This window comes from Pelophylax lessonae (assembly GCF_965119305.1).
Source record: "Pelophylax lessonae genome assembly, chromosome: 6".
In the NCBI taxonomy this organism is placed as follows: domain Eukaryota; kingdom Metazoa; phylum Chordata; class Amphibia; order Anura; family Ranidae; genus Pelophylax; species Pelophylax lessonae.
Window position 1 is genome coordinate 83739799 of NC_138773.1, and position 144179 is coordinate 83883977.

At 43.1% G+C, this 144179-nt stretch overlaps 1 protein-coding gene across 1 annotated transcript; it reads left to right on the forward strand.

The window, feature by feature from the left end:
- The first annotated feature begins 26687 nt into the window (after positions 1–26687).
- GRIFIN (galectin-related inter-fiber protein) lies at positions 26688–65634 on the forward strand. The gene is made up of 4 exons (XM_082261281.1): positions 26688–26859; positions 57713–57792; positions 63031–63193; positions 65336–65634. Exons 1-4 carry the CDS (start codon positions 26797–26799, stop codon positions 65501–65503), a joined length of 474 nt encoding a protein of 157 aa, XP_082117407.1. The 5' UTR covers positions 26688–26796; the 3' UTR covers positions 65504–65634.
- Positions 65635–144179: the final 78545 nt, after the last annotated feature.

Sequence of the window (144179 nt, forward strand, 5' to 3'; positions counted from 1 at the left end):
ACATGTTAGGTAATTATTTACTCGGCATAACATTATCTTTTATATTTTACCATATTGATGCTTGTTTTGGCGGTGGAAGGGGCCAGGAGCTCCGGCCGGGGACCGGAGAAGAGCAGGTAAGTATAACATGTTTGTTATTACAAAAAAACAAACAAATTGCCTTTAATATCACTTTAATGCATAGAATGCATTCAGGTAAAAAAAAAAAAAATCTTCAGCCTTTGGAACCACTTTAAAATTTTCTTCACAATCCATTATTGTTTCACTAGAGAAACAAAAGATATATCTACATAAATGTATGGATCTGTATTTAAATTTTTAATGCTCATGAGAGTTCTTTTTTAATCACTTCAATGTAGGACACTTTTACCCCTTTCTGCCCAGGCCAATTTTCAGCTTTCGGACCTTTTGCACTTTGAAGGAGAATTGTGCGGTCATACAACACTGTACCCAAACTAAATTTCTAGCATTTTGTTCACACAACTAGAGCTTTCTTTTGGTGGTGTTCTTTATTTTTTGCTAAATAAAAGAAAATAAGACTGACAATTTTGAAAAAAATGTGTTTTCTTAGCGTCTGTTATATAATTTTACAAATAAATAATTGTTCTACATAATTTTAGTCCAAAGTGTATTCTGCTACATTTCTTTGGTGAAAATAACCCAAATCAGTGTACATTATTTAGTCTGTAGGAAAGTTATAGTGCCGGTTCACACTGCCGCGACCACAAAAGTAGCGTCGCTTCCAGCGCGACTTTGGCGCAACTTAGCGCAACTTTGGCACGACTTCAGCGCGAGGTGACTTTTTTTTAGCCATCACAATACGATGTTTTTAAAAAAAAAAAGAAAAAAAAGAAAAAAAAAAAAAGCTGTAAAGACACTGCATTAGTTTTCTACTAAAAATTATAAGAAAAATGCTTTTTTTTAGGGGTTCTGGACATGCTACAGAGCTGAAACTTGACAGGTACACTTTTTAGACCCCCCCAGACACTAAATACAAAAAATGACATGCCTGCCTAAAAAAATGCCCGATAAATGCCTGCAAGAAAAACGGCCAGGTTGACAGAAGACATATTCATGTTTTAATAAAAATTATGCTCTTTTATTGTTCAATACCATTTTTTTGCAAAGTCGGATGACAAGTCGGATCACAAGTCGCTTCAATTAAGGTAAGGAGGCGACTGTAGTATATGGGACAGGTCGGATCACTGGTCGCCTCAAAGTAGTACAGGACCCTTTTCTGAAGTCGGAGCGACCTCAGTAGCGGCAATTAAGACGGCACTGATTGATTAACATTGCTTTTGTTATGTCAAGCGACCTGGGGCGACACAAGTCGCCTCGTGAGTCGCCCTAGTGTGAACGGGGGCATAGAGTCCACAAGCTATGGTATACTCTAAAAAAGGATCAATCCTGATCTTCTGACATTTCATGAGGCCCTAAAATGCTGCCGGGACAATACAAATACTCCCCCAAACAGGTATTTAGTAAGAGGCATGGCATGTTTTTTGAAGTTGTAATTTTTTTGTCATAATTTTTTGGAAAATTAAGAAATTATAAAATGTCACAATTTTTTATTTTTTATGTACTGTAACCAGTGCAGTACAGCGTCCATCGTATGACTGGTGTGGTTGTGATCAGGGACACTGACTGGTGACAGTGTGGAAAAAAATATATATATTTTTTAAACACATTGTGACCAGAGCAATATAATGTTACTATAGAAACATTGTACTACTCTGGGGAAGTGATCAGGATTTTTTTTTTTTTGTGTGTGCAATTTGGAGACCTCCTGCAATAGATAAACAGGCTGAAGAGTAAAATTAAAGAAAATCTATGTAAATGGAGTAGATAATAAATTTAATTTATGATTTTATTTATAGAAAAATATTATTTGTTGCATAACCTTGTGTTATTACTGCTATTTACTGATCATACTCCACTTAATTTTCATTAGTGATATAATTTGCCAAAAAATAACTAGTTGAAGCGTTATATTGTATAGACCAGGGGTCTTCAAACTATGGCCCTCCAGTTGTTTAGAAACTACAATTCCCATCATGCCTAGTCATGTCTGTGAATGTCAGAGTTTTACAATGCCTCATGGGATGTGTAGTCCTGCAACAGCTGGAGGGCCGTAGTTTGAGGATCCCTGGTATAGATTAAAAAGCTAATTCTGTAGAGATTAAAAAAAAAAAAAACTGAATTCTCCAATGCCCAAACTTCTCTATGACTTGGAAATGTCTGTGTCTTGAATAAAAATATATTTTATGCCATTTTTTATGGAGTAGGGAAGAGTTAAAGCCTCTGTCAGATTTTTTTGTGTGTCATCACTATCTTATTGGGAAGATTTATCTTAATTTCCTAAGCAAAGGGCCCGTTTACTATCCTTCAAGCTTTAAGGGGGCCGGACTATGGCCAGTGAGAGTAGAAAATGCCTCTGTGTCAGTGCCCCATCATTGGTCTTAAAGTGTTACTAAACCCAGGAGCCTGCATTCACTATATCTGGTCTCCCACAGTACACAGAACATGGAAATGTAATCATTTTAGTAAATATAAACTGCTAAATACCTTTTTTCATCAGCAGTATATAGCAATCTTGTGCCTTCCATCAGTGTCTGGTTAAAGCTTGTTGGGAGGAGTTTTCATTCTCCTCTGTCTTATGAGGCTGCAGGACCTCTGACCCTCTATCTGGACAGTGCTGATTGGCCCTGTGCTGATCACATGCACCCTCCCAAGAAAATAAAAACTCTCTAGCATCACACACCGAACTGAGGATGTGCAGAGTGCCCCCAAGGCTCTATACTATAAGGAGATGGATTGGTAACTGTGGAAGAAGGGCAGATTTAGAGAGGACAGGATCAAACAGTCTTTTTACACAATGCAAAGGATTAACCCCTTAGGTTCCACAGTGAGTATAAAAACATGTTTTACTGCATATACAGTCTGATTTTACTGTTGTGGATTTAGTAACACTTTAAAGGGATGAATAGAGCCCTATTGTTGATATCAATGAGATGATGGTGTCAGTAGGGGGAATGGTGCTCAATCATTGGTGTCAGTTGGTGGAATAGTACCACAAGGGCCAGATAAAGATGCACAAAGGGCCGCATCTGGCCCCCGGGCCACAGTTTGGAGACCACTGATCTATGGCATCTCACATTTTTGACCCAGGGTAGCCATGGATGGCTAAAAAAAAAAAAAAAAAAAAAAAAAAAAACAATACTCCTTTTTTCCAGAATTTGGGCTGGTGAGCTGGTCTTATCCTCTCCTCTGACACAGAGTAGAAGAAAGGGTCAATGTACTGAATATACACTACTGTCATTGTAATGTGAGGATTGTGGTGGTTCCCTACAACATGTGTACGGGACTGCAGCTTCCAACAGCTGGGGATCTCATTTATGGCAATAATGTGACAGGTTCACTCTGAAGGAAAACCTACAAATAATGAAACTAGTGATAGAAATGGAAATCACTATTTTGCTATTGTTTTTCATAGGAGTTGCAATGTTTCCTGACTTTACTCTGTGTCAATAGAAGCATTTCTCATCCTTTCTTCAGTCATGGCACTCTTTAAAAGTATGAAAACTCTTGAGTTACCCCAGTCTAAAATGTAAAAAATAAAATGTTTACTTATCAATTGGAAACCGGAGGCTGGGGCAATGTACAAAACCACTTTGGTGAAATGAATCCCCCATCACATCAGAGGGCCCCCATCAGGTCAGAGACCCCCCCATGAAATCAAAGTCCCTTTATGTCAGAGTAACATCAGAAAATCAGAGGAGCCCCATTGCTCCCGAGTCACCCCATAACATCAGTCATCACCAGCTTTTTTTCAGCTGGAACCCAACACCTTTGTCTCAGGCCCTCTGCTCCCTGCTCACTACTATAACTTGTAAGCACAGAAGCCGGTGTTCTCCCAAAAACTCCCACTTGCCGAGAACTCCAGTCACGTCACTTCCAGTGAGTGTACACCAGGAATAATTGGAGATTTCGACCACTTGGTGTTTTAACAGAACACCAGCAGCCTTTACACTCCGGTACACGCAGGTAGTGGACTAACAATATCCACTCATTATAGCGTTTACAGGAGTGTATACGCTGCCGCCTGTTCTGTGAAAACACCAAGTTGTTGAACTCTCCAATAATTCCTGGTGTACGGTCACCGGAAGTGATGTGATTGGAGTTCTCGGCAAGTTGGAGTTTTTGGCAGAACACCGGCTTCTGTGTTTACAAGTGACAAGTGACAGCTTGCCTCCCAATGGCTCCCACAGATCTGATCTCCTAAACGGCTCCTATTGAGTGCAGCATAGGGGCAAGGGAGATGCAGGTGCCCGGGGTGCAGTGCAGATACCAACACCCCCATTGGATGATCTCCCTGCAAGTAAGGGTGTGCGGGGAGGTACTAAAGTCAACTGGGTGCTTCATCTTAATACAGCAACAAAAGAAAGACACATGAAAGATGGTGGAGCTTTTAAGGAGGGGGGAGAAGATGGGGCGGGGGCAGTGGAGGGGGTTGCATGCAGAGGTGAAGAGGAGCGAAAGTAAGATGTGGATGGGGATGCAGAGGTAAGCAGCTGTGGAATACGGCTGAACTCTGCACTCTGTATGCATCACACCCTGGAACTCTGCGCTCTGTATGCAGCACACCCCAGAACGCTGCACTCTGTATGTAGCACACCCCTATACTCTGCATTCTGTATGCAGCACACCCCTGAACTCTGCACTCTGTATGCAGCACACCCCTGAACTCTGCACTCTGTATGCATCACACCCTAGAACTCTGCACTCTGTGTGCATCACATCCCAGAACTCTGCACTCTGCATGCAGCACACCCCCTGAACTCTGCATTCTGCATACAGCACACGCCTGAACTCTGCACTCTGTATGCATCACACCCCTGATCTGCGCTCTGTTTGCAGCACACTCCGGGACTCTGCACTTTGTACACAGCACGCCCCTAAAATCTGAATTCTGCATGCGGCACACTCCTAAGCTCTGAATTCTGCATGCAGCACACCCCTGAACTCTGCACATAGCACACCCTGTGTGTAACCTCCCCCCTCCCTGAACTCTGCACCCTGGACATAATGCACTCCTGGCACTTAATACCCCTTTACGATGCTTGCAATGTTTGTGAAATGTCACCACACCCACTATTTGATGCAATTTGGAACTTGTGTGGGGGGGTTGGGGGTTTGGGGGATTGTCGTTTAGTTTCTGCTCCTATTTTCTGAGAAAAAAAAAAGCCCTGGTCTCTCCTATACCCCTATACTCCTATATCAGAAGTCCTCCTTTACATGAGAGACCCCCATCACATCAGAGTGGTCCCAGCATATCAGAGCCTCCCCATTACCTCAGAGTCCTCCGGAACCCCACAGAGTTATCCTCATCAGAAAACCCTTTAATCACACAGTCCACCACATCAGAGCCTTAACTTATGGCTCCAGCAGCATTGCAGAGTGCAGGAGGTGGAGGAGGCGGATTTTCATCTTCACCTGAATGCTGGGTGCGGCCCTGCATGCTGCCTAAACTGAAGTCATTCATTGCCATAGTGCAGATGAGCTGCCCACCATCACCAAAGCAACGACCAACAACATCCATCCTGGGCCTACAGCATCATTGGTTGTTATAGATCTGGCAGCTGCCCCCCACCATCTCATGGCAACCCGTAGCACTGATCCAGGGCAAACTGGGTCCAATGCTCACTGCATCCTGAGAGAGCCCAGCCAGAACCCAGGGTGCCACGGCTCCCTGGTTGAGAAACATTGGTCTAGAGTTGCTCTTTGAGTTTGATCTTGAATAATTACTGATCAGCTCTGTTATTTATTTTTTATTACAGGTACTTATACAGGAGCTTACAATCTAAGGTCCCTAACTCACATTCATATGTACACACGCTAGGGCCAATTTAGACAGGAGCCAATTAACCTACCAGTATATTGTTATGTTTTCCCATATACTACAGCTTACCTCCCAATGTTCTAAGACAAGAAAGGGTTATAACCCTCTCTTACTCTACCCAAAATAAAAAAAATAAAAAATAAAAAAAAATAAAATCTACCTTCAGTTCCGTTTTTATTTTTCCTTTATGATGACTTTTCAAAATAGCAAATGCTGTAATAATGGTGATGGATGAAATTTTAGTGTAGTATACCACTTCATGTAGAATTGTGCATTTTTTTCCCCGCTAGACTATACACGAAGCCAAACAGAGCACCTTTCAATTAGATGTTGTACACAGTAAACATATAATTTGCATAGCTGTGTGTCTTCAAGCACAATATGATGATGATGAATGAAGATAAAGCATTTCTGGAAATAACATTTTTCTATGGGGCTACTGCGCCATCTAGTGTTCATGTCACACATTTCATTCTATGGATGAGGAACACTTATATTGCAGCTTAGCAATTCTTAGATGTTAATGCTGCATTCGTTTTCTCTTTTTGGCTTTCTTTCCTTTATTTTCACCGGGTTATCTGGCCAGTAAGTCTGTTGTTTTCCCAAAGAACAAGCTCTCTTGCAGATGTATCAGGAATGAGACACTGCAAGGGTGCTTACATTGATCAGCTTGTATTTATGTAAAAATCTTTAACCCAAAAGGACAAAAAAAGCAAAAAACGTTTAACTATAATTGCTTCAAGTGTGAGTTAGTGTTTGGCTTCAATTTGGCCCCTTTCAATGCAGACTGACCACAGTGTGCCCCCTTTCAATGCAGACTGACAACAGCATGCCTCCTTTCAATGCAGACTGACCACAGCGTGCCACCTTTTAATGCAGACTGACCACAGAGTGCCACCTTTCAATGCAGACTGACCACAGCATGCCCCCTTTCAATGCAGACTGACCACAGCGTGCCCCCTTTCAATGCAGACTGACCACAGCGTGCCCCCTTTCAATGCAGACTGACCACAGCGTGCCCCCTTTCAATGCAGACTGACCACAGTGTGCCCCCTTTCAATGCAGACTGACCACTGCATGCCCCCTTTCAATGCAGACTGACAACAGCGTGCCCCCTTTCAATGCAGACTGACCACAGCGTGCCCCCTTTCAATGCAAACTGACCACAGCGTGCCCCCCTTTCAATGCAGAGAGACCACAGCGTGCCCCCTTTCAATGCAGACTGACCACAGCGTGCCCCCTTTCAATGCAGACTGACCACAGCGTGCCCCCTTTCAATGCAGACTGACCACAGCGTGCCCCCTTTCAATGCAGACTGACCACTGCGTGCCCCCTTTCAATGCAGACTGACAACAGCATGCCACCTTTCAATGCAGACTGACCACAGAGTGCCACCTTTCAATGCAGACTGACCACAGCATGCCCCCTTTCAATGCAGACTGACCACAGCGTGCCCCCTTTCAATGCAGACTGACCACAGCGTGCCCCCTTTCAATGCAAACTGACCACAGCGTGCCCCCTTTCAATGCAGAGAGACCACAGCGTGCCCCCTTTCAATGCAGACTGACCACAGCGTGCCCCCTTTCAATGCAGAGAGACCACAGCGTGCCCCCTTTCAATGCAGACTGACCACAGCATGCCCCCTTTCAATGCAGACTGACCACAGTGTGCCCCCTTTCAATGCAGACTGACCACTGCATGCCCCCTTTCAATGCAGACTGACCACAGCGTGCCCCCTTTCAATGCAGACTGACCACAGCGTGCCCCCTTTCAATGCAAACTGACCACAGCGTGCCCCCTTTCAATGCAGAGAGACCACAGCGTGCCCCCTTTCAATGCAGACTGACCACAGCGTGCCCCCTTTCAATGCAGACTGACCACAGCGTGCCCCCTTCCAATGCAGACTGACCACTGCGTGCCCCCTTTCAATGCAGACTGACCACTGCGTGCCCCCTTTCAATGCAGACTGACAACAGCTTACCCCCTTTCAATGCAGACTGACCACAGCGTGCCACCTTTCAATGCAGACTGACCACAGAGTGCCACCTTTCAATGCAGACTGACCACAGCCTGCCCCCTTTCAATGCAGACTGACCACAGCGTGCCCCCTTTCAATGCAGACTGACCACAGCGTGCCCCCTTTCAATGCAAATTGACCACAGCGTGCCCCCTTTCAATGCAAACTGACCACAGCGTGCCCCCTTTCAATGCAGAGAGACCACAGCGTGCCCCCTTTCAATGCAGACTGACCACAGCGTGCCCCCTTTCAATGCAGACTGACCACAGTGTGCCCCCTTTCAATGCAGACTGACCACTGCGTGCCCCCTTTCAATGCAGACCGACCACTGCGTGCCCCCTTTTAATGCAGACTGACAACAGCATGCCCCCTTTCAATGCAGAGTGACCACAGCGTGCCCCCTTTCAATGCAGACTGACCACAGCGTGCCCCCTTTCAATGCAAACTGACCACAGCGTGCCCCCTTTCAAAGCAAACTGACCACTGCATGCCCCCTTTCAATGCAGACTGACCACTGCGTGCACCCTTTCAATGCAGACTGACCACTGCGTGCCCCCTTTCAATGCAGACTGACCACTGCGTGCCCCCTTTCAATGCAGATTGACCACTGCGTGCCCCCTTTCAATGCAAACTGACCACAGCGTGCCCCCTTTCAATGCAGACTGACCACAGCATGCCCCCTTTCAATGCAAACTGACCACAGCGTGTCCCCTTTCAATGCAGAGAGACCACAGCCTGCCCCCTTTCAATGCAGAGTGACCACAGTGTGCCCCCTTTCAATGTAGACTGACCACAGCATGCCCCCTTTCAATGCAGACTGACCACAGTGTGCCCCCTTTCAATGCAGAAAGCCAGTGCACTTACCTGCAGCAGTGGCTTCTCCTCGAGTCCTCCCGCCTCCTCCTCGACCAATGGCATGTGATCGCCTTTCGGGCCAATCAGGAAGCGGGTCTCGGACCCGCTTCCTGATTGGCTAGGAGGAGGATCCGTGTGACAATAGCGAATTTTCATTCGCTATTGTCACACAAATGGGTGGGCTCGGGGCGCACTGCTCTGCACCCCGGATCCACCCTTTTCTGAAGCTTTTCTGTGACTCACAGCTGTAAAAAAAAATTACTTCTGATTGTACACATATATGGGGTCAGGATTAAAAGTAATGTGCACACACACACATAAACGCACATGTATACACATACACACACATATACATACTCATATATAAGCACATATATACACACACGTATATATATATATATATATATATATATATATATACATATATATATATATATATTGTGAGGGGATTAGCTCGGTGGCGGGTGTGGATGACCCCTTGGGGGGGGGGGGGGTTAGTTACACAGGGAGATAGCCGAGAAGTAGTTGCAAACAACAGTTTGGTTTATTCATGCAATTTTCTTCACACAAGTGCAAGCGTCAAAAACATCCAAAATAAAATAAAACACAAAATAAATCCTTGCCACTGTGGGCGGCTACCTTCTCACACACAGGAACCTACCTAAGGAAATCTGTCCCCAACCTACTGTTTGGCAGACTTTGCTGATCCTACAGCAGACACTCAATAGTCCATGTTTTTTCTCTTCACACAACAAATGTCCATTGAACATGTCCCTTTTCTCTTCACATTGAACATGTCCCTTTTCTCTTCACATAGAACACATTCCATTGGTTTTTCTCTTCACCCAGCAAATGTCCCTTTTCTCTTCACATAGAAATAGTTCATTTATTTCTTTTCACATAGAAACAATCCCAGACCTCACCTTGAGTAGTCTTCACACTTTTTACCCTCCTCAGCGCACATCGCTTCAGGAGGCATTCCTTCTCCCATGCTCACACAGCGTCGGGAGGCACACATCTGACTGTCCTCCTCTACTCACACAGCCTTTGCAGCCAACACCCTATAGTAATTGGTGAATTGTCTAAACCAAGCAGAAGTGTATCTCCTGTCTGCGACAACATCCACAGATTTACCTGACTTCCTGTCACAATATATATATAAGCATACACATATATAAGCACACACAAGTACATATATCCATACACATATAAACATGCACACCCATGCATATATATATATGCACATATGCACACACATATAAACACACACATACATACATACACATACATACATACATAAATGCACATACGTACAGAAAGCCTTTTTAAAAACGGCAGAGAGAGGACTGTACTTTCCTGTAACTTCCTGCCGGGTATTGCACTGTAGGGGGAGGCAGAGAGCACACACTGTGCTTTCACTTTCCTATGTGAGACCAGCTCCCTCAGTGCCGATTTACAGTTCAGCTGAGGATCAGGGAGCTCGGTCTCAGCTGTGCTTACTGCTCCTCCTCTCTATACATACACGGGACCCTCTCAGGCCCCCTGCAGCATGGGGCCTGGTCGCCATGGCGACCCCTGTACGTCCGCCCCTGGTTAGTGTATCTGAATCTGCTAGTGTGACTAACAACCCCCACCCCCTCCCTCTCAGACTGACAATTCTGCTGACCAAAGGTTTCTCTGTTGCTCCTTTATCATGAGGGCAGGCACTCTAATACAGAAGGTGTGTTACTGGCCAGATCACCAGGTAAAAACAGTGGGAAAAAAACAAAAACAAAAACGATCGCAGCCATCACATCTAATGATTGATAAGCTGCAATATATTACATTTTTGGGTTTGGATTTAATACGGCTTGAAATATTGGATTTCCAAAGTTTGCACTGGTGTCATCATATTAATACACACCTAATAAAGTTAATCTGCCTTAAAAGAAATATGTGGCCTCATATACTGTATATATATATTTATGAGATAAACAGTACAAATAACACCAATACAATTGCGCACAGGCAAAAATATTTTGTAAACAATGTGACAATAAAATAAATATGTAGAATAAGCAATAAATAGAAGTGAATACAATTAATCTATATTAGAGCGACCCATCTATCAGCAATGAGCTTAAGTATATAAAAGTAAAATGGCCGCGCTCATAAACATAAATATGTAATAAAATCCAACGTGAATTTTGTGCTCATAAAAAGTCCTGCAACAACTCCATGTGAAAATCCACAATAAAAGGCTTTGCTTCAATATATCACTAAAATACCAGTCACTCATGTTCGCAGGTCAGTGCTCTCCTTCACCGACACTGCATGCACATCCCATTTACCAAATAAAATTGACCCCTATTACAGGCAGTCATAATAGGCATAGAGTTTGGAGTAGACAGCACTGTCCTATAGATGAGGTTTCGCTTGAATGTCCGGATATCGGAACCACCAATGTATATGAAAAAAACAGGTAGACGTAGGAAGGAAAGAGAGGAGACCTCTTATAGTGTAGTAATTTGAGATTCCATTTATTAAGAATATGCAGTAACTTACAGCTAAGTTGGGAACAAATGGCTTGTAAGGGAGCTGTTCCTAACAGAAGATGCCGTTCTGCGTTCCACCTGTGCTCCAAACACCAGAAGTTATGTAGCGGCGTATCTCAGTCCCGACGCATTTTGTCAGTAACGTCTGATGTCATCAGGGGTCATGTGATCGCCTACGTCAGTTCCTTATTTATATTTACACCGGTCAGAAGAATAACCAATTCAGTTCAATCCTCTTAATCAGATGACCTAAATTGTAAATAGGATGACTTAAATTGTTTTATCTCTAATTATTAATTAACTGTGTCATTAATTTGTAATATTTACTATTAATATTTGTTGATATAATTTAAACTTTTAATTACATTTTTATAAATTTTATTAAAAATTGTTTTTATTTTTATTTATATTTACATTTCAATAACCATATTGATATTTATGTTGAGTACATTTATCTAATCTAGTTCATATTAGAATGTCATCTACATTTCCAACACTAGATGGCATGTATCATAATATATTGGATGGCTAATAGTGACTAAATACGCTGGCTGGTATAGAGCTGTTTAGTCCCATAGTTTATCAGTCAACTGTTCTATCCATTTAGGTCGTCTGATTAAGAGGATTGAACTGGATTGGTTATTCTTCTGACCGATGTATTCAGATCTAAGACTTTCCAGGGAGAACGTTTAATCGGGCTTGTTCATACATTCCTTACCGACGGGTGCCTGTTTCTACTCTGTAAACACTGACCCACTGCGCTACAACCATGTGTATTGAACACAATACAGAGTGCAGGGCGGTTGCTGCGCAGACCCCATAAGCATGCGCACAGGGTGTGCCAGGTGTGCCTGGGCACACTCTAATCACCGTCTGCAGCACAGATTCCCCCCTACTGCTCTGGATTCCCCCACAGGGCACACACAGGGGGTTGTTTTAGGATGAGTGGAGGAAGGGGCCGATAAATATGTAATTTACTGACCCCTTCCCTTTCTGAATGAGCACAGTGAGTGATCAGTACCATGTGTTTGAGCTTTGGAGTGCACACCCTAATGCAATAGGCTGCACACACCTATGGAAGACCCATTCACTTGAATAGATCACATTCAGTGACAATACTGCCTGCCGAATGCAAAATGCCATTTATTTTTGTTGAAGCATGCATATAGCCTTGAGGGCCTCATATCCTTGTTTAAATGGGCAGTCGGTAAAACCATGGCTCAACTGCCTGCTTTTACCACATGCATGAATTAGCCCTAAAAAGGAATATTCTTAGTCACCACATTTTGATAAATATTAATATAGTTACAACTATAAACATGAGGATGCTGTTGGTTTTCATTGGTATATGTATCTTTATATCTTATTAAAATAATTTTGAACCTTTGACACACAGTACTTTTTACGGAGTATATTTTCCTTGAATTAATACATCAGTAAAATGCTTATATAGGATAGGTGCAGAGCCCATTACCTATTCATTTAAAATCTGAAAAACACTTTGAACTGAATCTGGCCTTGTTTTTAAAGCTGAACTCCAACAAGATAGAAATAGCCCCTTAACAATAAATAGCCCATCAAAAGATTAAAATAAAAACAGTTTTTGCTGCAAGATTCACCTTCAATGCAGAGAATTCCACGGCAGTAAGTTGTTTCCACTGCTAAATGTCCTCAGTTTGATGGTCAGTTTCATTCAACCCACTTTCTCTGAGCCCAGGTTGTCCTGGACCCGCCCCAGTCTGTGTCTGGACAGTGATGAGCTGGACTCTTGGACGTTTGTTTGGTGCTCACATTGGATTGTATGTGTGTATCTACAGTATACTGTATACATGTCATATTTGATTCTACCACTGATGTATAGAACTATGTGCACATAAACTTTGATGGCATCCCAGTCTTAGTCTGTAGGGTTCGATATTAGGTTGGCCCACCCTTTGCAGCTATCAATTCTTCTGGGAAGGCTGACCACAAGAGTTAGGAGTGTGTCTATGGGAATGTTTACCATTCTCCCAGAAGCACATTTGTGAGGTCAGGCACTGATGTTGGGCGAGAAGGCCTGGCTCGCAGTCTCTGCTCTCATTCATCCCAAAGTTGTTCTTTCGGGTTGAGGTCAGGACTCTGTGCAGGCCAGTCAAGTTCCTCCACCCCAAACTCTCTCATTTATGTCTTTTATGGACCTTGCTTAGTGCACTGGTGCGCAGTCATGTTGGAATAGAAAAGGGCCATCCCCAAACTGTCCCCACAAATTTGGTAGCATGAAATTGTCCAAAATGTCCTGGTATGCTGACACCTTAAGAGTTCCCTTCACTGGAACTAAGGGGCCAAGCCCAACCCCTGAAAAACAACCCCACACCATAATCCCCCCTCCACCAAATGATTTTGACCAGTGCACAAAGCAAGGTCCATAAAGACACGGATGAGCGAGTTTGGGATGGAGGAACTTGACTGCCCTGCACAGACTGAACATCCTAGGGATGAATAAGTGTGGAGACTGCAACCTATGCCTTCTTGTCCACATCAGTGCCTGACCTCACAAATGCGCTTCTGGAAGAATGGTCAAACATTCCCATAGACACACTCCTAAACCTTGTAGACAGCCTTCCCGGAAAAGTTGAAGATTTTATAGCTGCAAAGGGTATTTAATATTGAACCCTACAGATTAGGACTGGGATGCCATTAAAGTTGATGTGCATGTACAGGCAGGTGTCCCAATACTTTTGATAATATTGTGTATATAGGTGATTTAAGTGACTTTGAATGTGGCATGGTTGTTGGTGCCAGACCGTCCGAGTATTTAAAAAAAACTGCTAATCTACTGGGATTTTCACGTACAACCATCTTTAGGATTTACAGAGAATGGTCCAAAAGAGAGAAAATATCCCGTGAGTGGCAGTTGTGTGGACAAAAATGTCTTGTTGATGTCAGAGGTCAGAGGAGAATGGGCAGACTGGTTCAAGATGATAGAAAGGCAACAGTAACTCAAATAACCACTCATTACAACCAAGGTACGCAGAATACCATCTTTGAACACTCAACACATTGGACCTTAATGCAGATGGGTACAGCAGCAGAAGACCACACCAGGTGCCACTCCTGTCAGCGAAAAAACTGGAAACTGAGGCTACAATTTGCAATTGCTCACCAAAATTGGACAATGTAAGATTGGAAAAACGTTGCCTGGTCTGAGGAATCTTGATTTCAGCTGCGACGTTCAGATGGTAGGGTCAGAATTTGGCGTAAACATAAAAGCATGGATCCATCCTACTTTGTATCAACGGTTCAAGCTGGTGGTGTAATGGTGCGGGGAATATTTTCTTGGCACACTTTGGGTTCCTTAGCACCAATTGAGCATCATTTAAACACCACGGCCAACGCCTACCTGAGTGTTGTTGCTGACCATGTTCCTCCCTTTATGAGTACAGTGTACCCATCTTCTGATGGCTCCTTCCAGGATAATGCACCATGTCACAAAGCTCAGATCCTCTCACTACTGGTTTCTTCATCATGACAATGAGGTCACTGTACTCCAATGGCCTCCACAGTCACCAGATCTCAATCCAATAGAGCACCTTTGGGATGTGGTGGAATGGGGGATTGGCATCATGGATGTGCAGCCGACAAATCTACAGCAACTGTGTGATGCTATCATGTCAATATGGACCAAAATCTGAGGAATGTTTCCAACACCTTGTTGAATCTATGCCACGAAGAATTAAGGCAGTTTTGAAGGCAAAAGGGGGTCCAACCCGATACTAGCAGGGTGTACCTAATAAAGTGACCAGGGTATGTATAGAGCTTTATGAGGAAGTGGACATTGTTCTTCAAAACATAAAATCAAAAACAAAAGCTATCGTTTCCTATGAGAAGATGCAAAAAATGCAACTGGAATGATAAAAAATCATTTCTAAAATGACTTGATTTATATCATGGTAAAATTCATCCTAAGAAATATGTTTCAAGCTATGACAATGGCTGAATAATATTATACCATAATGCTGTATATATAATGATAATGAATCATTTTAATGTGTTTTTAATATAATTAAAAAAAAAAAAATATGAGCCCCCTTTAAATGAATAAAAAACATGTTTTGCCTGCTTTCATAAATATTGATGGTGCTATAAAAGTCCCAGGGTTTGAAAAAAATTGAAATTACCTTCTATTATATAGATGGATGGGGAGAATATATTTTAAATAACAAGATTGATTTACAAAAGGAGTAGAATAAGTCAATTTTCACTTAGCATAGTTAGGGTCCTTTCACACGGCCGCTCCGCTGCTTTCCGTGTGTCCGCAAATCATCCTATTTTTTTGCGGATGATTTGCGGACATCAATGTAAGTGAATGGCACTGCGGGTGTCAGCGGAATACCAGCCTAAGGCTCCTTTCACACGGCCGCTCCGTGTGAAAGGTCCGCTGCGGGACTTTTTTTTTTTTTTTCCACGGAGCGGATGACATTTCTGTCAGCCGCTCCGTGTGCCCGCATATCATCCCATCCGTTTGCGGATGATATGCGGACATAATGTATGTCTATGGCACTGCGGATGTCAGCGGATGACACCGCTGACATCTGATTTTCCTTCCTTTCCGTTTTTTACACGGAAGGAAAAATAGGGTTCTGTTCCGTTCATAAAAACGGAACAGAACTGACAGGAGGAAAATCGGGTGTCAGCGGATGGTATTCCGCTGACACCCGCAGTGCCATTCACTTACATTGATGTCCGCAAATCATCCGCAAAAAAATAGGATGATTTGCGGACACACGGAAAGCAGCGGAGTGGCCGTGTGAAAGGACCCTAAAAGAGGTAAAGCTAAGTGAAAATTGCCCTTGCAAAAAACAAAAACAAAACAAGGCTTTTTGCTCGCACATGATTGGTTGCTTTTTTCGTTTTTTTTTTTAATATTTTCTTTATTTAACAAGTTTTTTATGGTGACAATGAGAGATAAAAAAAATGGTTCTATAATCTATAGTATATTTTCAACAAGGCAGAATCACAACAGATAGGAGTCTAATTATAAAACATTTGTTGCATGAAATTTAGAAACATTCGCTGAACGCTGAACAAAAGTTTCCCATATGTCTCACAGATTAATTTCTGTTTTATCAGCTCCATCTAGTGGCCAAAATGTGGTATAGTTTTCTGAAATACCTTAATCACTTCGTATCCGGGCCAATTCTGACATTTCGCTTCTACAGACAAAAATCTACTTTTTTCTTTTTTGCTAGAAAATTATAGAAAATTACTTAGAAACCCCAAACACTATATATATATATATATATATATATATATATATATATATATATATTTAGCAGAGACCCCAGAGAATAAAATGGCGATCACTGCAAATTTTTATGTGCAATTTTTTTGGAAAAAATAGACTTGATGAATTAGGGAAAAAAACATAACCCAATAGTTACCACAATTTTTTTGTATATGGGAAAAATGAAGTTATGCCAAGTAAATAGATACCTAACATGTTCCACTTTAAAATTGCATCTGCCTGTGGAATGGCGGCAAACTACGGTACTTAAACTTCTCCATAGGCATCTCTTTAAACGCCTTTACGGGTTACCAGTTTAGAGTTATGCAGGAGATCTGGTGCTAGAATTATCACTCTTGACCTAACTTTCATGTAATCACGATTTACATATGTGTGTGGGAGTAACATACACATTCGCATTTGTGTGTAAGCACGGGGAGGGGGGTGGGTGTATAAAACGTTATTTTTAATTTTTTTGGGATTAACTTTATTGCTATCACAAGGGATGAACAATGCAGCATGGGCTGTGACAGATCCTCTTTATGGAGAGATCTGGGGTCTATTAGACCCCAAATCTCTCCGCTGGTGTCCAATGCAGCCGATCAGACACAGATTGGTCTATTTGGCTGTTTTCCTGTTGATTAGTGGCCAGGTAAACAAAGAGGCGGAGCCAAAAGTGACAACACACCCATTGCTTCCTGTTTCCGGGGTCAGAGAGAGAGAGGAACAATGTCAGTTCCTCTCTCTTTTTGTTCCATGCAGCCCATGCTGCTGGTTGCATTGCTCCCAGGCTCCACGATTGTACAGTAGAGCCCCAAGGAGGAGGCGGCAGGAGGGGTTGGAACCCCCTTCCGCCACCCTGAGAAGTGATAGAGTGGCTATTTAGCCTCTCGAATCCCTTCTGCTACAAAGAGAATCGCTGTCTGAAAAATTAAATACCGGGATGATGCCTGTAGGTGCAGACATCATCCCGGTACAACTACTGCAACCTGAGTATGTCCATGGATGCCCTATGCCCTACGGGCGGCAAGTAGTTAAAGCGGAGTTCCACAAAGTTCCGCCCCCCCCCCCCCCAAAAAAATAAAAAATTCAGCAGCCACACATACTGTAGCTGCTGGCTTTTAATATTAGGACACTTACCTGTCCTAGAGTCCAGCGATGTCGGCACCGCAGCCGATGTTTCCATTGGCTGTTGGGTGCTGCTGCTGCCATTGCCAGTCAGGGAACCCCGCAGTGAAGCCTTGCGGCTTCATGGGCGGGTCCCTACTGCGCATTTGCGAAGTGCACTGCGCATTCGGATTGGCTCGGTGGCGGGGGAAGGAGGAGAAGGCCAAACTTCCGAGGGACAGCGCCGTCAAAAACAGGCACCTGTTCCCCCTTGCCCCCTGAAAGGTGCCAAATGTGGCACCAGAGGTGGAACGCCGCTTTAATGAGGAAATATACCTCATTTTGGCCACTTGGTGGAGCTAATGATACAGGAATTAATCTATAAGAAAAAAATAAGGGAACATTTTGTTCAGCTTGCTTTTAACATTCAGCCAATGAATGGTTTATAAATATACCCAATAGTGTTAATAGGATAAATTTTCATTTGCAAAGTGCATTTAACTTAAGCTTAGCAAATGAGGTGAAGCTGTGCTGACTCCAGAAGTGATCTAAACAAACAAATTTGCTACCAGGTGTGTATGATAATAACGGAAAAACTGATAAAAGGGAAAAATAGAAATATATAAAGTACAAAAATTTGTGCTATATATTTTTATATTTCTATATATTCAAGCTGAGTATCAGGCAAATTATTCAGGAAATAACAACCTGGTCCTCCAATAAACTTTCCACAATAGAGAATGTGCTTCTCATCTAGAGCTGCCTATATTTTAAAGAGTCATATCAGGCACCACTGACAGATTTACAGCCAGGATGTTGGTCTCCATTTTCTCCACAGCAGCTAATCAGCCTGACACCAGCCTGTGACTTGACAATGAAGGAGAATTAGCAAACTGATCACATCATTCTGCTTTTTCCTAATATAGATTGTGTCATCATTTTTATTTTCTAAAATATTGCCACTGGTGTGAGGCAATTACTACCTATCACTGAGTGACATTCATTTTATGAGGATCCCATTGAAGCGCATTATCTTCTACTTTAGAGCCGGTTCACACTGATGCAGCTGCGGCGATCGAATGTAATGTCGGAGCGCACTGCTCCTTCATTACAAGCGATCGGCTGTGCGGTGCGAGTTTAGCCATACACTTTGTATGGCTAAATTCGCACCGCACCCGCAGCAAAGACGCACAGGACCCTTTTTTGCAGCCGCATCAGGATCAGATCGCACAGCGGTTCACACTTGTGCGATCCGATCCTGTGCGAACTGCAAGATCGCACTGCGATATGCGATCAAACTGGGGGTGTCGTTAAGATTACATTGACACCCCCAGCGTATCGCATATGGCAGTGTGAACTGCCAGGGGTGCGTTTGCGATGCGGGAACAGGCTGCGAAGTTGCAGCCTTCCCGCATCGCATAAGTGTGAGCCGGGGCTAAAGGTGAGCGGCCATGGCACACAGTGATGGATTGTGTAGATTGACCACCTGAGTGCCCTTTTGTTTGGAATATCACTGGATTACAGAACTCCATCTATGAACTTTTTTCTATGGCGTTTCACCATTTCTACACTGGACTTTTATAGCACTATTTAGTATTTAAAGTGGCTCTCACTGTTTCTATTTATTTTATTTAAAAAATTATTCTTGGTTTTCACTTCATGTGTTGCACTGTATATTTACTGCATTTATTTATGTGTATTAACATTTATTGATATGGTGATGTTTTTTTGGTGAAGAGACACCTGTTTTTTGATTGTATTAATTATGTTGATGTTTTACACATTTGTATCCTATTATCACTAAAGCCCCTTTCACACGGGCGATTCGATCAGCCTGTCATTTTTTCTGGTGGACCGGATCGGATGCTCCATGCATCCCTATGGGGCAGTGGATGTCAGCGGAGACCCGCTGCTATCTGATTCCGATCCTGTCCGTGAAATCCGGATGGATGGATGGAAACCCTATTTCGGATGGGATCGGATGAGAACAGACAGGCGGTCCGTTCTCATCCGATCTCCCCATAGAGGAGAGCGGGGATCTGACAGCTCCATCTCTGCACACAGAGTGGAGACAGAGATGTCATCTGCCTGGCCAGCAGGAATCAGCGGATCGATCCCCCGCTGAGCAGGGAACGGACCTCATCGGGCGGTGCGCTGCGTGAAAGGACCCTTAGAGATTTTGTCCTGCTCTATTAATTGAATTATGTGCTGACTCCAGTCATCATATGCAAACAAAAACGTGTTTTTTTTTTTTTTTGCATGTGTTGGGTATTCTCTGGAAAGTGAGGACTCATGACTAATGCACCCCAGATGTAATCCTCAACCTCATCATAACTTCTAACCAACCAAACCCCTTTTATCCCAACTATCTGTAGAAAAAAAACAACACACAAGTGTAGGAGTAAAATTTGGCTGTAATGGCAATTTAATAAACCAATAACAAAAATATAACAAACATTCCTTAAAACAGGAACCAACATAATAATACAATAACAAGAAACATGAGGGTGCCAATCTTTGGAGGCACCAAGTATCAATACTCCACTTTGTATCTGCGTAACTACTCATACGGTCCCCAGCTGCACCACACCGGCTTGGGGACGACCTCAACATTCTGCAGATACCTCACAATTTTAACCTACCAGTTAACCCACCATTAAATGGCAATCCACAGAAGACTCCATACCTTAGATGGGTCCCTAAACTAATAAGCACAGCAGGTTTTTTTTAAACGCCTCCAAAGACCCCAACCGCCAAATCATGAAGACCATGTAGAGATGAATAAATCCAGTATAGGGGCGGGCAGGAGGGAACGTTCTTCCCCCACGTGCTTCACCAGATGCTAGGAAGATGTGAAAACGTATATAAATAAAAACGTGATGCGCCAGACGTGCACAAAATTATTGCTGAAGTGACCGTATAAATAATACAAGTGTCCAGATATACAGTTCAAAAATGGTGCCGTTCTCAAAAGCAATTCTTAGTGTGTTCAAATGTCCAAATATCATAAAGGAAGCCTCAATCCCATGAGAGATGATAATAAACACCAGTGTGTTGAATCCCTCCACCAGAAAGATTGGCCTCTCACCTCAATATGGGACCCAAACGGGCCAGCATTAGCCTATATGAGGATAATGGACTCCTGGTATGACTCTCCAGCCTTTCACCTCTGGAGGTCGCCGGGACATGCGGTAAAAAAATATAAGGCAAAAATCTAGTGCTCTCTGCTTATAAGTAAGTAGGCTTTATTGAAAAATAGGAAAGTAACTCACATTTGTCAGGCACTCAGCCGTGCCTGCTAGTATGGCATTCAGTGTCTAGTTCAACCCGAGAGATGATCGGCGATCATTTCCTATTTTTCAATAAAGCCTACTTACTTATAAGCAGAGAGCACTAGATTTTTGCTTTATATATTTTTACCGCATGTCCCCGCGACCTCCGGAGGTGAAAGGCTGGAGAGTCATCCCAGGAGTCCATTATCCTCATATAGGCTAATGCTGGCCCGTTTGGGTCCCATATTGAGGTGAGAGGCCAATCTTTCTGGTGGAGGGATTCAACACACTGGTGTTTATTATCATCTCTCACGGGATTGAGGCTTCCTTTATGATATTTGGACACTTGAACACACTAAGAATTGCTTTTGAGCACGGCACCATTTTTGAACTGTATATCTGGACACTTGTATTATTTATACGGTCACTTCAGCAATAATTTTGTGCACGTCTGGCGCATCACGTTTTTATTTATATAATTTTGATTGTGAGGTGTGGACACGATTAGTGTATGCTGCCGGCTACTTTTATGTACATTGATTGTTTATGCACATTGATTTTTATGCACATTGATTTTTATGCACAGTGATTTATATTTTTGCACTTTATGTGTATTTCATACCAGGCTTTGCGCTGATAGTTTATTGTTTAGATGTGAAAACTTCTCCTCCCAGCTAAAGAAAAAACCCAATTGGGTGGGAGACCAAAGGAACTCTAGTTAACCCTATCTCTCCCTGATTGCCCTGTCTACCCAGTCAGGCTAGCCCTAAGCTTTATTTATTAATGTATTTATTTCCTTTGGGCTATACTCTACTCTTTTAGTAAATCAACTCATTTTACAGCTTTATCATAGAAAATAGTGAAGCCTTAGATGAAAAAATAAAGATGGAAAGTTACAGGCTCATATAATTATATTTACTTTTTTTGCCCAAGGAGACTAGTACTCCCTCCTGTCTATAGGCACCTATAGTTATATCCCTTGATCAGTATTGTGGTGTACTATTCTATATGCTTATTATATACAAAGAGCTTTCAATCCTATTCTAAAAAAAAAAGTATGCTCATGAGGAAATCCATCATTGTTACAGGGGAATGCAGTTCGGACCACACATCCAAAATAGCAGTAGATGCTTCCATGCGGAAAAGCCATGGTGACATTTGGCTCTATCTTGCCTAGGTCTGTACACAGCAAATACCGATGTCAGATCAGGTCTGCCTCTCTTTGCACGATGTCTCTGGGGCAAAAGGTCACCGGGCCGCTTTTTAATTGGCTAGGATTTCTGTGCAAATCCCCAAAGTGGCTTGTTTGTACCAATCTGTTGCACCCTTTTGATTTGTCTTCCATCTTTTGAAGTTTCCTGTAAGTCTATTATTAGATTTGTTTTGCCGAAATGAACTTGTCGGACTCCAATTTCCTGTTGTGATAGGTGCAATGTGCCGTCTTGTCACGTCTTTTCCGATCGTTCTGACACTTCATATCCCTTGGTTATTAATAGCACCGGCGATCCAAGAACTGTATGTCAACAAATGTGACATGGCCATTTCATCCTAAAAATACTAAGATGCTGATTCATAGAAGAAGACGATTCGGTCAACAGAGTTTAAAGTCTAATGCCAGGTTCAGGAAAATAAACAAAAAATAAACTTACATGAATATTTTTAAAATAAGAAAGCAGCTTTGGCTGGAATACTTACCTCCTCTCTGTTGTTGTCCTTTGCAGACCACTCCAAACTAGGGATCGACCGATATCGTTTTTTCATTGCCGATTGCCATATTTTCGTACATACAAAAAAATATATTTTTTTATTTTTTATTTGACTGGTACTCTTGTGGAGGGATCTGCACTTAAAAGCATTCAAAACGCCAAGTTTGGCGGTTTTGAATGCTGTCATTTTTTTAATCTGGCACCAGATAGTAACCAGAAGTGATGTCATGACATCACTTCCGGGTTTTTGCATGGAGACCCGATCAGAGCCGAATGCAGGCTTTGATTGGGTCTTCGGCGGCTGTACAGGCTGGTTGCCCGGGTCTCCCAGTGGGAAGGCGGCGGGAGGGGGACACATCTCCTCCTTCCCCTTGTAATGACAGCCGAGCGGCTTCTCAGCTGCATCGGTTGTCATTACAAGACAGCCGACCGCCGGCTATAGACGCCGGTACCGGGGTGATGCCTCTAGCTGCAGGTATCACTCCGGCACAAGCACTTTCCGAAATATCAGCAATATCGGTCACCTTGGTGGCTGATTCTGATATATCGGGGAAAGTGCATATCGGCCCTCGATATATCGGCTTTGCCGATAATCGGTCGATCTCTCCAAACTATTGTCTATTTTAAGGGTTGAATTATGCAAGAGCAGCACACAATGGCTTTGTAAGATATAAACTAAGTGCTTGGCCACAAACATAAATATACTGTTTTGGTAATGTTAATTAGGCTTATCAGAATGTTTAGATTTAAAAAGATATGAGCCTTTGCGGCTTTCGGCTTTTACTTCTCAATGAACTACCAGGGCACTGTTGAGCGCTCTAGGTAGTTAAAGGGCAACTCCGCTTTCTTAGGGGAAAAAATAGCAAATTCAGAAAAAACAATATAGCGTATACAAATGCGACACAAATCATATTGTAATTGAATGTTATTAAAAATGACCTTTCCTTTTCAATCTGCAGCTGTAGTAATTTTCTGCAAATAAATGCAATATGGCTACCTGGAGCTGTTCTGTACACAGAATGTATACTGACCACACCCCCAGAAACATCATTTCCTGCTTGTGTGATTGGCTCACCGATTTTCCCAGAAGTCTGCCTAAGATACAAGTCAGATTTCTGGCATCCCCTGCAACAAAAATGTCATTTTTGTTGAGATACTCCCAATAGGAACACGTCTAAAGGGATGCAGGCCCAGCAGATTTCCTCATTAGAGCCCTACAGCTGCCACAGCTGATTGTAACTATGAAGCCACTCCCATTAGACCCACTCAGCACAGGAGAACAGAGAAACAAGTCCTGCAGCCTCATAGGGCAATTTAAGGGGAGAATGAAAACTCCTCCTACAAACTTTAACCAGACACTGATAGAAGACACAAGACTGCTTTAACTGCTGATGAGAAAAAGTGTTTTGCAGTTTATATTTACTAAAATGATTGCATTTCCGTGTTCTGTGTACTGTGGGAGACCAGATATAGTTAATGCAGGCTCCTGGGTTTTGTAAATTCTTAACTGATGCTTCCTGTAAGTGTGTAACTGCCTGCCTGTACAAGCAGACAGCTTACACAGACAGTCTACAAGAGCCCTGCATTGCACCGTGATCTGCTGATCGTGGTTGCAATGCTTTACAGGCTCCTAATTAAAAAAATTAAATAAAAAATCAAATTTTTTACCTGCAAAAAGAAGTACATTTATTTTATTTTTTTTTTTTTAAAGGAGTGGAAACATCAACTTTGTAGTAGGAGAACATCGCCAAACTGAATAAGAACATAGTGGTTAGCACTCCTGCTATGTATCAATTGGATCCCTGGTTCTAATTCCTGCTAAAATGCTACTTGCATGGAGTTTGCATGTTCTCCCTGTTCTTGAATGGGTTTCCTACCCCATTCCAAAGACATGCTGGTAGGTTGTTGTCTCCTAGTCTAAATTGGCCCTAGTGTGTGCGTGTGTGCATGTGGATAGGGACTTTTGATTTACACAGGGGCTGTGTAATTTGTCAGTACTTAAAAAGCCACAAATAGTTGGAGGTTAGTCTGATCTCAAGAGATGTAAACAGCCTGTTGCGGAATAATACCTTTTTTTTGGAGGACAGACCCTTAAAGCGTAACTCCACTTTTTTTGAGAAAAAAACATTCCCCTCTGGGTGATCTCTGTACATTGCAAGGATTTTAACAAACTCTGTTGCAGATTCCTACCTTTTGTTATTCTGAAGAAATCCATGTTTGTTCCTCTGTGCTGAGTGGATCTAATGGGAGTGGTTTCATAATTTTCTATCAGCTGTGGCAGCTGCAGAGCACTAATGATGGAAGCTGCTGGGCCTGCATCCCTTTAGACGTGTTCCTATTGGGAGTATCTCACCAAAAATGACATTTTTGTTGCAGGGAATGCCAGAAATCTGACTTGTATCTTAGGCAGACTTCTGGGAAAATTGGTGAGCCAATCACACGAGCAGGAAATGATGGGGTGTGGTCAGTATACATTCTGTGTACAGAACACCTCCAGGTAGCCATATTGCATTTTATTTGCAGAAAATTACAACAGCTGCAGATTGAAAAGGAAAGGTCATTTTTAATAACATTCAATTACAATATGATTTGTGTTGCAGTTGTATACGCTATATTGTTTTTTCTCTATTTGCTATTTTTTTTCCCCACGAAAGTGAAGTTACCCTTTAACCATTTTACAACCGCCCACTGCAGTTATACTGTGGCAGGCAGCTGCTCCTGCACGAACCACCGTAGGTATACGTCGGTCACGCACAGACAGCTAGGGGGCGAGCGTGCGATGCCGGTGGCACTCTCCCACCCCCGCTCTTCAGCGGGGAAGCCGATGCATGGAGCCGGGTACCCGCGATCGTTTCCCGCTGATGGAGAAGAATGGTCAGCTGTTGTAAACACAGCTGACCGTTCTTCTCTCTGGAATGATCACAGAGCTCATGTGATCTTTCTATATAGGATCACAGGTCTCTGTGATCATTTCACAAGCCATGCCCTCCCTCCCCCCCACAGATAGAAACACATCCCTAGGTACACATTTAACCCCTGTGTTAACCCCTTCCCTGCCAGTTTCATTATTACAGTAACAGTGTATATTTTTAGCACTGATTACTGTAGTAATGTCACTGGTCCCCCCAAAAGTGTCAAAAATGTCAGTCAGGGGTCTGCAATGTCGCAGTCCCGCTAAAAATTGCAGATCGCCGCCATTACTAGTAAAAAAAAATGACATAAATCTTTCCCGTAGTTAGTAGACGTGATATCTTTTGTGCAAACCAATCAAAATAAGCTTATTGCAATTTTTTTACCAAAAATATGTAGCGGAAAACAAATTGGCCTAAAATGTTAAAAATTTTTGATTATCATTTTTTTTTTTTTTTTATGGGAATGTTATATAGCAGAATGTGAAGAATATATATATTTTTATTCAGAATTTTTGCGCTTTTTTTGTTTATAGCGCAAAAAATAAAAATTGCACAGGTGATCAAATACCACCATAAGAAAGCTCTATTTATGGGAAAAAAGGACGTAAATTTTGTTTGGGTAAAGCGTCGCACGACCGCGCAATTGTCCGTTAAAGTAACGCAGTGCCGAATCACAAAATAGGGCCTGGTCAGGAAGGGGGCAAATCCTTCCGGTCCAGAAGTGGTTAAAACCTTTGAACACAGCATAGACACAGTAGTAAAGTGCAGTAACCAATTGCATCCGATAAGAAATAAACTTTTGAAAGTGTAGCTTTTGAGGCTGAGTTGAGGCTGTAGGTTGGTACGGGTATTAACATCCCTTTTATAATATATATTAAATCCACATGTGCAAAAAGACAACAGCATGGTTCTGTGTTGGATTGTCAGGTCATTTTTACTAGATTGGGTGCTAAATAAACACACTGGCTTCCAGCTCCGAGACCTTGACTGCTGATCTCTGCAGTTTAAGCGTTCCTGAAATCAGGACGTGACATCGTTTAATCCCTGTCCTGTTTGGAATGTTGCACCCATGGAAAGTTACTGGCTGTTGTAATGCCTGGGTATCAACAAATACAAATGAGATTACCCATTATGGGCCCTATTGCCAAGCACATCAACTCAGCACAGCCTACCCCCTATTGTGTACAAGTTAATCTTCTGCATGTGGCTGCATGATTGACCCCGACGGTATATGAGAGCCTGCAGTGTGGGCATCTTCTGCAATTCCGCAGTGGCAGAAAAGATGGCATTGAGGGTAAGTGTTACACATACTAATAATAATATGCAATATTATTAGAACAATAATTGATAGTCTGTGCTTGTTTAACCACTTCAGCCCCAAAAGGCTTACCCCCCTTCATGACCAGGCCATTTTTTTACAGCACTTTGTTACTTTAACTGACAATTGCGCGGTTGTGAAACGCTGTACCCAAATAAAATTGATGTCCTATTTTTCCCACAAATAGAGCTTTCTTTTGGTGGTATTTGATCACCTCTGCAGTTTTTATTTTTTGCGCTAGAAACAAAAAAAGACAGACTATTTGGAAAAAAAAAAAACAATATTTTTCACATTCTGCTATATGACATTCCCAAAAAAAAAAAATGTAAAAATCAAATTTTTTTTACTATTTTAGGCCAATTTTCTGCTACATATTTTTTGGTAAAAAAAATCGCAATAAGCGTATTTTCATTGGTTTGCGCCAAAGTTATCACGTCTACTAACTACGGGAAAGATTTATGTAATTTTTATTGTTTTTATTTTTACTAGTAATGGCGGTGATCTGCGATTTTTGGCAGGACAGACAATTTTGAAAAAAAAAAATAATATTTTTTACTTTATGCTATAAAACACACCCAATAAACAAAATGTAACAAATCAATGTCTTCATCATATTAGGCCAATAAGTATTTTGCTACGTATTTTGGGTAAAAGAAAAATGCCAATAACTGTATATCGATTGGTTTGCGCCAAAGGTATAGAGTCTACAAACTATGGGATATTTATTTTGAATTATTTTTTTTTACTAGTAATGGCAGCGATCAGCAACTTATGTAAACTGAGTAACTGAGTAAGAACATAGTGGTTAGCATTCCTGCTATGTAGCAGTTGGATCCCTGCTTGAATTCCTGCTAAAATGCTACTTTGCATGGAGTTTGCATGTTCTCCCTGTGCTTGCATGGGTTTCCTATCCCCTTCCAAACACATGCTGGTAGGTTATTGTCTCCTAGTCTAAATTGGCCCTAGTGTGTGTGTATGTATGCATGTGGATAGGGACTTTTGGTAGTAAGTTCCTCAAAGGGCAGGGACTGATGTGATTGCAAAAGCCGTGTGATTTATCAGTACTTAAAAAAAATACCTGTAATAAATAGCCACAAACAGTTGGAGGCTTGTCTGATCTAAAGAGATGTAAAAAGCCTGTTGCGGAATAATACCTTTTTTTTTTTGGAGGACAGACCCATAAAACGTTTGAACACAGCATAGACACAGCAGTAAGGTGCAGTAACCAATTGCATCCAATAAGAAATAAACTTTTGACAGTGTACCTTTTGAGGCTGAGTTGAGGTTTCTAAGGTTGAGTATTTTGCTACTTATCTTTGGTAACAAAAATGCCAATAAGTGATTTGCGCCAAAGATATAGCGTCTACAAACTATGGAATATTTATTTATTTATTTTTACTAGTAATGGCAGCGATCAGCGACTTACAGAGGAACTTGGATTTTGCGTTGGACAAATCTGACGCCAGTGACACTTTTTGGAGACCAGTGACACTAATACAGTGATCAGTGCTGAAAAAAATGCACTGTCACTGTACTAAAAAGGGGAAATGGGTGGATATAGGTTTGGATTCCATAGTAGGTCTCATCCCTTATATACGAGAAAAGAAGGAAAAAGTTCCCCACAGGGTGGGACTATAACGACCTACAGGCAAAGGTCAATCAAGTATATTATAAAAAGATATTACAATTTTTTTTTTATTAAATAATCATTAAAATGTCAAAAGCATGATGATGTGATGACAAAATACATAGAGGAAATTGATTTTAAACTGATTGTAGACACAGCAAAATGACAAAAAAACATGTATAAAACATGCATAGCTTGATATGAAATACAGTGGCTCACAAATGAGTGAATGCAATACAAGACTAAACCCAACGCGTTTCGGAATGATATTCCTTCTTCAGGGGTAGCAGATGTCTTGTGATCACCTAAAATGTTTTAATTAGACAAATAGTAAATATGCTTTGTTTAAAGATGAATAAAAGTTTGACAAATGATAGTCAAACTGAATCATTCAAAACAAACATGGCCAAATCCAAGGCCGGTAAAACTTGGGGGAAACTGTTTTGTGGGGGGGACCCCAGGACCATCTCTCCTTGCTCATCTCTTCTTTGCTGCTGCCAATTATCTGGTCCTTTGCTTTAAAATCCTGATTTCTAGATTTTTCATTGGCTTCTATGATGTAAGTATACCATCTGGGCCTTCACCGGCCTTGGATTTGGCCCTGTTTCGTTTGAATGATTCAGTTTGATTGGAGAACTTTTTCCTTCTTTTCTCTGTCACTGTACTAATGACACTGGCAGGGAAGGGGTTAACATCAGTAGCGATCAAAGGAATAAATGTGCTTTCTAACTGTGAGGGGTGCTTGTATTGTAAGAAGACAGAGATCTGTGTATCCTGCTTAGCAGAAACACAAGATCTCCATCTTCTCCTCTCACATGTTTACATAGACAGACCGCCATTCTGCCTCTCCTGAGAACGATCGGCGTGTCCCGATGCATGCATTGTCCAATCACAGCCGCCCAGACCCAGAGCACAAACTCACATACAGGTACGTGATTTCGCGCAGGAGGGCCGCTCTGCCACAGAATATCTGCGTGGGGCGGTCCATAACAGGTTAACGAATGTAAGCCATGGTATATTTCTAATTGATGACAAGATATATTTCAGTGTATATAAATCCATATGTATATAAATATATGGCAGCTTACTAGTCCTTAGATGTGGTGGCTGCATTTGTTTTCTTTTTTTTTTACCTGCCTCTTTCTGTCCAAGGATGACAGCGCTCACTTACTGTACTATGGTGTGACAGTATTGTCACACAAGGACTGGACTACAGAATATCTCCCCCCACTCCTCCTATTCATAAAGTGGGGTGGGGGGGGGGGTAGTCCACATAAATACCTGGGAGCACTGGGAGCAATGTACCTGATAATAGTGCAGAGTGCACAGAATGTTATCAGCTCGCAAGATTTTTGTCAAGAACAACAGGCTTCATTTTGCACTTATTGAACAGATAAAAGAAAAAGCTTTCATTGGTATATTCAATTGACCTAAACAGAGCAAATAATGGAGTTTATTGTTAGGGCTTACATACATTTAATGTTCTCCTGTATTATACTTTTTTTCTTCTTAATTAGAAAGAAGCTAGTGATATTTAAAAGAATGATAGTCTGTGTGATGCTCCTTTTTAATTGACATCTTATTCCAAAGGCTCATTTCACTATACTATAATTATTGTTTGCCATGAAAATCATTATTCAGATCAAGGGGCGCCATTGAAAGCTGAAAATAATGATCATTCTAGCAAATAACAACTGTGGTATGGCTTACTGTAACAGAGAATCTTAAAGGAAGGCATATAGTGAGCCCATTGTTTTTAATGTTACAACCATCTTATATCATTAGATATTTACCAGTGAAAAAAATGTGAAATACACAGATAACATTATTATAAGAGAAGAGTTTTATCTGCTATAGAATTTGTATTTCTATCCATACGGGGATGGGATTTATATACCTCTGCTGTTAATAACTTTAGTTGACAGTGCCTGTATTAAAAAAAAACCTGTAACAATCATTAAAAGCTGTATTAATGTGTGCCTATCGTTCATCTCTGATGGGCAGATATCCTCTTTGGAACAAATAGAAATGCTATATAAGGACATGTAAGGAGGAATATAATTCATTTTGGAGAGACATTGTCTCCTCCTTTTGCATGTGAAACCTGCCTCAATATGTAATAGGCAAATATGGCTGTCACATTATTTATATATAATATATATATATATATATATATTATATATAAATAATTCATATATATATGAATTATATATATATATATATATATGTAAAAAACATCCAGAGGGATGTCAACTAGACATGTCAAAAATTGTCAAAAATCCGTCCAATAACCGTTTCAGGCTTTCATGCTAACTTCCTTCCTAAGACTAGAATACTGTATATCTAGTGACAATAACATGCGTTACTATTTAAATACAATATATTATTGGAACCTCAACCACCTGTCCTATCAATTAGCATTTAAAACAGACTATCACATGATGAATACATCATTCGGAAGGCAAGGAAATGGCTTGAGCGGGTCAGATAAATCACTATACACAGTGTCAGGAGTATCAAAATGTCATCCGATTATTACAAAAAAATACAATATATATATAAAATTATATCACATATATCCAATATCAATCGGAATAAGCTTATGAGCCAACTAAATTTAATAAAAAGATAAAGCTCCATTTCCCAGTTTAACCCTTTCGGCTGTAGACTGTCAAGAGTATGTATCCATTGCACCGCAAGTCTCCTTAATATAAATTCACGATCCCCGTCTCTTCTGTTTTTTTTAATCCCATCTATAACCATAAACTTAAGCTGGGACACTGAATGTTTCTCTTCTTTACTCACAATCCAAATTACTTGGGACAATTGGCTTCTAGGAACTGATTTAAAAACGCCAGTAGTGTGAAAACTCTTAAAGTGCAGTAACTGATTGTGATCCGTAGATTTGATATACAGATCGCTCTCAATTTTACTATCCTTAATTCTTAACAGGGTATCTAGATATGACATTTCTTTAAAACTATATGGGATATTAAATTTCAAACCTGGTATCAAAAAATTCAAATAATCATTAAACAAAAGTAAGGTTCCAATGTTGCCACCCTACATCGCAAACATGTCATCAATGAACCTGTAACAACCCTGGCAATGTTCTAAAAATAATCAGTTTCCGTAGATAAATTAAGTTTCTATCATATCCATGAACGTTTTAGCTTATGAGGGTGTGACATTGGAACCCATTGCTGCCCCTTTAAGCTGTAAATAATGTATATCTTTAAACAAAAAATAATTCTCTTCCAATACAATCTTTAACAACTCCAGCAGAAAGGACATCTGTTTATTTGTATAGACTCCAGACTGGTTTAGAAGGTGATGGCATGCCTCCACACCCAGATTATGTGGATTATTTGTAAAAGACTACCTATATCCCAAGTCACTAGAATGGAATAGGACACAACTATTATTTTACTTATCTTCTGAAGAAAATACCCCGTGTCCTGTATATATGATCTGGTCTTCATAATTAAAGGGGTTAAACACTTATCAAGACATTTTGCTAATGGAGTCGTGACCGATTCCATCCCAGACACTATTGGTCACCCAGGAGGATTTAAGGAATCCTATGGATCTTTGGCAACATGTATAAAATCGAGATTCCACACTCAAAAAGGACTTTGTACCATGATCAATAATTCCTTCACGTGCAGCTGAGGTAACTACCTGTCAAGGTCTTACCTTGCCTTCCTGTTGGCAGCAATCTTCGACATGTGCAGACTGCTGTCTTTTATAAACTCTGTTTGCACCATCACTTGCCTGCTGCCTGGGCGTCGCTCACTGATGATGTTGCACACCTAACTATATATATCACCTGTTGACTTGCAGTCCTTTGCCCTTGTGATTGTAATCCAAGGTGCATCACTCCTAGCAGTCTTCTGTTCTTCGTGTTCCTCTGTGCATGACCTAGCTTGGCTGACAACCTTCCTGGCTCTCAATTCCGCATCGGGAGATGACCTGGCATCGGCAGATGGCCCGGCATTGGCAGACGACCTGGCATCGGCAGACGACCTGGCATCAGCAGACTAGCTGCCTCTGGACATGATCCCGGCTTGGATGACTACCCGCTTCTGAACTCAATTTCAGCTTGGATAACTACCTGCTCTGGACTTAACCCGGGCTGTTCCTGATTTGTGTATCTGCTAGCTGTCTCAGCACTTCAGCCACGTATTTATCCACATCCATAACTACTATCGCACCCTCCTTGTCGGCCGGTTTGATAAGAATATCTCGCCGAGCCAACAAGGAGGATAACGCATCTACTTCAACCCTAGACATATTGTTAGGTATATGGTCCCTTCTAGTATTGTCTATCAGAAATGATCCAATGTCCCTGTCTACCTTATTAAAAAATACCTCTACAGCTGAAAAAGAAGTAGGGGGTGCCGACTTATGTCCTGTCTTAACACAAAATATTACATTTTTTCTTTTGGACAAAAGCCCAAACCCTTATTTAACACACGAGTCTCTCTATATCAGTAAGGGAAGAAATATTGTGTACCACATTTCTCTGTTATCTCTGCCGATTCCGCAGTCTTGTTGCAACTCCCCTGGAAGTTGGATTTCTTGTGTCGCTTGCCTTCCCTCCTCCTGGTCTGTGACCTGTAGCAGTTGAGGCTTAAAAAAGAGGAGTTTGGCATATAGGTAGATTAACCTGTTGGTGCTAGAGAAGATAACGTGGAATGCTGTTGATTTCTTTTTCCTCTTCTAAAGGGTCTGGCCTGGAAGTAATGAGGATTAATCCAGTTATAGACACGATTATTGGCATAGTCCTTACGATCTCGCTCCAATTTAGATTGTTTGCGTATTTCAATATTTCTCTTAAGCACAGTTGATTTCTATTCATTTGTATTCTTAATCTATTATTTTTGTAATAATAGGATGACATTTGGATACTTCTGACAATGTGTGTGGTGATTGACCTGACCCGCTCGAGCTATATAATTAGTGAATTATTAGCTATATATTATTAGTGATTGACTGATATCTTTTTTTCGTTGCCGATACCAATATTTTGCCGATCGCATATCGGTATCGGCTGATATTGGCCGATATTTTCACACATGTAAAAATTACCCAAAAAAACACAAAATTCAACACAAATCTCTTAATAAACATGTTAATCTTTATTAATTAACATTTTTAACATTAAATGCTCGTTCTTCACACCTCAACTGCATAAAAACTGATATGAAAACTTCAATTGCAGGGACATTTGCTTTGCATTTCACAGCATCTGATTGTGCATTAATGCATAATAAAGTGCTGCAGTAGTGTACTCACACACTGCAATATGTTACTGCAGTGCAGTCAGTGCAAAACAGCTAGAAAAAAAGCTAGGCAACAATAACAGCTACACAAAATACACATACACAGTGGATTGGATGGACTGGAGTCAGTGAAAGAGGACTACGTCTGCAGTAAGGCACTGACTGCAACTAATTTAGTGCAGTCAGTGCAAAACTGCTAGGAAAAGAGAAAAGCAACAGCTACACGTCTCAGTGGATTGGACTGGACTGGACTGGAGTCAGTGGAGGACTACCTCTGCAGTAAGGCACTGACTGCAGCTAATGCAGTGCAGTCACTGAAAAACTGCTAGAAAAAAAGCAAGGCAACAGCTACACATGTCACAGTGGATTGGACTGGAGTCAGTGGAGGACTACCTCTCTCTGCACTATGGCACTCACTGCATCTACTGCAGTCAGTGCAATACTGCTAGAAAAAAATCAAGCCAACAGCTAGATAGACTGGTTTGGATTGGAGTCAGTGGACTGCCTTTGCAGTAGGGCACTCACTGCAATTACAGCAGTCAGTGCAAAACTGCTAGAAAAAAGCTAGGCAACAGCTAGACAGTGGATTGGATTGGAGTCAGTGGACTACCTCTGCAGTAGGGCACTCACTGCAACTACAGCAGTCAGTGCAAAACTACTAGAAAACAGCTAGGCAACAGCTACACATTGGGTTGGATTGGACTCTTAGCAGTAGGGCACTCACTGCAAATACAGCAGTCAGTGCAAAACTGCTAGAAAAAAAGCTAGGCAACAGCTACACATTGGATTGGATTGGACTCTTAGCAGTAGGGCACTCACTGCAACTACAGCAGTCAGTGCAAAACTGCTAGAAAAAAAAGTAGGCAACAGCTAGACAGTGGATTAGAGTGAAGTGGAGAGGACACTACTCTTTTCAATACTCCCAGTTAAGTAGAACAATATTGTAATGCAGAAAGCGGAACATTTTAGCATGTCCATGGTCACCTGTTAAAGGTCTTCTGTTTTGTTCAAACAATGCTGCAACTTCGTAAACATGCTCAGGAGTGGAGGACAGAGGAGCAGAGAGAGAGAGGTATCTTCTAGCATGGTAAGCAAGTCTTTTGTAACGTGCCTCATTTTCTCTCCATAACTGAAGAGGATGACTTCTTCTGTCAATTACAGCTTCTTTCAAATAGAGATGAAGTTCCTCATCAAGGCTCATCATTGCAGATTCAGAAGAATTTGAATCCTCTGCATGAGGCCCCAATAAAACACAGAAAATGTCCTGATCAATTTGAAGACAATGAAGCAGATTCTCTTCTGTTCGTTGACATATTTTTGGACATTTGCCTGTTTTTTCAGCATGCTGCTCTTCATAAAAGTAGTCAGGGGAGGACTGGGCCAGGGGGCAGGGGGGCAATTGCCCCCTGGGCCGCTCTGATGCCCCATAAAAAGGCTGCACTGCTTCTGCCACAGACATGCCTAAAGGATTCCTGGTGAAGAGTAGTAAAAAGTCCCCGCTGCTGACCTACTGAGTGCGGGTTGAAAACAAGGAGAGAGCACAGGCCCCCCTCCCCAGCATGGATGGTGTAAACTGTTGGGAACCCGGATTCAGCCAGTGAGTAGAGAGTACTTGGAGCAGGGGTTCAGCCTGGAATGGGGGTCAGGAGGAGGCCGGGAAGAGTGTTGTGCGTTTTATGCGTTCGAGAATATTATTCTGATTATTTTTAATTTATTACTAAAAGGCGATGTCTGAACTATCAATAGAATTATGACGCAGTGCCTCCAGCCGATTACGGCAAATAATTTAATAATTAAGAAAAACCCAATCAATTTTGTTCAAACACTCATAGTATACCACAGCAATTTTCCCGAGTTCTTTTTGATCGATTAATTTCTTTTTAAAAGCATATACCAATCTTAGTGAAACAGTCTACAGTAGGGAATATATATATAAGAATATTTATTCGCAAGACATATTTTCACCATAAATGATCAGACTTGAGTGACACAAAGAGGTAACCTTACATAAAATACAAACTTAAAACGATAAATGCAATGTGATATTTAGCTAAACGATGAAAGTAAAATAAAGCAAGATTACGTTTTTCCCAGATGTAGTATGAACCATAAATTAATGTTCTATATAATCAGACCACAATTGTCTGCGCAATGCAAAGTCCGACAATCACTCCACTGCAGATGAAGCGAGAATAGGCCATGCAAAACGTGAGACTAATACGCCAATATGCGTTAAATCTAATATTAATAAAAATGTTATCAAAACAAAAATCATCTCTTTAGAGAAAAATATACATATGGTTGATACGGCTGGGATTGTACTTTCGTTACCCTTTAAATATGAAATGTAAAACATTTAAGTAAGTACATAAACAATATTGAATAATAATCAAATAACAGCAAGGCATAATTACCATATTTAAAATGGCCGCTAGCTTAGAATGGTTGTTACCAGGTTCCTTAAGATGGCTGCATTTCCAAGGTGGTGGCCAATTAGGGAGGAGTTTCGTTTGGCATCCCTCAAAGGTTCAGATACATGGCAGAGCGAAATGGAGTCTGTGTAGATGAGTCTATGCATGATTGTAGTAGCGTGTATATTGTATGTGTGATGTATATTGGGCAAAATGTGATGTGTGTCCTATTACATCTCTGGTTCCTTTTTATATTGTGTTGAACAAAAGGCAGTAAAAATTATCATAAGCCAAACCCAGTGGGAGGAACATTATTCCTATTGGTTGGGGTTACTTAACCATTAACTGACGAGGTCATTGGGTGACACCTCTACTAGTTAACCAAGATATGGGATATTAAATATGTGTAATTTCTCCATTTAAGATTATCATAACTAACAACATAATAATTTATCCATGCTCTCATCCTCTATACGTGTCCATGTAATATCCACCATGAAGTAAAGATTGGACCTGGTAACTGGACCTGGTAATACCATTGAGTTAAGAATATTACTAATACAATATATTGTAACGCTCCTGCGTTTTCTGAAACAAGATGGATTTGCAGCTGCAGAAAAACTCCACTCAGCAGTCATGTAGAGATACGTTGAAATACCAATTCCAACTCCCAAGACTCATCACTGTGGTCTGTCTGATTCAGCATACAAATATACACACTCAATAAGATGTTCCTGGAGTGATAGATGTATATAGCAGTATAGTGGTGATGAGCTGAAGAGACAGGTATGAACAGTGACAATAGGTGAACAGCACTTGAGAGAAATGTTCATGAGAGTATAGATGGTAACAGGTAGGATGCAGATAGGTTAGCAATCATGTATGGTAGTAGGTGGTAGGATAGCAGATGACATACAGGAGAGACTAACCCAGTGCAAGGATAGATGTTAGTAGGCTCAAGAGCTAGCAATCTAAATAATAGTGCAGATGATAGTAACAGTCCTTAATATGCAGAGCTAGATAGTGTAAGCTTAGTAGGAAGGTTATGGAGGATTCCCCTGCGGGGTACTTATCACTAATAGCAAGCAGTAGTAGAGAGGTTCGGTATGAGCGAGTGATCCGGTAGCGGGATACAGGGATCAGCAGCGAGGTTCCGACAGCAAGGTACGCTTGTAAGCATATGAGCTTCAAGGCAGGTTGAACGAACATGTGAGTGAGAACGCCGGCGGTTGAAATAGCCGCTCTGCGGCGCTCAGTGATGACAGCATCGGTCTTAAAGGTGTATGCGCACCTACCAGAAGAGAATGGTGGGACGCATACACTGAATTGGAAGGTGGAATAAGGGTACTAGAGGTACCAGAACATTACATATATATATATATTGATTGGAAATTACTGATTTACCCATATACTTTACATTTAGTAGCAGTAAGAATTATATAGATACATATACAGTTATATATATTGATACACAACAGCTTGTATATGTAAACTTTTCTACACATGGGTTATTTCCGATCAGAATATTATCCCTTAAGGGGTTATTATGTTAACAACAGTACATTCATGATTTGGGACTGGATTATAAAATATGGGCGAAATTTCTGACCATTTGACACTACTATATGATAGATATAATGTACTTCTCAATAGGAGATTGTCATAACATCATAGTTCCACAGAGATTTGCAGTTCTCATCAGTCTAAGTGACAATGTTTATTTGACACCATGTAGATTCCAACAACTCTACCCCCCTGTTGGTTTGTAGGTAAATGAATGATAGATTCTAGCCTTTGTCCGTTTCTGTTTGTTTGTCTTCTCAGGGTGGAAACAATAGTTTATTTGCTGGTGGATGGGAGAACACAGGTGTCATCCTGAATTTGAGTTTCGGCCATTGTGTGATAAAACGTCTCATGGCCAGGACATAAGGTTTTATGATCCCTCTGGTTTCTCTTATTCAAAGTTTAACAAACACAATTTCCTTTTTGGAGGTAGATGACATTGCTTCTCATCTACAAGTACATGTAGATAAAACCATCTCAGCAATGGACGCAATGTGTGTTTCAAACTGAATGGGTTTTGCTCAAACTGTAACAAGGTCAATTGAGGCCTCAAAGTTCACAATTCTTGACCTGTAATAATAATAATGTATTTCTATTTCGTACTGAAAGTCTAACAAGAGGGAGAGTGGGAAGGGGGACAAATCGCTGCACCATGGGCCTCTAGTTTGTACTTGCCCCCTGGGCCCAAAGTTGCCAGTCTGCCCTTGAAAATAGTGTTCTGGAATTTTCTTTTCGGCACAAATATCCTGCACCTCCATATCTTCTGTCAGCCATTGTTTCGCCTTAGCCAATACATCATCAGAAGAGAAAGCATAGTTCTTGTATCGAGGATTCAAAAGACTTGCAAGCACAACATGTTTAATCTTTTCATGCTTCTCAAAACATATATCAATTAAAAGCTCTTTGGCTTGACAGGCCATCATTTGAACGTTGAAGGGTGTTGTGTGCCATCTGCCATGATGACACAGAGGTCTGACATATCAGCAAGCCTCATTCCTTTAGGCATGTTTGCTCCACTGTCTCAAAGTTGTGCAAGCATCACTCAGTCTTTGTTGATTCCCCATTCTTCAAGCATGCCTAGAAACATTTCTCTACTGTACTCAGCTGTGTGGAATCCTTGCATCACTTTTGTATTCAACACCAATTGCCTTTTTGTCCATCCACTGTCAATGAAGTGGCATGTAAGAATGAGTAGTGACTTGGACTCTGTTTGTGACCAGCAGTCCTTCGTGAATGAGAGTGAGTTGCCAGCATTCTCTGGTTGCAGCATAGCCTTTATTTTTTTAACTACCTTTTGGTGTAGCTTTGCCAGCATTTCGGTTCGGTAATACTTCTCAAGATGGTTGAGAAGAGAAATAGTCCCAGATCACACTTTTACTCTTTCTCTCTTCATCCTTCTCCATTTCAACTTGAAAGACACATAAATGAGTAAAGAAATGGCTTGCTGAAGCTGAAGTTGCTGCTGATGTTGGCTCTGGCACCCTGTTGTGGGTTGGTGGCTTGCTTGCCGGAACACTGTGGTGGCTGGCTGGAGTCACCCAGTTCTGGGTGGCTGGCTTGCAGGAACACTGTGGTGGCTGGCTGGCTTTATGTCACCCTGTTATGGGTGGCTGGCTGACTTGGTGACTGGTGTCACCTTGTTATTGGTGGCTGGCTTTCAGGAACAGTCTGTGGTGGCTGGTTGGCTGTGTGTTGGCTGGTTGGCTGGCTTGGTGTCACCATGTTATGGGTGGCTGGCTTGGTGACTGGTGTCACCTTGTTATTGGTGGCTGGCTTCCAGGAACAGTCTGTGGTGGCTGGTTGGATGGCTTGGTGTCACCTGGCCTGTTATGGGTGGCTGGCTTGCAGGAACACTGTGGTGGCTGACTGGCTTGGTGTCACCCTGTTATGGGTGGCTTGCTTTCAGGAACACTGTGGTGGGTGCTAGCTTGGTGTCACCCTGTTATGGGTGGCTGGCTTTCGGGAACAGTCTCTATGGTGCCTGGTTGGCTTGCTTGGTGTCACCGAGTTATGAGTGGATGGCTTGCAGGAAAACTGTGGTGGGTGGCTGGCTTTGTGTCACCCTGTTATGGGTGGCTGGCTTGCAGGAACACTGTGGTGGGTGGCTGGTTTGGTGTCACCCTGTTATGGGTGGCTGGCTTTCAGGAACACTGTGGTGGGTGGCTGGATTGGTGTCACCCTGTTATGGGTGGCTGGCTTGCAGGAACACTGTGGTGGGTGGCTGGCTTGGTGTCACCCTGTTATGGGTAGCTGGCTTTCAGGAACAGTCTCTGTGGTGCCTGGTTGGCTTGCTTTGTGTCACCCTGTTATGGGTGGCGGGCTTGCAGGAACACTGTGGTGGATGGCTGGCTTGCTGTCACCCTGTTATGGGTGGCTGGCTTGCAGGAACACTGTGTTGGCTGGCTGGCTTGGTGTCACCCTGTTATGGGTGGCTGGCTTGCAGGAACACTGTGGTGGGTGACTGGCTTGGTGTCACCCTGTTATGGGTGGCTGGCTTGCAGGAACACTGTGGTGGGTGGCTGGCTTGGTGTCACCCTGTTATGGGTGGCTGGCTTTCAGGAACAGTCTCTGCGGTGCCTGGTTGGCTTTCTTGGTGTCACCCTGTTATGGGTGGATGGCTTGCAGGAAAACTGTAGTGGGTGGCTGGCTTGGTGTCACCCTGTTATGTTTGGCTGGCTTGCAGGAACACTGTGGTGGATAGCTGGCTTGGTGTCACCCTGTTATGGGGGGCTGGCTTTCAGGAACAGTCTCTGTGGTGCCTGGTTGGCTTACTTGGTGTCACCCTGTTATGGGTGGCTGGCTTGCAGGAACACTGTGGTGGCTGGCTGGCTTTCTTTGGTGTCACCCGGTTATGGGTGGCTGGCTGGCTTGCAGGAACACTGTGGTGGGTGGCTGGCTTGCTGGAACACTGTGGTGGGGGGCTGGCTTGGGGTCACCCTGTTGTGTGGGTGACTGGCTTGGTGTCACTCATTCATGCACCCTGGCCTGTTGTGGTGGGTAGCTGGCTTGCTGGAACACTGGTCACGGTGGTGGGCTTGGTGTCATCTGGGTGGCTGCTTGCTTGCTCGCTGGGCTGGCACCCTGTTGTGGTGGGTGATTGAGGCCAGGCCTGTGGGTGGATGGATGGCTGGCAGCGTGACTGTAACAAGAGTCTGTGTGAGGCGGTCTTAAGTGCAGTGCGCGTGGTGAAATGGTGTCACGTACGGGCCGCGAAGGCGTGGGAGGTGGTGTTAGAAGGCAGAACGTGTGCGTGCAACATACGGAATGACGTCATGAAAATATCTGCAATATTGGTAAATCAAAAGGCAGATTCCGATATATCCAGGAAAGTGCATGTCGGCCCCCGATATATCGGTGTTGCCGATAATCACTCGAGATCTCATTTATATTTTATATATATATATATATATATATATATACACAAACACACTATATTGCCAAAAGTATTGGGACGCCTGCCTTTCCACACATATGAACTTTAATGGCATCCCAGTCTTAGTCCGTAGGGTTCATTATTGAGTTGGCCCACCCTTTGCAGCTATAACAGCTTCAACTCTTCTGGGAAGGCTGTCCACAAGGTTTAGGAGTGTGTCTATGGACATTTTTGACCATTCATCTAGAAGCACTCAAATTCATCCAAATGGCATTCTATCGGGTTGAGGTCAGGACTCTGTGCAGGCCATTTAAGTTCCTTCACCCCAAACTCGCTCATCCATGTTTTTATGGACTTTGCTTTTTGCACTGGTGCACAGTCATGTTGAAACAGGAAGGGCCAACCCCAAATTGTTCCCACAAAGTTTGAAGCATGAAATTGTCGAAAACGTCTTAGCATGTTGGCGCCTTAAAATTTTGCTTCACTGGAACAAAGGGGCCAAGCCCAACCCTTGAAAAACAACCCCACACCATAATCCCCCCTCCACCAATTGATTTGGACCAGTGCACAAAGCAAGGTCCATAAAGACATGGATGAACGAGTTTGCGTGGAGGAACTTGACTGACGTGCAGAGTCTTGACCTCAAACCGATAGAACACCTTTGGAGACTGCAAGCCAGGTCTTCTCTTCAAAATCAGTCCCTGAACCCACAAATACACTTCTGGGAGAATGGTCAAACATTCCCATAGACACACTCCTAAACCTTGTGGACAGCCTTCCCAGAAGAGCTGAAACTGTTATAGCTGTAAAGGGTGGGCCAACTCAATTTTGAACCCTACGGACTAAGACTGGGATGCCATTACAGTTTCTGTGCATGTAAAGGCAGACGTCCCGATATTTTGGTAATATAGTGTGTTCAATTCAAAACTGACAACTCAGTTTCAGGTAGAGCTTTCCCTTTAAATTCCTTTATAGTAAAATATTGTATAAAACATTTTTATAACTGTTTGTTGGTTTTTGCAATAGGTTTCTCTGAAGATTTTGCACCTGCCCTTGACTGGAAATATTCTTCAATAATTCTCATTTGACTAATTTAACTTTCTCTTTATATGCAATTGAAATTCAGCCTTATAGGTAGCACTTTATCTCTTCTGCTGCTCGTTTTCTATCAAACTCCTTGTGACAGTTTTAATAAAACACTAATTAATTATTCAGTGCATTAAATTTTTTTTGGTCAGAAACACAATCTATTTCTCATGCAATCACTTCATATCTAAGCTATGTCAAGAGGTTGCCGAAGATGGAATTTAAATGCTTTTGAATTTTGACAATTTATTTATTTTATTAAACATTTTTTTCTTTTTATTGCCTTTATTTACATGAAGTTTTCCAGAGAACATGAGACTGTTTACAATGATTTTTGTTTCTGAAGGCAAACCAAGAATTGGCCTCTGTAATAGACTTTTTTGCTCTTAAAGTGAACCTGTACCGGGACTATGGACAGCAGTGATCCTGCCGCTGGGGATTTGTCAAAATTGCTAATGGCAGGATTGCTAAGAGGCCACCTGTTTGTCTCTATGAAACTTCTACCTACGTAGCCAAGGCAGTGAGAGATTGCTCCCATTCAACAACGTTCGAGCAACAGAGAGACATCTTTCTGCATCTTACTACGGAGAGAGTGACTCCATAAGGGCAGACAGGCAGCTTCTTTAGTGATCCTGCCAACGGTGATTAGTCTCCCAACTGACATCAGTTTCAAGTATGTACACATTCTAAACAAGCAATAAATGTGCTTTAAAACAATCCCCTATTAATTCCTCTAGCTACAGGCATTGTGGGGAAATTTGTCTTCAAAATACACAACACAACAAGGACATTTTTGTTTTTTCTCTATTACTTTCTATTTCATCAGAATCTTGACAACCTGTGGTCAGTGAAAAGAAAAACATGCCTGAAGTCAGTAGTCAGTGGGAGGTAAAAAAAAAGTTGCTAGTGTCCATGGAAAGAAGAATATTGTGACCTCCTGCTGCTGTTGAGACTATACTCACTAAAAGTTTTACATATTCTGAACAAGTAGTAAAAGCTTTTCAAAACAATCCCCCATTTACCTCTGTAGCTATAGGCATGGATGAGAAATTCATATTTAAAGTTCCCAACAGAGGCACAGAAATTATTATTTTTTTTATGTGAGCAGAATCTTTGCGGCAAGCCCTAAAACGCACGGCAGATGTAAGCTAATAGAAACTAAATGAAACTGCACAGTCTTAAATCTTTGTTGTGATCTTTGAGGTTCTTACTCCACAATACAAGTAGCTATTTAATCAAGTGATTTTTTTGTTTGTTGAGAACATGTAATCGTTTAAAGTCCATAGTCTGGGCACAGATACACTCTACGGCTGCTCTACTACATCTAAAATTGGGATTTAGACTATTACAAGTCTCTTTTTGCGATTGGCTCTCTAGAAGGAATGATGATGAGTGATTGTTGATAGGTACCTTCATGCCAATCTGGCATGTTTTACTCCCCATTCACCAGAATGTAAAATGTTAAACACAAGAATAGCCCTGTTCTCCAAAACATCAACATTTTCTTACAAATAGCGATGGGATGGATTTAAAACTGAGATGGTCATCATCTGTCTGATAAATGATAATGGGGTAGGAAGGACCAGGCAATCCAATTTCCATAAGCAGTATAAAACTCCCACTAACTGAAACCATCAAACTCAGAGAGATTTCCCACAACATATCTGTCTATTACATTTAGCGCCTTCACAGATTTGAATGGATTTTAATAAATATAAAAATAAATATTTGGTGGTAATGGAGGTTTGACTCCACGATGATCCTACCTTGAACCATCAATGAAGCAATAGGTTACTGTGATGACAAAAATGAAAGCAGTTGATATACAGTAAATGTCCAATCTCATTCATTAGCAGGATTCTGGGGGATTGACTGCTATAGAGAGTATTGTGAAGTAGCTCCTGGCATATTGTCTGATCAAGGTATATTTCCATAGTGAACTGATGGTGAGAATATTTATTTTTTGACTCTACTGGGTCATAAACAAGAGCCAATTTCTGACAGTATTAAGCCTAAACATTCCCATAGACCAGTTATGGCGAACCTTGGCTCCCAAGATGTTATGGAACTACATTTCCCATGATGCTCATACACTATTCAGTGTAGTGGAGCATCATGGGAAATGTAGTTCCAAAACACCTGGGGTGACAAGGTTTGCCATCACTGCCAAAGACAATAGATAACAGTCTCCTACTCTGCCTTTTTTAAGATTGAATTGGGTGTTGATCTAATGTAGTCAGCACACAAAAGCCATAAATATTTATGGAGAGCTATGTGATTGAGCAGGTTGGAAAATGTTCAGATTAAGGCCCCTTTCACACTAGTGCGACTTGTCCCACGATTTTGGACCGCAAAATCGCATGACAAGTCGTTTTCCTTTATTTTCAATGAGCCCCATTCATATCAGTGCGTTTTGAAGTCGCACCTACTTCAAAGTAGTTCCTGCACTACTTTGGCACGATTTTAATGCGTTTTGAGCTATATAGCCCTGAGCCATTGCTCAAAATCGCGGCAAAGTCGCGTCAAAATCACGTCACAAAATCGCGTAAAATTGCATCGCATAAGTGTGAAAGGGGCCTAAAGAAAAAAATGTCCCAGAAGATTTTTTGAAGTGGTTGGATGGTGCCTGAACTTTCTTTAAAACTGATGTTTAATCTGCCATTTTTCCTTGCCTCCCCCCCAAAAAAAAAAAAAATTAATCATGCTAAGTAAATTTTAACAAAAAAACTTTCTTTTGTCATTACCATACCTCAATATAAAACTGGTGACATCATCAATGGCTTCCTGTGCTTCTCAATGCAATGCAACCAGATCATAGCTGGTGGGAGGGAACGCTATTGTGTTCTGTCCCTGCTGGCAGAATACAATAATTACTGCTAGGGGCTATAGCCACCAGCAGTAATTGCATGTAATAACATTTGACAGGCTGTTTGTAACCAAGTCAATCAATGGATCAACTAGGGTAAAACCAGCTTGCCCAGAGATGGATTGAATCTCCACTTGTCCCTTCTGAATCGGCCAAGATCTATGGCGGGCTTTACATAGTACAGCCACTCACAGCTGTGCTCTGCAGCTATGGCAGAATCTAAACAGCATAGCGCTTTTAGCGGGTGGTGCTGAACACAACAAATGCAGGTCTATGAGTCCATGGCACAACTGCACCCCAACTGCATGCCATGCTTTTGATTGTGGCACAGTAGGATTAAATCAGATGGTGGGGAGGTGAAATATTGCTTCCTCATCGCAAGTCAAGCACCTCTAAAAAATGTTTAGAGCATGTATCACTTTTTAGAGGAGACAGTGTCTGCTGTACTCGACTACTCGTGAAAGAGCCCTTGATGTACGGCACAGCACATTGTTATGCGTTGCCATTGGTTTTTCATGGCACACCAACATGCATGCACAGACAAAATAATCATGCTGAAAAAAAAGAGGCAGTGTGAATTGTTGGAATAGAAAATAAGAAACATAACAAAAGCATAAGGAAAGATGGCAGAAATGCCTTTTTTCATAGCACAGACACGCTCCTCCGATTTGCAGGGTTCACTCTCATTAGCAAATGAAGGACTTAGACTGCAAAGAGGCCGAGTGTGAGCTGACAGCGGATTTTCTACACATGACTGCTTTAGAGTCAGGAGAGTGGAGGAAGCATCCAGCAGTACATAGGTGTTCTATTTCTGTGACAGATTAGAAAAATGTTCCTCCCTACTGTCAGGAACTTCATTTCCAGACCATTACAATGGATGCGCTTCATTCTTGCTGAGGTCATCGTTTACAGTATATATTAGCAGGGGAATGCAATAAAAACTCATGAGCCTAATATTAGTATTCAGAAAGTACTTTTCTATTTTATAGAACACACCTTTTGCAGAAGCGGAATAGGACAACTAAAAGCAAATCTGCAATCTTTTTAAAAAGGCAAAATCACTCAATTGCCCTTGGAACCCCCCTGTGCCTATACATAGCTTTGTCATTAGTGCTTGCCCTGGGTCTGTAAAAATCCTGCTAATGACAGCTATGGAGAAGAATGTGACACACAACATATTTCCTTAAAAAGTAGCACTTGGAACTTAAGTGGCAAAATCAAGAGTTGAAAAGAGCTAGCACATGTTCTTGATCCAAATGTATTATTTAAAACATATCAGGATAAAAAAAAGTGACATCCACACTGGGGCGTTTTATTCATCTCTGGCATTAGTCAACCAAATGGCCATGTCACATGGATGTGCCAAACTCTGGGGTGGGTATTGATGAAAACCTAGTACAGCTGAAAGGTCTTTTTGAAACATTTTTAGGTTAAGAGCATCACATACACTCAACACGTTTCAGGGAAAGGCCTCCACCTTCCTCAAGGCTTGAGCAATGGATATTACTAGGATCAAAATGAGATGCAATAGAAGACCTATTGTTAGGGCTCGATAAAGATTGTAAACCAGTAGTTCATAGTACTGTTAAGATTTGACAGTCTTTATTAAATGTAGCGCTACTGCCAAAGCAGCCGCCTGGTAATTTTGTTTCTGTGTTCTGCAACTTAACTCCAAGAACAACCTCAACCACCCTGGCACACCTGGTTGAGTGAAAGTTACTGCATGCACTTATAGGAACACAAGTGTGAATACTTTTAACTTAACTGTGAATTTATAACAGAAAATAGACAAAAAGACCATTTAGTGATAAGAGGAACTCAATGTATTAGTATGGGTTAAAGTAAATGGTGGTAATGAGCATAAATGAGCATACAGAAGGTAGGTTCTGACACAGTGTGCTAAACAGTATAATCACTATGACAAAGCAACTTAGAATAGAGTCCTGTACCAGTAGACGGGGATTAACTCATGAAATCAGCAATAAATAGTACATATAGGCATTAACTGCAATGTGAATAATACTATAACTAGTCTGGAGTTCACTCTAGGAGAATAGCTGGGATATTGTGCATCCCCTGAGGGTTACATCTTAGCATAGTCAATAAGTAAAGATTCCTATATAGCAACTGTAAAGGGTCTTTAGTCCTAACTCTACAGGTGGCCAGTATTGAGGCCCAATTTTACCGTTGATGAGAATAGTCTCAGTCAATCCTGCAGGCAGCACACCTGCCCCAGTGATATTGCAGCTCATTATTCGGTCACACACACAGAGATTAGTCCACTCCCTATGGGACGGCAGGAAGGAGTTTGCTTGTAAACATGACTACCCTTTAATAACAATTTTTTTTTTTTTTTTTTTTTTATATATAAATAAATAAATAAATAAATAAGGCACTCGGATACTTCGTTGGATGGAAAAGGCCGCGGCTTATTTTATTAGCTGGTACAAACTTTAAATACTCAACCAACAATATTTTCTTTAACATATTCAAATACAACCAACCCAGTCATGAACAACTCGGGTTGTACAAGAATAAAATTATCATTAATTTTAGCAATTATCCAAAACACCATTCATAAAACATAACTTACACGACAAAAAACGTCCCCCTCTGATACAGAGGTGACCCAACCAGACTAATATTGTAAGCCGCGACAAACCTAAAGGGAGGGAGGGAGGGGAAAAGCAGGTGAGGATTTTTGAAGAGATTGAGCTGTGAGGGCTCGGGCGGACCATTAAATAGCCCCCCTTCTGAGGTAGCCTTCCTCCCATAGGAGGGAGAGTGTGGGCGTGGATAGGGGCTCATTCGCTGGAACCACTACTCTAACTAAAAACTGCCTAGTTACTGCAACTAGTTTTGCCCAGCTACACCTGAGGCGGGAAAACCTGAGCAGGAAAGCCAGGAAAACAAGCCTTAGGGTCAAAAGTTCACTAACCCCTGACATAGCTTACCAGTATAACCCATATTAAAATGGCCTCACTAATGCTAACTACCATACTCTCACCCTTCCACCATCCCATAAGAAAGGGGGGCTTATATTAGCCCCCTTTCTCATATGGGACGGCAGGAAGGAGTTTGCTTGTAAACATGACTACCCTTTAATAACAATTTTTTTTTTTATATATAAATAAATAAATAAATAAATAAGGCACTCGGACACTTCGTTGGATGGAAAAGGCCGCGGCTTATTTTATTAGCTGGTACAAACTTTAAATACTCAACCAACAATATTTTCTTTAACATATTCAAAAACAACCAACCCAGTCATGAACAACTCGGGTTGTACAAGAATAAAATTATCATTAATTTTAGCAATTATCCACCAGACAGGCGATCCTCATCGCCTGTCACCACACCCCCGAAGCGCGGCCAGTTCTATCATAGTAAAATAGAAAATGTCCAACCCAATGTTTGAAAGGTGGACCCCATCGTCCCTGTAAAGACCACGGATGCCACCCTCCAAGTCCGAGTGCCTATATGACCAAATATCGCTCTGAAGCAAAAATTTTTCCAAAGCTTTATTGACCCTCTTTCTGACTCTGCCTAAAACCTTAAGGTAACCAGCAGACCACACCAATCTTTGAATTATTTCTGAAAAAACTATGACCGTACCAGGCAAGATCTGCTGCACCCGGAGTAGATCATCCCGGATCTGAAAAATCAAACTAAGAGTCTTCACACTACCCACATCGTTACCACCCAGATGTACTACCAAAATGTCAGGGGGGGGGCGGTTGACAAGTAACCCATCTAAAGTAGTCAATAACTCCACCCACCGCATACCCCTCTTACTAAACCAAAATAACTGAAATCTGTTTCCATCCAGGCCAAGATGATCTGAGTAAATCCTCCTCTTTGCTCTCAGGTGAGCCCAGTGCACGAAGGAGTGCCCCACTATCCAAACTTGTAGCCGATTACCTGGAAGGATCAAAAACAAGATTATGGCGAACATAAGAAGTATAGCAGTCAGACTTCCATCTCCCCAAACCCTTAATCTGACCAACCTCTAAACCCGACCTGGAGGCCTCAGTTGCTGCCCCAATTCTAAAAGAGTGGGAGGAAATTTTTAATGTACCCCATCCAAGCACATTTAAACATTTTTGCAGCACAGCATTGAACTGAAACTTAGTAAGGACTTTACCATCCCCATGAACCAGAAGCATACCGGTATGAGGAGGTCTAATATTCAAAAACTCTGAGACTAGGAAAACTGGGCACACAGGGGAACCTTGAAACCTATTTAAATGACACCAATGCCCGACGCCTGCTTGATCCGTTTTCGATTTGCGCAAAAATATGCTCAGCCTGTCAATATAGCAATGAACATCCTCTAATCTTAAACCAGAACCTCGAACCGTGGATACTGGTATAAGCTCAGATATTCGCAAGGCGGCAAAAAATAGCAATGAAAAAGCAGCTTTGAATAACGAAACTTTGTGGGTTGAGTAGCACACCCCGGACAAAGCATCACAAAGTTTGATTAAAATGTCTAAAGTGATAGGACGTCTCTGATCCGCAAATGAATTGGATTTCTTGTAACCCTTCATCGCCTGGCGTACCGAGAAAAACGAGGAGCAGGCCAGGAGGCCCTGCAACCTAACAAAAAATGACACTCCTGCTAAAATTTTTCCAATATGAGCCCAGGAATACTTTTTTCTAAACAATGAATTTAGGAAAAGAAGAACCAGCTCCTCAGAAAAAGCAGCATGAGGGCTGTTCACCGCATCCAGGAATTCTAGCCACATAGTAAAGGCTGCTTGGTAACCCGACCAAGAACTATGCGCCAAGGACTTCTCTACACACTCCGTCACCAACTCTAGACCAGGTCCCAGAGGTGAGCCGGGCATGGGGTACCCACGAGGTCCGCGTCTGGGAGCAGCTGAAAAAACTTTTGTACCTGAAAGCGAGACAGAGAGTCCGCCAGATCATTGTCCTTACCTGGGACATACGATGCCTTAATCCAGATATTAAAGGTTAAGCATTTAAAAACCAGATGCCTCAGCAGCGCAATGACCGGCGGAGATCTCGAGGTCAGACAATTAATTGCGTATAAAACGCCCTTATTGTCCGTCCTTACCAAAATCCGATGATTACTAAAAAATTCCCCCCATAGCTCCAGGGCCACCACGATAGGAAACAGTTCCAGTAATACCACATTTTTAACAAGTTTTAAACGTTTCCATCGTTCGCACCAACGCTCCGCACACCAGTGCGTACGCCAGATGGCAGCGAAACCAACTGAACCCGCAGCGTCAGTGCGAAGAAGGAAATCCTTGTCCAGGACAAAATCTGATTGCCAAACTGCTTTGCCATTGAAATGCAGTAAGAACTGAAGCCAAACCATTAAGTCTGCCCTCATCTCATGTGACACTCTGACATGGGCCGAGGGGGACTTCAGACCAGAAACAGCGAGATACAACCTTCTAGAGAAGGCCTTGCCCACAGGGATTACCCGTGAGGCAAAGGCCAACAACCCCAATAAGGACTGCATCTCTTTGAGGCAAACTTTCTTTTTCCTGATGACTAAAATTAACATACCTCTTAATTTTCGTATCTTGTCAGCCGGCAATCTGAACTCCATCTGGACCGTATCGATGGTGATTCCTAAAAATTCTAAACATGTGCATGGCCAAACAGTTTTTTCAGACGCTAAAGGAACCCCAAACGACTTGCAGAGCATGCAAAAGGTTCTAAGAAGAAATTCACAGTCGGATGTACCAACCGTCCCCATAAACAGGAAATCATCCAGATAATGCATCACCTTGGATGACCCCGTCACCTGTTGTAGCACCCATTCCAAAAAAGTTGAAAAGCACTCGAAGTAGTAGCATGACAGGGAACAGCCCATGGGCAGGCACCAGTCAAAATAAAATTTGTCTTCAAAAAATATACCCAAAGAATTAAAGCAGGGTGGATGCAGGGGCAACAGCCGAAAAGCTGACTTAATGTCCGCTTTTGCAAGCAATGCACCTTTACCTAAAGTTTTAATAATCACCAGCGCGTCCTCAAATGTTGCATAAGAAACAGACGCATCATCAGCATCAATCTCCTCATTCAAGGAAGCACCCCTGGGATAAGAGAGGTGATGTATTAGTCTAAAGGAATTCGGCTCCTTCTTTTGGACAATCCCAATGGGAGATATTCTGAAATTCCTAAAGGGAGGGTAAGAGAAAGGACCCACAAACCGACCTTCAGAGATTTCTTTATTTATCTTTTCCTGAACAACATCAGACATGTTAGTAACCGACTTTAAATTCTGAACAATTGTACAACCTAACCCAGAAAAACGCGGAAGGCGAAAGCCAAACTTGAAACCGTCAGTTAGTAGCTCCGCCTTCCACCGGTCTGGATACACCCGTAACCACGGGAGCAGTTCTGATACTTTCACTGGCGTTGGGGCCTTTTGGAAAACTTCCTTGCTGGGCCCCGGCCATTCTCCTAAAGCACTTTGCGACTGGATGTGCTCCAGCGCAAAATGCACACTCGTGCCGGTATTTACACGTACCTGGCCATCGACACTGCGAGTCGTTAAAACTGAAACATATCCCCCGCTTATAGGCTGGGGTACCTGCCACCTGCTGGGGAGGGACGGAAGGCACCCTAGGCTGAAAGGGCGGCCTTTGTGGCACAAATAAATCAAGCCACAAACCCACATCTTTAGTACCCCATTTAAGACTAGGGTGCACTGCCATTTTCTGCCTGAATGCCATGTCGTAGTTAAACCACGCTACTCCTCCAAAGCTTTTATAAGCCTCTAGGATTATTTCTATATGGTGAAATAATCCAACACTTTTAGCAGGGAACTTCTCACATAGGACAGAGGAGTAAATGCAGAATGCCTGCAACCAATTAAATATGGTTTTAGGCACAAATCTCTTCCTGTCCTCCTCTTCCTTCCTATCCACTTTTGTCATGAACTCCCTAGAGGAGGGTAGCAATGATAAAAGATCAACGTATACACCCTGCCAGATCTTTTCTTTTAAGGCATCAGGTAGGTGGAAACCCAAAGGGGAGACCTCACACGGCATTGATTCCTTCAGAAAACTTTCGGGCAGGTTCTGGGTCTGAGCTACAGAGAATACACTGTTGTCCCTAGTGGCGCCACTAGGTGGCAGCCAGACGTCACAAACGGCTGGAGTAACCTCCACAGGCTTCTGAACCTGTACAGATTGTACACATTTTTTAAAAAGATCAAAAATGACAGAATCAGTACAATAGACTCACCACCCTGCGTGGGCTGATGGCCATGAGGGCTGGGATCCTCCTGCTCTGGTCCCGCTGCATGATGCTCCTGCATCACCGTGCTGGGAAGACATCCTCCGACCTGGGGAGAAGCTGCGCTCTGCTGGACAGCCGGCGCCCATCCGCCAGTCTGGGGTCCCGATGCCGACAAGGGGGGCGGCATGAAGCCCGCCGACGAGCTCCGGTTCCTGACGTCCGCATCCTCGTCCGGTCCATCCTCCTCCGCTCTTCCGAATCTTCCGACCGCGGAGCGCCGTCCAGCTGAAGGGGAAAATCTTCTCCTCGGTGTTCTCCGCCTCTTCGTGGGGCCGACCGCCCCGGAACTTCTTCCTCTTCCGGAGTCACGGCCGACGTCAGAGGTCCGGTGACCGAACGAGTCTCCTGGCGGACATGACGCGGCAGCGTGACCTATGACAGAAGCCTCTGACCTCCCGGGTGACGGCATCACTTCCTCCGCCGCCGCCGCTGCTGATGTAGATGCAGCCGAACCTCCGGAACCCGGGTCCCGCGGCAACTGAAGGCACCTGCGGATCCAGGCATCGCCTCCCTCCTCTCCTGCCCTCTCGATAAGCTGCCTAAGGAGACTCATAACTGCCCAGATGCTCCCGAAGACCACCGCACGCAAGAATAAGAGGAAAAGCAGGTGAGGATTTTTGAAGAGATTGAGCTGTGAGGGCTCGGGCGGACCATTAAATAGCCCCCCTTCTGAGGTAGCCTTCCTCCCATAGGAGGGAGAGTGTGGGCGTGGATAGGGGCTCATTCGCTGGAACCACTACTCTAACTAAAAACTGCCTAGTTACTGCAACTAGTTTTGCCCAGCTACACCTGAGGCGGGAAAACCTGAGCAGGAAAGCCAGGAAAACAAGCCTTAGGGTCAAAAGTTCACTAACCCCTGACATAGCTTACCAGTATAACCCATATTAAAATGGCCTCACTAATGCTAACTACCATACTCTCACCCTTCCACCATCCCATAAGAAAGGGGGGCTTATATTAGCCCCCTTTCTCATACTCTGTACTCAGGGGACTTTGGCACACCTGGATTTAGCGCTTCGGATCCCACTTAGGCTGTCAATATGCAGCAGTGTTGGTGAACACTGGACAACGATGTGCAGTCTTCGGTCATCCTCACGGCAAGCGGAAGCTGTGCCCTGTGCAGACTGAAAAAAACATCTCTTTCCCCTCTTCCTAGCAATCTCCCTCTGGGAAATGCAGTTCATAAGCTCTTGATTACAGTAGAGCCTCTCTCCTCTGGACTACAGTTCCCACAGTTCAATGCTGCCTGACTCAGTCTATTGAACTCTTCCTGCTCAGCAGCTGCAGCTGATGTTTTTCTCACTCTCCATTTTTACGCAAGCACCTGGTCCTGCAAGCCGCAGCATAGGTCTTCTATTGCAACTCATTGTAATTCTAATAATATCCATGTTTTGGGGGCGAGGGGGGGGGGGCCTCCTTCTCACTTTATTTCTTGTCATTAAGCCCAAACTCTAAAGTGAGGGAACCCCTTGTTGTCACCAGGGTCACCAGAACTAGTGTCTCCATTGGAAGATTTCCCCTCGTTTCCTGTTTAGGTGAAACACCAAAGTTTGGGGTTTTCTTTCACTGATAATGGTTAACAGGACAAATACTGAGAGTGACTCTTCCCAACGGGAGACAGAGGTGACAATAAAAAACATAAAAAGTTATTCTTTAACTACCTCAATACTGGGCACTTAAACACCCTTCCTTCCCAGACCAATTTTCAGCTTTTAGCGCTGTTGCAATTTGAATGACAATTGCGCGGTCATGCAACACTGTACCTAAACCAAATTTGTGTCATTTTTTCCCCACAAATAGAGCTTTCTTTTGGTGGTATTTGATCACCATCAGGTTTTTTCTTTTTTGGTGCACAAATAAAAAAAGACTGAAAAGTTTGAAAAAAAAAAAAAGTTTTTTTGTTTAGGTTATAAAATTTTGTAAATAGATATGTTTTTTCCTGCACTGATGAACACTGATGATGCCGCACTGACAGGCACTGATGAGGAGACACTGATGGGGTGGCACTGATGGGGTGGCACTGATATGCAGCACTGATGGGCACTGATAGGTAGCACTGATATGCAGCACTGATGGGCACTGATATGTGGCACTGATAGATAGCACTGATATGCAGCATTGGTGGGCACTGATAGGCAGCGCTGATGGGCACTGATAGGCAGCACTGATGGGCACTGATTGGCGGCACTGATGGGCACTGATGGGCACTGATAGGTGGCACTGTTGGGCGGCAATGATCGGCACTGATGGGGGGCACTGATCGGCACTGATGGGGGCCACTGATAGGCACTGATAAGCGGCACTGGTGGGCAGTAATGGGCACTGGTGGGCGGCACTGATAGATGGCAATAATGGCACTGGTGGGCAGCACTGATAGATGGCATTGGTGGGCAACACTGATAGGGAGGGCACTGGGGGGCTCTCTGAGCCCTGCTTGCCATCCCTGGTGGTCATGGTGGGCATCCCTGGTGGTCATGGGTGGGCATCCCTGGTGGCTTAGTGGCACCCCTCCCCCCCCAAGGCTGTACTGGTAATAAATCATCTGATTACCAGCACAGACCCCCCCTGTGATCAGTGAGTAATTAGAAATACTCACTGATCACCCCAGCAGCAGCACCGATCCTCTTCTCTTCTCCTCACTGACAGGATCTGTCAGGAGGAGAAGAGATCGAAGCCGTTACAACGGCTCTATTTACATTACATGACGGCTGTGATTGGACACAGCCGTCATGTGATCAGGAGGGCCAATCACAGGGCCCTCCTGCCGAATGATGTTGCTCTGTGTCCGAGGGACACAGGCACATCGAGATTGAGCGGCGCGATCTCTCTCCTTCTGAAGGACGTTCCGGAACGTCCATTCAGAAGGACGAGACTCCCACCCGGCCGTATATCTACAATGGCCCGGGTGGGAGGTGGTTAATGAAGTTTATTCTGCTCATGATTTTTCCATCCCTGATCCCTCCTTTCTGCTCTCATCTTTGTGCTATTACATTTCTTAAAAAAAACCCTTCTGTTTTACCGGTATTGTAGACCTGGTGACATCATCACTGGATCTTTGTGCTTCTCTATGCAATTGTAGAACCCCCTCTTAAGGGCCACAGATGAGCTGGGAACCCCCACCCTGCACAGCTTGGCAAAACATATTTTTACAGTCACTGCAGAGTCAGGAAACAGTTAAGTACCTTGTTTTTTTTTATTGAGGAAAAATATGGATTGGGAAAATTATGGGATGCCCACTTGACTTCAAGCAACTTCAGGGACAACTTCTCCTATACACAGTCTACATACACTCCTCACTTCCTTCCAGCACACTTGCTTGCAGAACTTCAGCTAGATCTGACAAAAAGCACACAGTCACATTTAGAGCAAAAGCCTGTTATAGGCCGGAACCCAAGGCCCCTTTGAGTGTGTAGCAAAATTTAGTGTCTAGCTTAATCACTCCTGTGGCTACTGATCCCAGCACCACCTTTCACTAGCTCTTCTGGCTAACCTCTCCACAGTCCTCCCAGACTGACACTCTTCCCACAGTCCTCCCAGACTGGTCACTCACCAGCCCACCTGGCTGACTTCTCAGGAGATCCCCCGGATGTGCTAACCTGCTGCTTCTTTCCTCTCCTGGCTCCTGTGCCTCCAGGAAGGGTTCCTCTGTGTGTTTTGGGGGATCCATCCACTCCCTTAGCCCCAGGCCCGAGGTCACACCCCCCCCCCCCAGACTAGGTGGCATCCTCAAGGGCCACCGACAGTCTCCTTAGCACTCTATCTCTATTTTCCACCCGACTGCCCCTACTGGCATGACTCATGCCTATTTATGAGGGGCCTACCCCCTTCAAGCCCCTTTGCTGGGAATTGGTTGGGGCCCTCATAAATATGCCAAGCAGCTTCTCCTAGCCTCCACCCACTACTTCTGGAAGCTTCTCCAAGGTTCCAGAAAGCAGGGGAAGGCACCAGATTTGCTGCTTGCTGAATCATCCTCCCTTAGTCACTCAGCCTTGACCCAGATTCAACCCAGGCCTGGCTCTCAGTCTGGCCACATTTTCCTACACTACTGCTTACTCTAAAAAAAAACTATTTACATCTAGCAGACTAGAGGGTGCTACACAATATAGGCAGATCATGGCTGGTGGGAGGGGTTGGCAGGGTGCTGTAATAGCTTCCTAAAAAACATCCCAGCACCCTGCCTCAGTACTCCTTTCAAGACCACAGGCCTGATGCAAGCAGTGGACTAGCTCAGGAGGAGCTATGCCAATATTAAAAATTCCTGGATGGGTAAATTTTGGTCTGTAGGAGTAAGCTTGCCTAAGCAGACTTAAAGAACATGTTACCCAAACATTTCATATTCCTGATATGTGCCTCCTGTACCATGTACTTGTATTAAAAAGTATCCTGTTGTCTTTTTATTGCTTCCTTTGTGTGAAATCCCTGGCATTCCTGCCAGTCCCTCTGCTTTCCTATTAGGAAATGACCACACTAAGCAGGAGCGCACAGTGTGGTTAGTTCATTGCTGGGAACTCAGCCTGCTCTCCTTCAATGATCAGACTTGTGCTGACATGTCCCCCCTTCCTGCACAGCCGTTCACTGGGACGTTCTTTGTACTGCTGTGCCTCCTCTCTGAGCTCCTTATGTTGCTATGAGTGGAGATTATTTGATCCCTTTTAAAAAAAATGGAAAAAGGGTATTTATATATATATATATATATAATTTTTTTTTACTTTTTAATTGGTGACTGTCAGGACTCAGCTACAACTGCAAGGCAAGCCTTTGGTTTGTGGATACAGTGCGGCCCCTTTGATCTCAATGGGTGCGTTTGACATGCAGTGCCATCTCTCAAATCCTGCAGCACAAGTTGAAAATACAGTGGCTGGCAAAGCATTGTTGGGAATCATTCCAACAGTGACATATATATAGCCCCACCAGGCTGTAATTTTTGGCTGGGGTGGTAAAACCAAGACTCACTTCCCTATTTTTACTGCCCATATACCCCCCCCCCCCCCCAGTTGGAATAAGCCAAGTTAGAAAGAACTGAAATCCAATTACTGAAAGGGGTGGACCAGAGGCAGAAAGGCTAGTGAGACAAACCTAGATGATTCCAGATGTCCTCCACGGCCAGAAAATTAGGCAAGCTCTAGTTCATGTATTGAAGCTTTTAATGCACACTGTGAGAAGCTCGTAGTGTGCAGTAAAATCAGAGTAAGGAGAGAAGCCTGTACAACTATACAGAACTAAAGGTAAAGATGGAGTTCAACGTTAAGAAACTTTATAAGCTTAAAAAAACATTTGTGGGAACTGTCCATGACTTAGATATCTCTAATTATACTTTGTTTATTCTTCTCATAATAGTTTGAAGCATCGTGTCCACAGGGGATCTGTCCTGGATGGAGTGTAATTGTAAAGGGCGAGACAAGTTCCAGTGAAAATGAGTAAGATAATGAACTGATTATCATTCGAAACATAATGATGTTTACAGTAGAGAAAGTCTGAAATGTATCATGGGGATTTCCAGAGAAACTGCACATTTTTCTGTAATTGATGAACATCAGTTCCCACACACCTCCAGAGCAATAAAGGACAACTACCAGAAATCTAATCTGTTCTCCTTTGCCCTTTATCTAAGTATAAATGTGTGCTCAGCATTTGCTAACTATGAACTAAATGAGTTTCCATTTCCTATTATATTTTAATCCTATAAGTTAAAGGAACCTTTCATGAAAAATAAAAACCTCCTAAATGACAAATCAATTTGGCTTTATGCACATGGGTGCCTGATGCCAGATGTGCAAATATCCAGGCGCATTTCCCCACCTTGGAGATCCACAGCTGCTGCATTTAACCACCTACAGAAATCCATTACAACTATGTGGCTGTACGCATTTAGGCAGTTGTCCAAAACAGATGGGTAACGAGAACCTTCATGGACCGGGTGGAAGAAACCATGAAGGGCCCCCTGGACCCCTTCCCTTCAAGCCTGGGGCTCTTCCCACTGATCCTGGGGCCCTTTACTCTTATTGCGGGGCCCTTTATTATGGTCCCGCAGCAGGACCCTTTCACAAGTTCTGCAGTGGGCCCCCTTCCTGCCATCTTGGGGCCTCCCCACGGTGGTGGAATGCCAGGGCCCGGTTGCAAGTGTGACCTTTGCAATCCTGGAAGTTCACCCACTGGTGTCAGTAGGTTTTATTTTTTGGTATTTTAATTGTATTATTTTTTATCATTTTATTTTTTTTTTTTACAATGTCACTGACTATGACTCTGTCCATTCAGAAAATGAAGGAGCTGGTAAATTACATATTTACCGACCCCTTCCTGGTTCTCTATTGTGACACATGCCCTGCAGCAGCCGCAGGAGAGGGGAGGGAGCACAGTTTGGGGGGGGGGGGCAGCACAGTGGGGGGACCAGGGGAGCACACAGGGGCCCAGGGATCGCAGAACACAAGTGAACTGGATAGGAGGAGTGGCAGGGGCAGCATACAGAGGAACCAATCTCCTCTATTTTCCTCCTGCAGCTACAGGAGGAAAAAGGAGGACAGTGATTTCTCTACATGCTGCCCCCACTGCCCCTTCTATCCAGGTGTACAGGGGAGCCACACAGGCCCCCTGGAACATGGGGCCCAGTTGCACTTGCAACCCCTGCAACCCCTGTAGTTACACTCCTGGTCCAAAATTGTCTTGGTATTTTGCACCAGGGGTTAAAATGTGGTTAATTGGGGGTAACTGCTTACTATAGTGTAACTTCCCCCTTCATGTGTCACTTTCTTTCTGAGAGGATATATGCAGAAAGAGGTTGGACCTCAGGATCTTCTAGCTGATGGAAGTTGGGGTTTGATATTGTGATACCAAATTTTAGGCTACCCAAAAGCAGGACCCTGTGACGGGACTATGGACTGAACTTTACTATCCGTAGTTTGGAAACCAGCTTATCATTGGGTATATTTACACTAGATTCGGTGGGACTAAATGCCTTGTCTCCTATGTGCCAGGGTCACACCACTGCATTGCAATGGTGTGCAGGCATGGTGCTCAGCGCAGCACAGTCCAAAGCAATGCATTGTCTTGCGCCGCACAGGCAATAATTGCACTTTATAAGATATCTGTGTGACATCTCAATAAAGTTTTTTTTTTTTTAAAAAAGGAAACAGTGTGATCCACTGAGTTCAGCGCTTCATCACTACACTGAACTCAGTCGGATCACACTGCACACCAGCTGCTGCCCTGCAATGCAGCGGCTTGTGTAAAACAGTCCATAGGGTATGAACATCACAGCCACAGCCCTGTATGGCGCTTATAGCTGTATAGCGCAATGTCTAATCTGATTTACTTGAAGAGAAAGTTTGCTTCCACAGTGTATTGGTGAAGATGGTCTGGGGAATGAAATGTTCAACTCCAAGTTAAGGATTTTATCCTACCATTTGTGGGGCCTGGTGAAGTAGTTTGACCTCCAGCCATAAGGGGAGCTAAACCCACACAGGAAACTGTGTAAATATAGTATGCAGTGCCATCATGAAAACACGTGGGTGTATATCAGGACTTGTGCAAGTTTGCGTACTGACATAAGCCCTGGACGTAGATGGTCCAGGGGCATATGTCAGTATGTGTGCTTTTTCAAATATTGGTGCATACACAACTACTGTAATTTACTTCTGTGGGCATCTGTATGCAGCAGCTGTGGATCTTGAGTGTGGAAATACACCCATATGGTCTCAGGAATTTGTGTGCATGAGGCCTTAAATACTTAACACAGTCCTCCCTCTGAGCTTTGCCCATTACAAGAGACAGCAGTGATGTGGAGGTCAGCAGGAGGAAGCAGTGGTTACCCAGGAGATTGACAATTCTGGAAGTGATTGTTTTTCTAGTGGACTTCACATGAAGATTTCCCATGAATGGAGCTCATGGTGTTCTGACAGCATGGGCAGAGGGAAACGTAAGTATTCAGTCTTCTTTTAGATGTATGACCTATTAGACCTTTTAGAGGTTTTTGCTTCCATGGCAGGGTCACTTGCGCCCAATTCTAATAATGAACCACCTTCATCCTTAGGACAGAGTTTTAGAATGGTTGACTTTGTATTCATTCTTATTTTAAACCCTCAAGTGCCAATGTATCACCTGCTGTATGGAGCAGGCAGCACTCATTTTCAAAAAATTTACTGTAAAGCATATTTTAGCACAAAAAGATTATACGTTCTCCTAAGCTTGGCTACATTCATTCTCTTTTTTTTTCCTTTATTTTCGTCTGATTATGCTAATAACACAGTTCCTGACCTCAGGTGATGTTTACTCACTGAACTGTATTTATAAGGGAGCAGGATTGTCTGCTTAGCCCCGTACACACGCGTCGAAAATTGGCAGGGAATTTTCGTCCAACGTCCGATCTGCCGAGTATGATGCTTCCGACAACCGACTCCGACTTTTCAGCCGAAAAACATCTGGTGTGCAGACTATAAAATTTTTGTTGGCCGTCAAAACACGGCCGATTTTCGTGCAGTCAGTACTGATTTCGACAGGGAAGAATCTTCTGAGCAAGTCTGGGCATGCTCAGAGAAGAAAGAACACAAAGAAATCAAACCAACACATGACAACACTTCTGAATGCACGGTGCATTGGAAGCCCTGATTAGCTGAAGCAATGAGAGCTTTGCCCAATCAGGGCACATAGCAATGTCAGAGCCATTTTCCGACACCGTGATGATGACTCTATCTAATCATGGGTCATTACTCTTAATTCCAACCCATACTATAAAAATATTCTTCCCATTGTGGCCATTTGCAGTGTGATATTGGCATGGAGAGAGATAGAACAGGACTCTGTTCAGTATTGCGAGTTAGTGTGCTATTGTGATTCTATTGTGAGTGTAGAATATCAGTTTAGTGTGAATCTAGTGATAGTGCAGTGTTAGTGTAGTGCAACCATTCATTAATACTTTAGTGTTATTTTATTTTGTCAGTGCAGTTTTCCTGCAGTATATTTCACTGTGTTATGCACATTTACCGCAGTATATTGCAGTGCGTTATTTCAGGTTTACAGCAGTATATTTCAGTGCATTATTGCACCTTTACCACAGTATACTGCAGTGTGTTAGTGCACATTTAATGCCATATACTTCAGTGCGTTATTGCAGGTTTACCGCAGTATATTGCAGTGTGTTAGTGCAGGTTAAACACAGTATATTTCAGTGCGTTATTGTAGGTTTACCACAGTATATTGTAGTGTGTTAGTGCACGTTTAACGCAGTATATTTCAGTGAGTTACTTTATGTTTAATGCAGTATTTTTCAGTGCGTTGGTGCACGTTTACTGCAGTATATTGCAGTAAGTTACTGCACATTTAACACAGTATATTTCAGTGCGTTATTGCAGATTTACCGCAGTATATTGCAGTGCGTTAGTGCACATTTAATGCAGTATATTGCAGTGCATTAGTGCACATTTAATGCAGTATATTTCAGTGAATTTTTGCATGTTTACCACAGTATATTGCAGTGTGTTAGTGCACGTTTAACACAGTATATTTCAGTGCATTACTGCATGTTCAATGAGGTATATGCCAGTATGTTATTGCAGGTTTACTGCAGTATATTGCAGTGCATTAATGCACATTTAACACAGTATATTTCAGAGCGTTATTGTACATTTAACGCAGTATGCTTCAGTACGTTCCTGCACATTTATCGCAGTATATTGCAGTGCGCCAGTGCAGTTTTACTGCAGTGTATTATAGTGTCTCAGTGGAGTGTGTCTGTGTAGGGAGTGCTCAAGTTCACCAAACACTGCTTTCTATTAATTAAGATGCATCCATGTACACATCTCCACATCTTCATTACATTTTGTTAATCCCCCCCCCCATCATGTCTGGGAGGCCAACAAGGAGAGGCAGATGTTCCCATGGAACTGTGAGGGGGCCAGCAGCACCTGTGTCCAGGCAAAGGTGGTCGTGGTCCCTCCTCAGGCAGGGCATCATTTCCTCTGTTTAGTGATTTAGCTGTGCTATCCAGCTACAGCATGCATTGAGGAGTTGGTGTACTGGGTTACAAAACCATCCTCATTCTCCATCACCCAAGCAGAGACTAGTATGCAGTCCACCGCAGCTGCCAGACTGGCTTATTCTGCCTCCTTGTCCGGCACCAACACCCAAAGCCAAATTTTTCTGCCACTGTTTGACCGGGGCATATCATTTCAATTTTTGACAGCAAGGCCAATTCTTGCTTTCATTAACAGTACCTCTATAGGGTTATGGTGTGAAGGCCCCACCAACACCCAAAGCCCAATTTTTCCACACATGTTACTCCTATCCAAAGTCTGCAAAAGAGACACCAGGATTTATCCAAAAATTCTCTAATCACTGTTTGTTTAAAAATTATGTTTTTTACAAATTTTGTGTACATTGATACATGTCCCCCAGGGCAGTACCTGGACCCCATACCCTTTGTATGCCCAATTACTTGTATATAAGCCTTCAAAATGGGCACTTTTGATTTTTCCAGTTCCAGTTCCATAGATTTTAATGGGGTTCATTATTCGGTTTCCAAACCTTTGTGCTGTTCGAAAGTTCTGCTGGAACTGAACTGGGGGTGGTTCGGCCCATCTTTATACATTACAGACTTTAACCTAGATAACATGCAACACCAGAAATCTAGATTTACATGTCATGTCCCCTTTATGATCTAACAGCTTTGAAATCAACTTCCTCACCGATTCAGGAGACCAGATCGCTTTCCATTTCAATCCCCGTTTTGCTGACAGCACCATCGTCTGCAACTCCTTTTTGTCAAGCCACTGGGCACAGGAGGAACGAATTGACACTTTCCCTTTGGAAGCTAATGAGCCTTTCCAGGTATGAATTAGTCATGAGTCACAATAAGCATCAATGTCCCATTACAAGAATTCTTTAGATATTAGCAGTGGAGCATGTTATAAACCTTATAGCCTGCTTTTACACAGAATATTGTATAAAAGCAGGCTATTTCATGCTTCTGATGATGGAAAAATGATAATACCTTAGCATCTTTAATTTTTAATTACCTTACAATGCCCTCAGTTTATACTGATATGATTGGCATATTTTAATTTTAATGCGTTGAAAAATACCTGGTTTTGCTAGCTATATACAGTAAGCTGTCAATTAGTGTCGGCAGCATATGAAAATGATTTTGACATTACATCGATATGAGTTGCTTACAAAGTAGCATACACAGCGAAAGTGAACTTCAAAGTCATGTAGACCTCTGTCCTTCCTTCCTTTCTTCTCTTTCTTTTTCACTTTCCTTCTTGTCATTCTTCTTCCTCTCTTCCTTTTCTTTCCTTCCTTCCTCCCTCCCTCCCTCCCTCCCTCCCTATCTTTGCCCTTTTTTCATTAATTTCCTTCCTTCCTTCCTTCCTTCCTTCCTTCCTTCCTTCCTTCCTTCCTTCCTTCCTTCCTTCCTTCCTTCCTTCCTCCCTTCCTTCCTTCCTTCCTTCCTTCCTTCCTATCTTTCTTTTCCTTACTTACTTCTTTCCTCCCAATGCTTACCCTTCTTTTCTTCCATCTTTCCTTCCTCCCTTCTTCCCTTTTCGCTTGCCTTATTTTCTATCTTTATTTCTTCCCTATCGTTCTTACTTTTCTTTTCTTCCATCCTTCCTTCCTCCCTTCTCATATTTCCTACTTGTTCCTTTTTTCCTTTCTGTCCTTCTGTAGCACTACCCCCACAGGGGCTGCTGGCAACGGTCTCCCCTATTCCTGCACAGCCAGGCACCATTAATTTTTCTCTTGCATCCAGACACAAGAAGTCAGTCTCTGGGCTTTTTTTTTTTATTATGGATAATAACTTGGATGGGGTAGAGGGGTTATGGGATTCCCAACTTGACAAAAAAAAAAAAAGATTGGGGACAACTTCTTTTCTCTGTACAAAACAAGGCCCTTGGACTGTTCTCCTTCCTAGACACCCTCAGTCCTTAAGAATCAGCAGCAAAAGACCCTTAAGGACTAGGAGTTATTGGTTCCCTTTAGAAAATAGTATATAATGTTGTAAACTGCATGAAGGGGTATCTCCTCTACTTTGCGAACTGCCTCCAGTTCCACTGCCTGCAGGAACTACCAGACCTACTGGCTGCTTGCCTACCAGCCCACCTGGCTTCTCAGAAGATCTCCCAGGGCAAGGGATAGAAGGGTAAGCACAGCATAGTCTTCCTGCAAGCTTGCTATATGTGGCAGTCTTTCCCCTTGTGAATCCATGGGTTTGCTGATGTACTCACTCACACTTTGCTCCCTGCTGCTCCTAAGGCAAGATTTCTTCTTCAACTGTAATGCTGATAGGATCTTGCCAAGCCAACTCAAGCCCAGCCCAGAGGCAGAGCCCAACCCCAGTCCCATGGGGTCCCCTCCTAGACCACTGACAGCCTCCTCAGCACTCCATCTTCCAATGACTCCCCTGCTGGCAAGGCTTTTCCATATTTAAGGGCTGATCCATCCACCCTGCCAGGAAATTTTGCCTGGGGATTGGTCAAACTCCCCTAAAAAAGCAGATCAGGACCTCCTTGCCTCTGCCCACTAACTTCCAAAAGCTTCTACAAGCTTACAGATCCAGGGGGAGGTACCAGAGATCTGTAGCTGTAGAGCCATCCAGCCTAACCAATTTCTGACTCACAGCTTACCATGAGTAATAAGCGTTAATTTACCTACACTAGTACTAGTAGCACACTAGAGGATGCTACACTTCTTACCCTCTCTCTTCTCTTCTTCCACTTTTCCTTCTTCCCTTCCTATCTTTATAATTTTTTCTCTCTTTCCTTCCTTACTTTTTCCTCCCTATCCTTCTCAGCAATTCTTCTCTTCTACCTTTACTTCTTCCCTTACTATCTTCCATTCTTCTCTTTCATAAATAATTTTAGTTCCTCCTTTCTCCCTCACTCCCTTTTCTCCGTGTAATACATAGTAATATACAGAATTGATACTATTGGTTGCTGTCAAGCTCAAAAATCTTTAATTCATTCACTCCAGATTGAAATCTACTCAGACAGGGAACATTTCCAGGTGTTCATAGATGACAGCAAGATCATCCAGTATCGCCACCGAATGAAGCACTTTTCTGGCATAACCAAACTGCAGATCCTGAATGACATTAACATTACCTCTGTGGAGATCTCTAAGCGTGAAATGTATGAGTAGTATGGCCAAGCCTAAAAGACCTGTTCAGTGCAGGATGCAATGTACACAGTTCACTACCCCACTGTGACCAATCAGAATTTGGCCTCAGAAATCTTATTGGCTGTGATGGTTATGGCATTTTGTATTATTGCTCTGTTTTCTGCTTTATTGAGTTAGCCTGTAAACCTATACACCTCCTTCTAAGTTATATACCGGTAATTTCAAAATAGCCTCAGATTGCATGCACACCCCATGCCTTTAGCAAAATATTATTTGTTATAATGAAAAAAATATAAATAAATAAAGTTTCTTTTAGATTGGGCAATTTTTTTTACCAATGTGACAAATAATGTATAAACTTTTTTTTCAAATTGCCAAAGATCAGATCTAATTAGACAAAAAAAGTTTTTTCAGCACACAAGTGATATTACCAATCACATACACTGCATTCAGAACAGCCAAATATGTTCAGGAAAATTATTGTTGGAATTTCAGAATATTATCTTGTTCATTCATTCTAATCTTGATTAGATTAGACACTGTCCCTACTTTGGTCAAGACTTTAAGCGTAATGAAAGGCAATTTTTACTCACTTTTCCTCCAATGTCCATGACCACCTTTACAGAAAAAAATAAATGTACAGGTGAACTAACACCAGACAACCCCCCCCCCCCCCCCACCACCACCACCACCACCACCACCACCAATCTCCACTGTCAACACTTCGGCAGCTGCTTCACTGGTCCAGGGATTTGAAATCCTTGCTCTTCTCTCTTCTCTGTCAGCTTTTCCAGGGTGGACCATAAGGATTCTGATCAGCCCTGTCACATTTTTTCTGTAAAGGTGAACTAACACTTTAAACAAAGAAGAGAAAGTGTGAAAATTATTAACATTTCAAACATAAATGTATCTTTTATGCATAAAAATATTTTGGGAGATTATCCCCCCCTCCATTGCTTTCAACCCCCTCACTCACACCATTCAGCAAGAATTTGTTAAATCTTTCTAAGGCCATTTTTTGCCTTTGAGGGCACCTATTCTGGGAGTGGAAACATGTGGTCCAACTCTATAGTCCAGGCCCACCACCGACCTTTCTGGTTTCTGCCCTGCCCTTCATTAAACCTTATCAAGCTGCTGTAATCTTCTGGAGAACCCCACCATTGGACAGCCATTCGAAAGTGTCCATGTCAACTGGGCTGCGAGGTTAATACCTAAAGAAGGACTCTCCTACTCTGCAGTTCAGAAGATGGAACACCCAGCATGCCACATGACCAGTGATTATAGGCATTTAGAGTAGTTTTTCTTTCATTTAGACAGATAATTAGCTAAAGGGGCAGTGTGGAGAGTAAAGATTGCCCAGATGTGGACTTTAAAAAAACAGATCAGAAATAGATTAATAACAGCACTACTTCAGCAATCTCTTATGTGTGTGGCTAGCCTGAATATAGGCAGATATCTGTTCTTAGAGATAAAACTTTAAAGTACTATTATTTAGAGCAGTGGTCTCCAAACTGCAGCCCCAGGGGCTGGATGTTGCCCATTGTTTGCCTTTATCTAGCCCTTTTGGTAATTTTCCATCCATGTACACCAACAATAAAACATAATTCCTGTCGCTGACACCAACAATGTGGCATTAGTCCTCCCACTGACATCATCAAAAGGGCACAATTCCTCCCACTAATAACAATGATGGGGCACAATTCCTTCCATTGATACCAACGATGGGGCACAATTCCTTCCATTGATAGCAACAATGGGGCACAATTCCTTCCACTGACACCAACAGTGGGGTACTATTTTTTCCACTGACACCAACAAAAGGGTACAATTCCTCCCACTGATACCAATGATGGGGCACAACTCCTTCCATTGACACCAATGATGGGGCACAAATCCTTCTATTTAAAGCGGAGTTCCACCCTGGATTTTTTTTTTTTTTTTAAAAATACCCCCGGGACAGTCAGGGCTAGTGCATTCCACAATGGCTAGCCTCTGATCTGTCCCGGGTTGCACTTACCTGTTAGGACAAATACCTACCTTGAAAACGTCTTGTCCAGCGCTGCCATCTCAGATGTGGGCAGCTTGAAGCCAGCGAGATCCTCTTCGGCATCCTCTTCCGCCTTCTTCGGTCCCACGATGCCCTGCGCCGGCCCCGCCGTCACTTCCGGGTCGCGCGCGTCATCCCTCCACAGCTTCTGGGCATGCCCAGAAGCTGTTTAGAAGGGGATGACGCGCGCGCCCCGGAACTGACGTCGGGGCCGGTGCAGGCGCAATGATTCCTCGGAGCTATGACGTTCAGCTCCCAGGAATCATTGCAGAGCCAGGAAGTGACGACGGGCCACGGCCGAGGAAGGAGGAAGAAGGAAGTAAGGTAAGTATATTTTCTTCCCTACGAGGTAAGTAAAAAAAAAAAAAAAATGCGATTATCCATTTCTTTTTTAGGTGACCCAGAGCGAGAAGATGGAGGTAAGTATAAAATCAGGGTGGAACTCCACTTTAAACCAACTATGAGGCATAATTCTTTCCATTGATGCCAATGATGAGCCACTATTCCTTCCACAGACACCAACAATGGGGCACTACTCTTTTCATTGACAGCAATGATGGGGCACAATTCCTTCTATTAACATCAACCATGGGGCACAATTCCTTCCATTGATATCAATGGTGGGCCACTATTTCTCCCACTGATACCAACAATGGGGCACTATTCCTTCCATTGACACCAACAAAAGGGCACAATTCCTCCCACTGACACCAGTTATGGGGCATTTTTCTACTACCGACACCAAAGATAGGGCATTGTTTACTCCCACTGATGCCAGGACATTTTCTACTCCCGCTGACCCTATTCTGGCCCCCTTAAAGTTTGAATGACAGTAAACTGGCCCTTTGCTTAGAAAGTTTGGAGACCTCTGATTTAGAGGATGTGATTTTATGTTTTTTGTTTACTTTTTTCACTGTCTGTTTTTTTCCCTATGTGAATCACAGGTTAATGATAGTTTGCAGGAGCTTCTGGAATCCTCAGGAGCAGCGGAAAACCCATGGCACCATTTAAAACCACCAAAAGCCACCCTAGTTCCACATTTTACCATAATGTCACGATTGTTGAAAAAAAATGCATGTTGGCAGAATGAATCATCTTGTTTGTTCTCTATAAGATCTCTGCAATTGAATTCTTATCTTCACCCAGTTGCTACAGCCACTTTGTTGGCTTTTTAAATTTAGTGTATATGATAGAAATAAATGAGCAAATTTATTGTATCAAGTATTCTTGCCCCATTTTACAGTAAAAAGCAATAATCTATTTCAAACTTACAGGCTGTACTCTTGCTAGTGGACTACTCAGTAGAAGAATCCAGAAAAAGGAATGTTCTTTCTTCTGGCTTGTGGAGTAGAGAAAATGCTGCACAGGGAGTTATTGATCAAAGGGATTTGCGCAAATTGTGCTGTGGAACAGACAGAGGAGTGCTCAATGGGCTGTATAGAAAAGACAGAGGTACACAGTGGGCTACTTGGCCTTTGGAAAGTTTTACCCCCTTCATGACCAGAACATTTTTTGCTATTTATCACTGTGCTATTTTAACTGACAATTTTACAGGCATGCAATAATGTATGCAAATTAAATTTTTTTCATTTTTTGCACTTAAATAGAGTTTTCTTTTGGTGGTATTTGATCATCACTGGGTTTTTTATTTTTTGCGATATAAATGAAAAAATGCCAACAATTTTATTTTCTACTTTCTGTAATAAAACATATCCAATAAAAAATAAAAAAAATATATTTTTTTCATAAATTTAGGCCAAAAAGCATTCTGATACATATCCATGGTAAATAAAATCCCCAATAATTGTATATTAATTGGTTTGTATGAAAGTTATAGCATATTCAAACCATAGTATTTATACTGGAATTTATGCAGTTATAGACGCTATACTGTAATGGCGGTGATCAGCGCCTTATAGTATAACGGTGATGGGGTGGCAAGAAATCTGGCACTAAGAGACACTATCTGTGAGCGTCACTAACTGGCAATGACATCACTAGTGACACTAATACAATGATCAGTGATAATACTGTACACTGACACTGTACTAATGGCACTGGCTGGGAAGGGGTCAACATCTAGGGGCAATCAAGGGGTTAAATATGTGCCTAACAATGTGTAAGGCGTATAATCTGTGCTGTTTTTATTTTTTTATCTGGCGTTTTTTTTCCTGCTTTGCAGGTAAAAGAAACAGCCAGATCACTGATCAGTGTACAGAGCCCTGTGTGTTTGTAAACACACAGGGCTCTGTGCTGTGATTGGACACAACCGGTCAGCAGGTCTCAACCATAAATCATCGGGCGGGACCTGCTGACAAAATCCTGCTGTGTCAAGCCACAGGGCTGTCAGCAAACACAGAGGTCCCTGCCGACATACAGGTACATTATCCAGTAGGGCTGTCCCGCTTGCCCACAGCAGCAAGTAGTTAAAAATAGAGAGCGAGCTATAGAGAAAAGAATTGTGCAGTGGGTTGTGAAGGAAACAGATTTGTGTACAGTGGGCTGTGACACAGATGGCGGGGTGCACAGTATAATGGAGCTTACAGAGAGGGGTACAATAAGCTATGAAGTAGAGAGATGGGTGCAGAGTGTGCTGTGTAGTGATGGTCCGAACACCCCCCTGCTTGGTTCACACCAGAACATCTTGAACAGGGAAAAAGTTCTAGCAAACATACAAACTCTTTTAAAGTCTATGGGACACGAGTCCTCATTTTAAAGGGTTATATGCAAGTTATTGCCATAAAAAGTGTATGGGGACCCGGGTACTGCCCTGGGGGACATGTATCACTGCAAAAAAAAAATGTCATGATGCTTAAAGTGAAACAATAAAAATTAAAAATTATTTTAAATATCGTGCTTGGGGGGGGGGGGTTCCCGTAATGTGCCTGTAAAGTGGCACATCTGTATGATGTATGGAGCCTGCTGCAGCAATACTGACATTTCTAAAGGAAAAAATGTCATTTAAACTTGCTTCTGGCTGTAATGTGTTGTTGACTCCCAGGAATACAGATAAAAAAATGAAAAAAAATGAAAAAAAAAAAAAAAACTGGCATAGGGTTCCCCCCCACGCCAAAATGTAAAAAGAAGAACGGCGTTGATCCCCCCCTCACCCAAATTCCATAACAGACCCCTTTCTGAGCATGCAGCCTGGCAGGTCAGGAAAGGGGGGGGGGGACAACATGGACAAGCTCCTGAACCATACCAAGCCACATGCCCTCAACATGGGGAGTGGGCGCTTTGGGGCAGGGGGGGCTCCGCCCCCCCCCAAAGCACCTTGTTCCCATGTTGATGGGGACAAGGGCGTCTTCCCAACAGCCCTGAGCTTAACAAGGGGGCCCCCATATCCCAGGCCCCCCGTTTGAATGGAAATCAGTTACATCACACCCCTACTCATTCATCAAAAAAGTATAAAAAAATAAAAACCACAGAACACAGTTTTTGACAAGTCCTTTATTAAAAAGGAAAAAAGATAGTGTTCCTCGATGTAAATACAGGTTTTGTCACCCGGTGGCACCGCCCCTTCTCATGTCACGTGATATCAAGTGATGTCAGAAGGGGGCAGGGCCACCAGGTGACGTAACCGAGTGGCCCCGTCCCTTGCCTAAAAAAGAACTGTCAGAGCTAAGGATCGGGCAGCTTCTTAAGAGGCGGAAGCGTTTTTTTTAATTTGTTTTCTATTTTTCGGGTTGATGGGCATCGTGATTGACGATAGATTTACATAGAGGGACACTTTTTATTTCTTTTTTAATAAAGGACTTTTCAAAAACTGTGTTATGTGGTTTTTAATTTTTTACACTTTTTTGGTGAATGGGTAGGGGTACTTGATAACTATTCACATATCGGAGGGGGGCCGGGAACTGGGGGCCCCCTTGTTAAAGGAGACTTTCAGATTCAGCTAAGCCCCCACCCGCAGACCCTACAACAACAGCCCAGGGTTTTTGGGAAGAGGCCCTTGTCCCCATCAACATGAGGGCAAGGTGCTTTGGGGGGCCTGGTATGGTTCAGGAGGGGGGGGCAGTTACCCTCAAAATCTATACCAGACCCAGAGGGCCTAGTATAGATGTGGGGGGTGGGGGGCCCTAAGCCATTTTTTTTTCTTTTAATTCTGTCATAGGGTTTCACTTAACCACTTAAATACAGGGCACTTTCACTCGCTTAATGCCCAGGCCAAGTTTCAGCTTTCAGTGCTCATTGGCATCTATGGGAAAAATTGGTCAGCTTGATATCGTACTTCTCCCTGTCTGTAACATATGTCTATGGGAAATCTTGGGCACTGCTCCTGTCTTTAACCACTTAAGCCCCGGAAGATTTTACCCCCTTCCTGACCAGGGGGTATTTTGCGATTCGGCACTGCGTGAATTTAATGGACAATTGCACGGTCGTGCGACGCTGTAGCTAAACGAATTTGACGTCCTTTTTTTTTCCCACAAACAGAGCTTTCTTTTGGTGGTATTTGATCACCTGTGCGATTTTTTGATCACGCGCTATAAACAAAAAAAGAGCGTCAATTTTGCAAAAATAACAATATTTTTCACATTTTTTTATATGAAATTCCCCCCAAACAAAAAGTAAAAATCAAAATTTTTTAAAATTTTCGGCCAATTTGTTTTATGCTACCTATGTTTGGTAAAAAAAATTGCAAAAAGCGTATTTTGATTAGTTTGCGCAAAAGTTATCGCGTTTACTAACAAAGGGAAAGATTTTTGTCATTTTTGTTGTTTTTTTTTTTTTTTAACGCGTAATGGCGGCGATCTGCGATTTTTTTGCAGTACTGCGACATTGGGGCGGACAGATCGGACCCTTGACTGACATTTGTGACACTTTTGGGGTTACCAGTGACATTTCTACAGTAATCAGTGCTATACATATGCACTGTTACTGTAAAAATACACTGGTTGTGAAGGGGTTAACTTTATTTGGGAGGGAGGGGCTGTGTGTATCCCTAGGGGCGTGCTTTCTACTGTGATTGGCTGTGGCTTGAGCTGTAAGGACACTGATCAACGGATCTACATACTAGATCCGTTTGATCAGTGTCTTTACAGCGAGGAGAATGACAGGTGGCTTGTTTACACTAGCCGCCTGACTTTCTCCCTCTCCCCCGCCGATCGCCGAGTGACCGGCGGACATCGGGTCCGCTGGTCACACGCGCGGGGTGGTCCGTGACCACGCGGGAGCGGGAACACGCCTCCGGGGGCGCGCGCTCGCTCCCTAGACCCTCACAAGCTAGTGACGTAGCCCTACGTCACTTTGCCTGTGAGGGGCTGACTGCCGACGTAGATCGGCGTTAGGCAGTCGGCAAGTGGTTAACATTGGTGTTTATAGGAAATATTGGTCAGCTTGGCATGGCACTGCTCCCGAACCATACATGACAGGGACATAAAACTTGGGAAGCACCGAGAGGGGACCCGGGACTACAACATATCCATACATTTTAAAAGTGGAGTATGCCTGTACACTAAACTGACTGAACTCACTATCCACTAACTACATGCCTAATTTCTTTTGTAACACACTAAACATGGCTGCCGTGTAAGCAGCAGCCTTTTATAGTGTGGGGCATGGACTTAGCCCCTGAGCCATGATTGGCCAAAGGCACCCTGCCTTTGACCAATCATGGCTCTGAAAGGACATTGTGCTGTGATTGGCCAAAGCATACAGGTCAGTTGCATGCTTTGGCCAATCATCAGCAATCAATGCACTGCAACAGCGCAGTGCATTATGGGGTGCTCATCAGTGGGCGAACTTCCCGCCGAGTGCCTCATTTGTTCATGTGTTCTGCGAACACATGAACAGATGATGTTCAAGTCGAACTTACGTTCAACTTGAACACAGAGCCCATTCCTAGTGCTGTGAAATAGAGAAAAGGTGCACAGTGAGCTGTGGATTAAACAGACTAGTGCACCGTGAGTTGCGGAGTAGAGAAGGGGTTGAACAGTGGGTCGTAGAGTAGAGAGGGGGTGTAAATAGTGTTGTGAAGATAGAAGGAGGGTACACAGTGGGCTGTGGAGTAGAAAGAGGGATGCACAGTTGGCCATAAATAGTAGAGAGGGGTGCAGAGTATGCTGAAGAGTAGAAAAAGAGGTGTACAGTGGTCTTTGGAGTGGATAGAAGTGTGCAGAGTTAGTTTAGTAGAGAGGGAGTGCACAGTAGGCTGTGGAGTAAATATAGGGCAGTACAGTGAGCCATGGAATAGAACATAAGTTCACAGGGGTAGTTAATAAAGAGCAGAAGCGGACTAGAGTAAACAGGGATTACCATGGAGTTCAGTAAAGGAGCTGACCAGATGGAGACTGTAAATGTCACAATCAGAATGCAGTGTAAAAGCAAAGAAAACCAAAAGGACACTAGATGCATCATTGCAAGAAACAACTTTTAATACAATAGATAAATTGTAGTGCACTTACAATAGGAAGTGGGAAAAATCACATACCGTAAACAAGGTTCCAAGAGGCCGCCATAAACCAGGAGGACATTGGAAGTTTGGTAAGATTTTGAACTCCAAAAAAAATGATTCAATTTGGATGAAACCAATACTTCCACATCTACAGCCAAAAAGACAACTGGGGTAAGTTCTGAGGAATCTTTAGCACCTTGTCCCTGGACACCACTGCTCTGTTGTGTTTCAGGATTCCACCTATTCCATAAACTCAAATGCAGGTCAATTACACCTGCAATGAATTTTAAGTTAAGTTAAGTTAAGCCTCTCAAACCGATGTCAAAAGCATCAAAGCCACTCATCAGAGGCCCTAACATTAAAGGATAAGTTCACCTTTCATAACATGTTTACACCCATATTCAGGTATACTTTGGGGATCTTCTTTCCTCTGCTAGCTGTCAAAAAACTCACTCATTCGCAGTGTGAATGGAAAACGACAAGTTCCAACAACCCTTGCAGCTGTCGGCTTGTAGTTTTCCAGGAACTACCATGGCGCTGTGGAGCACTGTGGTAGATCATTGCTGATCGGTGGTGCAATGCTTTAGAGGCTCCAGAAACAAAACATAACAAATGCACATTTTTTTACCTGGCAAAAAATATGCATTTATTTTTTGCTAAAAGGTGAACTTATCTTTTAATCGTACCCTATAGAAACTTTAAGTGGAATTATGTTTTGTCTATAGAAGCCAAAGCAACTGGCTTATGTAACTGCTGTCCCTTCTCACAGCTATTTATAGTTACTTTTCCTTTGCATATGACTCCTTTTTTTCTTCCTCCTACAATGCAACACTGGGTACCTGAGTAAGCAATTTTCAGGTTTGTTCCCTGACATTTGGGAGAGAGAGGGTTCACTAGCCCTGTGTAAGCTATGACCAGATCGACTTGGAACTTACACAACATTATTTTCTCTTTGGAGGTTCAAGGGAGTAGAAGGGTAGCTAAGTATAAGGAATAGGGAAAGGGTGGGGGAGCAGAATTTAACTGGACTTTCACATTGCCCTGTATTGGTGAAGCACAGTGGCTAAGTAGTTAACCCATCTTCCCTAGCAGCACTAGCATAGTCAGTTTGAATCCCAACCATGACACTACCTGCCTGGAGTTTGCATGTTCTCCCTTTGCCTGCGTGGGTTTCCTCTGAGTACTCCGATTTCCTCCCACACTCTAAAGATGTGCTGGTAGGCTAATTGGATCCTGTCTAAGTTGACCATAGTATGTGGATAACTGAATGTGAGTTAGGGACCTTAGACGTTAAGCTCCTTGAGGGCAGGGACCGATGTGAATGTACAATATATATGTGAAGTGCTGCATAAATTGGTGGCCCTATAACCACATTTGCAGACCGCCGCAAGTAGATATACTGCGGCGGTCAGCCCCGGCCAGGCAAAGTGACGTATATATACGTCACTAGCCTGTGACCGGTTTGTGAGCCAATAGCGGGCAAGCGCGCGCCCGCTGAGGCGCGCGCCAGCCGTGGCTCGTTCACGGAGGAGTCTGCGCGTGTGACCGGCGGACCCGATGTCCGCCGGTCACACTACGATCGTCGGTAGAGCGGGAGAAAGGCGGGCGGCTTATGTAAACAAGCCGCCTGTCATTCTCCCCTGTGTAAAAATGGAGATCAGACGGTTCTACTATGTAGAACCGTTGATCTCTGTTTTTACAGTAGGAGACATGTCCCATCACAGTTAGAAACACGCCCCTAGGACACACTTAACCCCTCCCTCTCCAATACAGTTAATCCCTTCCCTGCCAGTGTCATTTTTACAGTAACAGTGCATATTTTTTAGCACTGATTACTGCAGTAAGGTCACTGGTAACCCCAAAAGTGTCAAAAATGTCAGTCAAGAGTCCGATCTGTCCGCCGCAATGTCGCAGTCCCGCAAAAAAAAAAAATCGCAGATCGCCGCCATTACTCGTTAAAAAAAAAATCAAAAAATGACAATTTCCCTTTGTTAGTAAACGCGATAACTTTTGCGCAAACCAATCAAAATACGCTTTTTGCTATTTTTTTTTACCAAACATACGTAGCATAAAACAAATTGGCCGAAAATGTTAAAAAACTTTGATTTTTACATTTTTTTGGGGGGAATTTCATATAAAAAATTTTAAAAAATATTGTTATTTTTGCAAAATTTACGCTCTTTTTTTGTTTATAGCGCATGATCAAAAAATCGCACAGGTGATCAAATACCACCAAAAGAAAGCTCTGTTTGTGGGAAAAAAAGGACGTGAAATTCGTTTAGGTACAGCGTCGCACGACCGCGCAATTGTCCGTTAAAGTCACGCAGTAAAAAAAAAAAAAAATCGCAAAAAACCCCCTGGTCGGAATGGGGGTAAAATCTTCCGGGGCTTAAGTGGATAAGTACCAGTAAAACATAAAATAAAAAACATAGGTTCACTGTAATCCATTGTTTCTCAATATGCTGTGCGGCAAAGACCAAGCTACCTGCCTATATCCAGCTTTGTGACTAGCCGAACTAAAAATGTCTTTATGACTTTTAAATGAACACATACATAAACTAAAGGGAAATTTATCTCTATTAGTTGTTGTTAGTGGACTAAAGGTAACGTCAGCCTTCAGCTCCACCCTTTCTGTATTATTGATCATCCTCTGTCATGCTAAAAAGACAGTTGACATTTTCTACCAAGTCAGAAAGGAACTTTTCCATACCACTGTTTTCCTGCCTTTCTATTCAAAGAATGCAAATCCATATCTCTAATCACTGAGCGAGAAGATATAAGACATGAATCATGCAAAAAAAAAAGACAGAGCTATAGTATTTTGAAGCTGCAAAATTCCATTTATGTTAAGAAGAAACCGAATCCATGAAGAGCTAGTGAGAAAGAATATTGCATGTATCAGACTTTCTCCATTGCCATCTCCTTTCTACTGCATTTTTCTTGATGTACGTCTTGTAACATTTCCATTACTTTTATTATTCTGTGTTTGAATAAGGAGGGTGCAGCGTTCTGAAAAAGCCTCACTGTTCCTCCTATGTGATCGCTGGGATTGAATGTTTGATATATTCTACAGGGGTTCCATCATTACAGGCATAGAGGCGGAACTGCTTTAAGGACATCTTGTGAGTTTTCATATTCATATTGGTGAAATTAACCTTAGAAAAAATTCATGCAGGAGTAACACAATGGCTCTTCATCATAGGAAAAGTGTACTTTAGTTGAATGAAAAGAAGCTGGGATATTTAATCTTTTTTTTACTTGGAGATGCTTTTTTTTTATCTTTTTCTCTAGCTGTCTCTATCCCACTATTTATAGGCACTAATTGGTGTGTAAAGGGTAAGAGGTCACACTTAAAGCATACATATCCTGCAAATAAAAAGACATAAATCTTCAAAAATGTGTAAAGAAAGTTACTTTCTGCTGCTTCCTTGGCACACAAAGCAATCTCCTGTGTTCTATGATCCCAAGCAATTACATAGACACTTATATTTGTTATTTTTTGTTCATATAGATTGCTGCACTCAGCTGCTTTTACATACTGTATCTCCCAACTTTAGCATTTGAAAATCACAGAAAGAAGTGAACCTAGCTGAAAGAGGTATGTCCTAACATCAAAATACCCCAGTGTCAGTGGGAGGAAAGGTGCCCCTGTGTAAATTGGTGGAAAATTGCCCCAGCGTCAATTAGGAGCAAATCTCCTGGTCAGTGTTTTGAAGAATGCCCCAGTTATTGGTGGTAGTGGTTTAGGTCTGACCTTTTACCAGCACCAAGACAAGGGGTAGGTCCTTACAACCCTTGGAATAAGTTCAAATCTCATGACAGTACTGTGAAAACCAGGACAATTTGGAAGTATGCTTTTATATAGTTATTGGAAAAGGAGTGCACATGAGCAGTCAATGGGTGAGATCAACTATGATCACAGGTGTAGCAACCTCTACTGTGTGCTGTTAGAATTGAGAATAGGTAAAACCATTTCTTGCCTGAAATCAAACCTAATTATTGAATTGGGTCAGGGTTACTAGAGGCCAGGGCTGGATGACTCATCCTGGAAGCTCTCTGGTGTCTCCCCTTGGTATCTGGAATATTGAAGAAGGTTCAAGAAGTAGAGGGTGAGGTGGAGCTGCCATGAATATGTATGGAACCTCAGCCAATCCCCAGAAGTGGGCTGACAGGGTGACTAAGAAAACCCCACAAATAAACATGGGTCAGGCCAGCAGGGGAGCCAGGTGGAAGATGGAGATGCTGAGGAGAGGCTGTCAGTGGCCCTTCAGATGAACCCCCTAGTCCAGTGATGGCGAACCTTGGCACCCCAGATGTTTTAGAACTACGAACTACATTTCCCATGATGCTCATGAACTCTGCAGTGTAGTAGAGCATCATGGGACATATAGTTCCAAAACATCTGGGGTGCCAAGGTTAGCCATCACTGCCCTAGTCTGTAGGGGGTTGCTTTGCCTTGGGCTGGAGGCTAGGGATAGCTGGCCTGGAAAGGATACCACCATAGGAGGCAAAGACAGTGTGTATTATCAGCACAGTGCAGGGAAAACACAAAGGGAGAGACTTTCAGCTGTAACAGTGCTCTCTGAAGACATCGTTGTGCTTTAGTCTCCATCCTTGCCTTGGGGAATCTCCATTGAAGCGTGCCAGTCAGGAAGGACTGGTGAAGTGTGTGCCAGTCAGGAGGACTGGGGAAGCAAACAGCCAGGTGGACTGGTATCTTCTGCAGCAGTAGAACTGGGCTCAAGATTCACAGGAAGGCAGAATGAGATGCTGTTTACTCCACATTGTGCTATTTCATCTACAAAGTGACAGATGCTCCCAGGCTGTAATGGGCAGTAGGAAGGAAGAAGAGGATTTTCAGTGAACATAGCGAGGAAGTTGTCTCCTCTGTTATTAGTTCTGGACATTTTTCAAGTTGGCATCCCATAAATTCCCTACCCCATCCAAGTTATCAACCCCTAATAAAACAACAAAAACAAGCCAAAGGACTGTTTTCTGTGTTGGAATGTGTGAAGGAAAATGCTGTGTGCCTGGGCATGTAGCAGTGGGGAATCTCACAGGCATCTGACATTTTCAGAACTGTTGGATGCTTAAGAATCTGATGGAGAGTGCAGTGCTGGAATGGAGGGAAGATCATCAGAAAGTTAGTTTAATATCATTTCTACTGCCATATTAAAGGGAAAGATTAATGATTGGGGTGAATTTATTTTAAGCATATACATTTTTATTCTGATATTTTATAACTGTTCCAATTTACCATGTATAAACAAGGCACAGATAAAAATGTAAAACAAGACAGAGGATTCTTAGACCACAATGGGTTATCTAAAGCAGCCTTTTTTAACTAGGGTGCCCAGGGACCCTAGGGGTGGGGGCTTCAGGTTTGTTTAGGGGTGCCTTGGCAAAATGACTAAAATGTGCCCAAAGATTGTAAACATACCAGTGGGTGCATTAGGTCTGCCTTTAGTTTCACAAAGCCACATATTTTCATTGTTTCCCATTACAACCTTCTAGCTGCCAGCATCCTAATAACCAATGACATCACCAGTTGACAAGGAGGATGTCAGTCGCTTGCACAGCAACCTTGCCCAACTCCATCAGCATTGGGGTCACACTAGCTGAGTGATGGGGAGAAACTGGGAAGGAAGAAGAGAAACATTAGAATACTAGTCAGTACCAGTGTGCAAAGGTGAAGAATAAATCACCTCTAACTTTGGATGTCCCTTGTGTGGATGTTGCTGCATTATGTAAAACTATTAAAATTGTTTTTTACATTTTAGAATAGAGTGCCTCAAGACTGTCCATAATTTTAAAGGGTACCTTGACTGAAAAAAGTTGAGAAACACTGATCTAAAGAGAGAGAGAGAGGGGAAGGGAGGGAGAGAGCGTGGCCACTCTGGTGTAGTAAGTAGGGATGATCGAACTTTTCAAAAGTTTGGTTCGACCAGAACACCAGAAAGTTCGGCCCGGACTTCAGAACCCCATACAAATCAATGGGACCCGAACTTCGGTAATCAAAAAACCCCATTTTGAAGACCTAAAACCCAATAAATGCCCCTAAAAAGTGCCTAGGGTTCTGGGTCATGCCCCAGAGACTATTAATCACACAAAAAAAGTTCTTAAAAATTGTCATTTTTGATAGAGAGACAATTATTGAAAAAATTATTGAAAAAAATAAAATTAGATTTCTTTGGATTTAGTGTCTGGGGGGGGGGGGGGGTCTAAAAAGTGTACCTGTGAAGTTTCAGCTCTGTAGCATGTCCAGAACCAGAAAAAAAGATCGTTTCTGTTAGGTCACTTATAGAAAAGGGATATGGCTCCGCTATTTTCACACCTTGTCAGTTTTGTAGCAAGCGTTTTTTTGGGCATTTTTTGGGGGTTTTTGGAGGCAGGCATAACATCAGAACTTCTGTGTAGGAGTATATACACACATACTTATATGTATATATACACATACACATATATAGGTGTGAAAGTAGCAGAACACTATGCTTGCGCTAATGAAATAATTAACACCCATATGGCTTCTCTCCTTTCATACCTATATATGTGTATGTGTATATATACATATAAGTGTGTGTGTATATATACCACTATACAGAAGTTCAGATGTTTTGCCTGCCTCCAAAGACCCACAAAAAATGGGCATTTTTTGTGGGTCTTTGGAGGCAGGCAAAACATCTGAACTTCTGTATAGGGGTATATATACACACACACTTATATGTATTTATACACATACACATATATAGGTGTGATAGGAGCGGAGTCATATGCCTTTTAATTATTTCATTAGCGCAAGCATAGTGTTCTGCTACTTTCACACCTATATATGTGTATGTGTATATATACATACATACATGTGTGTGTATATATACCCCTATACAGAAGTTCAGATGTTTTGCCTGCCTCCAAAGACCCCAAAAAAATGCCCAAAAAAACACCTGCGCCAAAAAAAAATGCCCAGGTGTATTATTGCAGGCGTTTTTTTGGGCATTTTTTTGGGGTATTTGGAGTCAGGCATGACATCTGAACTTGTGTATAGCGGTATATATACACACACATGTATGTATATATACACCTACACATATATAGGTGTGAAAATAGCAGAACACTATGCTTGCGCAAGTTGCGCTAATGAAATAATTAACAGGCATATGGCTCCGCTCCTATCACACCTATATGTGTGTATGTGTATAATACATATAAGTGTGTGTGTGTATATATACCCCTATACAGAAGTTCAGATGTTTTGCCTGCCTCCAAAGACCCCCAAAAAATGCCCATATAAAACGCCTGCCATAACACACCTGTTTTTTTGGGCATTTTTTTGGGGTCTTTGGAGGCAGGCAAAACATCTGAACTTCTGTATAGGGGTATATATACACACACACTTATATGTATTATACACATACACACAAATAGGTGTGATAGGAGCGGAGCCATATGCCTGTTAATTATCTCATTAGCGCAAGCATAGTGTTCTGCTATTTTCACACCTATATATGTGTAGGTGTATATATACATACGTGTGTGTGTATATATACCCCTATACACAAGTTCAGATGTCATGCCTGACTCCAAACATGTCCTCAAAAAAGCCCTATAAACGCCTGCAGCAAAAAGCAGGCCGACCAGCGAAAAGCCATATCCCTGTTCTATAAGTCACCTAAGAGAAACAATCTTTTCTCTATAGCGGTCACCCTGAAATGGAAGGGTTTGGTCACCCTGCCATAGCAGTCAGTGTCAGTTCACCCTACACTACACTACGGTCACCCTGGCACTTAACACTTTCCCTACAGAAACTAGATTTTTGAAGCTAACTAAAGTGGAAAATATTACCCTAACTACTCTAGATATCCCTTTCCTCACACTAATAATTGCTAAATGACACTTTTGAAACAGAAGTAACAGAACTGCTTCCACTCTCTTCCATGTCCCTGTATTAAAATGGTAGAGATTTGGCGGGGCTATCTTATATACTGGGGGGCGTATTCACTAATGATTGGCCTCTGGACCCCCTAGTCACTCCAATCACATTCCTAGCATTCTCCTGCCCCCTCAATTAGCTTTTACTAATGGTTCTGGTCCAATCACAGGCTTTTAAAGCCCATTTCCTGTCCCATTGCATTTTGGTCGGTTCTGGTTGCCGAATTCCGAACTTTTTAAGCAAAAAGTTCGGAATTTGGCCGAATTTCGAACACCCAATGTTCGGGTCGAACCGATGGTCGACCCGAACCGATGGTCGACCCGAACCGTTCGTTCATCCCTAGTAGTAAGTTCCAAAAAGGTTTAATTGCAAAGAAAAGTTAAAATTGAATTCTCACAAAAGTAAAAACACACATATCCATATGGGAGTCCACGGGTGAGGGTGAGCCTGCGGTGGACTCACAGTCCTGAAGGGGTGCAGCTGGATGGATGGATGATAAGCTGCTGCAGGCACAAAGTTCGGATCTCTATGCCACTGACTGTTAATTGGGAAATGGTTATGACAGCCAAGCAAGCATGTGTAGTGCCATGACTTCTTCGTCCCCGGTGTCATTGGCCGTTAGATGGTGATGTCCACCTAGAGTTCAGGGTCACAGGACGCGTGTCAAGGAACTTTCTTCTTCCTATCTAAAAGAGAGCACAGTAAAAGGTACAAAGAGAGAACAAAGTGTACCCACCATCATACAACAAACACCACCACCCCCAGATTTATTATACATGCAGTAAAAAAAAGTATTGCACTCATAAATGAGGACTAGTAGAGTTAGCATATCAGCGGACTCAGTTTAAGATATACCACCTTGATGCTGGCTATTGTCCAATACTGTTTTTATTGTCAGACCACTGCTTAATGTTATAGGTTTTAGAACTAATTTACTTCTATCTTGGAGACTTGTGTGATATGTGTTTGGCCGCAGGCCAGTATTTGTGGGAGGAGCTAGCGGGCTTTTATAGCGCTGCTCCTCCCCTACTCCGGCCTCACTGCTGACGCTCGCCGTGGACTCCCGCCCTTCGCTTCTGCCAAACTTCCGGTCTCGAGTGCGAGATGCTGCCACCGCGTCCCTCCAGCCGGCTCCGTCCTCCTCTTCTCCCACTCAAGCAGCTGTGCAGGCTGCACTCGCTGGGTCAGGTACCTATGGAGGGCAGGGGAGGGGGGGGGCTTGCTGCTGCCTTGCCTCTACAGCCCATGACTGTGTATCACCAACTTGTGCAATTCGCTGGGCATGGGCATTCAGGTGGGGGGGGGGGTTTGGTGGCTGGGGCAGGGGGGGGGGTTGGCGGCTGGGGCAGGGGGGGGGGCTGTTCTGCCCGCCTGCCTGCCTTACAGGCCATGGCTCATGTGTTGCATCAGTCATTGGCATTCGCTGGGTTCTCATTGGGCATTTAGGAGGTGGGGGGTTGGCATCTGGGGCATTTGGGGGGGGGTGTTTAGTGGGGGGGGAGGGATTAACTGGGGCCTGCTGTACTGTTACACTAGCTTTCTCCAATCTTGCTACTAGTACCCATTCATGGTATGTTACCACAGTGCTACTACCCTAATGTTACTTAGGGGTCATATGTTGCTGCCTCTGGTTATTTTCCATTTACTGATTGCCTTGTTCTCTTCAGGATTTACGTCATGTCTATCAATACCGGTATCAGGTACTGCTGCCAGGTTCAGGTTCTTTCCAGGTGTTTCTACACTACGGCACTACCACTTATGTTAGTTCATCACAGACGCCACTCCGGCGTATTGTCCATTATCACTTGTTGGCCCAGTCACTACGTTACTACTTTTTTCGCCACTGGTCCTCCACATGCATCGTAGTCACCTCGGTATGCTAGTACCGGTTATCTTGGTTCACCTTCCATCACGCAATCTTCATGCACGCAACACACATTTCAGTACGTCACCATCAGGTACCATTCAGTCCCATTTGCTTCACTCATCACTGCCTATTTTTCACTACTACCGTACTACCATATTTCCACTCTGTGTATCATTTTCGTCTCGTTCAACCTCATGGGTGCTGCTAGTCGCTGTCTGCTCTGACCTTCTGCATATTTTCTGCCGCTATGTGTTTTCGTTCCCTCTATCAAGCCCCCCCCCCCCCCTGCAGGGTGAGTGAACTGGCTGTTAGGGCTAGGTGCTGGCCTTATACCTCTCCAATATAGCCGGTCCCGCGAGGCCAACTCCCCAATCTCAACACAGAGATTCTTCGCCCTCGGGCCAAACCATAGTTAGAGCCTCGCTTTCACCCTTCTTGTGGGGTTTATAGTTAGGGCCTCATCTGTCACGGCCACACGTTTTTGTTCTTTACTGTCACCGAGAGGCCAACCTCCCCGCCGCCATGCTAGTGGCTCGTGCCCCACGCCCAAATCATAGCTAGAGCCTCTCATCTGCCGCTTGGCAACTAGCAGGGCCTCACTTGTCACAGGGTAGTTAAGTTTTTCGCCTACAGGCACTAGTTAGCCAGCCAGTTCTGTGTTTGGGGCTCTAACGGTTTGTTAATCAGATGTTTGGTGTTCTATTTGTTTCTTTTCTGCAGCATGTCTCAAGGAGCCATCCTGGACGAAGGATCTTCTCCCCCTTCCACACCAGCTAGGCCTGGCACCCCAGTTAGAGCTGGTACCCCCAGGGGTCGCCAGAATCCGTCCTCTCTAGGCTCCTATGGGTCCTGGACCATTTCGAAAATCTCAGCGGTTTTACGCCACAAAGGAATCCCTTTCCCAGCCACGGCTAGGAAGGCTGAACTGTTCAAGATCCTCTCAGCACATCCGGAAGATCCTGGACTGGGTACCAGCTCTCAGGGCAGTGGATCGGACATGCAAGGAACTTTGGACACTATTCTATCTTCTCTACAGACCATCAGCGATAGACTGACCAAGCTGGAGGACGCCAGTCCGGGCCACGGGGTTCCTCCTCCTTCTTTGCCATTGCAGGCTCCCGCTCCTGTTAGTGGACAGGGTAGGCCCCCAGTTTCCCCCTTCTTCTCCCCAGCTGCTTCTCCTATCATCACCCCAGCGCACATGGTTCCCCCAGCCCTCCGCAAAGAAATCCTTGATGGGAAGGATGTGAACCTAGTTGCCCTGCTTATTGCCTCCCAGGACGTCGTGGAGAACAGGGTTTATAACTATGGGGATTTGGCCGTAGTGATGAAGGCCAGAGACCCTAGGCTCAACAAAAAGCTGACCATCCCGGAGTTTGTCCTGGCCTTCGGTATTTATAGGGATGTGATATGCTCAGTATACCCACATCAGCGGGAGGAATTAGACTTGTATCTCCACAAGGTAGTTGATCTGGGCCACAAATACGAAGGCTTCATGTTCTATGATTTTCACAAATCAGTTTCAGCTAAGGCAGCGACAACCTTGGCCAGTTTAATGTTCGGTCTGATTGGAGCCTCCTGGACACGGAACTTTTTTGTAGGCACTTTGCAGGCCTAGTACCACCTTCGTGCACTACATGCTCCTCCACCTTACACACTGCCAACCTTTGCCCAATGGAGTCCGAGCCCTCCACGTCTGGGGTCTCGGGGGTGCTGGTAAGCCGGAACAACGTGGCCTCAGAGATAAGCTCGGTCGCCCGATTGTTTATCTAGGCAAGGCTCAGGTCTGCAATAATTTAAATGGGGATGCCTGTAGCTTCAGTGCTTGCAGGTTGCTCCATGTCTGTTCGGTTTGCTTTAGGGCGCATGCCAAGTCCATGTGTCCTTCCAGGCTGAATCCAAGGCAATGACTAACCGAGGTAAAAATTGATGTTCTGGCCTTTTACTTAAAATCACACACATCTCCACATATGGTTGAATATTTGGTTCATGGTTTCTCGGTTGGGTTCCATACTGGGCTAGTGTCACTGCCTGTGGGGTCTCTGGAATGTCCCAACTTGCTGTCTGCCAGGGATGATCCTCAGTCGGTGGATATTCTGCTCAGGAAGGAGATCCAGGAAGGGTTCATGATAGGCCCTTTTCCCGCCCCCCCCCCCCCTTCACCTCCTGGCGCACAAACCCTATTGGTATTGCCATCAGCAAATATTCAAATAAAAAACGTTTGATCATTGACATGTCTGCTCCTCATTCATCTGCTAACCCTAGCCTGAATTCCCTCATACCATCTGCTGAGTTCTCTCTCCACTACACCACCGTGGATAATGCCATTCATGCCATTTTGGGGGCAGGTGTAACGCTCCTGCGTTTTATGTATGATGTGGATTTACAGCTGCAGAAATATTCCACTTCAGTAGTCATGTAGAGAAATGCTGAGACACCAATCCCAACTCCCAAAGACTCATCATGTGTGGATGATCTCAATTCAGCAAGCAAATACACACACTCAATAAGATGTTCCTAGAGTGACTTATGTATATAGTAACACAGTGATGATAGGCTGAAAAGAGAGGTTGGGTAGAGATGGTAGATGACAGACACTTGAAAGGAAATGTTCTTGAAAGTAAGATAGTAGCAGATGGGATGCAGATAGGTTAGCAATCATGTATGGTAGCAGATGATAGAGTAGCAGGTGAACATACAGGAGAGACCAACCCAGTGCAAGAGCAAATGGTAGTAGGCTCAAGAGCTAGCAATCTTAGATAATGCAGATGTAATAATAGTCCTTAGTATGCAGAGCTAGATAGTGTAAGCTTTAGTATGAAGGTTTATAGAGGTTTCCCCTGTGGGGTACTTATCACTAGTAGCAATGTAGCAGAGGAGAGGTTCGTCAAGAGCGGATGATCCGGTAGCGGGATACAGGGATCAGCGCAGCGTGGTTCCGACAGTGAGGTATGCTTGCAAGCATGAGAGCTTCAAGACAGGTTAGCATCAAGGCACAAAGCAGGTTGAACGAACACATGTGAGTGAGAGCTGGTGATTTAAATAGCTGTTCAGTCCGGCGCTCAGTGATGATGTCAGCACTCTTAAAGGGAAACACACCTATATGTGCTTCATCTATCTAGGTAGATGGAAAGCACCCGGAAATGATGTGATAGGAGGCACTGAGAGTGCCAGAACCTTACAGCAGGTAGGGCTGCTTGGCTCAGTAAGACAGATATATCCAACACCTTCAAGCTGTTGCCCATTCACCCCTCTTTATGGCATATTCACGGTGTTAAGTAGAGAGGGGAATATTACTTTGCCATTAGACTCACGTTTGGGTCTAAAAGTAGTCCAAGGATTTTCGACACCTTCGCAGAAACTCTCTGCTGGCTCCTTCTCAACATCGCCAGGTGCCCCACGGCATTACACTACTTGGACGAATTTTTATTGGTTGAACGTGGCAACTGTAGCTCGTCAGTTTGAGGAGCACCATGGCCTTGTTTTCTACCCTAGGGGTCCCCCTGTCACCGGTAAAAACGATTGGTCCCGTCACCAGGTTAGACTTTCTGGTTATCACCTTGGATTCTGTCTCCATGCAATCCAGCCTTCCCGAGGACAAGCTTAAGCGCATTCGCGAGGTTGTAGGCAACATCCTTGAGTTGGGGACCTTTTAGAGGAAAGATCTTCAATCTTTAATAGGGTCCTTGAATTTCGCTATGCGCATCATTCCCCAGGGTAAAACCTTTATTTCCCGGTTACTGTGCTTACTGCCAGGTCTTCCGGAGGGTGTTGTTGCTCACTTGGAATCCCCAGCTAGGGCTGACCTGGCTATGTGGGTGGAATTCCTTGAGCATTGGAATGGCATATCTATGCTAATACTGGGTTCGCAGCTATCTATGGGAACTCCTGGTTTAGGGATTATTGGCCGGCCGAGTCACTTTCGTTACCTGCCTTCCGCGAAACCTCGGCTTTATTCGAGATCTATCCAATAGTGGCGGCAGCTTTAACTTGGGGTAGATGCTGGTCGGGGATGGCCATTAAATGTTTCAGTGACAACAAGGCAGCCTGCGACATCATCAACAAGGGCCGGTCATCATCTCTGACTATTATGAGGCTAGTTCGCAAGCTGACGTTGTTGGCAGCCACCTTTCAGTTTTTCCTTTTCTGCGAGCACATCCCAGGCCACTCCAACTCTGCCGCTGATGCTTTGTCCTGGTCTAAATTGCAGGTGTTCTTCAACCTCCACCCGACTGCCGACAGATGCCCCACACGGACCCTGGAGTTCAACGAGTTAGTCCTGGACTAGCCCGGATTTTGGCGCATAGTCATGAATTGGCCCGGATGGCCCTGTCTACGAACACCAGGAGGCCCTACGACAGAGCCATGACCATTTTCCGGAGGTTTGCAGCAGATTTCGATATTCACGACCACTCAGTCCAGACGATGGTCGTCTTCGCGGCTTTTTGCCACCTTCAGCTCAAACTGTCTGTCAGTACTATCAAACTTTATTTGTCTGGCGTTCAACACTACTTCTTGACGTACGAGCTGAACCTGTCTCCCTTTCTCAGAGCTTACCCAGTTAAGAACCTATTAAAGGGTATCAGTAAAGTGGATCATCGCTCCTCGGTCAGGCGTTTGCCCATAGATGGGGAGAAATTCCGGGTTTTATCTGACATGTTGAACACTGTACCTTTTAAACCCCTCACCAACTCAGTCATTAAAGCCACCATGTACCTGGCCTTTTACGGTTTCCTCAGACCAGGAGAGTTCACTGTGGCTTCACAAACAGAGATTCGCTCTTGCCTCTTCAAAGAGAATTTGGTGAAGTTTGGGGATCATTATATTCTGACACTTCGGTGTTCGAAAACCAGACAGGTAGGGCACCCTTTGACCGTTCCCTTTTACCCATCTGGGAATAAATGGTGCCCTGTCAAGGTCCTGGACGTATACTTGGCCCAGACCAAGAACTCTCCCAGCCGCTCACCATTATTCACCTTGCTGGGTAATCCCCTTACCACACCTAAGTTCGTGTTTTACGTCCGCACTCTGTGTATCAAACTGGGTTAGGACCCCTCTTCACACTCAGGTCACTCCTTCAGGATAGGTGCAGCTTCGGCTGCCTCCGGTAACAACACGCCGGGTCACATTATCAAAAGGCTTGGTCGGTGGGAATCAGAAGCCTTTCAAACATACATCCCTCACCCGGAAAAATAGTTGAGATTGGCTTTTAGGAGGCTTGTGTCTTAATTGTATGTTGAATAAAGTGTGTACGTTTGCATCTCTTTTGCCCTCTTTATTTACAGGCCTACCCCTTACGTCGGTTCTGGCACACCACACCGACCTTTTCATACTCAGGTTTCCAACCATCATTTAATTACCGACCACAAGTGTTTGGCCGCAGGCCAGTATTTGTGGGAGGAGCTAGCGGGCTTTTATAGCGCTGCTCCTCCCCTACTCCGGCTTGCTGCTCCCGCTGTCACCCCACCCACCTTCACCCTTTTTCTTGGCATTTTAACCTTTGGGGGTCCCTCTTTATTTACAGGCCTACCCCTTACGTCGGTTCTGGCACACCACACCGACCTTTTCATACTCAGGTTTCCAACCATCATTTAATTACCGACCAAAAGTAATTCTTTGTGTTTATTTGCATACTAGCCCCATTCATTTGGGGTTACATAATTTGTGTGCTCAAAAGTGCCAAACTGTTTGTTTTCCCTGAAACCTATGAGCCCTAAAGAAAGAGGTTAGGAAGAGAATGACAATTCTGACAATTTCTATGTGTGTGTAGATTTCACCTTAAGCTATTGAGCTCCATAAACAACATCCTTTGTCAACAGAAGATAGTGAGAATATGCAGAATGTAAAGAGAAGCTGAGAGCATCACTTGCTGGTTGCATATGAAAATACAAAATATTCATATTAAACATTTCATATTTACCTAAACATTTCATATTAAATATAACAAAAAACATATGAACAAAACCACTGTACATTTCCTTCACATTGTTTTGCTTAAATTTGCACTGAAAGAATATAGAAGCAGTCATTGCTGAGACCTACTTCTGAAAATGCTTGTTGCTTGGTTGTCATGCCGGTTCAACAGTTTTATACGTTTTGTTGGCATTATGCTGGATCAGGTACGCAGAGCAGGAGTTTTGACTTTACTCTGACTTTCTATTCTATATGCTTGTTCTGTGCCAGTGACTCAAGAAGAAGGGAGCCCAGAGACAGCCAGCACCTAGTATTTTTAGAAGGAGGTCAGAAATGACAGCCCTCGTATATCTTTTAGAACAATGTTATAGTGACTTAGATCGCAGCTCACGAGGAAGTCATATCTGCTGTCCTCAGCTACAATGGGTTTTTTTTCAGTGAGTGTTTTAAAAGAAGGAAAGATTTTTTGTATTGTTAAAGTTTGTACTTGCTTGTAAAGTCATTTATTTTTTCTGGGCAGTCCCTGATTGCATTAGTATTCCTGACACGTAACTGTGAGATCATGGGGCTTATGCTATATGGAAAGCCATTACCACATTTTAACTGTTAATCAACTTGGTGGTTTAGTGACATAGCTGGAAGCAAAAATACATATAAGCTAACCCCATCTTGATGAATGAAGCTCATATAGAGTTATATATATATATATATATATATATATATATATATATATATATACAGTATATATATATACACTGCTAAATAAAAATTAAAGGAACACTTATTAATCAGAGTATAGCATCAAGTCAATTAAACTCCTGGGATACTGAACTGGTGAGTTAAGTAACAGTTGGTAATCAGTTTCAGCTGCTTTGGTGTTCATGAAATTAACAACAGGTGCACTAGATGGGCAGCAATGAGACAACCTCCAAAACAGGAATGGTTTTACAGGTGGAGGCCAATAACATATTTTCCCTACTCATCTTTTCTGACAGTTTTTCACTAGTTTTGCACTTGACTAGGGTCAGTGTCACTACTGGTAGCATGGGGGGATACCTAGACCCCATAGAGGTTGCACAGGCTCTCCAACTCCTCCAGGATGGCACATCAATACGTGCCATTGCCAAAAGGTTTGCTGTGTCTCCCAGCACAGTCTCAAGAGAATGGAGGAAATTCCAGGAGACAGGCAGTTACTCTAGGAGATAAAAATAAAAATAATAATAAGCCGCGCTATTAGTGAATATGTTATAGAACACACAAATTTACATATATTAATAAAAGAGTCCCAAAGTCCTTGAGTCTCTGTATAATTCCAAAGTTGATATAAAATGTTCGTGAAATCCACTATGTGAAGGTGAACATCCACTAGTTGTACAAACTGCTTACCAGAAAGCTTCAGATAATACGCCCAATGTAAGGGTTTGGCACCCAAGAACTCCAAAGGGATATCCTACAATCAGATTCCACTGTGTACCAGGTCTTGTAGCTTATGAAAAATAAATGATATAAGATCCCATAGCGTAAAACTGATATGTGATAAACTATACAGTGTGAAAGGAAGGTTCCTCTAGATGGTGAAATAATAACCACACCAAAAGTGCAAGGACCACCACCTATAGTGCAATCTTCTTACCAGATTAACATAATAAATCGCCAGATATAGTGTATGTGAACACCAAAATATCTCCAAGAAAGCAATGCCTCCACCTATAACACTAACTGCTTACCAGAAAAGGATATAATGCCAGTGATGGGTATAGTGGTGACAAAGAAGAAGGTCAACTCCACACAAAAGAGGAAGCTACTACAAGTGAATGGAGGGAAAGAAAATAAGTTGATCCTGCTGCTGCTGATGTTCTCAGGACTGAAGAAGTGGACCCTGTGACTGATGCTCCTTTAGAATCACGAGTTTCACTTCATTTGGAGAACAAGTTGATACATTGGGAATTGCCTGATTGTTACTACTGGCTATACCTTAACAACCATCTGGTAAGCAGTTTGTAGGATTGGGGTGGCGGTTTTTTGTGTGGAGTTGACCTTCTTCTTTGTCACGACTATACCCAATACTGGCATTATATCCTTTTCTGGTAAGCAGTTAGTGTTATCGGTGGAGGCATTGCTTTCTTGGAGATATTTTGGTGTTCACATACACTATATCTGGCGATTTATTATGTTAATTTGGTAAGCAGATTGCTCTATAGGTGGTGGTCCTTGCACTTTTGGTGTGGTTATTATGTCACCATCTAGAGAAACCTTCCTTTCACACTATATAGTTTATCACTCATCAGTTTTACGCTATGGGATCCTATATCATTTATTTTTCATGTGCGTGGTCCAATGTTTGCTGAGTCATCATAAGCTACAAGACCTGGTACACAGTGGAATCTGATTGTAGGATATCCCTTTGGAGTTCTTGGGTGCCAAACCCCTACATTGGGCATATTATCTGAAGCTTTCTGGTAAGCAGTTTGTACAACTAGTGCATGTTCACCTTCACATGGTGAATTTCACAAACATTTTATATCAACTTTGGAATTATACAGAGACTCAAGGACTTTGGGACTCTTTTATTAATATATGTAAATTTGTGTGTTATAGCACATATTCCCTATTAGCGGGGCTTATTATTATTTTTATTTGTTTGGGTGTTTGTCACACTTTAAGCTGCTGCTCACTAGTTTATTAGCTTAGCACGGTCAATTTTCTACACAAAGTTACTCTAGGAGAGCTGGACAGGGCCTTTAACCCATCAGCAGGACCAGTATCTGCTACTTTGTGCAAGGGGAAACAGGATGAGCACTGCCAGAGCCCTACAAAATGACCTCCAGGTCACTAGTGTGAATGTCTCTGACCAAACAATCAGAACAGACTTCATGAGGGTGGCCTAAGGGCCCGACATCCTCTAGTGGGCCCTGTGTTCCCTCCCCGGCACCATGGAGTTTGATTGGCATTTGCCATTAAACACCAGAATTGGCAGGTCCATCATTGGTGCCCTGTGCTTTTCACAGATAAGTGCAGGTTCACCCTGAGCACATGTGACAGACATGAAAGGGTCTGGAGAACATTATGCCTGCCTGTAACATTATTCAGCATAACCGGTTTGGTGGTGGGTCAGTGATGGTCTGGGGAGGAATCCATGGAGAGATGCACAGACCTCTACAGGCTAGATAATGGCACCCTGACTGTCATGTGGTATTAGGATGAAATTCTTGGACCCATTGTCAGACCCTACGCTGGTGCAGTGGGTCCTGGGTTCCTCCTGGTGCACGACAATACCTGGCCTCATGTGGTGCGAGTATGCAGCCAGTTCCCGGGGGACGAAGGAATTGATACCATTGAATGGCCCCCACACTCACCTGACCTAAATCCCATAGAACACCTCTGGGACATTATGTTTCAGTCCATCCGACACTGCCAGGTTGCACCTCAGTCAGTTCAGGAGCTCAGTGATGCCCTGGTCCAGATCAGGGAGAAAATACCCCAGGACATCATCCGTCGTCTCATTAGGAGCATGCCCCGATGTTGTCAGGCATGCATACAAGCATATGGGGGGCCATACAAACTACTTTGTGCCATTTTGAGTTGCTGCAATGAAATTTCAGCAAAATTGATTAGCCTGCTGCATCATTTTTTCACTTAGATTTTCGGGGTGTCTTTGAATTCAGTCCTCTGTAGGTTGATAATTTTAATTTCCATCAAGTGATGTGGCATCCTTTCATTCCTAACATATTACCCCGTCCATATCAGTATAGATTTCCAGCATAATATTTGTCCTCATTAAGATCTGATGTACTCTCAAAGTGTTTCTTTAATTTTTTTGAGCAGTATACAGTATTGTTAAAATTGTGACATGAGACTTGAATAGTTATTTACTCCTGTGTACTTGCCTAACAGACACTTTATCTCACTGTGTAGGTAATAGAAGAAAATGTTGGTGATATGAAAAGAATCATCTATCATGCATGATCATTGGGAGAACTACAACATTTGTGGATGGTCTTGAGTACTGTAGCTTTCCTTCTGCAAATCCTGGTTGTTCCAAGAGGTCTAAGCTTTGCAAAACCGCACAAAATAGACTCTTAAGGGCCCTAGGGAGGTTCCAGAGCAGAGCAGTGCTTTGCACCAAACATAAAAATATTTGATATTTTTCATACTGGTTTTCTAAGTTAAATGTGATTAGTTTCTGGTGCAACTTTTTCTTTTAATATCAGTTTTTCGTAAATGTTCCGCAGTGCTGAGTTTCCTCCAGCTGATGGCAGTATGACACATGCCATTTTCCTTGTGATAACGTTGACCATCTGCTTTGTGCTTTTGCACATTCCCCACATACAGTATATTTTTCAGATGAGCAGACAGATGAATGACAGGGAGAAATGACAGGTTTGAAATGAAATGCAAGCCTCCAATGATAGGACTATAAAAACATTTAGAACATTTTAATACACCATGCTTATTTCTGATAAATTCTACAGATGGCTTCCGACATAACTGTTACAAGCTTTTTGTATTAATAAATTATACATTTTTTAATTTTCAGGCTATTCTTGTTAACAAGATACAGGGTAATGTAATAAATTTAATATGGGAACAAATGCTTCAGGCACAACTCACTTAGAAGCATTCATGAGATTAAGTTTCATGACCACCTTGTAGGTGACGGGCAGCATCAAGAACTACTACACATTCCATTTATTGGGATATACAGCAATTTCCTTTATTCAATACAAATATACAGTATATTGCACTCACGTATACATGGACATGAGATGCAATGAAAATAATTTTTTTAATTGTTTGTCACTTTTGGTTAGTTTAACTTAATTTTTCTAACATTTACATGTTTATAATCTGATCTGATGTCTGATCTGATGTCTGATCTGATGTCTCTTTCCATTATAAATTGAAATCAATCTTTTTTTAACCACTTAAGGACCGCCCATCATACATATACTGCGGCACGGCGGCCCTTAAGCGCAAAATCACGTACATGTACATAGTTTTGCTTTATGGCTGTAGGGAGCGCACGCGCCGCCAGAGCCATGCTCCTGCTGTGATTAGACACAGCGGGAGCCAGTCTGTGCAACCGGCGGCTGTGATTGCCGCTGGCCTCCCGCGATTGTCAAGGAGACTGAAAGAACGGCCGTCTGCCTATGTAAACAAGGCAAACGGCTGTTCTATCAGACAGGAAGGGAGAGATTGCGTGTTCCTACTAATCAGGAACACAGATCTTTCTCTTCCTGCAGTCAGTCCACTCTCCCCACAGTTAGAAAACATTCCTTAGGAGTACACTTAACCCCTTGATCGCCCCCTGATGTTAACCCCTTCCCTACCTGTGTCATTTATACAGTAACAGTGCATATTATTTAGCACTGATCACCAGGTGGTGAATGAAAATATGGGGGGGCGGAAAAAACTAACACAATCAAATCTCCCACCCCCTCCCTCCCTCCTCCCCCGTATTGGGACGGACGGCCGCCTGGCTGCCCAGCCGGACAGCTAGCATCCTTACCTGCTCCTTTCCCAAGTGGCTGTGAGTCTCCTGCAGCCGTACGTCCTCTCCTTCTTCCTGGCCAATGGCCAGTAAAATCACTCCTTTTTTTTTAGTCAATCAGGAAAGGGGTCTCACGACCCGCTTCTTGATTGCCTGGGAGGAGAGTCAGTGTGATAATAGCAAATATTCATTTACTATTGTCATACAACTGGGTGGGCTCAGGGCGCAGTGCTCTGCGCCCCGAGCCCACCCTTTTCTGAAGCCTATTAGAGCCTCCGCCTCTAATCACGTGCTTAAAAAAAAAAAATCCCCTATTGGAATCCATGCGTCCGGCATGTAGATTAGGGGGCTGGAAGCATGAATAGGGGGGCAGCGCCCCTGTGCCCCCAATGGACGGGCCGCCATTGCTGATCACTGTATTGGTGTCACTGGTCCCCAAAAAGTGTCACCCGTGTGTCACGTACCTGGTCCTGAAGCCGAAATGCTGAGAGGGCTCTTCTTGCGGCTGAGTGATCGGTGTCCCTGAAGGTGGTAACAGGAAGCACGAAGCCCAAAGTAGCAGGGATTGCCAGCTGTGCCCCAGAAGAGGGTTGATGGTAGGAATATCTCTCTGCAGGTGAACACCAGAGGAGGTGAGCATTAGGACCCAGGAGTGCTGTGGAAGTTGCAGACAGCACACGGCTGGAAGTAGTTTGTAATGGAGAGTGCAGCTGGCAGGATCAACAGGTAAATACTGGAAGCAGGTTCTGCAGGCTGGGTACAGCAGGTGGGCACCAAGGCAGATCACAGCAGACAAGGCACAGCCAAAGGCGTAGTCGGGGACAGAAGCAGAGGTCAGTAAGTCAGAGGTCAGCAGATCAGATAGCAGAGTCGTGGTTAGGCAAGCCGGGGTCATACACAGGGCAGATGACCAGAGAAGATCCGTGAACAATCCGAGGTCAGAGCTGGGAGTGAGACAAGAGGAATCCAAGAACAAGCCGGGTTGACAACAGGTGATCAGAAGCAGCAGCAAACACAGGAAACAGGAAGCTGAAGACCAGTCAGCAATGTTCATGTGCCACAGATATCCTTTTAAAGGCCAGAGGGTGCTGGGATTGGACGTCCACTTTGTGGGCCAGCACGCACATGTCTTCGCCCTAGTGGACGTGCGTTTGCAATACGTGCGTGCATATTCATGCGGCTAGTTCTCTGACAGTGCCCCCCCCTTATGGGCAGCCTCCGGATGCCCAAACGTGACACCTTCTCAGGGTTTCTGTTGAATTCTTGCAGAAACCTGGGGGCATGAATATTTACCTTAGGCTCCCATGAATTTTCTTCAGGTGGATATCCCTTCCACTTAACAAGATACTGAATATGTCTTCCTCGCTTTCTGCAGTCCAGTATTGATTTCACCTCAAATTCAGTTTCCTCGCCAATAGTAATTGGAGGTGGCGGTGGGTTCTCCCTTCCTGGGAAACGATCTGGAACAGCAGGTTTAAGAAGAGACACATGGAAGACTGGGTGGATTTTGTAAGATTGCGGAAGAGAAAGTTTGAAAGCCACAGGATTGATGATTCTTTTAATTCCGAAAGGTCCGATGAACCTTGGTCCCAGCTTACGAGAAGGACAGGGGAGTTTTTGGTTGGCCGTAGACAGCCACACTCTGTCACCAACCTTGAAGGCCGGGTTCTCCCTTCTCTTCTTATCATAATTCCTTTTATAGTCATCCTGGGCCTTTTGTATTGCCTCCTGCAGGGTCTGGTAATTCGTAAAGATGGAGGCTAATCTATCTTGTACTGCGGGCACATCAGTTTCTGGCAGAGAATCTGGAAAAAAGCATGGATGAAAGCCATAGTTAGCCCAGAATGGGGTTTGGTTGGTGGCCGCGTGCACTGAGTTATTGTAGGCAAATTCAGCACAGGGGAGCAGAGATACTCAGTTGTCCTGTGAAAAGGTGGAGAAACACCGAAGATACTGCTCTAAGGTCTGGTTGGTCCTTTCTGTCTGACCATTGCTTTGTGGGTGGTAGGCTGAGGACAAGCAGACATCAATATTTAAAGCTTTGCAAAGGGTTCTCCAGAATTTGGAGGTGAATTGCACGCCTCTGTCTGATACAATGCTTTTGGGCAAGCCATGAAGTCTCACTACTTCTTTAATAAAAGCCTGAGCCATGTCTGTGGCTGAAGGTGTGCCCACCATAGGCACAAAATGCGACATCTTAGATAATCGATCAATGACTACAAAGATGGATGTGAATCCCTCAGCAGGAGGCAGGTCCACTATAAAGTCCATTGACAACATCTTCCAGGGCAAATCAGGAATTGGTAACGGCCTTAACAGGCCCCAGGCTCTGGTGTTACTTCCCTTATTACGAAGGCACGTAGTACAGGAGCCAACATAATCCTTACAGTCCTGACTCAGGCCTGGCCACCAAAAAGATTGTTGAATGAGCTCAATGGTCTTGTGTACCCCGAAATGACCTGCTAATTGATGGTCATGACATGCCTTCAGGACTAGGGTCCTTGCTTCTTGTGGAACGAAGATCTTGTTATTTTGCCAGAAAAAATTGTCTTGTTTTTTCAAGGAACGAACTTCAGACTCCGGACACTGAGTGGAAGCTTGCTGGATGGCTGATTTTAAATCAGGTTGCAACAGCAAAAAGTTTTGTGGTGAAAGGATGGTACTGGAGGAGGCTACTTCAGGGGTCTCTGGAAACATTCATGAAAGTGCATCGCCCTTGCCGTTTTTTGACCCTGGCCTGTAGGTGATATGAAAATTAAATCGGGAGAAGAACAAAGCCCACCGTGCTTGCCGAGGCCTAAGGCGTTTAGCAGTCCTAAGATATTCCAGATTCTTGTGATCTGTAAATATCATCACTGGATGGGCAGCTCCTTCCAAAAGATATCGCCATTCTTCTAAGGCTGTTTTGATAGCCAGTAGCTCCCGATCACCGACATCATAATTCCTTTCTGCTTGACTCAGCTTCCGAGAAAAAAAAGCTACCAGATGGAGCAAGGCTTTAGGCCCCATACGTTGTGACAAGATTGCCCCAGTGGCGACCTCGGAGACATCAACCTCCAAGACGTAAGGCAGAGCAGGGTCTGGGTGCCGAAGTATTGGAGCGGAGGTGAAAAGAGCTTTCAGTTTATTGAAGGCCGCCTGGGCTTCCTGGGACCACTGGAATCAGGAATGTTGACGTGTGAGCTGGGTAATGGGAGCAATAATGGATGAGAACCCTTTAATAAATCTGTAAAAGTTGGCGAACCCCACAAATCTTTGGATTCCTTTTTTATCCACTGGGGCAGGCCATTCCAGGATGGAAGACACCTTTTGGGGGTCCATAGCGATACCATCAGGGGATATGATCAATCCTAGGAACTGGATGGTTTGCCTCTCAAATTCGCATTTCTCTGCCTTGGCGTAGAGTCCATGTTTCCTGAGGGTAGACAAGACTTTCTTTACGTGCACACGATGCAATTCAAGAGATGCAGAGAAAATGAGAATATCATCAAGATAGACTATAAGGAAGTAATCCAGAAATTCTCTAAAGATGTAATTTACAAGGTGTTGGAAAGTGGCTGGAGCATTGCAAAGTCCAAAAGGCATCACAAGGTATTCAAAATGTCCGAAACGGGTTCAGAAGGCCGTTTTCCACTCGTCGCCTTCTCTAATTCGGACTAAATTGTATGCACCTCGTAGATCCAGTTTAGTGAAAACTCGAGCAGCTCGAAATCGTTGAAACAGTTCTGGTATGAGAGGTAGCGGGTAGCGGTTCTTGATCGTAATTTTATTTAATTCCCTGTAATCTACACAAGGTCTGAGTGTATGATCCTTCTTTTGAACAAAGAAGATTCCTGCTCCTGCAGGGGAAGAGGATGGACGGATAAATCCTTTTTCCAGATTCTCGTTTATGTAGAGTCGTAGAGCCTCCAGCTCTATTTCTGATAATGGAAAAATCCGACCAAAAGGAATTTCTGCACCTGGAAGTAGTTCAATAGGACAGTCATAAGAGCGATGAGGTGGCAACACATCAGCTTTCTTCTTATCGAACACATCCAGGAAGTCATGATAGCTAGTAGGCACATACTGACCGATATCCTAGACTGCCTGAACAGTCAGGCAGCTGGGAGAGTCCAATGGTTCAGGAGCGAAACAATGCTGCTGGCAGTAGGCTGAAGAGAACATGATCTCCCCTTTAGACCAGTCAATCTTGGGATTATGGGCCCTCAACCAGGGAAGGCCGAGTATTACCGGAAACAAGGGGGAGTAGAGGACATCGAAACATAGGAACTCTTGATGTCCAGAGTCAGTAATCGTTAGAATTGGTTCAGTTTCTTGGGTAATGGGCCCCGACTTGGGAATGGTGCCGTCTGCCAGGTGAACAGTAAGACTCAGTCTTTTAGGTCTAAGTGGAATCTGTAATTTCTTAGCTAATGTAAGATCCAGAAAACAACTGCAGGCGCCTGAATCAACAATGGCTCGGAATTTGACTTCCCCTTCTGCCACTTGCAGTGAGACAGGCAAGATGATATGAGCGGGGGAGGATCCAGCGACCGAGGCATATGTGGGACGAGAGGACAGGAACTTACTGGGTCTCACAGGGCAGTTTTCAAAGGAAATGTCCCGTACCGCCACAGTATAGACAAAGGTTGGCTTGCCGCCGGCGGATCCTCTCTTCAGGGGTCAGGGAAGGCCGCAACAGGCCAAATTGCATGGGTGTAGTGGTGGTTACTGTAGGTTTGTAAGATTGAGTCCGTTCAAAGCGCCGCTCCCGTAATCGGCGGTCAAGCTGTATAGCCAACTGTATAAGGCATTCAAGGGTAGTGGGAGCTTCCACCCGGGCCAGTTCATCTTTGAGCACCTCGGACAGACCAAGCCGGAACTGGTACTTGAGTGCGGCTTCATTCCAGTCTGTATCTGCTGACCATTTGTGGAATTCAACCGTATAGTCCTCTACAGGCCGATTCCCTTGCTGGAGTGTGTGCAGGGCCACTTCGGCCAGGCCATTCGCTGGGGGTCATCATACAGCTGTGCCATGGCTTCAAAAAAGGCTGAAACTGAGTCTAGGACTGGGTTACTTTGTTCCATAAGATGATGGGCCCAGGATTGAGGTTCTTCTGTGAGCAAGGAGATGATGAAACCGACTTTGACAGTTTCAAGGGAGAAAGTCCGTGGCTGCAGAGCTAGGTATAACTGACAAGCATTTTTAAACGCTCTGAATTTTCTTCGGTCCCCGGAGAAACGTTCGGGTATGGGGACTCTTGGTTCAGGTGGAGGTACCACTACTGTGGGTATGACAGCAGTGCGTTCAAAAACAGCAGAAGCTGGAGCAGAGACCTCATGTGCGGTATTCTGGCAAGCAGAAAAGGACGTAGAGGGTATGCTGTGCAGGCGACCTTCTAGTTGCATATAGCCTTCTTGTAAATTCTGTACGGCTTGTGTGAGGGCTGTAATTTGTTGGCACGAAGCCTCTAGCGGAGACGCACCTCTGTCCGCTTCAGACATTTTATGGCTGACTGGTACTGTCACGTACCTGGTCCTGAAGCCGAAATGCTGAGAGGGTTCTCCTTGCGGCTGAGTGCTCGGTGTCCCTGAAGGTGGTAACAGGAAGCACGAAGCCCAAAGTAGCAGGGATTTCCAGCTGTGCCCCAGTTGAGGGTTGATGGTAGGAATATCTCTCTGCAGGTGAACACCAGAGGAGGTGAGCACTAGGACCCAGGAGTGCTGTGGAAGTTGCAGACAGCACACGGCTGGAAGTAGTTTGTAATGGAGAGTGCAGCTGGCAGGATCAACAGGTAAATACTGGAAGCAGGTTCTGCAGGCTGGGTACAGCAGGTGGGCACCAAGGCAGATCATAGCAGACAAGGCACAGCCAAAGGCGTAGTCGGGGACAGAAGCAGAGGTCAGTAAGTCAGAGATCAGCAGATCAGATAGAAGAGTCGTGGTTAGGCAAGCCGGGGTCATACACAGGGCAGATGACAAGAGAAGATCCGTGAACAATCCGAGGTCAGAGCTGGGAGCGAGACAAGAGGAATCCAAGAACAAGCCGGGTTGACAACAGGTGATCAGAAGCAGCAGCAAACACAGGAAGCAGGAAACAGGAAGCTGAAGACCAGTCAGCAATGTTCATGTGCCACAGATATCCTTTTAAAGGCCAGAGGGTGCTGGGATTGGACGTCCACTTTGTGGGCCAGCACGCACACGTCTTCGCCCTAGTGGACGTGCGTTTGCAATACGTGCGTGCGTATTCATGCGCCTAGTTCTCTGACACCGTGTCAGATTTGTCCGCCGCAATGTCGCAGTGCCGCTAAAAATTGCTGATCGCCACCATTACTAATAAAAACAAAAATGAAAATAAAAAGTCCAAAAACCTATCCCATAGTTTGTAAACGCTATAACTTTTGTGCAAACCAATTAAAATACGCTTTTTGGGATTTTTTTACCAAATATGTAGCAGAATACAAATTGGCCTAAACTGATAAAAAACATTAGATTTTTTAAAAAAAAAATTGGGGAATGTTTTATAGCAGAAAGTAAAAAATATTGTGTTTTTTCAAAATTGTCGTTCTTTTTTTGTTTATAGCACAAAAAATAAAAACCACAGAGGTGATCAAATACAATCAAAAGAAAGCTCTATTTGTGGGGGAAAAAAGACATCAATTTTATTTGGGTACAGCACGACCGCGCAATTGTCCGTTAAAGCAAAGCAGTGCCGTATCGCAAAAAATGGCCTGGTCATTAAGGGGGTAAAACCTTCCGGGGCTGAAGTGGTTAAACAAACACTGAACAAAGAGATCTTCACTAACACTGTGTTTGCTGAGCTCTATGGTTCTTCAAATAAGACAGCCGATCTGTATGTACTCACTTGTGGATTGCCTGTCTCTAATTGAAGTTCCAAAGAACTACATGGACTAGAGGGATGGAAAGGAGTGTTCCCTTTGTGTGATTTTATTTGTTGTTTGCTGGAAGGCTTTCAAAAGTCAGTAACATCTATTGTAAAACACCAAGTGGCAGCAGTCAATTCAGAGATTTATATTTTTGTAAAGCCACCCACCTTTGTTACATTCTGATCATATGCTGTAGTTGCCATGCAAGCTTTTTTATGCTGGGCAAGCATGCATCAGTTTTTCTTGCAATTGCATGTTCTGTTATTTGAGTTTATTTGATCTGTGTCCATAGACACAGACAGCACAGCTCAGCTTGGCCTCGCCCCAGCTCTCTGGTCACAGAATTTGATTGACAGTAGCAGGAGCCAATGGCTCCCATTGCTGCCTCTGTGAGCAGAGAGAGTGGGGAGAGCCGCTGCAGATGGGCACAGCACTGGATTGAGATTGGGCTCAGGTAAGAGGGTAAAGGGGGTGATACACATACAGGGATGTTTTTTTACCTTAATGCAGGGAATGCATTAAAGTGATTGTTGTTTTGTTTAAAAATAAAAAAAAAGTTATACTTACCTCCTCTGTGAAGTTGGTTTTGCACAGAGCAGCCCAGATCTTCCTCCTCCTTGGTTTCTCGCTGGCACTCCTGGCCCCTCCCTCCTGCCGAGTGCCCCCCACAGCAGGCAGCTTACTATGGGGCACCCGAGCTAAGCCATTGCTCTGTGTTTCCATTCAGACACAGAACCGTGGCTCAGCCCCGCCCCCTCTCTCTCCTCATTGGCTCACTGACTTTGATTGACAGCAGCGGGAGCAAAATGCCTCTCAGGAGTGAGAGTCCTGGGCAGCTGAGGTTCTTGTGCAACATCGCTGGACTGAGATTGGGCTCAGATAAGTATTAGGGGGCTGCTACACATAGAATGCTCTTAGATAAAAACCTTCAGCCTTTAGAATCACTTTAAGGTAAAAAAAATGTCCAGCCTTTACAACCACTGTAAATTGTAACTCTAAAAAAAATTTAAATAACAGAGATTAATTCAGCTATGCATTCTTTGACACATTCTTTCTGAAAGTATTTTAAAAAGAGTTATTTGTGCTGAGTTCTCTACAAATCAGCATTTAGACTGAAATAGGAAGAGGCAGCACAGTAAGCCAACTGTGATTTACTGCATTGCACAGTGATGTGAATAAGGCATGATGCTTGCTGATTGGAGGGGCAGCACAGATCTGCTGTTCTTCACTATCCAATGACAGTCTTAACTAAGCTGAACTGCTTTGACTATAATGGAGAAAAGTATATTGAATCTCATGCATAGCTCTCAACTGTCCCTGATTTTTAGGGACTGACCATCTTTTGGAACAAATTCTCTCTTTCCCACTTTCCTTCTTATTTGTCCCTCATTTAGGTCTTATATGCTGTATATACCTGTTAAATACATTCTTTTTTTTTTTTACCACTAATATTCCTTCTCCTGGCTTCTAAAATTTACAAATGGAACAATTTAGAAATTGGATGAAATGTCAATCACTTTAAGACCCCGTTCACACTGGGGCGACTTGTCAGGCGACCTGGTCGCCTGACAAGTCGCCGTGGGTCGCCTGCCATAGAGTAGCACAGGACCCCTTCTAATAGGAGCTACACAAGTCGCTCCGACTTAGAAAAAGGGTCCTGAGCTTCTTTGGGGCGACCTGAAACGACCTGCATTGACTTCAATGATATGAAGTCCGTGCCGGCCGCTCCAAGGTCGTGGTGCGAGCTGCGCACCTCGACTTCACAGGTCGCCCCCGCAAGTCGGGTCGCGCCTGTGTGAACCTGTGTTCCGTGAGAATTACCTACCCGTGAGAAAAACCTACCCCTCGTCACTTCCGGTTGCACGGCACTGTGTGTAATGCGGCGTTTACATTAAAACTGCTGTGCTGCAATACGAGTGATCTCCACTCCGATCCCTGTCTCTTCCCTGATCTAGGCTAGTAAATATAAAAGCGGCGGCGGGTGTATGAAAAGATAAATCACGGAGCCGCCAGCCGCTTTTATATTTACTAGCCGAGATGAGGGAAATCACAGGGACAGGAGCGGAGATGACTCATATTGCAGCCGAGATGTTTTATGTAACCGCCGCGTGGGTAGGTTTTTTTCACGGAACACAGTAATAATTTCATACTAGTGCGCATGCGCACTACTCTGCTCCTCAGCTGATACATTACGTATCCGGGGCTGGGAGCATGCGCACTGCTGCGCTGCTCAGCTGTTCCTTGCCGGAAGTGACGAGGGTAGGTTTTTCTCACGGGGTGGGTAATTCTCACGTTACACCGGCTCTTAAACACTTTTTGATAAATACATTCTTTTGTTTGTTTTTTTTTTTTTTTACTTGCAAAAGTTTTTATTTTCAAAGTAAGAACAAAATACAAACAAGATCAGGTATCAAAATCAAGGCATAGAGACCAAATATTACACATCCAGCACCCCCTTGTGGCACAGCAGGGTAATACAAATTCAAGTGCAGTACAGAAAAATAACTGAATATCAAAAAAGAACAAATAATAAAGGAACAAACCTAGGGAACCTGTGAACAAGGTTAGTGTCCAAAGATTCCCCTACATCAATCAAATCAGGTCATCAACCATGAGTGGAGTAACATCATTGCCAGCTGCGAACTAACTAGGAAGGCATCCCTAGAACCAGCGATAACAGAGTATTTCGGGCACCCAGGTGCTGGGCAACGAAGATACCTGAGAAAGCGACAAAAATAACGAACCAAGAGAGAGACACAGAAAAGGATGTTTGTTTGTTTTTTTTATCAAAAAGTGTTTTAAAGTGATTAACATTTCATCCAATTTCTAAATTGTTGCATTTGTAAATTTTAGAAGCCAGGAGAAGGAATATTAGTGGTAAAAAAAAAATTAAAAAAACACGTGTTTGTTTAACCAATTGATTTTTTTGCATTTTTTTCTCCATATAATGGGGGTGTGTCCTTTTCCTACATACTTTTTGCTAATAGGTGTCCCTCTTTCCTATCTCAGAAAGTTGGGAGGTATGCTATATGTTGTCTAGTAGGGGTGTCTGAAATAGGAAGCTTGCTAAACAAAATGAAAATTGGTAAGTATTTGTAATAAGCCCTTTGCATATGTTTACACTATAACCACTTCTGGACCAAAAGATTTTTCCCCATAATGAACAGGCCATTTTTTGCGATTCGGCACTGCGTTATTTTAACGGACAATTGCGCGGTTGTGCGATGCTCTACCCAAAAAAAATTGATGTCCTTTTTTCCCCCAAAAATAGAGCTTTTTTTGGTGGTATTTGACCACCTGTGCGATTTTTATTTTTTGCGCTATAAACAAAAAAGAGCGACAAGTCTGAAAAAAAAAAACAATATTTTTCACATTCTGCTATATAACATCCCCCCTCCCAAAAAAATAAAAAAATCAAATTTTTTCATCATTTTAGGCCAATTTGTATTCTGCTACATGTTTTTGGTAAAAAAAAAAAAAAATCCCCATAAAGGTATTGCATCTACAAACTAGGGGAAAGATTTATGTCATTTATATATATATATTTTTTTCTAGTAATGGTGGCGATCAGCGACTTTTAGCGGGGCTGCGACATTGCGGTAGACGGATCGGACCCCTTACTGACATTTTTTACACTTTTGGAGGGACCAGTGACATTACTACAGTAATCAATGCTAAAACTATGCACTGTTACTGTAATAAAGACACTGGCAGGGAATGGGTTAACCCAGGGGTGATCAAAGGGTTAAATGTGATCCTAGGGGGTGTTTTCTAACTGTGGGGGGGATAGGCTTGTGAAATCAACACAGAGACCTGTGTTCCTAAATAGAAGGAACACAGGAGCTCTGCATTGATTCCAGAGAGAACAACGGTCTGCTGTGTTTACAACGGGGAGTGATCGCAAGTGACCAGCGACAAGTGCTGCTGCCGGCCCTGAGTGCAGCTGCCGGCCCCGCTGGTGAGTGGGCGCGGCCCCCAGGATCGCACCTGCAAATCGCCGTACAGGTATGGCAATTTGCGGGAACCTGCCGACCTGCCGCCGTATATAGGCGGCGGCGGGTCGGCAAGCGGTTAAGAGTTAACCTTTCTCTGTAGGACTTTAACGTTTTCATGAAGAAATGTTGCTTTCTTTTTTCTGCTTCCTTATAAATTCAACAAAATAATCACTAAAATAGAGCCATCTGGTTCATTAATGCTTTGTTTGCATGAAATACACATAATTAAGCTTTGCTTGTGCCAGTCAGGATGCTAGTGGGGGCGACCCAAATGAACAACTGTCTGTATTTTGTGCGATAAATATATGTCAGTTATGTAAAGAATCTCAGAAGAGAGCGATTCAACAGACTCAGAGGGATATTTATCAAAGTGAGTTTCTGACAGTCAGGCACGTAATTACTGCAAGTCAAGCTTTATCGCATACAGAAATGATTTCTATGTATGTTTGGGTTCCTGTGCCTCCAGTCCTGGGCAGCCAACTGTCAAAGTTTTACAAAAGTCTGCAACTGTACTATTAAACTTCTCTCCTTCAGCCAATGGGACAAACAGGAGAAAATCAGTAGATTTCCTTATCCATGCTAAACAGAGTGTGTGGAGAAATCTCATCTGCCGGCTATTGGAGTCAAGCAACCGACACATTTTTCTGCCTGAATACCCAGTGATTGCATCTGATAGGATACAGTCACTATTGGGATGAAAAATATAGCCCTGTCAACTTTTACCACTTCTGGACCAGAAGGTTTTACCCCCTTATTGACCAGGTCATTTTTTGCGATGCACTGCGTTACTTTAACTGACGATTGCGTGGTCGTGCAACACTGTACCCTAAAAAAATTGATGTCCTTTTTCCCCCACAAATAGAGCTTTCTTTTGGTGGTATTTGATCACCTGTGCAATTTTAATTTATTGCGCTAAAAACAAAAAAATAGCAACAATTCTGAAAAAAAAACAAAACAATATTTTTTACGTTCTGCTATATAACATTCCCAATAAAAAAATTCATCATTTTAGGCCAATAGGTATTCTGCTCAGGGCTGCTGTTAGAAATCGTGGGGCCCCGTACAGACTACCTGGCAGGGCCCCCCCAAGAAAATTTTAAAGAAATATTTAGCTAAAATTACAACAAAATCACTATTATCAGACACAAATATAACATAACTCGCATAATTCCTGCTAAATCTAAAAAAAAACTATGTTAAATAAAAAAGAAGATGAGATGAGAAAAATATACAGGCTGGGCAGTTGGAGCTCAGTGATCAGAGAGACAGAGAGAGAGAAACAAAGTTACAATTTACAAATAAACTCCTGAGCAGAGATAAGTGCTGGGAGGGGGGCCACACAAGGGAGGGGGATAAGTGAGGGACAACTGTCTCTTTCTCAACAGATAATAGCAGGGAGAGGGACAGATCAGATTCAGGTGCTGAAGGAAGATTTCTGTATTTGTTGTCCATCACTAATCCCCCTCTCTGTGTGGCCCCGCTGTGTGCTCGGGCCCCCTACAAGAGGGCTGGTGGTCCCCCCCCCCCTATCAGCGGCCCTGATTCTGCTACATATTTTTGGTAACAAAATCCCAATAAGTGTATAATGATTGGTTTGCTCAAAAGCTATAGCATCTAATAAAGTAGGGGAAAGATTTTTTTCTTTTTTTTTTTTTTTTTACTAGTAATGGCGGCAATCAGTGATTTTTAGCGGGACTGTGACATTGCGGCAGACAGATCGGACCCCTAACTGACATATTTGACACTTTTGTGGGACCAATGAGATTACTACAGTAATCAGTGCTAAAAATATGCATTGGAATTATGACACTGGTAGGGAAGGGGTTAACACCAGGGGCGATCAAAGGGTTAAATGTGTCCCTAGGGGGTGCTTTCTAACTGTGGGGGGATGGGCTTGCTGCATGAACACAGAGACTTATGTTCCTAAATAAGAGGAACACAGGATCCCTGTGTTCATTACTGACAAAACAGCTGTTCTGTCTCCACGGGAAGCGATCGCGGGTGCCCGACAGCAATCACGGTCGCTGGACCCGCTGATTAGCTTCCCCTGAGGCGAATGGGCGTGCGTTTCATGATATATCAATTCGTGGGACAGAGCTGACCTGCTGCCATAAAACTACGGCGGCTGGTCGACAAGTGGTTAACTGGTAATTTCGCAGTCATGCAATGCTGTACCCAAACAAAATCTATGTCCTTTTTTTCCCACAAATAGAGCTTTCTTTTGGTGGTATTTGATCACCTCTGCGGTTTTTATTTTTTTGGGATATAAAAGAAAAAAGGCTGAAAATTTTTAGAAAAAGGGCATTTTCTACTTTTTCTTATAAAAAATATCCAATAAACTAAATTTTTGTCATATATTTAGGCCAAAATGTATTTTGCTACATGTCTTTGATAAAAAAATCTCAATAAGCGCATATTTATTGTTTTGGGCAATAGTTATTGCGTCTATAAACTATGGTGTATATACTGGAATTTACGCAGCTTTTACTTTCTGACTGCCTATTTCATTTTTTGAAGTGCTAAAATGACAGGGCAGTACAACTCCCCCAAATTACCCCTTTTTGGAAAGTAGACACCCCAAGGAATTTCCTGAGAGGCATATTGAGTCCATTGAATATATCATTTTTTTGTCAAGGGTGTTTGAAAAATTCCAAAAAAAAATAATAATAATTTTTTGCACAAAGTTGTCATTGAAATGATATGAAAACAAATAGTCCTATTGTTAGGGCTATCTACAGCGCTTGCTAAAATGTATAAAATGTGTAAAATTATATACGTGTAGTTGTAGGGTTTACAAATAAAATTACCAAAGTGCAAATGCTTGTGCAAATCAATTACTCAATATTATAAATTAATGCGTGAATCAATAAAATTTTCCTTTTGTGCAATAACTATATACCAAAAAATGTCCAAAGTATAAATAGGTGAAAAAATTATTATTAAATATATAATCCGTTAGAAATCCTTTTCTTAGGGAATGTGCCAGTGCTCTTTCAAGACATAAAATAGTGACTGGTAAAAAGTGCAAAGTGCTTGAAACTTTCTTCCCGTGCAATAAAATGTAAGGTGGGTAACTTACCAAATGGAGTGGGTCTCACATATCGTATAATATTGAGACCAACCAGGCTTAATGGTAAGTTCCCTTTAAGAATCCTCCTCTGCTGCTGGTAGTTTTCCTCCTCACGGATCCATAGAGCAGCTCAGGTAGTAATAGATAAAAAGATAAACTCCAGATAGTGTGATATTGTAATAGAAGGTTTATTCCCAAAAAATCAGAGTTTAACAGCAAATCAGCAAGTTGACAGCCTTTGAGAACGTCACCGGATGTGACGAAACGCGTCAGTACGTGGACACAGCCTTTGAGAATGTCACCGGATGTGACGAAATGCGTCAGAACATGGACACAGCCTTTGAGAACGTCACCGGATGTGACGAAACGCGTCAAGATGTGGACACAGCCTTTGAGAACGTCACCGGATGTGATGAAACGCATCAGAACGTGGACAGCACAGCGTAACACACGTGACACATGATTGGAGCGCAAGCCAGGATCACCGCCGCTCGCTACTCTGCACAGTCGTCTTGTATGTCGCGGATATCAGCACAAGATATCCTTGCTGGAACTTGCTGATTTGCTGTTAAACTCTGATTTTTTGGGAATAAACCTTCCATTACAATATCACACTATCTGGAGTTTATCTTTTTATCTATTACTAACTGAGCTGCTCTATGGATCCGTGAGGAGGAAAACTACCAGCGGCAGAGGAGGATTTTTAAAGGGAACTTACCATTAAGCCTGGTTGGTCTCAATATTATACGATATGTGAGACCCACTCCATTTGGTAAGTTACCCATCTTACATTTTATTGCACGGGAAGAAAGTTTCAAACACTTTGCACTTTTTACCAGTCACTATTTTATGTCTTGAAAGAGCACTGGCACATTCCCTAAGAAAAGGATTTCTAACGGATTATATATTTAATAATAATTTTTTCACCTATTTATACTTTGGACATTTTTTGGTATATAGTTATTGCACAAAAGGAAAACTTTATTGATTCACGCATGAATTTATAATATTGAGGAATTGATTTGCACAAGCATTTGCACTTTGGTAATTTTATTTGTAAACCCTACAACTACACATATATAATTTTACACATTTTATACATTTTAGCAAGCGCTGTAGATAGCCCTAACAATAGGACTATTTGTTTTCATTTCCCCATTTTATACTACTGCTGCTGCTATTTCTACTAACCCATAATTTCACACATAATTTTACACATATTTTCACATTTTTAGGGTAATTTATTTATTTTAACAATACACCAACTCCTAGGCGCGGGGAGTATAACCTTTTTTAAAAAAGGATACTTGTTTTCATTGACATGATATGTTGCTTACGCATGCCATGGGTATATGTAGAATTATACCCCAAAATACATTCTGCTGCTTCTCTTGAGTATGGGGATACCACATGTGTGAGACTTTTTGGCAGTCTAGCCGCGTAGAGGACTCCGAAAACCAATCACCGCCTTCAGGCTTTCTAAGGGCGTAAATTGTTGATTTCACTCCCCACTACCTATCACAGTTTCAGAGGTCATGAAACCCCCCCCCCCCCAAATTACCCCTTTTCAGAAAGTAGACACCCTAAGCTATTTTTTAATTACACAAAGTTGTCACTAAATGATATATTGCTCACAAATGCCATGGGTATATGTGAAATGATACCCCAAATTACATTCTGCTGCTTCTCCTGAGTATGGAGATACCACATGTGTGAGACTTGAAATGCCAAGATAACACAACCCCCCCCCCCCCCCCCAAATTACCCCTTTTTCTGAAAAGTAGACACCCTGGTGAGTATTTTGCAGATCTTGCTTTTTCTCACAAAGTTTTGTAAATTGAAAAAAAAAAAAGATAAATACATTTTCCTTTACTTTCTTATTTTTCCAAAACAAATGAGAGCTGCAAAATACTCATCATGCCTCTCAGCAAATAGCTTGGAGTGTCTACTTTCCAAAATGGGGTCATTTGGGGGGGTTGTGCTATCTTGACATTTCAGGGCCTCCAAAACTGTGATAGGTAGTGAGAATGTAAAATAAGCAATTTACGCCCTTAAAAAAACCTGAAGGCAGTGATTACTTTTCGGGGTCCCGTACACAGCTAGGCTCCCGAAAAATCTCACACATGTGGTATCCCTGTACTCAGGAGAAGCAGCAGAATGTGTTTTGGGGTGTAATTCCACATATACCCATGGCAAAATCTCACACATGTGGTATCCCTGTACTCAGGAGAAGCAGCAGAATGTGTTTTGGGGTGTAATTCCACATATACCCATGGCATGTGTGAGCAATATATCATTTAGTGACAACCTTGTGTAAAAAACAAAAAAACAAATTGTCATTTTCCTAAAACTTGTGGCAAAATATAAAATATTCCATGGACTCAGCATGCCTCTCGGCAAATAGCTCAGGGTGTCTACTTTCCAAAAAGGGGTCATTTGGGGGTGTTTTAACTGTCCTGACATTTTATGCCCAATATTAGAAGCTTATGCTACACATCACCCACTCTTCTAACCACTTGAAGATGAAGCCTTTCTGACACTTTTTGTTTACATGAAAACATAATTTTTTTTACTAGAAAATTACTTTGAACCCCCAAACATTATATATTTTTTTAAAGCAGAGGCCCTACAGAACATAATTGTGGGTGTTGTATTTTTTTTTTTTTTTGTTACAGGGTATTTGAGCAGAGATTTTCCAAATGCAATTTTTTGGGTAAAAAAACACTTTTTTAAAAATGTAATGCACAAATACACTATATATTGCCAAATTGTTTGGTAAAATATAAAAGATGATCATAGATATCAAACATGACATACTTTAAAATTGCCCTCCCCTTTGCAGCGGCGACAAACTACGTACATTTTTAAAAGCCTTTACAGATTACCACTTTAGATTTATAGAGAAGGTCAACTGCAAGAATTACTGCCCTTGATCTGAAGTTTGCGGTGATACCTAACCTCACATGCATGCTGCAATTCCCGTTTACATATGACACCAGACCTATGCTTGCGTTCACCTTTGTGCACAAACATGGGGGGAAAGGGGGGGTTACACTTGTTTTTTTATTATTATTATATAATTTTTATTATTATCAGAGGGAATGTAATTATCCCCTAGCAATAAATAGTGACAGGTACTCTTTTTTTAAAAAAAATTGGGGTCTTTTAGACTCTAGATCTCTCTTCTGCTCTTAAAGCATCTGACCACACCAAGATTAGTGTGATAAGATGCTTTCCCAATTTACCAATTGAGCTGTTTATATCTGGTGAAACTGAAATCATTAAATGCTCGTAGCTTTCAGTATCCTAGGCCATAGAGATGAAAGGAGCCATTCTGGTCTGCAATCAGCTCTATGGTCAGCTGACAGAACCACCGGCTGCAATCACCAGGTACCCGTCTCCCAGTGGGACAGGAGAGCCCAAGAAAACCATGGAAGGCGACCGGGGGGGGGGGAGTGGCTAGTGGCTAATTGTCCACTAGGATTGCTTTTACATGAAAGCTGACCACTGACTGTAATACCAAGATGATGCCTAAATCTGGAGACATTATCCTGGTATGACCACTCAAAGTCCAGCGATGTACCAGTACATTGCTGGCCCTTGTTGGCCATATATTGTAAGGTTCTTTTTTTTTCAAGTAGCCTGTGGGCTGAACGAAGAAAGAGATCCTAACAGATTCCTCCATTCACAACGATCGATGTGGGTGAAGAAATCTCTGCCAGAAAGTGTGTCATATGCCCACCATTTGACCTCCCGGCATCCACCCACTTCTATTGATGGGCATACCTGCAATGTTCTTTGGAAAAAAAAGAACATAGCAGATTCCTCCATTCCCATCGATCGATGTGGATGAAGAAATATCTGCCAAGAAAAGTGTTAAAAAATATAAGGCGAAGCATAGGGGAGATCCACCCCTCTGTGTCCACCCCATCCCCTATGCTTCGCAATATGTGCTCTTTTTTAACAGAGGTGGTGAAATCACCTCCTACAGGGCTGCAGTCATTGATTTACATATATGCTGAGAGGAATAATTGTTGCTGTCAGAATAAACAAATCAGTGCTGCAGCTGATGGGCTTACCTGCAAAGCAAACAATGGTTAACAATAAAACACAGTAACGAAAAAAACATTACAATATAATAGCATACAGTGCAGTAAAGAATGGTGGTATCTGTAAAGAAAACTATAGTTAACAATGAAAAACACAGCAAAAAAAAAAAAAAACATTACAGTATAACAGTATATTATAAAGTACAGTAAAAGAGTAAGAACAGAAAATGAACTCAATAAAACTACAACTATTTTTGGCTTTTTTATTTTTACATTTTTTTTTATTTTTTGTTTTTTTTGTAACTTTTTTTTTTTTGCACTTTTTTTGTAACTGTTAAAAGCTTTAAACATTCCAGGCTAGGGCCTCTCAAAATGCGATAGCCATCTAACATCTTTCAAGACCCTGCGTGAAAGTGTGCCGTGCTGTACCCTATACTAATTCTCTACTAGTGTGTGGTAGCGACAGAAACATGATGCAGAGAGCAGGTTGGCCAGGACAGGAGGGACAAAAATATTGGGTGTCATGCCTATATCCGCGTTTTCTACAGACAGGACATCTTCTTTGCGGTGCTCTTTTGGTAGGGGTACCAGGAAGGACATCCGGAAAATGCCTCTCATGCAGCTGGCTCACTGCATCTGGATTGTGAATTTGGGCCACGGCACCTTCTGGATACAGAAAGGCTGTGATGATCTCTTTCTGGAATTTTAGGAAGGATCTACTTCTTACTGACGCTTTGTATAGCACATAAGCATTCAGCAGAGCCAATTGGAATAAGTATACAGACATTTTCTTGTACCATCATCTGGCCTTACGGGAAATTAAGTACAGCGCCATCATCTGGTCATTGAAGTCCACCCCTCCCATGTTAAGGTTGTATTCGTGGACACAGAGGGGCTTCTCAACAATACCAGTCCCTGCTGCAATTTGGACTGTCGAGTCTGCGTGAATGGAGAACAGAACAAAAACATTCTGTGTGACCCTCCACTTCACTGCAATCAATTTATTACACTTCAAGCAGGTTCTCTCCCCCGTCTAAGTCGGGAATCTACAAGCCATTGGGGAATTAGGGGAATTTCCAAATAAGGGTGACACCAAGTCCCAAACAATCTTGCCACTGCAAGTCTGGGCAGTTGGGGGGCTCTTCCCTTGTAAATCCAGAAACTACATGTATAGCCTGTTGCCCTGTCACAAAGCTTATACATCTTGACCCCATATCTGGCCCGCTTGCTGGGTAGAAACTGTTTGAAAGCAAGGTGGCCAGAAAATGTAATCAGGAACTCATCAGCACAAACAGCTTTTTGGGGCGTAAACAAGGCTGCAAACTTTTGGTTGAAGTGATTTACAAGGGGCCAAATTTTGTGGACATTTCCAGGGTCACCCCGAGGATGACAGAGTTCATTGCCACTGAAGTGCATGAACTGCAAGATTTGCTCATATCTAGTCCTGGCCATGGCAGCAGAGAACACGGCATATGATGAATTTAGTCAGTGGACCAATATGACCGCAATTCGTTCTTTTTTGTAATGCCCATGAGGAGTGATAAGCCCAGAAAGGTTTCAAATTCGGAAACAGTGATAGGTTTCCATGTAAATTCTCTGGCAAGGGTCAAGTTTGGATTTGCGGCGATTAATTGATCGGCATATAAATTGCTTTGGTCCACAATAGATCTGTACACATCTTTCATGATAAAAAGCTCATGAAAACCAGGGGGAGTAAAATCGGCTGTTTCCACCTAAATTCCGGGTTATCCAGTGAATGGGGGAAGTATGGGCACTGCAGAAGTGGTGGGCTCCGCATCATGAAGGACACTATGGGCTCTTCGAATTATTGGTGGCTGCGGGACACTACTTGTGCTAGCCACGCACCAGCTTGAACTGTGCTTATGGGACTTGCCACGTCACCAAGTGTTACTGCAGTGCTGATTTGACTATGACCAGGATGTACTAGGCCACTTGTGCTTGCCAGTTCACCAGAAGGTTGAGCGGCACTAGTACCGACACTCTGCTGCATACGAGAACCCTGCGATTGTTGCACCTCAGCAACAGAAGAATGGGGCCGGGGACACCCGACCTTAGCAGGGACCACCACTTCATCATCAGAACTATCTGTCAGGGGGCTTCCCATTGCTCTCATCTGTCATGCTCAGCATTGTGTAGGCCTCTTCACTAGCCTACCTCTGTTTGGACATTTTGGCCAATAAATTTATAGGTACCTAGTGTGACTCACAGGTAAAAAATCACCTGGTTATCAAGGACCGTTTGAACCACTAACAAAAAATGTAACTGCTGGTGCTAGCAGAGATCAGGCCTGACTCTGCTAATTCTGCGGTTTAGTGTGCTGTGTATTGGAAGTAACAGTAATCTGCTGATACTGCACTTCTTGGGGGATGGGCGGAGGGGCTAAACACAGGTGCTGGCAAGTGTCGGGGCTGATTCTGCTAACGCTGCATTTTGGGAACACTATACTACACTATTGGGGACGCTAGTATAGTTCTGATCAGATCAAAGATATTGATTCGTTCAGACACTATACTAGTAATGGAGGTGTTTAGTGTGTGTGTGTCACTGGCAATTGAAGGGTTAAAATGTATTACTAAATATGCGGCGGTTGCAATCTGATGCTGTCCTGTATCGACACTAACTCCCCTGGGCCGCTGTTGGAGCTGGGTGTGGAGAGGAAGGCGTGTACCAGTCCTTGGCTGCACCCGCCTCCCGCCAGTCCTGGGGGGGTCCCTGATCTGCCTTTCCTTCGGCCGCTGTTGGAGTTGAAAGTGGAGAGGAGGTTGGAGGAATTCATTCTCTCGGTGGCACTGCCGCATCGGGCTTACTGCGTCTGCTGCTCCTCATCCCTCTGGTGCTCAGGGAGCTCTTCTCCCTTCTGGTTCTCGCTTATCCCTGCTCCTGCCACGGCACCGCCACTGGTCCAGGATTCCCCATGACAAGAGGCTCAAGGGGCAGCTGCTTTGGGCCCCTCAACAATGACGGGGCCCTGGGCAGCTGCCCCTTTTGCTCCGTGTTAAAGACGGCCCTGGCTCCAAGTCACAGTTTGGAGCTTACTAAGGGTTCCCTCTCTTTACTAATGGTGTCCAAATAGAGAGACAGGTAAGGAAAAAGAAAGGAGGTATAATTAGTTGGTTAACCCTTGTGAAATTTAACCTTTTGTTGTGCTTTGCATGGACAGAACACAGATTTACACAGATTGCCCTACTGCTGCATGGAGGCATAACAGCAAAATCAATAATGGAATTAAAAAAAAAGGGGTAAGTGATTTTGTTTTCAATTAATGGCAACAACATAATTACTAAAAACAGTATGATTATATTTTAACCTAGGTAATTGATCCAACTGCATTGTGGGTGATAAATCAGACCTTGCAGTGAAATGCACGTTCCACATATACTGTCAGGACCCGCTGTCCCTTTAAGAATCACGTAATGGTACTAGGTGCAAAATGTAACTGTAAAAACAAAAATTCAATTTTACCTACTTTACCTTACCCTTGTCTTCCACCAGAGGCACCCAGATGAGGGTGATGTCACAATCCCTCCAGTGAAATCCTGGGAAATACAGAGCAGACACAATCTCACAATGCAATGGTCTGGTTTGCCTTCTTGTGAGATTCCATCTGTTATACATTCCGTAGGTATCTTCTTGGAAGGACGGTAACACCAATCTTTGTACCAATGGGAATGGTACAAAGATGAGGGGTAAAGTAAACAAAACAAACATTTTTTTTTCACTGGTATGTCTGTCATCCAGTAACATGGGATGATTTTGGAAGATGTAGGAGCTGGGACAAAATATGTGGACCTTGCATTGTACTGCAAAGTCTACCTTGTGTAAGGAGTACAAAAATAATAGGATGTGTACTTTTACCATTTCATTGTTTCGTGGTAAAGGACAACCAGTCAGGGGTGGTCATTTGTTTAAATGTCAAAATTTAAGTAGATAATGTATAATAACAATGCAGCCTCATTCTTAAGCTTAGGTGTGTATACTGTTATTTAGTTGTACTTTCTCCCTGTCACAGCAGAAATGTGAGCCTGTTGTCAATCTGTTAAAAGGAAGGAGAGGAGAGTGCCTCTGAGTGCAATGGAATTTAATATAAACAGGTAAAACAATAGCAACTCACTTGGAGGTAAGAAACGTAGCATTTGTATAGACGTCCAAAGAAGCAGTGGGCCTCACACCGAGACCGCGGAGCCCAGGATAGCAGCAATGGGCGGAGAAGGAACCGGCATCGGCGTATCCCGGGCAGGCTGGCGGGAGGCAGAGGCCGTAATGTAAGGGCGTGTGACGTAAGAGGAAAGGTGAAAGAGTACACAACGCGTTTGGGAGCATATGCATGCTCCCGCCAGCCTACCCGGAAGACGCCGATGCCGGTTCCTTCTCCGCCCACTGCTACCATCCTGGGCTCTGCGTTCTCGGTGTGAGGCACACCGCTTCTTTAGACGTTTATACAAATGCTACGTTCCTTACCTCCATGTGGGTTACTATTGTTTTACCTGTTTATATTAAATTCCATTGCATTCAGAGACTCTCTCCTCTCCTTTTATTGCATATCCAGAGATGACTTCACTCTTCCGGAGAGCTTTTTGCCCTTTGCTGCCTATCCTCCCCCTGGAACCCTCATGGACCACGCTGATTGACTTTGGTACAGTTCCTTACATATGTTCCCCACATTATCCCCTTTGTATGCGCATTGACATTGACACAACCCTCTGTGTCACATATTATCATTACTTGTGCTCTGATCTGTTTGACATATATACCTTGAAGCGCCAAATATTGTGTGTTTTTTTTGTACCGTTGTCAATCTGTTAGGCTACCCCAATAGAGGATGAGCTGTCTCCAGCCTGAGCACAAGACTACCAAAATCTGGTTTTAATTCCTACTTAAGGCACAGACTTTCTCATACAAGCCAAAACCATTAGATCAGGATATTTGGTGTTCCTTCACATTGGCCGGGTGCTGTTTTTCTGTTATTGAGCCATTAGATTCTAATCTCGTGTTGAGGAAATAATGCAGGCTGCCACTGTTGACCTCAATGTCTGAGAATGCTAGTTACACGGCTATTATGCTGATCCATAACTTATAGTCTCTCTTTATTGCTATTCTCAGATCAGGAGTTTTAACTGGTTGCATGCTTGTTCCTTGTCAGTATTTTAGAAAGAAATCCAGCCACATCCCCAGGGCAAGCAGCATTTTCGGAAGGAGGTCATCAATGGCAATATCATTATTTCTCTTGCTTCAGATTTCCAATAAGCTCCTTTGGTGGTCAGGGACCAATGCTAATATGTCAGTGTTTTCTGTTTTCTGAGTGCTGCAGATAAAGTGTCTGCATGATGTAAATGAGTAAAATAAAGTATATGGGCCCTTCCTTTTTTTTTTTTCCAAAATGTTACATCCTTAAATTTGTTTCAAAATTATTCTGTAAACCTACAAACATCCTTAATGTATGCCCATGAGAACCTGAAACACTTGGGGAGCTTCAAGTGGTCCAATCTCTGAACTGAAATTAAATACTGTGGGTTTGAGTCTGTCTATCTATCTATCTATCTATCTATCTATCTATCTATCTATCTATCTATCTATCTATCTATCTATCTATCTATCTATCTATCTATCTATCTATCTATCTATCTATCTATCTATCTATCTATCTATCTATCTATCTATCTATCTATCTATCTATCTATCTATCTATCTATCTCACAGTAAGAGCTGTAAAAATGTGGAATCACCTCCCTCAAAAGCTGGTTCTGCCCAGTAGATTGCTTTAAAAAAAAAAAAAAGCCTGGGTTCTTTCCTAAATATACAGTATCTCACAAAAGTGAGTACAACCCTCACTATTATAATAGTGTAAATTTGCTGTCCCCTCAAAATAACTCAACACACAGCCATTAATGTCTAAACTGCTGGCAACAAAAGTGAGTACACCCCTAAGTGAAAATGTTTCAGTTGGGCCCAAAGTGTCAATATTTTGTGTGGCCACCATTATTTTCCAGCACTGCCTTAACCCTCTTGGACACGGAGTTCACCAGAGCTTCACAGGTTGCCACTTGAGTCCTCTTTCACTTCTCCATGACAACATCACGGAGCTGGTGGATGTTAGCGACCTTGCGCTCCTCCAACTTCCGTTTGAGGATGCCCCACAGATACTCAATAGGGTTTTAGTCTGGAGACATGCTTGGCCAGTCCATTACCTTTACCCTCAGCTTCTTTGGCAAGGCAGTGGTCATCTTGAAGGTGTGTTTGGGTTTGTTATCATGTTGAAATGCTGCCCTGTGGCCCAGTCTCCGAAGGGAGGGGATCATGCTCTGTTTTAGTATGTCACAGTACATGTTGGCATTCATAGTTCCCTCAATAAACTGTAGCTCCCCAGTGCCGGCAGCACTCATGCAGCTCCAGACTATGACACTCCCACCACCATGCTTGACTGTAGGCAAGACACACTTATCTTTGTACTCCTCACCTGATTGCCACCACACACGCTTGACACCATCTGAACCAAATAAGTTTATCTTGGTTTCATCAGACCACAGGACATGGTTCCAGTAATCCATGTCCTTAGTCTGCTTGTCTTCAGCAAACTATTTGCGGGCTTTCTTGTGCATCATCTTTAGAAGAGGCTTCCTTCTGGGACGACAGACATGCAAACCAATTTGATGCAGTGTGCAGCGTATGGTCTGAGCACTGACAGGCTGATCCCCCAGCCCTTCAACCTCTGCAGCAATGCTGGCAGCACTTATAGGTCTATTTCCCAAAGACAACCTCTGGATATGACGCTGAGCATGTGCACTCAACTTCTTTGGTCGACCATGGCGAGGCCTGTTCTAAATGAAACCTGTCCTGTTAAACCACTGTATGGTCTTGGCCACCATGCTGCAGCTCAGTTTCAGGGTCTTGGCAGTCTTCTTATAGCCTTGGCCATCTTTATGTAGAGCAACAATACTTTTTTTCAGATCCTCATGAAAAGATAGAATAAAATATTTACAAAAATGTGAGGGGTGTAATCACTTTTGTGAGATACTGTGTATATATATATATATATATATATATATATATACACACACACACACACACACACACACAAAATAAATGTGAAAAGCATTTTAAAATGTATTTAAACATGAACAGTGGATGGTGTCATTAGGTCAGAGATTGGTGTCGGTAGGGCAGTGGGCGGTGTCAGTAGTTTTTTTTATTATTTTTTACAGTTTGTATTTTTTTTTTTTTTTTACAATATTTTATTCTAGAATTTTTTTACTATTTTTTTAGAAGCTCTGTTGGGGGGCTTTGGTGAAATATCACCGATATAAACTGAACAGTGTTGTTTCAGGGTTGTTCATGAAAAGATATAAAAACATTTTTTCAAAAATGTGAGGCGTGTACTCACTTTTGTGAGATACTGTACATAATATAACTGGATACTAACATTTATAGGTAAAGTTGATCCTGGGGAATATCGGATTGCCTCTCCGGGCATCCGGAAGGAATTTTTTCCACTGCTGGAGCAAATTGGATCACGCCTTTTTTTGCCTTCGTCTGAATCAACTGTGGGTATGGGGTTGTGTATATGGGTATGTATTGTTCTTTTCCTTTTTTGGTTGAACTAGATGAACTTGTGTCTTTTTCAACCTGACTAACTATGCAACTATGAAGAATCAGACAAATTTGCCCAATTAATTAATTAATTTTTCAGACTAAAACTAAAAATGTTTCCTAAAAACTGAGCTTGATGGGTATGTGCTTTTTTTTAAAAACTAGTTTTAGAAGAACTGTGGTGAACATTTTAATTTTTTTTGTATGCCCCCTAGTGCTGTTCTAACCATTAAGACTGTCCATTTTTTTGTCTAAGGCTGGCCACACATGAATTTAGAATAGAAAGAGAGGTAGATAGAAAGAGAGGTAGATAGATGAATCCTCTCTGCTGGGCTATTGTATTCTGACAGCAGGGCTTTCTCTACCATCATACACTGATCAGCACTACAGTTGATTGGTTTCAAGTGCTGATCAAATGAAAAAATATTTCCAACAGCCCCGTTTGAGAGAAGTCGATCATTAGATCAACTTCTTTTGAGTGGGAATGGCCATAAATGGATCGAAATTTTGATCCATCTATAACCAGCCTATGTGCCACCTTTAACATATCGTAAATAATGTTTGATCCTGCCACTGCCAGTACACACGTTGTCTGGACCATTTCTTGGCTAATAGCAGTATCATTATCACTGCTAGTGATAGTCCTCCTCCAGACTGTCAGCATATGGCTGCGCTAAGCTCAACCTACAGACTTTTCCGCCTGCAGTGTTTATACGATGTGTAGTTAGAGCAGGAGAGCACATGTCACAGGAAAATGACATGACTTCTACCCACTCTCTCCTTTACTATATCTATTTGTGGCTGGCTTGCCAGCAACATTTACTTCCAATAAAACAGATAAGTAACAATACGATGACAAAGTCTGTCCTTGGTTAAGAAGTAAAACGGACTTTAAAACAAATCAAAGCGCCAGTTCCCTGAAATGCAAGAAGTATTAGAGTCACTTCTCGGATGGCCCATGCCTCTTATCTTTTCTCCATTCTAGAGGCAAATCCTCCATCAGTTCTAGTGGTGTTGGATGCCTGTGTTCTTTGCTGCATGCTGTGATTCTTTACCCCACACTCTAGGTGCTACAGGACACAGCAGTAACATAGGGCTCAGAGAAAGGAACCAACCCAAAACTCAACAATGTATGGATATATTGGTCTTTGAAAGTTTATATAGGTTCCAAAATTCGTTAGTGAGATAAACATAGAATAGATACATATATAGGACTTTTGAGGTTTCAATTCCAATCCCTATTATACTAACACTGTTAAAAATGCAATATTCATTTTATATATATATATATATATATATATATATATATATATATATATATATATATATACCAATCAGCCATAACTTTATGACCACCCACCTAATATTGGGTAGGTTCTCATTTTCCTGCCAAAACAGCCCCGACCTTTCGAGGCATGGACGCCAGAAGACCTTTAGTCCTGTAAGTTGTGAGGTGGGGCCTACATAGATTGGAAACTTTTTTTCCAGCACATCACACAGATGCTCCATTGGGGTGAAATCTGGAAAATTTGAAGGCAAAGTCAACACCTGAAAATCATTGTTGTATTCCTCAAACCATTCTTGAACCATTTTTGCAGTGTGGCAGGTCACATTATCCTGCTGATCACTTCGGTAGAGGAATACTGTTTCCATGAAGGGGCATACTTGGTCAGCAATAATGTTTAGGTAGGTGATATGCATTGTGTAAAAGTAACATCCACATGAATGACAGAACCCCACGCCACGGTTTCCCAGCAGAAAATTGCCCAAAACATCACACTGCCTCCACTGGCTTGCCTTCTTCCCATACTGCATCCTGGTGCCATCGCTTTCCCAGGTAAGCAATGCACACACATGCTGCCATCCACATAATGGAAAAAAAATGTTTTCATCAGACCAGGCCACCTTTATCTATGGTCCAGTTGTGATGCTCATGTGCCCATTGTAAGCACTTTTGGCTGTGGACATGGGTTAGCATGGGTACCCTGACTGGTTTATGTCTACACAGCCCCATACACAGCAAACTGCTATGCTCATTTTTTCTGCTTCCAACATATACATTTTAGGGACAACTTGTTTACTTTCTGCCTAATATATCCCACTTAATTTCAGTTGCCATTATAACAAGATAAGCAATGCTATTCACTTACCCTATCAGTGATCAAAAAGTTATGGCTGATGGTGTAAGTAAAAAAAAAAAAAAAAAAGCTCTGGCGATGCCCATACATACAGCACATAAAGACCTCAACACATTATCTCAGAGAAAAGAACAAAATAATGCGGTGGGGACACAGGCATCTAACATTCCTGGAAGTGTCAACTCTTGCAAGGGATTGATGGAGGCTTCAGCACTGCAATAGAACAGAGGCAGGAAATACAGGCTGTTCTAGATGTGAATATAATGATATTTTGATTAGTTTACCTATCTGAGAGGACCTCTTTAAAATAGAAGTATGGGAATTTTTTCATCATACTTACCTAGGCTTACTAGAGTGCTGGGCTGTGGAGGGGGCAGGAGCGGCTGGCTCAGGCTCTCAGCGGCTGACTAAGAGGCTGAGGTGTCAGTCCAGGGTTGTTGACCATATCATTGCGATCTTGCTCCAGCTCTGTGATGTCAGCCGACAGCGGGCTTCTGCTGAAAAAGGGTCCCAGGAGTGCAAAACGAACTTCACGCCTGTGATCCACAGGGAAAGTACAGCCAAACAAGCTTTGGCTGTACTTCTCCTATAACTATGAAACTATGCAAGCACCCTGTTTTGTGTCCCAGATCATTGGAATGTATGCATATAAGTAATATATTAACAGCTTTCAAGTAAATCCTCCATTCCAGAGTAGAAATCAATGTTTACAGCATTTATGCATGAGTCCGAGCAGCTGGTCAGTCCTGCACTTTCCTGTCTCTGATAAACAGTGGGGAGAAAAACCTTTAGGGCCCACTATCAAAGATTTATTCTAACCTAAATGACAGCACAGCAAATGCTCCGGAAATTGCAGAATGGGAACAGGACCTCTGCTGCCTAAATATAGAGCCGACAGACTGAAATTTCAATTTTCCACTAGGAAGTCAAATATGCTAAAAAAATATCAGCTGTGTTGAGTTGACCTGTACTGCCTTTACTTTGAAGATATTAAAAACCAAGATATATAGACTACACATTCTAAACAACTATGAAAAGTCAGGAATTATATCAATGTTTAAAGGGCCCCAATCATATCACATATTGTATTACAATAATTCTTTATGGTTAATACAGGTAATAAGGAAATTAAGCATATGATTTTTTTAAATTTTATTTTATGTTTTTATATTTTTTTCTACAGATTTAGACTCAGACTAATGCTGGCCATACACGGTTTTCATTCAGCCAGCAGCTGAACAAAAAAACCCTCCATACAAAGGAGGTGGATGGATGAATGTGTAGTAACTGCATCCAAACTGACTTGCATGGGACTGCCAGAACGGGGGTGCAGGAACCACCCCATGCAGGTAAACACGGGCCTCGCACATGTGTATGCTGTAGTACGCCCCGTGTGAACAAGGCCCAACATTTCTAAAAGCTTATAAGAGTTTGAAGTGTGTGTAAGCCCTACAATGTACTTTTCTAATTTGCTCTCTTTTGGTCTGTTTAATTTACCATTGGAAGTGTTTTGTTATATTTGCTCCATAAGTGCAAACAAATACTAACTGATCCTGCCATAAATCCAGTGACTTTATAACTTCCTGTGCCTCTGTTAGGCTCCATGTACACGGGACGCTGGAAATGGCCGTTTAGGAGCAGTTGGGCTTTTTTTCAGAAGCCCCTGAACCCATCTACATTTTATCTTATCTGTCCATGTACACCAGGTCGCTTACAGTCATTTGCAGGCAGTTGCGTTCAGGGACTGTTTTCAGAACGCAGTTATTTGCGTTCGAACGTGTGTTTTCCGGTGTTTCAAACGCACAAACGCGTCCGAACGCGTCTGAACGCGTCCGAACGCGTCCGAACGTGATGACCCGCGTTTAGCGTTCGCGTTTTTCCATTTTAAAGGGGAATCATTTTTTTGACCTCTAGGAACGGTTCTAAACGCAAACGCCCGCAAACGCCCGCTAAACGCCCGCTAAACGCGGGTACAAACGCAACCGAACGGACGTTTCAAACGTCCTAAAAATTCCAGCATTCAAAGGGACTTTTAACCACTTAAGCCCCGGAAGATTTTACCCCCATTCCGACCAGGGGGTATTTTGCGATTCGGCACTGCGTGACTTTAACGGACAATTGCGCGGTCGTGCGACGCTGTACCTAAACGAATTTGGCGTCCTTTTTTTCCCACAAACAGAGCTTTCTTTTGGTGGTATTTGATCACCTGTGCGATTTTTTGATCACGCGCTATAAACAAAAAAAGAGCGTCAATTTTGCAAAAATAACAATATTTTTCACATTTTTTTATATGAATTCCCCCCAAAAAAAATGTAAAAATCAAAATTTTTTAACATTTTCGGCCAATTTGTTTTATGCTACATATGTTTGGTAAAAAAAATCGCAAAAAGCGTATTTTGATTGGTTTGCGCAAAAGTTATCGCGTTTACTAACAAAGGGAAAGATTTTTGTCATTTTTGTTGTTTTTTTTTTTAACGCGTAATGGCGGCGATCTGCGATTTTTTTTGCGGTACTGCAACATTGCGGCGGACAGATCGGACCCTTGACTGACATTTTTGACACTTTTGGGGTTACCAGTGACATTTCTACAGTAATCAGTGCTATATATATGCACTGTTACTGTAAAAATACACTGGTAGTGAAGGGGTTAACTTTATTTGGGAGGGAGGGGCTGTGTGTGTCCCTAGGGGCGTGCTTTCTACTGTGATTGGCTGTGGCTTCAGCTGTAAGGACACTGATCAACGGATCTACATAGTAGATCCATGTGATCAGTGTCTTTGCAGCGAGGAGAATGACAGGCAGCTTGTTTACACAAGCTGCCTGACATTCTCCCTCTCCCCCGCCGATCGCCGAGTGGCCGGCGGACATCGGGTCCGCTGGTCACACGCGCGGGGGGGTCCGTGACCACGCGGGAGCGGGAGCGCGCCTCCGGGGGCGCGCGCTCGCTCCCTAGACCCTCACAAGCAAGCAACGTAGCCCTACGTTAGTTTGCCTGTGAGGGGCTGACCGCCGACGTAGATAGTCGTGCGGCGGTCGGCAAGTGGTTAACAACGTCCCATGTACATGGAGCCTAAGCAGTGTTATCAGCCCTGCCCATTTAATCTATGTGTACTACATAACACTTCCCCTCTTGGTTATGGAGATAAGGACAGGGTGAGGTGTTCTTCAGTCCAAATCAGGAGAAAGCAATTTAGGGTGAAAACGCTACATCTAAATAGTGAGTGAGCATTGTCACCCTACAACAGGAAGTATGTCACTACTGGCAGGATCACCAGGTGAAAATGAAGGAAAAAAGCTCAATGCAGCCACCACATCTAAGGACTTGTAAGCTGCAGTATGTAATACACTTTTTTCTTGGGTTTATATATACAGTGCATCCAGAAAGTATTCACAGTGCTTCACTTTTCCCACCTTTTGTTATGTTATAGCCTTTAATTCATTATTTTCCTCAAAATTCTACACAAAATACCCCGTAATGACAACGTGAAAGAAGTTTGTTTAAAATCTTTGCAAATTTATTAAAAATAAAAAATAAAAAAATCACATGTACATAAGTATTTGCAGTCTTTGCCACGACACTCAAAATTGAGCTCAGGTGCATCCTGTTTCCACTGATCATCGTTGAGAAGCTTCTACAACTTAAATGGTGTCCACCTGTGGTAAATTCAGTTGATTGGACATGATTTGGAAAGGCACACACCTGTCTATATAAGGTTCCACAGTTAACAGTGCATTTCAGAGCACAAACCAAGCCATGAATTCCAAGGAATTGCCTGTAGACCTCCGAGACAGGATTGTACCGAGGCACAGATCTGGGGAAGGGTACAGACACATTTCTGCAGCATTGAAGGTCTCAATGAGCACAGTGGCCTCCACCATTCATAAATAGAAGAAGCTTAGAACCACCAGGACTTTTCCTAGAGCGGGCTGCCCCGCCAAACTTATTGATTGGGGAGAAGGGCCTTAGTCAGGAAGGTGACCAAGAACCTGATGGTCACTCTTACAGAGCTCCAGCATTTCTCTGTGATGAGAGGAGAACCTTCCAGAAGAACAACCATCTCTGCAGCACTCCACCAATCAGGCCTTTATAGTAAAGTGGCCAGACGGATGCCACTCCTCAGTAAAGGTACATGACAGCCCACCTGGAGTTTGCCAAAAGGCACCTGAATGACTCTCAGACCATGGGAAACAAAATTCTCTGGTCTGATGAAACAAAGATTGAACTCTTTAGCCTGAATGCAAAGCGTCATGTCTGGGGGAGACCAGGCATGGCTCATCACTTGGCCAATGCCATTCCTACAGTAGGATACTGTAGGTAGGAACTGGGAAACTAGTCAGGATCAGGAAAGATGGATTCAGCAATGTACAGAGATATCCTTGATGAAAACCTGCTCCAGAGCGCTCTGGACCTCAGACTGGGGCAAAGGTTCATCTTCCAACAGGACAACAAGACCCTAAGCACACAGCCAAGATAACAAAGAACTGGCTAAGGGAGAACTTTGTGAATGTCCTTGAGTAGCCCAGCCAGAGCCCAGACTTGAACCCGATTAAACATCTCTGGAGAGATAAAAATGGCTGTATACCGACGCTCCCCCTTCAACCTGATGGAGCTTAAGAGGTCCTGCAAAGAAGAATGGGAGAAACTGCCTAAAAATAGGAGTGCCAAGCTTGTAGCATCATACTCAAAAAGACCTGAGGCTGTGTTTGGTGCCAAAGGTGCTTCAACTAAGTATTGAGCAAAGGCTGTGAATACTTATGTAAATGGTATTTTTTTCAAAGATTTCAAACAAACTTCTTTCACGTTGTCATTATGGTATCGTTTGTAGAATTTTGAGGAAAATAATGAATTTAATCCATTTTGGAATAAGGTTGTAACATAAAAAAAGGTGGAAAAAGTGAAGCGCTGTGAATACTTTCCGGATGCACTGTAACTTAAAGTATCTTTGAAAGTATTTGGAATGATCATAACATTTTGCCCATAGAACAAAGGCTTTATTTAGTAAAGTGGCTGAGCCTGTCTAGTACCTTTAGTGCCAGTTCACACTGGGGCGACCTGTGAGGCGACCTGGTCGCCTCACAGGTCGCCGCAGGTCGCATCCCATAGGGAAGCTGCGGACCCGTTCTAATAGGAGCGACACAAGTCGCTCCGACCTAGAAAAAGGATCCGGAGCTTCTTTGGGGCGACCAGGAGGCGACCGCCATAGACTTCAATGTTATGAAGTCCGTGGCGGCCGCTCCGAGGTTGCGGCGCGCTGCTCGCACCGCGATCTCGGAGGTCGCCCCTGCAAGTAGCGTCGCGGTAATGTGAACCGGCGCTTAGCCATAGCTCTCAACTGTCCCTGATTTTGAGGGACTGTCCCTGATTTGGAGCAAAGTCCCTCTGTCCCTCTTTTGTCTTCATCGGTCCCTCAATTTGGTCTTATCTGTAAAGTTGTAAAAAAAATACACTATTTATTTTTCAAAAAGAGTTTCCCAGTGCTAAACCTTTCATTCAGTTTCTAAATTGCTGCATTTGTAAATATTGAAAGTCAGTATTTAGGAATAATAGTGGTAACAAAAAAAAGCACTTGTGGGTTTAACAATTTTTTTGTATAATTATGCTTTAAGGGGGTGTGGCAGGGGGTGTGTCCTATGCCTACATACTTTTGCTAATAGGTGTCTCTCAGTCCCATCTCAAAAAGTTGCACCTAACAATCAGGTGCAAACCAACACTGAAAAATGACATGACCATTAGAGTATGATTACATTTAAGCACACTTCTACATGACATCCACAGTATTTATCAGGGGCGTAACTACAGGGATTACAGGGGTAGCAATTGTAAATGGCCCCAATGCTCCAGGGGGCCTGTGTCGCTCCCCTGTACACCTGGATAGGAAGGGCGGCGGGGGCAGCATGTAGAGAAAATCACTGTCCTCCTTTTTCCTCCTGTAGCTGAAGGAGGAAAATGCAGGAGATTGGTTCCTCTGTATGCGGCCCCGCCACTCCTCCTATCCAGTTCACTTGTGTTCTGACATCTTTGGGCTCCTGTGTGCTCCCCTGGTCCTCCCCACCCCTACTGTGCTCCCTTCCCTCTCCTGCTGGCTGCTGCATTGGATGTGTCACAATAGAGAACCAGGAAGGGGTCAGTAAATATGTAATTTACCAGCTCCTTCCTTTTCTGAATGGACAGAGTCATAGTCAGTGACAATGTAAAAAAATAAAATAAAATGATAAAAAATAATACAATTAAAATGCCCAAAAATAAAAACTACTGACACCAGTGGGTGAACATCCAGGATCGCAAACGTCACACTTGCAACCGGGTCCTGGCATTCCACCACCGTGGGGAGGCCCCAAGATGGCAGGAAGAGGGGCCCACTGCAGAACTTGTGAAAGGGTCCCGCTGCGGGACTGTAATAAAGGGCCCCGCAACAAGAGTAAAGGGCCCCAGGATCAGTGGGAAGAGCCCCAGGCTTAAAGGGAAGGGCCCCGGCCAGGAGTCCGGGGGGCCCTTCATGGTTTCTTGCACCGGGGCCCTGAAGGTTCTAGTTACGCCTCTGGTATGTATCATACATGTAAATTTACCCATACGCTATACTGATTGAACAATCTCTTTTAGATCATCTGCCATTAACTATGTAGTGCAGGGGCCTGCCTGATTTGATGCCACTTAAATTAATTGTTTAGGTTTTTGCTCATATTACATGGTTTTGGTAAAGCCTAGTACACAGGATAAGATTATCGGATGAATGATCGTCCGTTTTTTTTTTTCATGCTAGTGTCCATATCTAAAACAAATAGGTTACTAAAGTACGAAAATTCTGGTACGACAGAATAAAAACTTGGAAGTCATGTGATATATTTTTATTGTTTTTTTTTTCTGACGAAAACTGTACTAATTAAAAAAAAAAAATCGGACAATCTGGTTGAAAAAAAGGTGTATATCTGCGCTGCTTAAAACAGATTGCCCAATTATATGACCCTCCTCTGGTAATAAGTGAACATATTCATAGGTGCTTAAACAAGTTCTAAAAACTCTCTCATATCAAAAACATAATCATATGAAATGTCATATGAATATTCTTTTTGATATGAGAGATTTTCTATATTATGTTTTAGCACCTATGAATATGTTCACTTATTACCAGTGGAGGGTCATATAATTGGGCAATCTGTTTTAAGCAGCGCAGATATACATACCTTTTTTTTTCAATCAGCATTTATCATTGTGGGAACACAATTTGTATTTGCAGCAGCTTAGAAGTAAATTTAAATTAGGTCACTGTATTTTATTTATCACTTTGGCAGCTCGCAGCACCATTTGTCTTTATTTTGCGCACAATCTGGTATCGTACGGGATTCGTTTTCGTGTTTGTCCCTTTAGAAAGTTTTGGACGAAAGCTGTGTATTAACAATCAGAATATCATACCATTGCGTAGAAAGCTGTATTTTGGTACGTTATTCTGATCATGTGTATGGGGTTTAACTCTAAAGGAGATTGTATAGCGATTGTACTACAAACTGTATAGGGTATGGCCAGCTCAAGAGTTAAAGGGAACCTGTCAACTATACAATACAGCTTTCTTCCCCCAACTCCAATTCTCTATGGTGGCATAGGTGAGTAACAGCCACAGCCCAAATCATAAGTATCCTCACATAGGCTTCTATTGCAGAGGAGGGGGGCGTGTCAAGTCGGTTTTTTTACTAGATGCTGATTACTGAGTGCACTTGGTTTACCTATGGTTCCAAATGAACAGCATAGTCCTATGTAGAAACTCTGCACAGCTGCTGAAACAGGGAAGTGGAAGAAAGTCTATGAAATAGGAAATATAATAGATTAGTACAATAAAGATCCACTTTAACTCATCCCTACCATGGACTTGCTGTTGACAATTTATAAGGCTTGGCCGTGACTCATAATGTACAAACTGGACATGTATTTGGAAATTTAAAAGAATGATGAGCAATGCTGAATCCCTGATTGTTTATGTCTGCAATTAACCCTTACACTGTTTAATTACCACAAGCAAAGCTCAGATTGATTCCGTCACATGCGAGGGTTGAGTCATGTGTCGGCCTTAGATTTCTTAATTGGAGTATTATATTACCTATTTATTCATCAAATTCCTTTTTAAGTGCATTATTCCTCTGGTGCAAATGCCTTGGTCAAATCAATACTGTTCAATCAGCGTAATGTCAACTGAAATTACCTCTTTCCTGAATCAATAAGCATCAAGTGGGAATCATGCATTTTGGCGAAGACTTGTATCACACAACAATAAATTGCTAGAAAAAGCAATCTTTTCAAATGTCCTAAGAGTACTTAACATAGCCAAGTTTCAGTAGCTGCAGCATTCATATTGGCATTAACGAACAAAATTCCGTCCTATACTGCACAACAGTTCACTCAACCCGGCTCAATAATCAGTCTACAGGATGTGTTCCCTTATTTTTGTGGTTTATTGCTGTAAACTTGAACTGAAGGAAAACAATAAGGGATAGGGTACTCTAAAACAGCATCACAGTCACTACGTTCACACCTGAAGATCATGAACAGAGCAGTCTAAAACCCTCTCAGCTGAGAACAATGAATAATCTTGAACAAGTTCAGGGCTTACTGGAACAGTCTCTATCCATAGCTGGGGACCATGGGGACTGTAGAATAGTAATCAAGCTCAACTCATAGACTCGTTTAGAGAGATCCAGACTTTTTGGGTTCTGTCCATGGCACTGAGTAGTCCAGCAGCCAGTCGTAGATGGCTCTAGGGGCAAGCAGCCCTTTAAATTGTCAGCAGTCCAGGACTGAGGACTGAGAATTTCTCAAGTTAACAGCAGCCAGCAGTACAGGGACATACTTCATTGCTGGTAATAGAGTCCCTGTTGTTCTTCAAATGTTTAAAAAAATCACTAAAAGTTGTCTTTAATACATTTTTAGGCGAGTCCAGGCGAGGGGAGGCCTGGACTCTTTGATAGGTGTAAATAATATACAGTAACTGGATACTAACATTTATAAGTAAAGTTGATCTAGGCAATATATGATTGCCTCTCGGGGGATCAGAAAGAAATTTTTCCCCCTGCTGTAGCAAATTGGATCATGCTTTGCTGGGGTTTTTCACCTTCCTCTGGATCAACTGTAGGATCAATAGGATTGTGTATATGGGATGGTATGGTTGTGTTTTTTTTTTCTTTTTTAATTGGTTGAGCTAGATGGACTTGTGTCCTTTTTTCAACCTGACTAACTATGTAACTATAGCGGATATAAAAAGTCTACACACCCCTATTAAAATGTCAGGTTTCTGTGATGTAAAAATGAGACAAAGATAAATAATTTTAGAACTTTTACCCCTTTAATGTGACCTATAAACTGTACTGAAATCTTTTAGGGGGGGAGTAAAAATAAAAAACTAAAATAATGTGGTTGAATAAGTGTGCACACCCTGTTATAACTGGGGATGTAGCTGTGTTCAGAATTAAGCAATCACATTCAAACATGTAAAATAGGATTAACAATTAACTCCAAATAAAGTTCAGCTGTTCTAGTAGGTCTTTCCTGACATTTTCCTACAGCATCCTACAGCAAAAGCCATGGTCCGAAGAGGGGTTCCAACGCATCAGAGGGATCTCATTGTTGAAAGGTATCACAGTCAGGAGAAGGGTACTAAATAATTTCCAAGGCATTAGATATATAATGGAACACAGTGAAGATAATCATCATCAAGTGGAGAAAATATGGCACAACAGTGACATTACCAAAAACTGGACATCCCTCCACAATTGATGAAAAGACAAGAAGAAAACTGGTCAGGGAGGCTGCAAAGAGGCCTACAGCAACATTAAAGGAGCTTCAGGAATATCTGGCAAGTACTGGCTGTGTGGTACATGTGACAACAATCTCCCGTATTCTTCATATGACTGAGCTATGGGGTAGAGTGGCAAGATGGAAGCCTTTTCTTACGAAGAAAAACTTCCAAGCCCCGGTAAATTTTGCAAAAACACATCCGAAGTCTCCTAAAAACATGTGGAAAATGTGTTCTTGTCTGATGAAACCAAGGTTAAACTTTTTCCCATAATTCCAAAAGATATGTTTGGCGTAAAAACAACACTGAACATCACCAAAAGAACACCATACAGTGAAGCATGGTGGTGGCAGCATCATGGTTTGGGGCTTTTTTCCTTGAGCTTGAACAGGGAATTTAGTCAAGGTAGAGGGAGTTGTGAACAGTTCCAAATACCAGTCAATATTGGCATAAAATGTAAACAATAAACTATCAGCGCAAAGCCTGGTATGACATATACATAAAGTGCAAAAAACTATATAAATCACTGTGCATAAAAATCAATGTGCATAAAGAATGTGCATCAACAATCAATGTGCATAAAATAGCCGGCAGCATACACAAATCGTGTCCACACCTTACAATCAGAATCATATAAATAAAAACGTGATGCGCCGGACGTGCACAAAATTATTGCTGAAGTGACCGTATAAATAATACAAGTGTCCAAATATACAGTTCAAAAATGGTGCCGTGCTCAAAATAAGTGTCCAAATATCATAAAGGAAGCCTCAATCCCGTGAGAGATGATAATAAACACCAGTGTGTTGAATCCCTCCACCAGAAAGATTGGCCTCTCACCTCAATATGGGACCCAAACGGGCCAGCATTAGCCTATATGAGGATAATGGACTCCTGGGATGACTCTCCAGCCTTTCACCTCCGGAGGTCGCAGGGACATGCGGTAAAAATATAAGGCAAAAATCTAGTGCTCTCTGCTTATAAGTAGGCTTTATTGAAAAATAGGAAAGTAACTCACATTTGTCAGGCACTCAGCCGTGCCTGCTAGTATGGCATTCAGTGTCTAGTTCAACCCGAGAGATGATCGGCGTCAGGCACGCAGGCTCCGCCTCCTATACGCGTTGCGTCAGAGCGTACGGCTCCGTTGACCCCTACCGAGGAAGTAGGCTAATGCTGGCCCGTTTAGGTCCCATATTGAGGTGAGAGTGAAAAAAAAAAAAGAGTGCTGTAATAAAATCAAAAGGTGATTCAACATAGTATTAGTTAAAGGGTGTGCACACGTATGCAACAATATTATTTCAGTTTTTTATTTGTACTTCCCTCCACCTAAATTATTTCAGTTTGTTGTTCAACTGAGCTGTACAGTTTTAGTTCACATTAAAGGTGTTAAAAGTTCTGAAATTATTTATCTTTTTCTCATTTTCTGACATCACAGAAACCTGACATTTTAACAGGGGTGTGTAGACTTTTTATATCCACTGTATGTACTGTATTATGCAGCCTATTGTTGACCACAATAGCACACATAAATATTCATGATTGTTGAAAAAAAACATATAAATGCATGAAACTGCACATGCCCAGTCTTAAAATGTAAAATGGAGTACAAGTTTACTTTGGAATAAACCTTCCTGATGGAGAAAACAAGGCTGCCATTGGTGACTTTACATTTTGCAAACTCTAGATGCCTGGCTGTCATGCTGACTTTCTGGCTTCCATTATTTGAGTCAATGACCTGAAACAAGTTTGTAAATATTGATTTCTGAATTACTTACAAGTATATGTATACTTATCCCAGGTCTGTGACTCAAATTGTGTTGAACCCTATGGGGCAGTATAATAGTCAGGAAGCTAGAATTTTCAGAAGCCCCCATGTCTGTCATAAAAGGCTTTTGTAATGCTACCCTATAGGGGCTTCTGATAATAGTTGGTTCTTCCCTAATAATACAGAAGCTGCCAGTCCCCACAAGTACTAGTCCATTCACACTGGCTCCAAAAACATATACTAGGGGATATCATTTTGATATTTATTGCTTGAAACCTTTTAACAGAAGAGGGGTTATGGCATGGGATACTCCAAAGAACGATCAGCAAATAGCAATGAGAGGAGAATCTTTTCCTTAGGTAATTGGGAATATAGAAGAAAATGAACAGCAGTGTGCTGAGGTCAGTTTTTAAATAAAAATCATTTTATTAAAATAAGCAGCACACTTACATTGAAATTAGCATGAAACACCATCAATAGGGAACACCTGAGACCAAGCAGCTGTGATCAGTGTGAGGCTGTAGGCATCACTGAGCAAACAGAGAGCGAGCATGACAAGGAGCTAGCCAGTGCAAGTTGTGGATATTAGCAGCTGCTTTCTAAGTTGCACACGAGGATGACAGCGGTCAAAATGCCTGTTGGATGTCGGGAGAAGGGGTGTGCATTCCGCATTTCTAGGGCCCTCTTTTTCAAATGCCTTATATTCGATTTTCAAATTGGGAATATAAAACAGTCTAAAGCCTTGCAGCTGTAGACCATGATGCAAGTTTCTGAACAGTCTATGTTGTTATTGAATGACAGTGCTGTATATACAGTGGGTACGGAAAGTATTCAGACCCCCTTAAATTTTTCACTCTTTGTTATATTGCAGCCATTTGCTAAAATCATTTAAGTTCATTCTTCTTCCTCATGAATGTACACATAGCACCCCATACTGACAGAAAAACACAGAATTGTTGACATTGTTGCAGATTTATTAAAAAAGAAAAACTGAAATATCACATGGTCCTAAGTATTCAGACCCTTTGCTCAGTATTTAGTAGAAGCCCCCTTTTGATCTAATACAGCCAGGAGTCTTTTTGGGAAAGATGCAACAAGTCTTTCACACCTGGATTTGGGGATCCTCTGCCATTCCTCCTTGCAGATCCTCTCCAGCTCTGTCAGGTTGGATGGTAAACGTTGGTGGACAGCCATTTTTAGGTCTCTCCAGAGATGCTCAATTGGGTTTAAGTCAGGGCTCTGGCTGGGCCATTCAAAAACAGTCACGGAGTTGTTGTGAAGCCACTCCTTCGTTATTTTAGCTGTGTGCTTAGGGCCATTGTGTTGTTGGAAGGTAAACCTTCGGCCCAGTCTGAGGTCCAGAGCACTCTGGAGAAGGTTTTTGTCCAGGATATCCCTGTACTTGGCCGCATTCATCTTTCCCTCGATTGCAACCAGTCGTCCTGTCCCTGCAGCTGAAAAACACCCCCACAGCATGATGCTGCCACCACCATGCTTCACTGTTGGGACTGTATTGGACAGGTGATGAGCAGTGCCTGGTTTTCTCCACACATACCGCTTAGAATTAAGGCCAAAAAGTTCTATTTTGGTCTCATCAGACCAGAGAATCTTATTTCTCATCATCTTGGAGTCCTTCAGGTGTTTTTTAGCAAACTCCATGCGGGCTTTCATGTGTCTTACACTGAGGAGAGGCTTCCGTCGGGCCACTCTGCCATAAAGCCCCGACTGGTGGAGGGCTGCAGTGATGGTTGACTTTCTACAACTTTCTCCCATCTCCTGACTGCATCTCTGGAACTCAGCCACAGTGATCTTTGAGTTCTTCTTTACCTCTCTCACCAAGGCTCTTCTCCCCCGATAGCTCAGTTTGGCCGGACGGCCAGCTCTAGGAAGGGTTCTGGTCATCCCAAACGTCTTCCATTTGAGGATTATGGAGGCCACTGTGCTCTTAGGAACCTTAAGTGCAGCAGAAATCTTTTTGTAACCTTGGCCAGATCTGTGCCTTGCCACAATTCTGTCTCTGAGCTCTTCAGGCAGTTCCTTTGACCTCATGATTCTCATTTGCTCTGACATGCATTGTGATCTGGAAGGTCTTATATAGACAGGTGTGTGGCTTTCCTAATCAAGTCCAATCAGTATAATCAAACACAGCTGGACTCAAATGAAGGTGTAGAACCATCTCAAGGATGATCAGAAGAAATGGAAAGCACCTGAGTTAAATATATGAGTGTCACAGCAAAGGGTCTGAATACTTAGGACCATGTGATATTTCAGTTTTTCTTTTTTAATAAATCTGCAACAATGTCAACAATTCTGTGTTTTTCTGTCAGTATGGGGTGCTATGTGTACATTCATGAGGAAGAAGAATGAACTTAAATGATTTTAGCAAATGGCTGCAATATAACAAAGAGTGAAAAATTTAAGGGGGTCTGAATACTTTCCGTACCCACTGTATACATATATATATATATATATATATATATATATATATATATATATATATATATAAAAGGGCAGAAGGGTTGGGTTAGTAGCTAATATTTGGGGAGGTTGCATGTTGGGGGGCTCTGGGAATCCTCCCCCTAGGGGCACCACGAGAGTAGTGCAAGCTATGTTAGTCGCCATGGTCTGTGGGTTGATACTGCCCTCAAGCCATAGACCTTACTGTACTCCAGGCCCCCATACAAAAACAAACGTACAGCATCTCCTCTTGAACTGGTGGCACAGTGTAACGCTCCTGCGTTTCTTATATGGTGTGGATTTTCAGCTGCAGAAATAGTTCCACGTCAGTAGTCATGTAAGAGATATGCTGAGATACCATTCCCAACCTCAATGACTCATCATGTGTGGAAGGTCTTATTTCAGCCAGTAAATACACACAATTAGCAAGCTGGTTCCTAGAATGACTTTAAGTATGTGGTAACACAATGATGAAGGTTGAGGGATAGGTTGAGTGGAGGTGGTAGGTGATAGACACTTGAAGGTGAGACAGTAGCAGATGGATGCAGGAAGGTTTAGCAATGTTGTATGGTAGCAGATAACAGAATAGCAGGTGGACATACAAAAGAGATCAACCCAGTGCAGAAAAGTAGCAGTAGTCTCAAGAGCTAGCAATCTAGTTATGCAGATGTGATAAACAGTCTCTACTATGCAGAGCTAGATAGTGTAAGCTTAGTATAAGTTTATAGAGAATTCCCCTGCGGGGTACTTAGCACTATTAGCGATACAGCCGAAGGGTGGTTCAGGAGAGGCGGATGATCCAGTAGCGGGATACAGGGATCAGCGCGGCGAGGTTCCGTCAGCGAGATAAGCTTGCAAGCATGGAAGCTTCAAGCAAGGTTAACATCCAGGTAAGGGTGTTTGAACGAACACATGTGAGTGAGAACCGGCGCTTTAAATAGCCATCTAGTCCGGCGCTGGGTGATGACAGCTCCAGTCTTAAAGGTGTATGCGCACCTTTCCAAAAGTAAATGGTGGGGCGCATACACTTGTGGAAAGTGTAATTTAGGGTACCAAAGGTACCGGAACATTACACACAGACGGTTCCTACCTGCTCTGACATACGACTACGAAGTCATTTTAGCAAAGTTGAACAAAGGACACTAACTCCAATAGTTTATTCTTGTTACATCACACCATAATGTATTCTGCTGTAAGACACAGAGAAAAGCTTCCATACTTTGGATCGCAAGGCACTGCACTTCGTGACCTCCAGGCTTGGCCCCTAGGCAGCCTTGTACCGCAGTAGGCTCCAACATGGAGACCCTGCCACTAAGTGGTAAAAATAAAGTATTAAACTCAAATAAAGTATTAAACTCAAAGCCGAGCTTCTGTATTTAGAAGTGAGAGTAGTAAGCGGAAAGCACGGGGCTAGCATCGGAGATGGCGGAACCGTTCCGGTTGAAAAAAGTTTTCAGCATAATAGGTTTGGTGGTTGGTCAGTGATGGTCTGCGGAGGCATATCCATGGAGGGATGCACACATCTCTACAGGCTAATCAATGGCACTCTGACTGCCATTAGGTATCGGGATGTAATCCTTGGACCCATTGTCAGACCCTACCCTGGTGCAGTGGGTCCTGAGTTCCTCTTGGTGCATGACAATGCCCAGCCTCACATGGCAAGAGTATGCGGCCAGTTCCTGGAGCATGAAGGAATTGATACCACTGAATGGCCCCCACACTCGCCTGACCTAAATTCAATAGAACACCTCTGGGACATTATGTTTCGGTCCAGCCAACACTGCCAGGTTGCACCTGAGCCTATTCAGGAGCTCAGTGATGCCCTGGTCCAGGTCTGGGAGGAAATACCCAGGAAATCATCTCATTAGGAGAATGCCCCGACATTGTCAGGCATGCATACAAGCACGTGGGGGCCATACAAACTACTGAGGACCATTTTGAGTTGCTGCAATGACATTTCAGCAAAATGGACTAGCCTACTGAATAATTTTTTCATTTTGATTTTCGGGGTGTCTTTGAATTCAGCCCTCTGTAGGTTGATCATTTTCATTTCCATCAAACAATGTGGCATCCTTTCATTACTAACACATTACCCAGTCCATATCAGTATAAATATCCATATTGAAATCTGATGTGTTTTTCAAAGTGTTCCTTTAATTTTTTTAAGCAGTGTATTATAATGAATTAAACAATGCACGATGCGTTTCATGATGAGCTAACACTTTTTCAGGGTTTTTTCTATGTAAAAGGGAGTAAGAAGCCTACATTGGGTGTGTGTGAGAATCCTGTATTACAACGAAATAAGCAAACACTAATCCCAGATCTCCGGATAACAACAAAAGGTAGAGCAGTGGTCATGCCCAGTACAGCTATACCTAGGTGGAAAATGAAAGTCTTAAACAGGTAGGTGGTGTTCCTTGTATGCATTTCAAAGCGTACGCTTTCAATTAGGACTCAAGTGCAGCTTTAAGAGTCCCTTTAAAACTTTTTTCGATCTGTATATAAAAAATTACACAGAAGGGAATACTCCTGAGGATTGACAGTCTAAACATGAAAGAAACAAATGCCTGGGTATAGCTATTTGGCTGTCATGTATTTGTCCTTGAGTCATCTGCTGCCAGTTCTGAAAAGATGCTGCAGAAATGTGATACAAAGACAGACACTTCAGCCCAACAAAACCGTTTCAATGCCAAGCTATTATATACGACATAACGTGCAAGCTTCTCCTACTTCTGAATGCCGTATCTGTGTTCAGTTAGCTAATGACTGCACACAGGGGAACTGTGAGGGGAGCTAAATATATATTACGTAATATTCATAAAATTCTTTACATAAAAGAATTTAAATAACATTTAAGTGGAACATCAGCTAGAACTATTTAACTGTGAATGGAGTATGGAAAATTTAAAAGCTCTCTTGAAAACTCCTTTTTAAGGAGAATTCCCCTCATTTAGTGTCTCCCCAGCAGGAACATGACAGCTATAAACGTCTTTTAAATGAGAAATATTGTTAACTTTTCTTTTTTTTTAACTCCTCAAGGGACTAAGTGCTAAACGCACTTGGTACTGTTCTGATTAATTGGTGGGCTTATTGTCCCCTACACACACCTCCTAATGCAGGCTGTAGTGTCACCCCCTATTAAAGCCAAAATTATGGGCATTCCTGAGGGGGAGGTACAACCAGCACAGAGCCCTGCCTCCTCTCTATGCTGACTGAGCCATGATGGCTGTATAAGCAATCATTTCTGAAAGTGTTTGGCGGCATTCATGCAGTCATTGAGAACTACTGTGATAGCTGTTATTGGCCACAGCAATCACATGGTAAAGGTCCACCGTGATTCGTCCTGTACCATGTGATCATTTCTACCAGTCAAAGAGATCACAGTGGTAAACAATGATGTCATGAATGCCGGCCATTGTTTCCTACTATTTACCAAGATCACTGTGTTTGGTCATATGGTACAGGGCCGATCACAGCAGAACTATACCCCATTTTGTGATCCGCTGTGTCTGCTATACACACAGTGGTCACAGATCACACCGCTGCATGCTCCTGAGAGAATACATGAGTGGCCGATGCAGGAGGCCATCCAGGTATTTCCACCTGCTATGCCTTCGTATATCTACATTGGCTAGACAGGAGGTGGTTAAGACTAGTTAGGTTTAGCCTGGAATTGTACTTTAAATGCCTAGGCCAAATTTAACACCTCAGTATGGATTAGTTAACATACTGTAACTACAACCCTATCAATTATTTTGCCCATGAGGCCTGAAAACTCAAAACACACATAGCCATGCATTCCTAGATCTCTTCTGGAACAATAATGTTCTCATACCACAGTACATTTTTCATCTTTTGTCTTTTTTTCGTTTTGGATAGTGTAGGAGAGGGTTTAAAGTCTAAGTTCACCCTAGGCCCTTGCACTACAGAGTTGATGGTAGATCTAAAGAAGATTGTACAATTAGATTGTACAGTGTATGTTGAGCTTTGTGCAGTGGTGGGATTCAAAAATTTTAGTAACCAGTTCCGTCTTTCCCAGCAGAATGACCAGCGTGCCCCCTTTCAATGCACAGTGACCAGCGTGCCCCCTTTTAATGCAGAATGACCAGCATGCCCCCTTTCAATGCACAGTGACCAGTGTGCCCCCTTTCAATGCACAGTGACCAGCGTGCCCCCTTTCAATACAGAGAGACCAGCGTGCCCCCTTTCAATGCACATTGACCAGCGTGCCCCCCTTTCAATGCACAGTGACCAGCGTGCCCCCCTTTCAATGCACAGTGACCAGCATGCCCCCCTTTCAATGCACAGTGACCAGCGCAGCGTGCCCCCCTTTCAATGCAGAGAGACCAGCGTGCCCCCTTTCAATACACGGTGGCCACAAAATTGCCCCCAATCATTGCAGAGTGCCCACAGCATTGCCCCCAACCATTTCAGAGTGCCACAGCATTGCCCCCAATCATTGCAGAGTGCCACAGCATTGCCCCCAATCATTGCAGAGTGCCACAGCATTGCCCCCAACCATTTCAGAGTGCCACAGCATTGCCCCCAATCATTGCAGAGTGCCACAGCATTGCCCCCAATCATTGCAGAGTGCCACAGCATTGCCCCCAATCATTGCAGAGTGCCAAAGCATTGCCCCCAATCATTGCAGAGTGCCACAACATTGCCCCCAATCATTGCAGAGTGCCCACAGCATTGCCCCCAATCATTGCAGAGTGCCCACAGCATTGCCCCCAATCATTGCAGAGTGCCACAGCATTGCCCCAAATCATTGCAGAGTGCCACAGCATTGCCCCCAATCATTGCAGAGTGCCCACAGCATTGCCCCCAATCATTGCAGAGTGCCCACAGCATTGCCCCCAATCATTGCAGAGTGCCCACAGCATTGCCCCCAATCATTGCAGAGTGCCACAGCATTGCCCCCAATCATTGCAGAGTGCCACAGCATTGCCCCCAATCATTGCAGAGTGCCACAGCATTGCCCCCAATCATTGCAGAGTGCCAGCGTTCTCCCCGCGAGACCCGTGCACTTACCTCACGGACGGTCACGGCAGCTTCTCTTCAGTCCCCGGCTCCCCACGTCTCCTCAGTCCTCCCGCCTCCTCGGCCAATGGCACAGGGTTTGCCTTTCGGCCAATCAGGAAGTGGGAGAACCCGCTCCCTGATTGGCCAGGAGGAGGATCCGTGTGACAATAGCGAATTTTCATTCGCTATTGTCACAGAATGGGCGGGCTCGGGGCGCACTGCTCTGCTCTCCGGCCACCACATCTGCGGCTGCCCGGGACCTTCAATTGTACTGCATGTCCGCACAGGCGCGCAGCTTAGAGGGTACAGCCGGTTCTGCGAACTTGCAGAAATTTAGTAACCGGTTCTATGGAAACGGTACGAACCGGCTGAATCCCACCACTGGCTTTGTGGAACCCAGAGCACACTCCTGTTTCCAATACTACAGCTCTGCTCCACATAGGCTGTTATCTCCTCTCTCATTTCCTGCACACTCCAAAATGCCAAATGAACGATCTATACAAGAATAAAGTTAAAGTGTATGAAAAGTCTTGTAGCTGCTGATTTCGTTTATATTTTTTTTTAAAGCTGGTTGGAGATAGAGGGATAGGAAAGGGAGAATGATTTTTCCAAGATGTTCTATTTATGAACAGGAGGCTTACTAAATATCATCAAAACAATGATGTGCTTAAATGTAATTTTCATACATTTGTTAGACCTGTTTAACCATAGAACTATTGGAAGTTGCTGATTCTGTCTTGATTCCAGACTCATGAAACATTCTGCACAGTAGCACCTAGACTGAAAAAGGGTCAGCACTCTCAGACAATCAAGGCTGTGTTGCTATTGTACAGATGTCTGAAATAAAGCATTGCAATTTGCCAAATTATTCTATCCAGCCACTCTGGGCTCCTTTCCATATCAATTGCCGGATTGCTTTTCAGCTAAGCTGAATGTAGCCCCTTGTTTGCAGAACATGGAAGAGCCATCAGAGGAGTTACTCATCCCTTATAAGTGCGCTCAGGAATAAGGTTGTATCACAGAGCCGCAAAGCAAGCTTTTTTACTGGGTATTTAGCTAACCCATAGTGCTCTGTGAATTTTTGTCATGTGTTCATATTTTTTTGACTGTAACTAAAAATTTAGACATGGGATTTACATGGGAACTGACCCTGTACACAATGAATTGGTCATTTGTTATATGGCGAGATCCACCAGGAGTTGCAAGCAGGCAACCTAAGTAAATCTATGTGGATGCAGCGGCTAATCTATGAGGACAGAAGTGTAAGATAAATTATATTAGTGGCCCATGCATGTGTACTGCTGGAACTTTGATTTTTGCTGGAGTTCTGCTTTAAATCACAGAGAGACTTGTGACTGTCTCTGCAACTTTATTGTCCCTTCATATTTTCTGCTGAGTTTACCCAACAGTGCCCGGAGAAGGAAAGACAAGGTGGCCCAAAGGTAGCAGAGTCTACACCAGAGGTCCCAAAATTACCTAAATAAGGGGTCAGTTTACTGCCTTTCAAACTTTTAGGTGGACCAGACTGTGGCCAGTGGTATGACCCTGGCATCAGTGGGAGTGCTATACGCTTGGTGATCAGTTGGAGTAAAAAAATGACATAATTTGTGTCAGTGGAAGTATTAGTTCCCCATCTCTGGTTTCTGTGGGAGGAATCCCAGATAGCAAGCAACTGAACTACAAGTTTCAAAATGACTTGCTAAGCTATTGCTAGACTTGCCAGGCTTCACAAGTTTGTTGCACGATTGCAGCAAGTCCACATTGCGTGACTCCAGATCAACTTTCTTTGCAAACATTCTGTAAGTCTGCTGCAAGTTCTGGTTCAGTTATGTTGTGCAATAGTCATCCCACCACAGGGGGCACTGTGACATGCAGAGCTCTTGCTGTAGACTCACCAGTGCAACGTTACTCTTGCTAGAGACTTGCCATGCAAATTTTCTATAAATTGGAAAAGTGTCAACTAGAACTTGTGCTTCAAGTGCTCTGCAAGTGTACAACTTGCCAGTGAAAATGTGCAGCACGTTAACAGTCTTACAATTCAACACTGCCACAAATCTGTGGCAAGTTCTCCTTGCTATCTGGGATATTGTTGGTGTCAGTGGAAGGAAGTGCACCTAAGGGCTGGGTGAAGGCAAGCAAAGGGCCCATGAGCCGCAGTTTGGAAACCCCTGGGATAACAAGCAAAAACACATACATCTCATATGAGCCTATTTAAACATTAACCTGTTCTGGACTGCCCCACACAGATATACTGCGGTATACCTGTACATAATAACTGGGTCTGGGGCCAGTTCACCGGCACCCAGCGA

Excerpts from the sequence above, each read along its gene's own strand:
- GRIFIN (XM_082261281.1), top strand. The coding sequence starts at position 26,797 with ATGAGAGCCTGCAGTGTGGGCATCTTCTGCAATTCCGCAGTGGCAGAA. Across the intron at positions 26,860-57,712 it reads CAGAAAAGATGGCATTGAGG|TTTGAAGCATCGTGTCCACA; the intron begins GTAAGTGTTACA and ends TTCTCATAATAG. Across the intron at positions 57,793-63,030 it reads ACAAGTTCCAGTGAAAATGA|CTTTGAAATCAACTTCCTCA; the intron begins GTAAGATAATGA and ends ATGATCTAACAG.